Raw genomic sequence first — 127,453 nt, forward strand, 5'->3', positions numbered from 1 at the left:
TCTGTGTGTGTGACTATCGTAAATAAATAAAAAAAATTTAAAAAAAAAAAAGTTTTGAAATCTATGTTTGGACTAGAGGAATAGCAAGGGAGCGACAGAGACAGGGAGCCTGATGGTGAGGGAGAGCTTGGGACAGAGGCTCTTTGGTCAGCCCATTCTTCCTCTGCAGATATTCTCTTCCAAGAGCTAAGCCTTGGAGCTTCTGGTTCTGCTTAATAAAACACAGTGTTCCTTTACATAGTTGAATTGGATGGTTATTCAATGAATACTAATTACATTGCCTCATTCTTTCTTTTTTTTTTTTCCTCATTATTTCTTTTAGGTTAAATCATTAAGCTGTAAACTTAGATGGTAAGAGACCTTGTACGTTTTTCAATACTATAGTCTCAGACATAATAGAGTTTCAATAAATGTTAGGGTGGATAAACAAATAAATGAATGGGTTTCCTAAAACTTCACAAGCATGCATCATGGTGTGAGGTAGCATGCTGGGTTCATTATGCAGATATTAATCCTCTGTCTCAAAAACAATGATCCAGGCCTTTCTCCCAAGTCTGTCCCAAATACTGAGACCGTATCTGAGCTTTATTGAGAATATGCATGTAGGATCAGTCAGCTGGACAACTGCACTCCCTCAGGTGGTAAGTCCTGGGCCCCACAGTCATAGAGATCATGGTCAAAAGGCAGAGGTGCAGAGAGAGAGCACCTGAAAGAATATGCACACACAGAATGGTGCTATCACTTAACTGTTCATGAGCATGAACAAGGGGCTCATTTACATAGAGTATCACATTTAATCTTCTCGAAAGCCCTATGGGGCATGTTATTAATGTCTTTATTTTAGAAAATAAGGCAGTTCAGAGAAATGTGGTGACTAGTGCACAGTCACAATTAGTAAGTGGTAAAGCCTAGATTTCACTTATGTCTGTCTAAATCAAGATCCAGAGATTTTAATAATCATGTGTGCATAGGTATTCAAAAATTAAAGTTGCCTTGGTTCTCAAGTGCAGTGGTGTTTTGAATGTGACTTCAATTAAGTTAAATACATTCGGTGACTGATATGTACAGAAGACCTGGGTGTGACTTAAGCTAATGTTAAATTCTATTTACTTTCTCTGAACACTCCTCAGCTTCTCTGGTTAGGAGAAAGCTGGGCCCTGAGTGAAAATTCTTATTTGGTGATCACAGCAGAGACGAGCCTGGAGGAGTGGGTCTTAGGGTTCAGGAAGGCTTTCCAGAAGGAACAGGAGGAAGATGACGTGGCAGAAAAAAAGCAGGAGAGAAGGAAGCCTGAAAATGTTTTCCCATCAGAGCTTTCTTTGCTTTGTTTCACAAGAGCTATTCACTTCTTGAAAGCCAAAGAAAGCAAAACAAGGGATGCCTGGGTGGCTCAGCAGTTGATCGTCTGCCTTCGGCTCAAGGTGTGATCCCGGGATCTGGGATCAAGTCCCACATCAGGATCCCTGCTGGGAGCCTGCTTCTCCCTCTGCCTATGTCTCTGCCCCTCTCTCTGTGTCTCAAATAAATAAATAAATAAATAAATAAATAAATAAAATATTTTTAAAAAGAAAGCAGAACAAACTTGAGGATCCCTGGCAGGTACTTGCATCTCTGGACTACAGAGAATGTAAACACTCTGGGTTACAGATGACGTGGCCAGCCACCTCAGCCACAGTTCTGCCCTCTGGGTTTGGCAATGCCAGCTCCTTGGCAGCATTGCAGGCTGCTATGACCCTGGGCTGCGAAGGGGAGGAGCAGAGCAGCAGGTGACGTGACATCGCAGGACACTGCAGTGTTAAGAGGCCTGCTGTCCTGCAGTCCCGTGTCAGGCCAGGGGACTGCAGGAATCCCAGGGCGGGGTGGGATAGGAGGAGTAGAATGTCACTGTTGCATGGCTCTAGCCAGGAAGAAAATGCTATAAAATTCTGCTTCCTGGCCTGTTTCCCAGCATAGCTAATGCTTAGAACTATCCAGTTGCCTGGACAGTTTCAATTCTTTATTATATGCACTTCATGCCTTGGTGTTCAGTTTTCTTTTGCCACTCAGTTTCAGATGGCCCACCGTGGCCCTGGCTCATGATTCAGACTGAAATAGCGGCCTGCTTTGCATGCCAGTTCAAGCTACATTTCAGTTCTTGTTTCTTTGAAAAGGTCCTGCCAGGGATGCAATATGAAATGTCAGGTTCCGGTCTGGTATTCCCCCACTTACCTTTAGCCTTGTAGTGTGACTTTTATGGGATTCCCACTCATACCCAGAATCCCTGCATGTTAATGGGCTTGTCTAATTCAGAAGTGGCTGGATGATGTGATGACGTCATGGCCCTGTGAGATCAGGCCTTCTCACCTTATGTCACTTTCCGTGGACCAGCTGGAATTCACATCGGTTAGCCCATCTCATTCTCTATTAGTACATGCCTATTACAGACAAAGAGTTACCAAGGCATTATCAACTTCTTCCCACAAAGTAACCAAAGAGGCTTGTACAAATTTTTTACAATCATCTGTTGCCTAGGCTCCCACTCTGATAGTTGGCTAGTCCTTATTGATACTACTCCATAGCTGTCCTAAGGCAGTTTAAGTTTAGATTTTGTCTTTCTGTGTTGGGCATAAATAGATAATGGCTTTCCATCACTTTTACAATGTCAATGCCCCCCTTGAAGGTTTTTCCTCATACAAGATCACTTAGATCTTTGTCATGGCCCTGAGAAGCTTAAGTTCAAAGCTATATGTAACACATTGGGAACTTAAACTTGGAGATTTTTTTTAAGTTTATTTATTTAAGGGGCACCTGGGTGGCTCAGTGGTTGAGTGTCTGCCTTTGGCTCAGGTCATGATTCTGGGATGCTTACGACAGGAAGCCTGCTTCTCCCTCTGCCTATGTCTCTGCCTCTCTCTGTGTGTCTCTCATGAATAAATAAATAAAATCCTTTTTTAAAAAAGTTTATCTATTAAGAAATCTCTACACCCAATGTGGAACTTGAACTCACAACTCCAAGATCAAGAGCCACACTCTCCATTGACCTAGCCAGCCAGATGCCCCTTAAATGCAGAGATGTTTAAGTATGAATATTCCTGAGACCTTAGTGATTTGCTTAGGGCTACATTTGTCAACTTCTCTGGCCATTAGAGCTGGCCAGAGCTGGTCAGAGAAGGCTAATACTTTCAGAAACTGATTCTTTTACTCTGACCCCATTTTTTCATTCTTTCACTTTCCGAGCAAGAGTCCCTTTCCAGATATCTCTATATTCTTTAATATCCTCTTTATTCAGGAAGTCCCTTGGATGTTCTGAACAAATGACCCAAGTGTGTTAAGAGTTGGTTACTGATAGAAAGGCCAGGATTCAGAGCAATCAGAATCAGTCAAGAGCCCTAGTGAAAAATAAATGAACTTGAACAGTTCACAAAAGAGGAAATATACAGGGCCAAAAGACACGTGGGAAAATGTTCAAGTTCACTAATAACAAAAGAAATGCAAATCTAAAAAACCAGTTACCCATTTATTTTTAATAAATCAAACTTGCAAAGTTAAAAAAAGAAAAGGGGAAAAAAAAAAGAAGACTATCCAGAGCTGGCAAGTATGCAGTACTGTGGCTCTTCCTATGTTCTGCTAGGGGTGATGTAAATTGATATTACTTTTAGAGCAACAATCTAGAGATGTGTATCAATTCAGTTCCTGTTTAATTATCCCAAGAAAATAATCCAAAATAGATACAAAAATTAATTCACAAAAATGCAGTGTTATTTATAAGACTAAAAAAAATGGGAACAACTAGATGTAAAAAAAAAGGAGAGATTGGTTAAATAAATTTCAGTATATTCCCACAGCAGAACATTAATGCTGCCATTAGAAAAGATGTTTTGTAAAGTTTCTAGTAACATGGGGAAATACTTTTATTGCAATGTTAAGTAAAGAGAACAAAATACTATATTATACATCATCATAACCTCAGATGTGTTAAAAAATAAAACCCAAAAACATAGAAACAAGGAAGGGATAAAATATACTAACTTATTAACAGGGTTGTCTTGCGGTATTAGAATCATTGCCAATTTTTCCTTCTTCTTCCCTTCTCCCTCTAATGTTCTATAATGATAATATATTGTCTTTATAATAAAAACTTTATTTAAAAATGGTGATTACAAAAATTGAGACATGCAGTACTGGCGTGAGGATAGACATATCAGTAGAAGAGATTGAAGAGTCCAGAAATAAATTGTTACATTTATGGTCTACTGATTTTCAACAAGGGCGCTAAGACAGTTCAAGGTGGAGGGGAAGAATGGTCTTTTCAATAAATGGTGCTGGGTCAACTGGATATCCACCTGCAAAAAAATGAAGCTGAATCTCCTCTTCACACCCTGCACAAAAATTGACTAAATGGGATCATGGACCTAATTATAAAAGATAAAACTATAAAATTCTTAGAAGAAAACATAGGAGCAAATCTTCATTACCTTAGATTAGACAAAGCCTCCCTAAATATGATACCAAAGCACAAAAATCAAAAGAAAAATGGATAAATTGGGCTTCATCAAAATTAAATATTTTTGTGCTTCAGTATTTTTGTACTTCAAAGTAAAGACAATCCACACAATATGGGGAAAGATTTATAAATCTTGTATCTGATAAGAGACCTGTACCCAGATTATATAAGAACTCTTGTAACTCAACAATGAAAAGATTAATAAACTAATTAACAAATGGACAAAGATCCGAATAAATATTTCTCCAACAAGATATACAAATGTCTAATAAGCACTTGTTTATTCATTTCTCGTTGCTGCCATAATTAAATTACCACAAACTTAGTGGCTTAAAACAATACCAATTTTGGTGGGCACCTGGCTGGCTCAGTCAGTGGAGCGTGCGACTCTTGATCTCAGGGTTGGGAGTTCAAGCCCCACTTTGAGTGTAGAGATTACTTAAAATATTTTTTAAAAATTTATTATCTTACAGTTCTGGAGGTCAGAAGTCATATGAAGAGAAATGGATACTGACTGTTTGTGGGTGCAGGGTTTCTTTTGGGGATGATGAAAAGAATTTTTTTTAAAGATTTTATTTATTTATTCATGAGAGACACAGAGAGAGAGAGGCAGACACAGGCAGATGGAAAAGCAGGCTGACTGTGGGGAACCTGATGCGGGACTTGATCCCAGGACCCTGGGACTATGACTTGAGCCAAAAGCAGACACTCAACCACTGAGCCACCCATGTGTCCCAGACAAAAAAAAAAAAGATGTATTATTATTACAATATCTAATCCTCTATAAGTTTCATAGATTTTCTTTTTTTTTATAAATTAATTTTTATTGGTGTTCAATTTACCAACATACAGAATAACACCCAGTGCTCATCCCGTCAAGTGTACCCCTCAGTGCCCGTCACCCATTCACCCCCACCCCCACCCTCCTCCCCCTCCACCACCCCTAGTTCATTTCCCAGAGTTAGAAGTCTTTATGTTCTGTCTCCCTTTCTGATATTTCTCACACATTTCTTCTCCCTTCCCTTATATTCCCTTTCGCTATTATTCATATTCCCCAAATGAATGAGAACATACACTGTTTGTCCTTCTCCGGTTACTGTGGCCAAGTTCAAAAAGGGTGTTGCCTGAGTTCTTCTCTGGGATTTTGATGGAATCTTGTCTCACATTTAGATCTTTCATCTATTTTGAGTTTATCTTTGTGTATGGTGCAAGAGAGTGGTCCAGTTTCATTCTTCTGCATGTGGATGTCCAATTTTCCCAGCACCATTTATTGAAGAGACTGTCTTTCTTCTAGTGGATCGTCTTTCCTCCTTTATCGTATATTAGTTGAGCATAAAGTTCAGGGTCCACTTCTGGGTTCTCTGTTCTGTTCCATTGATCTATGTGTCTGTTTTTGTGCCAGTACCACACTGTCTTGATGAACACAGCTTTGTAGTACAACCTGAAATCTGGCATTGTGATGCCCCCAGATATGGTTTTCTTTTTTTAAAATTCCCCTGGCTGTTTGGGGTCTTTTCTGATTCCACACAAATCTTAAAATAATTTGTTCTAAGTCTCTGAAGAAAGTCCATGGTATTTTGATAGGGATTGCATTATACGTGTAAATTGCCCTGGGTAACATTGAATACTTTATCCAGCAAGGCTCTCATTCAAAATGGAAGGAGAGATAAAGAGCTTCCAAGACAGGCAGGAACTGAAAGAATATGTGACCTCCAAACCAGCTCTGCAAGAAATTTTAAGGGGGACTCTTAAAACTCCCCTTTAAGAAGAAGTTCAAGTAACTCTGAACGTGAATGGGCTTAATGACCCCATCAAAAGGCGCAGAGTTTCAGACTGGATAAAAAAACAGGACCCATCTATTTGCTGTCTACAAGAGACTCATTTTAGACAGAAGGACACCTACAACCTGAAAATAAAAGGTTGGAGAACCATTTACCATTCAAAGGGTTCTCAAAATATACCCTAAAAACTACAGAACACTTCTGAAAGAAATTGAGGAAGACACAAAGAGATGGAAAAATATTCCATGCTCATGGATTGGCAGAATTAATATTGTGAAAATGTCAAAGTTTCATAGATTTTCATGTCCATATTGACACCTTTGCTTCTTCTTCTTCTTTTTTTTTTTTTTGGTTAAGATTTTATATATTTATTTGACAGAGAGAGAGAGAGAGAGAACAAGCAGGGGGCAGAGGATAGAGGGAAAAGCAGACTTCCGGCTGAGCAGGGAGCCTGACATGGGGCTCTATCCCAGGACCTCGGGATAATGACCTGAGCCAAAGCAAACTCTTAACTAAGATACCCAGGTACCCAATGATGAAAATATTTTTAAACTGATTTTGGTGATTCACAACTCTGTGAATATACTAAAAGTCATTGATTTGTGTCTATCCCTTGTTTTTTTAAAGATTTTTAAATTTTTTAATTAATTAATTAATTAATTAATTTGACAGAGAGAGAGAGAGAGAGAGGAAGAGAGAGCACAAACAGCAGGGAACTGCAGGCAGAGGGAGAGGGTGAAGCAGACTCCCTGTCTGTGGTCATGACCTGAGCCAAAGATAGATGCTTAAACTACTGAGCCACCCAGGGTCCCTGTGTCTATATTGTATACTTTGAATAGATGAACTGTTAGGACACCTGAGTGGCTCAGCGGTGTGATCTTGGCGTTCTGGGATCAAGTCCCACATCAGGCTCCCTTTAGGGAGCCTGCTTCTCCCTTTGCCTATGTCTCTGCCTCTCTCTCTATGTCTTTTATGAATAAATAAATAAATAAATCTTTAAAAAAAAGAATAGATGAACTATATATATGTAAATTATATCTCAATAAAGCTGTTAAAAATAATAAATGAATCCTAAGTAGGGTTCGATATCAGTTTAACAAAAAACCAACTCAAATTGGCTTAAAGAATAAAGGAAGTACAGAGTAAGTAAGGACATCAAGTGCAATATAATCTGGAGCTCCCCTCCCCAGGAGCTAGAGTCCCAACTGTATATGCCACGACCCAAGGCAGGGAGGATGGGATGGATGTTGTGGAGATAGCACCCACTATGTTCCTAAGGGCAGAGAGAAGAGAACAAAAGAGGGTCAAGTTCAAAGATACATCTTAAGGACTGTATGTACCTGCCTGAAACTAAAGAGGGAGAGGTGTGCTGGACCAAGGTTTGAGAAAACCAGCTAAGGACAGTGATAAAGACACTTTAAAAGTGTTTAGGATTGGCTGCTAATGGGTATAGGATTTCTTTACAGGGGCACGAAAACCTTCTAAAATTAGATTGTTGCAGTGGTTTGACAACCCTGTAAATATAGTTTTAAAAACACTAAATTATACCCTTTTGGTAGAAGAACACTCTAAATGGTATGTGAATCATATTTCCAGAAGGTTGTTTTTTTAAAAAAATGTTTAGAGCAAGAAGATAATTATTAATTTAGCACTTGGGCATATGGTACCAGATTTACAAGTGACAGAGGGAAAGCCATGCCTCTCTTATTTAGTGCTTCCCTAAGGAGAATGGAGTTAAATGTGAATTGAAGTCCAAGGTATGGGAAAGATAAGAAATGAGACTCTCTGTATTTTAAAGGAGTCCAAGACTCCAGATCTCAGATAAATTACCTCCTAGTGCACTGAAAGAACTTGTAGGTATAGTCACTATTTATTCTATAATCTATGAGAAATTATGGAGAATTGGGGCAAAGAAGTTTTGAAGACAGGCACACATATAGATTTATTATAAGTGACATGGGTAGGGCGAAAGTGGAAGGAATCCTCCCAGAACCTTTAATAAAATCAAACCTCTTTCAAAGAATGTGAACTCTATAGAGCAGAGACTTCATCTGCTTGTTCATAACTGTATCCTTAGCTCCTAGAACATTGCCTAACTTATTACAGGCACTCAAATATTTGTTTAAGGTTGAGTGTTGACTCTTTCGGGACTGGTTATGGGGAAGAACCTTGGTACACAGTGAAAAGCATGGAAGCTAGGCTATCCACAAGGTGAATCTTGGACAAAAGAAATTTTAGTGTAAGTTTGTTGTTGTTGTTGTTATAAATTGATTTTGGATTTGACCAAATGCTTTTTCTCTATCTATTCAAATAACCGTATGTTATTCTGTTACCATGATGAATTTCATTAATTGATTTTCAAATGTTAAACCAATCTCATATTCCCAGGATAAACCCACTTGGAAATGCTGTGTTATCCTTTTTACATATTACTGAATTTAATTTGCTAATATTTTGTTAACAATGAAACCATCCCAGGCCTAAAGGGAGATTTTTCATTACCAATCCAATGTATTCAGTTGATACAGGACTATTCAGGTATTTCAGTGCTTCTTGAGTCAGTTATGATCATTTGTGTCTTTCAAGGACTATATCCATTTCATCTAAGTTGTTAAATTTTTATGGGTGTAAAGTTTTTCATAATATTCCATTGTTTATTTTCTTTCTTTCTTTCTTTCTTTCTTTCTTTCTTTCTTTCTTTCTCTTTCTTTCTGGTAGGCTCCATGCCTAGTGTGGAGCCCAGTATGGGGTTTGAACTCATGACTCTGGGATCAAGACTTGAGCTGAAATCAAGAGTTGGATGCTTGGTGAACTGAGCCACCCAGGCACCCCCTGTTGTCTTTTTTAATGTCTGTGGAATCTGTAGTGAAGTCCTCTCTTATGTTTGTTCCCCAAGCTAAATATTGATCCAAGGGAAACAATAAAGTGCAGTAATATGGAATAAACAAACAAAAAAACTCTAAATCTTGGGATCAGGGTCAGATTTGAAATTCCAGGAAAATTGCAATTGGCTGCTATGTCTCTTATATCTTCTACGATTATTTTCCTTACATTGCCAACCTTGGAGGATCAGTTTAGATTTAATGAAAGCCTCTAGGAAGAAAGGTAGCCTCCAGAAACAACAAATAGCCAGCCAAATGTTGATCTTAGGTGAGATTCTAGGATAGGTTTGTGAGCAAAAAAATTGGTGATCACTGAAAGCTGTCATATATTCACTAAGAAGAATTTACCATATTTACTAATTGTTACAGTATCTACCTCGCTTAGCAGTTGAAATTGTTTAAGCTAGTTTTTCTCTGGGCTTATTTTGTACCAAACATTGTGCTAAGTGCAGGCAGAGGTGAGAAAAAGAAAGACTGTCTGTCTTTACCATGTAGTAATGGTGATAGTCTTTAACCAGTAAGTACATGACTATAACTACAAACTGTAGGAAGCACTATAAAGGAGTTGTGTGGGATTTTTAATTTAGATTTGGTAGTGGGAGGGGGCGAAGGCTGGTCCAAGCAAAGCCTCCAAGAGGAACTCCCATTTAAAGATGAGTAGGAGTTAGCCTAGGAAATGACAGGAAAAGTATTCTAAGCAAGCAAGCAACATGGGCTTGAGTCAGGAAAGTGTTCAGTGAGTTTGAGGAACTGAGAGAAGGCAAGTGTTGCTGAAAAATAGTGGGAGAGTCAGATGCATTAGGGCCAAAGAGGTGGGAGGGTCAAAACTATGCAAGCTTTAAAGGGCATGATTATATGGTTGTCTTTTATCCTATGGGCACTGGAAAACCACTGAAGGAGTTTGAGCAGGAATATAGCATGATCCAGGTCTGGTTTAGTCATTATGAAAAAATTTAAATCTACATATAGCAACAGATACAATAGTATTATGATCCGGTATGTGCCCATGACCAGCTTCAAAAATTAACTTACAGCCAATCTTCAGGATTCCAGAAAAGAAATAGAAATCTCAAGGAATTCTTGATATTACAAGTGATTCTGTATTTTTTGTAACACTTTATTTACATGTTTTAAGTAATAATGAGGATCGGGGCGCCTGGCTGTCTCAGTCGGTAGAGCATGCAACTCTTGATCTCGGGGTTGTGAGTTTGAGTCCCATGTTAGGTGTAGAGATAACCTTAAAAAATACAATCTTTAAAAATAGTAATAATAATAATGAGTGATCATGATAATAAACAGTGCACTAGCACTGTATATTTTAGTATAGGGGTATACTAAAAGTTTCAGAGTTTTGCTTTAAAAAAAGCAATGTAATAAATGCACATTTATCATTATTGTAAGCCCAAATATTGTGACAAGATCATATATTTCTTTTTTTAAGATTTTATTTATTTATTTGAAAGAGAGAAAAAAAAGAGAGAGAGCATGAGAGAGTGAGCACAAGAGAGTGAGCATGAGAGAGTGAGCACAAGAGAGCATGAGAGAGTGAGCCTGAGTGGGGGCAGGGTGGGGAGAATGAGGGGCAGAGGGAGAGGGAGGAGCAGACTCTCTTGCTGAGTGGGAGCCTGATGTGGGGTTTGATCCCAGAACCAGGGATCATGACCTGAGGCAAAGGTAGATGCCTAACCAGCTGAGGAACCTAGTTGCCCCAAGATTATATATTTCAATAACATGTAAACTTGGCTTCTACTTAATATAGTCATTTGACAATAGAAAACACTAAAAGACAACAAAAATAAATGCCAAATAAACACCAGGAAAAAAATTGAAAGACAATGCTACAAATATTTAGTATTTAAAAGGTATCATTCTTAAAAAGAAAAATTTAAACACACAAAGCATTAATTGCCCTGTCCAGTAGTTGTAATTTTTGTTTAATGACAGCTATTTCAGGTATAGAAGAAATTTCTTGTATCTCTTACATTCTTAGACTGATGCCAGTTGAATTGTTAAAAACACACCCAAAAGTGTCTTGAAGTTAAGCAGTAGAGTGCATGTTGCTTCATACAAGCTCATTTCTCTTTACAACAATTTGGTTTTCGTGCTGAAATTGGTATTACTCTTGCAAATTCTGGTTTTAGATCAGTTTCTGATTTCGTGGCAGCATATTCTACAACATTCACATCTCACTTAGCATTTCTTCTGTGGCGATATTTACCAATGACTGTAGCCCACAGTGAATATTTAAACGTTAAAGGACACCAATACACCAATGAGCATTGTTAGGTAGTATTCAAATAATGGAACAAATAATGGAACACTCAGGTTTCCTGGCATTACACAGAATCCTGGATTGAAACTGACAATTTGAAGAGACTCAACTTTACCTACAAGGCTTGTTATTTCTTGAATCATCACTCACTGGATTTCGGTAAATTATGCCTTTAAGCTTATTTGTATTTATTTTATTACAACAATACCTGCTGTTAGCAGCAGACAGAGCCACAAACACACATTTATACCTTGGCAGTGAAGAGAAATGGACATGGATAGGTTCTTGCTGTGCTTTCGAATAGGTGAATACTATCCGGATAGGACGACCCATTTTAATTGTCTCTGTGCAGAACACCAACTTTGTGTTCACGACGACAGTCTGAGTGGAACATGACGTGAGTTTGAGAAATTCAGAAGGAAATAAGACTGAATAGTTAGGGTGGGTGAGGGCTCTCAGGAAGGAGAGGGGGCAACAGGGCAAAATGGGCTTATTTCTGAGTATGAGAAATGGACAAGGAAAGTGAAAGTGCCATCAAGGAGCCCTGATGGACCTCAAAACATCTCCTGGTAGGATTTCATCAGCACTTGCTTGGGCCACTTTCTCGTCGGGAAACCTGTGGGACTTTCTCCTTCAAGAAGAATATGGTCCATACACTTGCTGCTTTCGCTTGTTCCTGGGGGGTATGGCTCTGAGCAATCTGCATTGGCTGTTTCAGGGCTCTCCACCTATGTTAATTTAGTGGGAAGCTCTCACATTTATCAGTTGGCTCAATTTGGTTTCACTCTTGGATCACTGTTTTCTATGCTTTCTATTTTGTTCCTTAAATAGGCCAGAAGTAAAGTCCCTTCCTTGGTAGAGTCCCTTACTTGCCATTTTACCCTGATATGTAGCCACAGTGTGTAGTGTGTAGTGTAGTGACATGTACCCACATGTAGCAGGGTTCTTTTTACTCCCTCGATGACTGGATGTGTCAAATTCTTTTTCCTTTCTTTTTTTTTTTGGTCCAGATTACCAGTTTCATGTAAGAATTCTTCCTCTACCTCATCCTCATCCGAATGTGGAGGTTAAGTAAATGCACATCGTACAATAAATTACTATGTAGCCTGTGTAAAGAATGGTGTTGATCTATTTATCAACTGGTGTGGGAAAGCCCATGATATATTATTCAGTAAAAAAAAAAAATCACCAGGGATGCCTGGGTAGCTTAGTGGTTGAGCGTCTGTCTGTGGCTCAGGTCATGATTCCGGGGTCCTGGGATTGAGTCCCACATCAGGCTCACTGCAAGGATCCTGCTTCTCCCTCCACCTCTGCCTCTCTCTGTGTGTCTCTCATAAATAAATAAAATCTTAAAAAAAGAAAATCACCAAACAACATTTGTAGTATGTGTGTGTGTTTATAATTGCATGGAAATAGTTCTGGGGGCACTGGGTGGCTCAATTGATTGAGTGTGTGACTCTTGATCTTGACTCAGGTCTCAATCTCAGGGTCACAAGTTTGAGCCCCGCCTTGGACTACATGCTGGGCATGGAGCCTACTTAATTAAAAAGAGAAAGAAGAAGAAGGGGGGAAAGAAGAGGAAGAAGAAGAGGAAGAGGAAAAGGAAGAGGAGGAGAAAGAAGAAGAAGAAGAAAAGGTAAATAAATAAATAAATAAATAAATAAATAAATAAATAAATAAATAAAAATAGTTCTGGAAAGATACATTCTAAGTTCTTGACTCCAGGGGGTGGAGTATGTATATGACAGGAATGAAACACCAATTTTGTTTTTCACTTTGATTCTACATTCATTTGCATGTACTACTTTTGTAGTTTGAAACAAAATTTTCAAAAACCCGAAGCCTTGCACTCCTTAGACTCACTTAAACCCTAGCTTGGTGGTATCTCTGAAGAAAGTTCCTCAGTTAGACTTCTTTTCTTGACTGAACAGGGATTCAAGGAGCACCTACACTGTGCCAGGTACAGAAATGAGCACTGGTGAGTTCAAACTTCTGTGCCCTTTAAAGACTTCAAAGTTAGGATGGGGGAGAGTGACCAGAAAACAAGACATTGAAGTGCAGTGTGATAAATGCCTCAGAGCTACACCTGAGGATGCTTGTGGAGCAATAGTGTAAGCATACCTGGAGAGAAGAGTCAGGCTTCCAGAGCAGGTCATAATCAAGAGCAATCTTTCATTTCCCCTATTACTTCATTACTAAAAATTTCAAACAGAGAAGTTGACACATCTGCAGATCCACCACGTAGATTCAACAACTATTAACGTTTTACCTTTTTCACTTACTAAGTAAAAAAAAAGAAAAAAATTTAAAACCCCAGATAAATAAATGCCAAGCCATTTGAAACTTCTTCCCTAAACATTTAAGTGCCTAACTCCTAAAAATGACATTCTCTTGCATAATCATAATGCCATTTTCAAGCATCAAAATGAAACTTAATCCCTTTTAATTACCTAACAGCTAGTCCATATAAAAATCACCCCAATTTCCCCTAACACATCTTTCATGGGTTGTTTTACTTCCAAACCAGGATCTAGGCCAGATTGACACGTTGCACGTGGCAACAGTAGTTTGTGCTATGAGAACTTGGTTAAGCTGGAATTCCTCTTGCCAGAAACCCCTCCCCTGGATGGTTTCAGGTTAGAGTAAGTCAGAAGGGGAACGTGCATGAGTTTGGCAAGGCAGAAATGAAGCAGCAAGTATTATTCTCTGAAGATCATTGTGGTCAGATGTGGTGACAGTTGCAAACGTAAGTGTCAGTGAGCTCAAGCTTGTTCTTGCTTTGCTCTGATAGGAGTGCAAAAATTCTACCCAATTATTGACCCTGTTGACCAACAGTGGCCCCAGGGCCACTGTCAGGTACTTGCTGGTGGGCCCACAGAGGTGGCGGCTCCATGAGCTTTGTCATCACGGTCCCCTGACAGCTAGATGGGCTTGATTTCCCAGGTAGCTGACTCCTGTTCTGATCCTCTGACTTCTCTGCTAGTCCTTCCCTTCCCCAGCATCTACCACAACTGTCTAAGGTCTGATTCTGATAGAAAATCCTTCTCTCAGGATGCTGGGGTGGCTCAGTCAGTTAAGTGGCTGCCTTTGGCTCAGGATATGATCCCAGGGTCCTGGGATCGAGTCCTGCATTGGGCTCCCTGCTCAGAGGGGAGTCTGCTTCTCCCTCTGCCCCTCCCCTCAGCTCATGTGTTCTCTCTCTTCTCTTTCTCTCTCTGAAATAAAGAAGTAAATAAATAAAATATTTAAAAATGAGACACGCAGAGAGAGAGAGAGGAACTCCTTCTCTCATAATTCAGTGATTCTGCTTCCCTGTCTGATATGCTTTTTCGTACTGGCTGTGGTCTCAAGGAAAAAGAATTTTAAAGGTTGGAATCTGGAATTGGTTCTCTGATCTGATTAGAGAAATCACTTGAAATGCACTCATCATCAGGGCCCCTGGCTAGCTCAATCAGAAAAGCATGTGACTCTTGATCTCATGGTCATGAATTCAAGCCCCACAATGGCTATAGAGATTACTTAAAAATAAAATATTGAAAAAAAATAAGTGCATTAATGATTATTGCCAGTGGTAAAGGGGACATTGGTATTCCATGGCATTCAGTGGGAAAAGTCACTTAAATTCTCACCTACAGTCAGCTATTATAAATGCTTACAGAAGGCAAGCCTTTGAGTAACAAAATATTTGCTGCCATAGAACATTTTGGTAGAAATAGTAGCATAATGAGCCTGGCTGGTTGCTTCTAAGTATGCTAGAGAGTTTGGAGACAGAAAATGATGAGCTTAGGGCTTTAAATTTTCTGCTTAAAATCGGGGAAAGAGACCTAAAAACATCTTTGCCCTAAAAGAAACTCTTATCTCTTGTAGCCTTAGGGCCAAGATTTCTCATATCTAAACCCTAAATTTCTACTTGCAGGGAACTGAATTCCAATAAATACTGAATTAATCAACTTGTAGGATCTCATGTGAAAAATAAGACATTGATGGGGAAGGAATAAGACCCTAAATCTCAGGGGATATATAAGGACAGATTCTGATGAAGCTGTTGACCTCAAACTAAATACTGCTGACCTCCCTCAGCAGGAAAAGTGCAGTCAATCCTTCCTTATCTGAAGAAGTCTAATGGCCTCCCCAAGGTGTTGCCTTGGAGGGGGCTGCCAATTCTCCTAGGAACGTAATCCTACCACTTCTTTTATTCATTTATCTTATTTTTTAATTTTTAATTTTTTTTAGATCTGCAGACAGATTCAAGGAACAGCAGGCCACGATGTGACCCAGGAGAAAATACCACACACACCACAAGAATATTGAGACTGTCGGTTTGTTTGTTGTTTCGCTTTTTGTTTTGACAAAATTTTAGCCTTACTGAGAAGCTACACAAGTGGCACAAACAATTCTCTTTACCTTTAATCAAGACCCCTCAAATGCCCACTTATGTTGACGGAAACCCAGGGAATATGTATGAGAGTGGATCCTAAAGGTGTTGGATCAGGCTGGAAGGAATAGAGTTTTGGATTGGGCTGAATGTATTAATATGGCTGCACTAAGTAGAGATTCCTTTTTTTTTTTAAGATTTTATTTATTCATTTGAGAGAGAGAACATGAGTGAGGTGGAAAGGCAAAGGGAGAGACAGACTCCCCATTGAACTTGGGGCTCCATCCCAGGACCCAGGGATCATGACCTGAGCCCAAGGCAGATGCTTAACCATCTGAGTCCCCTAGGTGACCTCTAAGCAGAGATTCTGAATGTAAAGTATTTGTTTTCAGGTTGGCTGGGAATGGCTCTAAATAGTTTTCTCTTAAATTGCAGAGGGTTTGCCCTGAATGAGGCTGAGATGTCAGAATCTCCAATACAGAAGAGGAAGGTATCCAGAACACGAGAGTGGATTTATAATGTAAAACCGCCTAATGATATTCCTTGGTAGGATCCAGAGGCCACTCCCTCCACCAGGGAAATGCGTTAGTGGGAGGAACACCAGCATCATTGAAGGGCTCTAAAAGCAAAGCATAATAATGGGAAATGCAGTCATCAAAATGGACTCCTTGATGCAATGGGGATGATGGGATGTCAGGGTGTTGGGAGTCAAGTGCAGGCATTTAGTAACTGAGACAAAGTCTGTGTAGCAACTGTAATGGGCTGCAGGGCCAAAGCAGGCATCAAAGTGGTTCAGCCTGCCAAGCTTTGGCATTGGCTAGGTGTCCATGATGTCCCCAGGATAGAAATGCCTATGCAGTCGACTGAAGTCTTAGTTGGTTTGCGTAAGTGGAAAAACTGCTGTTGAGGTGAACAGAAGTCTGACTTCTGACAAGAGAGTAAGCGTTCTTCAACCAGTTCTTAGACTGGAGCCAGTTCATAAACCCCAACCCTGTGGAATAAAGGGAAGACTGGGATCATTTGAAGAAGGACTTTACTGCCAAGAAGTTATACTACCAATCTTCCTCCCACCCTGTGCCCTACAGCCACTTACCAATGACTGTTAGAAACTGGACATAACCAGATTTTGGGAAGATTACTGAATCATGGCTCTTAACTGATCCTAATCCCTGGAGACTCAAGATGCCACTATTGTCCACAGAGTAGGGGCTTATGAAAGTCAGGTGATCTTTGCAAGTTTTGGCTTGGCTCCATCTCACAGTAAGCCCATTGGTTCCCAGAACCATTCCATTTTTATTTCCTCAGCTCCAGAATGTATAGGTGGGTATACATTGCAGCTCAGACTCAGTAGGTATCTGAGTGTGTATATATATATATATATATATATAGTGGACAACTGGTAGAGTCCCCACATTGTTCCTTTGACATGGAGCAAAGACTACAATGACAGAAAAAGCCAAGTGGAAGTCACTAGAATGGTGTCCACATACTAAAATAGTAAACAAAAACCGGTATCACATTTTTGGAAGCATTAAAAAGGTTAATGCCACCAAGGTCTTGAAAGATACAGAGGTGGTGATTCCTACCAAACCCCATTCAAATCACCTATTTGTCTGTCAGAAGTCTAAAGGGCCTTGGGGAATGACACGGGTTATCCAAAACTTGGTGATTCCAGTTATAGCTGCTGTATTAGATTTCTCTGCTAATCTCATGGCACTTGGTTTCCTACTGACCTGGCTAGTGCTTTTCACTCTGTCTTTTAGAAAAGACCACTGGATGAGGTTTTCTTTTAGTTGGCCAAGCCAGCAATATACCTTCACTGATTTACCCCAGGGCTCTATCATCTCCCCAGCCTCTGTCATAATCTAGCCTGCAAAACCCTTTGATCTCCTTTGCATTCTACCTGAATGCAAGTTGGTGCTGCTTATTGGCAGGATGCCTCAATTCCACGACACATATGACTCTCTACAGGGATGCTTGCATGTCCTTGAAACATTGTGGGGGGCATTCTCCAGAGCAATCTAAGAGCAATATGGGCAATGTTTTCTATGATCTAGTCTCAAAGTCCCACACTATCACTTCAACAACTGACCTAATATCCTATTGGTCCCACAGGTCAGCACTGTTGAAGGGGGGTAGGGACTCTTCCAAGGCCATGAATACCAAGAGGCAAAGATTATTGGGGGCTGTCCTGGAGGCTGGCTTCCATAGTCATGAAAACTATGAAAGTTCTTTGTTCTATCTGTCCAACTTTCAAAGTTTTGAATTGTTTCAAATGTGAATTTATTTTTTATATGTTCTGTCCATACAAATACTATTATTATTCATATTATTCACTGAGTGGATCAAGTCGTAGGCAGAAGACAAGGACCTTGGCTTCAGATCCTGCATCTGATACTGCCTCAGGGCAAGTCCTTGAGTATTTTTTTTTCTCTTCACATCTTTGGATCTTAACTTCTCTGTTGGTAAAATACAAAACAAATTCATCCCCTTCCTCCCTCCCCCAAAGAGGTTTATAAAAGTGCTTTTAGTTGTTAAAAAATTGAATATTTACTTTAGAGGTCAATCCTATAAAGCCCATTTTTTTTTATAGAAAAGAACAGTGGAAACTGGTCTCTAGAGAAGTGGAGAGGTTTAACCAGGATCACACGTCTAGTTAGTGACAGAGCCAGAATTAGAGCCCTGGTCTATTCAACCTCTAGTGTCTGCCCTGTCATGTCACCTCTGCCTTAGAAGAAAAGTGCTTGGAAAACTCTGAAAAGCATTTTCACATTATTTATGACAACTCATAGTATAAGGGCTGGGTATCAATCCGGAGGAATAACTCTAATGTTATTCTTAACCTTTGTAGTCTCAGGATCGCTTTACATTCTTAAAAATTGTTGAGGACCCTCAAGAACTTTTATTTATGTAGGTCACTTTTATTAATATTTATCGTATTGGAAATTAAAACTAATAAAAATGTTATGTTATTTATTAATTGCTTTTAAAATATCAGTAATAAACCTTTTGCATATGAACATAACCTTTTTAATGAAAAATAACTATTTTCCAAAGGGAAAAAAAAGTGGGATTGCTGGGTGGCTCAGTGGTTGAGCATCTACCTTTGGCTCAGGTCATGATCCCAGGGTCCTGGGATCGAGTCCCACATTGGGCTCTCTGCAGGGAGCCTGCTTCTCCCTCTGCCTTTGTCTCTGCCTCTCTCTATCTCTCATGAATAAATATATAAAATCTTTTTAAAAAAGGAAAAAAAAGTAGGGGAAAGCGTGGCTCTGGTTTATACTTTTGCAAATCCCTTTAATGTCTGACTCATAGAAGACAGCTAATTCTCAAAACTGCTTCTGTATAACCTATTGCAATGTCATATGTTATGTAGCCTCCGGATAACCCTGTAGTTCATTTGTGATAAAATGAGAGTGAAAAAGACATTTTAGCATGCTTTTGAAAATAGTTTTCATCTCAGAGATCCTCTGAAAGGGTCTCAGGGAACTCTAGGATTCCCACGCCATAGATTTGAGAACCTGTTACAGCATTATGCCACCAGGCTCTTTTTTGCCCTATTTCACGTTTTCTTTAAGTACTAATGAATTTCTGTACTTTTCATTAACTACAAAGTAATTAATGCTCATCAGTTTTGCAAATCATATAAAGATGAAAGGGAAGGAGACTATTACAAAGGGTGACAAAATTAAAAATTGACATTATTTTAGCAGACTGAAATCAAACAAAATTAAAGGTGGAACAACCTGCACTAACATTTTGCTTTATTTTTAATGGGTTACATGAGTACTAGAAACACAGGCTGGGAAAAACTGTCCCAACAGCAGTGTTTGTATGAAAAAGATCTGACATGGGGCACCGGGTGGCTCGGTCAGTTAAGCATCTGACTCTTGATCTCAGCTCAGGTCTTTTTTTTTTTTTTAAGATTTTATTTATTCATGAGAGACACAGATAGAGAGGCAGAGACATAGGCAGAGGGAGAAGCAGGCCCCATGCAGGGAGCCCGATGTGGGACTCGATGCTGGAACTCTGGGATCACATCCTGAGCTGGAGGCAGACCCTCAACCACGGAGCCACCCAGGCATCCCTCAGCTCAGGTCTTGATCTCAGGGTTGTGAGTTCAGGCCCCACACCGGGCCCCACACTGGGTGTGGAGAAGAAAGAAAGAGAAAAATAAGAAGGAAGAAGGAAAAGAAAAAGATAAGAAGAAAGAAAGAAAAAGATCTACCACAAGCTAAATATGAACTGGTAGCCTAAACATAAGGTGAAGGGGCATCAGGAGAAACGGAACTAACTGGTGAGCTGGGGCCGCCAGGCAGGGTTACTGACTTGGAGAAGGGGTAGGAAAGCCCTCCACCTGGATTCTCAGAAAGTGCACCAGGAGAGCATAGGAGGCATGCCGCATTCGTGCTCTGCTCTCAACTGTGGTTCGAAAAGTTTAAATAATAGAAGGCTATGCTATGTTGCACGCCTAAAACTAGTGTAACGTCGTGCATCAACTATACTTCCAAGGCAACAAAGCAAGCTAAAGCCAGAAACAAAAAATTCTCTTGAGTCCTACAGGCTTTCACGGCCAGAAAGAACAAGGACATCCTTCCATGTGGAATCTGCAGGTCTTCACTACCAGGGTCCAGCCCCAGTCTGCACCAAGGGGCAAGATGGGGCGGCATAGGCTGCCAGTGGGGGCTCTTCTCCAATTTCCATTAGCTCTCCAAACATGGCTTTTCTCAGCAGTTCGCTCTGGCCGGAGGCATCTGTCCAGTGGTCTGGCTATCTCAGCATCGCCTGAAGCCTTCCCCGAACATCACTCCTCTAAACTTGATTTGATCACCTGGAGCTCAACTCTCCCTGGCCTGACCCAGAGGGAGAAAGGGCTTTGGTTCCTTCCTATCTATTGCATCTTCATGCCCTCATTGTGAAGTGAGTGGTTCCCCTCTTTCTTGCCCAGGCAGAGAAACAAGTCCCCCCAAAAGTCAGCAAGGATGGCCCCAGTTGGCACACACTTCATAGAAGCAGATGGCTTCTTCTGCTCTGCTTTGGTCTGAGTCAGTCTTGAGGATGGCCTTCCAGTCAGGACTCTCCATGTTAGGGATCCTTAATGATTTAGAAGAATTCCAGAGGTTGATAGAGGTAAATACAGGCCCTGGAGTCAGTCATAAGTTCAAATCCCAGCTCTGCCACTTGCTAATTGCACTACCTCTATACAAGTTAAATTCTTAAACTCAGTTTCCCCAGTTATAGAATAAAAATTAGAGGGGCAGCTCAGTCAGTACCTACCTTTGGCTCAGGTCACAATCCCAGGGTCCTGAGATCAAGTCCCATGTCAGCCTCCCTGCTCAGTGGGGAGTCTGCTTCTTCTCTCTCTGTTCCTCATCTGCCCCAGCCCCCACTCATGTTCACGCTCTCTCTCTCAAATAAATAAAATATTTTTTTAAAAAAAGAATAAAAATTATAATATTTTATATTACGAAGATCAAATGAGATAATCCCTGAAAAGTCCGTAGCTTAGTATCTGGCACGTTGTAATTGTTTATTAAATATTGTTATATAAAGTGTATTTTATATCAGATTTTTTTTAAAGGGAAACAGCATCTGAAGACAATTTTCTGCCTCCAACATAGGCTACAGCCTTAGCTACAGCCTCCTTCCTTTTTTTTTTTTTTTTTTTTTTTTGAAACAGGAAAATCATTTGCTTTATTCTGGGTCCTGGAAGCTCCAATGTGAATCTGAAAAAACATGTCAGAGGGGCGGTAGCCCCGGGGTCTGGGTGCAGAATATAGTCCCTGGCTTCTTTGGCCCTGGAAGCTGAGAGGGTGGTGAGAAGGCTTGGCTAGAGCCCGGGGCAGTGGAAGTCAGGTCCCCCTGAAACCCTTGGCCCCAGCTTGGGCCTGAGAGGTGAAGAAGAAGAGGGCTGGAGAGTCTGCTCAGTTCCTCAGCAAATGCACCCCAGAAGGGTACAGGCCTAGGGTTACTCCTCACCCTTTTCAGGAGTACTGGGTTCCCGGGGCCATTTGGTAGCCCCCAGGGGCTCAACCTCAGGGCTCAGCCTTGGCTCCCCCAGGGGTCCCTCGCCTTCCAGGTTCAACTCTTCAAAGGATGAGCCACTGGCGCCTGACTCGCTATAGCTGTGCTCACTGCGGTATCACCGTCGTCCCAGCCACGGAGGCTCTCTCCAGGGGACAGTGTGGCAGCTGAAGTCTCCCGGCTGCCAGGACCCACCTCCAGGCTTACAGAACTTGCATCACTCGTCGTGTCAGCTCCTGTGCCATCCATCTGGGTGTCACTGGCCTCCGCAGGCCCCGGCTTTTCTGCTCTGTCTCCTTCACCTCAGGCACATAGAAGTCTCCTGCCGTGCCAGTGGACACATGAAATAGATCTGGTCTTGCTGGTAGATCTCCAGCCGAGGGTGGGCACACAGCTTCCGCTCCTTGATGTAGGCATCCAGGGCAGGGTGGACACGGCGGGTAGCCAGCCAGATGGACAGGGTAGAGGTGTAGGGGAAGGTGGTTGTCACCACATGGCTGGGTGCTGGGAAGGAGAACACCTTGAAGCCAAATTTCTGGTAGAGCTGAATGAGCTCAGGGGAGGGTGACTCCTCACCCTCACTCAGAATGCTGCCCACTGCACAGCGGCACTTCTCAGGGGTACAGCCTCCTTCCATCAGAGGAGGGTTGCTCCTGGGCCACGGGTCACAGGCGGCTCCATTTCAGAAGCGATGTTCTGCTCTACATTTGCATAACTAAAAGTCCCCTCAAGAGGCTTTTCTAGAATGAAGATGGATTAATGTTTGCTTTGAAATGACAGTTTTTCATTTCCTCACCATCTCTATCAAAGCTTCAAAGATTTTAGGGTCAAGAGTCAATGGGAGCTGCAGCTCCATGGGTCTGTGGGTGTCCTCATGCCCTACCCTGTCTGTAGAAAGTGAACCCCAGGAGGCTCACTATCCATCCATTCAGCCAGGCCTGGCCCCTGACAGAACCATACCCAGGGCAAGAGTGCAAAGGGAAGTCCCGAGACCAGAGATCCAATATTTAAAAGTTATAAGTCAAGCTAAGAGGCTTAGAGAAAGCATAGTCCATTCTCTGACCTTGACAAATACTCTTTTAGAACAACCTGGACACACATCATTCTTACTGTGGGTCATGATCACAAAGCTCTTGAAAGCCCCTTTATGGGATGAAATGATAAAATCTAATTGTTTTATTCCAAGTCAGCAATTTTTCCAGCATCCTTTAGAGAACGGTGTTTTCCTTCACCACTGATTTATGAGTCCTTCTTTAGCATGTATTAAATTCTAATTCAGGCAGTCAACAAATATTTTTTTAAAGATTTTATTTATTTATTTATTCATGATAGACATAGAGGGAGAGAGAGGCAGAGACACAAGCAGAGGGAGAAGCAGAGGGAGAAGCAGGCTCCATGCTGGGAGCCAGGTGTGGGACTTGATCCAGGGACTCCAGGATTGTGCCTTGGGCCAAAGGCAGGCGCCAAACCGCTGAGCCACCCAGGGATCCCCAACAAATATCTTCTTAAAGACTCATTTATTTATCTTAGGGGGGAGTGGGGGAAGGGTAGAGGGAGAGATGCTTAGGCTGACTCTGTGCTGAGGGTGGAGCCTAATCACAGGACACTGAGACCATGACCTGAGCTGAAATCAAGAGTTGGTTGCTCAACCGACTGAGACATTCAAGCGCCTCATTCAACAAAAAATTTTTTAAGATTATTTATTTATTTATTTATTTGAGAGAGAGAGCACAAGCGGGGGAGCAGTAGAGGGGGAGGGAGAAGCAAACTTCCTGCGAAGCAAGGAGCCTGACATGGGGCTCGATCCCAGGACCCTGGGATCATGACTTGAGCCAAATGCAGACACTCAAACACCAAGCCATCCAGGTGCCCCTCAACAAATATTTTTAAGCATCTACTATGTGCCATACTTATGGTAGGCATGGGGGAAATGACACATGGTGAATAATAAAGCATGGTCCCTCTCCTGACTCCTGGAGCTTATTACAAATGCTGAGGTATGTTTCTGGGTGGTCTCTTTGGTGCCACTGGTTTCTACGACTTTCTGTCCCAGGGACATAGTAGTTATCATTGTAGTTGCCGGTCAGCTGGTAAGGGCTAGGCACTGTGGAGGCACTTTGCACACACCATTCCATGATAACACTCAGAACGGTGCTATCTTCCCACTACTGAATGTGGAATCTGAGGATCTCTTCCAGGGCGACCCTCTTCATCCACTCGGGCTGCCATGACCAAGTACCATAGACCGTGTGGCTTACACAGTAGAAATTACTCTCTCACTATTCTGGAGGTTGGAAAGTCCAAGATCAAGGTCCCAATGTTCCAGAAGGGTTTGGTTTCTGGTGAGAGCTCTTTCCTTGGCTTGTAGATGGCTGTCTTCTGTCTCTGTTCTCACGCAGCCTTTCCTTTGTGGTCATGTGGCAAGTGGGGGAATCCATTTCCAAACAGTCACATTGAGAAGGCTTCAGCATGTAAATTTGGCGGGGGGGGGGGGGGCAGACACAATTCAGTGTATAACAGTGACATGTCCAGGAAGTCACAGAGCCACAGTCAAGCTTCCTCCAGACCTGAATTCTCATTTAACACTATTTCTGTCTAATAGGGAAAATCCCATCTGTCTGTGTTTACTTTCTTTAAAAACAACAACGACATTCTTATCTGTTAATTCTTTCAGGTGAACTGTCCACACAGTTCCTATCAAATCACCTTGACATGTTTCACGTGGGTGAGAAGCGATATGTTCACATCACCAGATTGCTCCAACCTGGAACACGCTGCATGCTGTCACAACACACATGAGGGAAGTCGCCTGCTTCTCCTCATCCGGGTCTCACACACATTCCTTATTAAGGGTTTTCTGAGATGGTTTCTTTTAGTTTAGTGCTTCTCAAATTTTCCCAGTCACCTGGGGATCTTTTTAAAAAGCAGGCTCAGCAACACAGGGCAGAAGCTGGGATCCTGCATTTCTTATTTATTTATTTATTTATTCATGAGAGACACAGAGACACAGGCAGAGGAAGAAGCAGGCTCCATTGCAGGAAGCCCCATGTGGGACTCGATCCCGGGACTCCGGGATCACATCCTGGGCCAAAGGCAGGTGCTAAACCACTGAGCCACCCAAGGATCCCTGGATCTGGCATTAACCAGCTTTCAGGTGCTGCTTGTAGAAAAGTAAGTAGATCGTGCTGAATGAGATGGTTTAGTCGAATATTTCAGAATTGTGATTACCTAGAAAAGCTACTAATTTTTATTTGACCAATTTTGCATACCATTTCCTTCCTGAACCTAGCAGGTTTGCTAGTTGCCTTGGAGACCAGGTAGCACTGCCAGGGCCAGGGTCAGAGTCTGGGGAGAGGGGACCATCATTCAGGTGCTAACAAAGTACTCTGACATCCATGCCTGGAAGTCCAGGCAACCAGGCAGTAGTGCCCTTCCCACCCTCACCCTTACGATGATACGGTCCCACACCATTTAGACTCAGACCCAGTGCTTTGCACATCTTAGCCTAGAGTAGATGCTCAACAAATACTTGCTGGATAAATGAATCTAGAGCAACTCCTCCCAACAAATTATTCTGGCAGATGTGGAAACTGAGGCCCAGAGAGAGGAAGCCTCTCTGTTGGAGCTGAGTTATGGGCCTGATTGGAATGAGATCTCAGGTTTCCTGCTTCTACTCATATGCCCACCTGGTGCTATGCCTTGAGAGAGACATCAAAGGAACACAGTCCAAGATGAGGGAGGCTCCAGAACTAGAGCATTAGACCCAGGAGGAGGCCTTAAGACCGTCTTATCCAGGATTTCTTAACCAAGGTGTGTGTCAGAACCACCATACGCACCCTGAGCTTCACCCCAGAAGAGTCGTATTCAACAGGTCTGTTGTGGGCATAAAAGGATCCAAACCATCCCCAGAGGGTGATTCAGACACGCAGCCAGCTTTGAGAACCATTGTCCTGACCCAGTCTCCTTGGTTTACTGAAGACAGAAGTGAGGCTGGGAAGGGTAGCAGCCTTCTGATGGCCACACAGAGCCATTCCATGGTTCCACCTTAAGACCTGTGTTTCTAGAAGTCAGGAATCATGTCTAGTCATGGGCTTCCTGACCAAGAGAGGGGGAAGGGGAGGGTGGCAGAGGCTGAGTTTGACTTGGCAGCTAGACCTGGCATCCCATTTCTCCAAGCATAGTGACGGGCCAGAAAAGTCTTGTGTGTGAGTAGGAAAGGCAGTTGTTTAAGGGCTGTAATTTGAGAGACATAGCAGGCTTTCTCCCCATCTTTAAAAATGTTGTGCAGGTCACATGGCAGAGTGATTAACAAAGCAGAGATCTCTCAGAGAGTCAGAAAGAGGGTTCTTTTTTTTTTTTTTAAGATTTTATTTATTTATGAGAGACACACACAGAGAGAGAGGCAGAGATACAGGCAGAGGGAGAAGCAGGCTTCATGCCGGGAGCCTGACGCGGGACTCGATCCCCAGTCTCCAGGATCAGGCCCTGGGCTGAAGTCGGCGCTAAACCACTGAGCCACCTGGGCTGCCAAGAGAGTTCTTATCCCAGCTCTGCCGCCAGTATTAACAAATTACTTCACCTGCGCCTCAGTTTCCCCACCTGTAAAATGTGGGCATCAACAGGACCCACCCCTATAACCTAGAAGTGAAGCACAAGACACTTGCAGCCAGATAGGCTGGTTCGAATCCCAGTTCTGCTGCTTGCTGGCTATGTGGCTTTTGGCAAGAGAACCTCTTTAGGCCTCAATTTCATGACAGAAAAAGGAATCTCCACAGGAGGTTGTTGTAAGCATTAATGAATGAGTAGAGGTCCCTAACCTCCAAACCCTGGCATGCCTTAGGCCACAGTCTGTCTCTTCTCGGCCCACTCCCCTCCTGGGCTGTAAATACCATCCGACTGGTCCCAAGTGTGCACCTTGAGCTTCTGCCTCTCCCCTGAGCCCTACATATGAATATCCAACTGCCTGATAGCTCCTCACTCTGCTCATCTCAGAGGCAAAATTAGATGCACAGAAATATGTGTGGGCTGGTCTGGGGCACCTTCTTTGCTAGCTCCAGGCACCTCCCCAGCCATCTCTCTCCTGCTCCACCACCCAGCCCTAAGAGTCCTGTCTTTGCAGCTGACCAGGGCTCAGCCCCCCAGACCAGTCTTCAGGACAGCAAGTTCCACAGCCATCAAGCCTGGGCCAGTGTCCAATTTCCACACACTGGGCTGGTTTGTCGGGCTCAGAGTATTGTGGCTTTTTCCGCCCTACCCCAGGCCTGCAAGGGCAAAAAGCCCCAGTTTGTTTCTGGGGCAGCCATCCAGCAAACGATGATTGCCTCTCTCTTAACTCTTGCTCAGCGGCAACCCGTCAGCTCCTAGCTGGGGGTCCTGGAGCAGCACGGGGCTGGATCACCTGTCCAGAGGACTAGCATTCTTCTGCCAGAGGCAGAGTATTAGTAGCAGCAACAGCTTATGTTTGTTTGTTTTTTTTAAAATATTTATTTATTTATTATTTATGATAGACATAGAGAGAGAGAGAGAGAGGCAGAGACACAGGAGGAGGGAGAGGCAGGCTCCATGCCAGGAGCCTGACGCGGGACTTGATCTCGGGACTCCAGGATCACGCCCTGGGCTAAAGGCAGGCACCAAACCACTGAGCCACCCAGGGATCCCCAATAGCTTATGTTCATTTAGTTTTCAGAGCACCTTGCTTACTTGCAAGTAGGATTTTCAACTCCAGAGACCATTGACTCAACGATCATGCATGTGTTCACCTACCCATCTGCCAGACCTCTGTGGGCTGCTGGCTCTGCCCTACATGCCTGACACGCTCGAGGTCATAATCTAGTAGGAAGGAATCTACAAGCACACAGGTGTCTCTACTGCAAAGAATAAGGCAAATGTCACCTGACCCCCACTCCCTTCTAAAAAAAAGCGAGGGGCTAAAAATTTACTCTCACTTGGAAAACTGATCAGCAAGCTTGATTGAGCATTTACTAGGTACCCAGTGACTTCATGTATTGATCACATATTGATTCTCACAATAATCTTTTGAGATAATTTATACACGAAGAAGAAAACAGAGACTTGCCCAAGGTCACATGGCTACTGAGTACCAAATTTGAGCTTCAAAGCCTGTGTCCTTTCTCCTGACCTTACGGGCAGGCCCGGGAGTAATGCCACATGTGCTCGGGCCACAGCCACCGGAGACAGCCAATTCCCCAGGTCCCTACCCCAGACTTCCCACAACTTCTCCACTGACCCCTACACTCACGCCCTTTTCAGCCAGTCAATCAAAGGCAATTATTGAGCACTTCCTGGTGCAAAGCTCTTGGGGAAACGATGAATTATGACTGACGTCGCAGAAAGCTCTTGGCGTAATAGAGTATGTATGCAAGTAGCTATGATGCTAGGTGAAAATAAGAAATACAGGGAAAGTGCTAGATTCATTCAAGGGAAGAAACCATGACTTTGATTCAGGAAAATCTGGAAGATGGAGGGGCACCAAGATAGGCCTTGAGAATGTTGAGGTTTGGGTCTGGACACCGTGTGAGGGAAGGGCTGTTGAGATTCAGAAAAGATGTTGGAGTGGGGGCGGGGGCGAGGGGGTGGGCGGTTTGGTTAGGGAAGACCAGAGGAGTTCCTGGGCTTGGAGGCAGGTACAGCTGAAAGACAGCAGCAGGAAGTTAAATTTGGAAACACAGGGAACATTCGATGAATATTTATCCACCTGAAAAACCAAAACAGCACATCTGGGCCAGATCACAGAGGCCTACAATGCCAATCCACAGTCTGGCACTTGTTGCCTTGCTTATGGGGAGCCACTGATGTGACTTTCCAATGCCCCCCATTGGCAGGTAAGGGCAGGTGGCTGCTCCACATCAGCCTCTCCTGGCCTCCTCTCCAGAGCTGGTCCCACAGTGTCAGCAACTCTGTCCCCCACTGCTGTGTCATCATTTACTCTCTTTCAAGTGCCTGGCCCACACCCAGCAGCCCCCACACTGCAGCCAGGAAGCTTCCTTCCTGGGGCAGCAGGGCCGAGTCATTTGGAAACCTCTCTCTGATGAGCTCTGTGATCAAGGTGCTGATATGGCAGGTGGGCCAGCCTCACCGTGTCCCCAATCGCAGAGGTGAATGCGGTGGGGAGTTTCGTTGGCCCAGCACCTCCGCCTTGGGCCTGGTACACTTTCACTGCCGCCGATGGGTGTGGATGCCTTTGACAAATGTCATCATCCTGCTTCAGCCATTTCCTGCCTTCTCCTGTCAAGACCACTCCGTCCCGCAGGCTCCACTCTAGGTCATCATCCAGTGCCGGGCATCAGACCTACTCCCCATCCCCTGCTGACCACAGCTCCTCCCTCCAAGAGGCTCTGAGGACTCGGACACAGGAAAGAAGAAATTTTTTCCATTTTACTTGACATCCCGTCTACAACACGAACAGGCTGAGTGGCCCACTGGAGGCCAGTTCATCTCTTGTCCTCAGAGGGCATAGCGGAGGAGAATCTGGATTCAGAAGAACCAGCTGAGCCTCCTTTCCAACTGGATAGACTCAGGTAGCTCATGAGACCTGCCGAGCCTTGGTTTCCTTAGAAATAAAAGAAGCTAAGAAATCCTGGTTGGCTTTCTCCATGGGCTCAAGATGAAGACTTCCTGAGACAAAGAATGAGGAAGGACTTCATAAAGTATAAATTAATATGGGAGTATTGCAATCATGGTTATTAGTCTATAAAGATTGAGTTCACGTTATTATACTCTCTCAAGGCACCCTGTTCTTTTTCTTCGTAGCACTTTCAGATTTTTAGAATTGTAAGTTATCATTACCACTAAGCATGGAAGCTTGTCTAATGCCTGCCTCCCCTCCAGGGTGTCAACTGCAAGAGGCCAGGAGTCATGCTTAGCTTATTTCTCGTTGCTTTCCTAGCGTCTGCTTCAGGGCCTGGCACAGAGTGGACTCTTAAAGAATAATCCGCTGATAGCTTACCTGGGGATCCCCCCACTCCATCCTCACCAGAGACATCCACTAAGCACCCCCATTCTCACCAGAGACATCTACTAGGCAGGCCTGTCTTGTTCGTGGCTAGACCCTTGCCCAGAGTAGGCAACTGACAAATGTTTTGGGGAGTCTGAAATGAACAAACCTTCTTAAATACCCATTTCATTGGGGAGTTCTGTTGCTTTGAAGACTCTGCTGTGTTTCCCAACTGTTCTGTCCACAATCCAAATGCCCAGATGGGATCCCTGTGCCTCTTGGCACTGGCTGTCCTTGCCTCTTGTCCTTTTCCCATGTCCTCCTCTGCTCCAGTCTAGACCAAGTGCCCACCATCCTCTCCCCAGCATATATATGCCTGTACCTCCTGCAGATCTCTGCTGGGCCTGAGGCTTTCTCCATCCCCTTCCCTCAAAGTTCTGCCTAAATGTCCTTCCTTCCCAAGTCCCCTTTAAAAAGCACGTGTGGGGCACCTGGGTGGCTCAGTGGTTGAGCATCTGCCTTCAGCTCAGGGCATGATCCCAGAGTCCTGGGATTGAGTCCCGCATCGGGTTCCCCAAAGGGCCCTGCTTCTCCCTCTGCCTGTGTCTCTGCCTGTCTATGTCTCTCATGCATAAATAAATAAAATCTTTATAAATAAATAAATAAATAAATAAATAAATAAATAAATAAATAAATAAATAAATAAATAAAAAGCATGTGTGTTGATAGCACTTTGTACCCATAGAGGATTTATATCTGGAGAAGACTTTTGCATACATGGTATTATTCAAGACAAACAGGGGATCCCTGGGTGGCTCAGTGGTTTAGTGCCTGCCTTCGGCCCAGGGTGTGATCCTGGAGTCCCGGAATCAAGTCCCACATCAGGCTTCTGCATGGAGCCTGCTTCTCCCTCTGCCTGTGTCTCTGCCTCTGGGTGTGTGTGTTTCTCATGACACATAAATAAAAATCTTAAAAAAAAAAAAGATTGGCAGTATAGGCATCTTACAAGTGTATAGATTAGGAGACTAAGGCTCAGAGGTTTTTTGTTTTTTATTTACTTTTTATTTTTTGGTGGAGGAGGGGCAGAGGCAGAGGGAAAGAAGCATGGAGTCCAATGCCAGGCTCGATTCCATGACCCTGAGATTGTGACCTGAGCTGAAATCAAGAGTTGGACACTCAACTGACTGAGCCACCCAGGTACCCCCTCAGAGAAGTTTTATTTGTAATTTATATACCTGGGATTGTGACTTATCTGTGGATCTGTGAAAACAATTCGGTTAAGCAACCTCCATTAAAAAAAGAAACAGGGAGATCCCCAGGTGGCTCAGCGGTTTAGCACCTGCCTTAGGCCTAGGGTGTGATCCTGGAGTCCCGCATGGAGCCTGCTTCTCCCTCTGCCTGTGTCTCTGCCTCTCTCTCTCTCTCTCTGTGTCTCTCATGAATAAATAAATAAAATCTAAAAAGAAAATAACAGAAAAAAAACAGAAAGAAAGGTAAATGAGTATACAAAAAAAGAGAGTACATAAGATGAATATATCACACATACTAGGAATAAGTATTATTTGTGAAACGTGTGTGTACACATGCCAACAAGGTTGTGATGTAAAACATATTTCTTACCTGAGGCCACGGTCTAAGTGACTGGGTCACAGGGCATGCTGGGGGTTATGTAGCAGAGCATAAGCACCACCGGTTAGTACAGAGGCCGAAACCAGGCAGAGAGGCGCCAGAGGTGAGAGCCAGCCGAGCAGCCCCATTTAAATCTCAGCAGTGCCAGCTTGGGCCCAGGGAGGACAGGTGCTCCAGGAGAAGCCAGCTGTGGACTGTGCTGGCTGTGTTATCAGTTGCCCCAGAGAGGCTTCAGCTATGTAGCATTTATGTGAAGAGGCTGAGAGCAGCCCAGGGGTGGGTTGGGAGCTCCAGCTGTGTCAGGGCAAGATCCCTGTGTGCCAACCCTGTGCATCCTAGGGAGAGGTTCTCAGGGTGTGTTCCCAGGCCGGTAGCATTAGTGTCGCCTGGACACTTGTTAGAACTGAGAATTCTCAGTCCCACCCCAGATCTCCAGAATTAGATATTGTGAAGGAAGGCCCAGCAATCTGTGTTTAACAAGCCCTCTAGCTGATTTTGAGGCAAAACATCTGAGAACCACGTTCCTAGGGACGCTATCTGGTATTCTGTGTTTGGTGTGTCTTAGAAGAGCTAGGCAAGGTCTCGTCTAAAACCTTGTCGGAAAACAGAAGCGCCGAGTCTCCCCAGTTTGGGCCTTTTGATAGAAAATAGAGTTTCTTTTACAGTTATGTGGCACATTCATGCACAGCACGTATGTGTGAGGAATGCTGGGCTTATCCTTACTCGGTTGCCTTCCACCCTGCTGGCCTCGGTCCACGCTGGGTTCACTGATACAGTACATGCATACATACCGCTTTGAAAATATTCTCAAGTTGCGTGTGTATAGGAGTGTGCAAACCTACGTACGTGCATCTGGCCTGCCTTCTCTGTTAGACAACGTGCTCCCAGGACAGAGCCTGAATCCTGCCAACCTTGACCTTCACATTTCCCCTCTGGCTAAGGTTCAGTTCATATTCAGCGTGCAAACACCTGATGGAGCATCTAACTCTCTAACGGTGGCCATACAGTCCACCCCTGGGCTCACATTCCCAAGCACACTCATGGCCTCTATAACCTTGAGGTAACCTTGATGTGCCTACCAGCACCTGCAGCCCATTTCCTCCCCGCAGGACTCCTACCTGTTACCTAACAAGAGAGGAGCTATGCGTGGGTGCTAGCTCCCGGCAATGAGAACCTTTACCACCCCACTTCCTGTGTTGATTTGTATTGTGCTTTTGGGTCCCTGGTGTCTGTGTGAGCTATTAACACAACTACTTCCTACTACTGCCTGAAGTTCAGTTTCCATACGTGTGATAATGTGATAAAAAATATATAACACTTATAAGACTCTCCAGAGGAAGGAAGGAAATAATGTGTGTGGATTTACACACTTCATGGCACATAGTGAGTACCTACCTACCTGATGTGCAGACCATAAAGAGCATAGGCAGAGCTTTCCCCTTGGAGAGCCAGGTTAAGTGCCTGTCCTTTGCAAAATGATCCTCGAGAGAAGGTTGTGTGGTGTGGTGGAGAGATCCTCAGGCTTGGTGTCCACAGGGTTGGCTCCCAACCCTCTGCCAATTACTCTCCTTGTAATCATGAACAAGAAAGTGAGCCTCTATTTCTTTATTCCCCCACTCTCTCCCCAAAACATGGTCAAGGATGATGCCAATGTTTCCCATGCAAGGTGTTTTGAGGATTAAATATGATTAAATGTGAAATTAAGTAAAATTAAGTGTCAAAATCGCAGAGCTTTGTACATCCGTAAATGCCATGCAAATCTTATTGTTGTTCACCTTTGGGGCCTAGAGAGATGCCTCACACTCCCCCTAGCCCGACTCACTAGGGTAAGGGCCTATGCAGCTCTGTTCTGAACAGTTTGGAAAGACTCAGAGAGTTAGATGCTCTCCGCCCAGATCAGAAGAGAGCATCTCAGGTTAGTGGAAAAACAGGGAAAACCCTCAACCCATTTCCTACACCCAACACTACAGAATAGCTTAATTTTTCTGTGGGATGTGGGAAATGAGCTCCAAGACAAGTGATTGTATCTGATATCTGGAATAAATAGAAATTTAATCTAATCTGTGAGCTGTGAAGTGAAATTACTGAGAAAATTCACCTGAGCTAATTGATGCTGAGCAGCTACTCCCGAAGGCAGACACCAGCCCACTCTTGGCAGAACCACCAGCAGTCATTTTGATGAGGAGCCTGGAAAACAATTCAGCCTCGGGTGGGCTGCCTGTGGTGTGGGGATTCGGAAACTACATAGTAGAAATATAAACCAGTTGCACGTTGAAATAAAATTTTGGCTGCATGAGCTGATATCACACACAGGTGTAAACCCTGCTATCTCATCTTTAAAGACAAGGGATCACAGCCTAGGCACCGATCTCTCTATTGTGGGGGAAGGAAGGGTAGTTGGCTTTATAGGTTTGAAAGTTGTAAGATCATCTTCTCTACCAGAGGCAGTTACTCCCTGAACCTTCTAAGGCTACGTTAGAATTCATGGTCAGGAACCATTTATCCATTTAAGGCAAATCAAGTTGTCCATCAAAGGTCAGTAGCTGGGACAAGTGGGCCCTGGGGACCAACGGTATGGCTCAGCATCTGGAGAAATAGGAAGAAATATCTAAGTGGGTCCATGGTGCAAGAAGCATCAGGAAGTCAAGGGCCCAGAAAGGAGTTTGAGTATCAGTAACAGGTTCCTCTGTTCCATAAAACCCAGGTCAGCCATTGAAAAGCTCGTAGATTCCTCACTACACCATCAGAGCTGAAACTATAGCCTGCTTCTGCACCTAATAAGTAGTCCTGAGCCTCCTCCCGGACCGCTCTTCTGGGCCCACAGTGCATCAAGGGAAATGAGCAAATGTGAGAGAAGGCTGCAAGAGCAATTCTTCTTTTGTCCAGTGCTCACTGCCACCTCTTCCTGCCTCCTGCTGCACCCCATCATCATCATCATCATCATCATCACTACCATAGTCACACGCCCACATCTTGAGTAATTCTTTCCACGTATTCTTTCATGCAATCCTCATAATGTCCCACACCCCTTAACCCTGCACCCTCCCCTCCAGGCACATCAAATCTTGGGTCTATCCAAATCTTTAATGCCCAGCTCATGTCCTACTTCTTTCCTGAAGTCTTCCCTGGCCTTTGAGAATAGTGGGCCTCTAATGGCAGAAAGCAGAGCTCTGTTTTTGGCCCTGCGAATATTTTCCATCAGGACTGGGTTAGAGAGAAGAATGGCATGCTTATCTACGTTGTTAACACATTACAGATGACTGAATCAGGATTTCAGAAATTCTGCATGGGTTGAGATGATGCACTAGAACCATCAGAATGAAGTTTGTTAGGCATGTTGTCAAGGTGAATGAGTGCCCACAGGAAAGACCTTTTTAAAAAAAAAAAGATTTTATTTATTTATTCATGAGAGATAGAGGGTGGGGGCAGAGACACAGGCAGAGGGAGAAGCAGGCTCGATGTGGGGAACCTGACATGGGACTCCATCCCAGGTCTCCAGGATCAGGCCCTGGGCTGAAGGCAGCGCTAAACCGCTGAGCCACCCGGGCTGCCCAGGAAAGACCACTTTAATCACAGTTATGTACATATGGAGTCTTGAACAAAGAAATTCTTATCTTTTAAAAAATATTTTCTTTTTATGATTTTATCCATTTATTTGTGTGTGAGAGAGTGAGCATGAACCAGGGGAGGGGTAGAGGGAGAAGCAAACTCCCAGCTGAGCAGGGAACCCAACATGGGGCTGGATCCCAGAACCCTGAGATAATGACCTGAGCTGAAGGCAGACACTTAGCTGACTGAGCCACCCAGGCACCCTAGAAATTCCTATCTTTGTATAATTTTGTACTAGTCAGAAAATATATGGACCATTAACCAGAAATAACCCAGAGGTTATCGAAGGACCCAGAAATTACACCCTTTGAAGAATGACTGAAGGCACCCAGAATGTATATTTTGAGGAGGAAAAGGCTACTGGGGGTGGGAGTTATGTCTTTAGAAGGTGCTTAGTAGACAATCTGGACAGAAAGCAGGGCCAGGCCCTCTGGGATGAGTTACAAGGAGACATACTTGGACTCAGCATGAGGAGTAAGTTTCTCATAATTAAATCATCCTACCTTAAACACAATCTCTTGGAAGAAACAAGTTTCTCACTTTTAGTGATTTTGTCCAATGCTGGCTGACCATATGACAAGGATGTAGTGACAAGAATCCTGCATTTCCTGGGGGCAGGGGAGGGAGAATGAGGAGGGACTGGTTTATCTTCCAAATTCCCTTCCAATTCCTATATGATTCTGTATGCTATATTCCTTTCTTTCCTTGGGGGGGGGGCAGAGGGAGAGAGAGAATCTTAAGCAGGATCCACACCCAGAGAGGAGCCCAATGGACGTGGGGTTGATCTCACAACCCTGAGATCATGACTTAAGCTGAAATCAAGAGTCAGACACTTTTTTTGACCCAAGCTCCCCTATATTCCTTCCTAATCAATGTCCTTAGAGCAGCAAAGACTAAGTTGAATGTACCAATGGTTTGAAGGGGCAGGGATATTGGGATATGGGGCTGAAAGAATGGGGAGTGCTTGGCAAACATAGGAGACAGGAAACATCGGGGCAGCTTCCTCCTGAACATTTCAGGACTGGAAGTACAGAAGAGGAACTCCTACCTCTTGTCTTGGGGTTCTTTCTCCTTGAAAGCTGCTGCTGAAGCCAGTGAGTGAATGAAGGGAAAGAAGGGCCCTGACAACACAATCCTCAAGTTGTTGGAACCCAAGAAAGCTGTGTCTGTAGGGGACACAGTGGGGGTTATAAGCAAAGTGTCTAGGACGGAAAGAGGAGGGATGAATATGGAGGAAAAGACCAAGGAAAGCTCTCAAAAGGGGAGAAACCCAGCAAATGGTAATTTGGCTGGAAGGGAGGATGATGACATGAGCAAAGAAATGGCATCTTCTATGTGGGTGCCGGGGCACTGTCATCATTTTTAAATGGTTGTGGACCAAGAGAGGCGATGCTCTGTCCTGGGAGAAAAGACATAAAGAGAAAAGACCCAAAGACACAATGTGGAGGGGATACCGATTGATGCCTTAAGGAAGGAGTCCTCCGATAGGACAAGGACAGAGCTGAGGGGAAGGAGAGGGCTGCCTGTGCCCGCAGGAGTGGCGGCCTGGTGTAGTGGGGAAAACACTGACCGTACAGCCAGGGAAGCTAGCTTCGCCGCTGATCAGCCGCGGGCCCTGGGATGTTCCCCTCCCGTTCTGAGCCTCGGCATCCTCCCATGTAAGAATCTACTCCAGTTGGGTTGTCTCTGATGTTAATAATTAGATGCCAACCAAGTTCATTTGTAGCCAGAACATCATTCTTTTTGAGTCAGAGGATGACTCTGTGACTGCTTGTATTTTTGTGCTGGTAATTTGGGTAATTTCATTTTTGACTTCCAGTAATGTGTTAATGTTGTTCCCTTTGAAAATTTCTAACCTTTCTCTCCTGAACTTGAACTGGAAGGGGAAGGGGTTTTGCCCCTGCATGGCCAAAAGTATGGTAGCAAGTAGGGTGACCAAGTGTCCCCATTTGCCTGGGAGTGAGGGGTTTCCCAGGACAAGGGACTTTCGGTCTGGGGCCAACAGGATGATTGGTCGCCCTAGTGGCAAGAAAGGTGAAGGATTGAAGGTGGCTTGGAGAAGAGGTCCTGGAAGGGCTCTGCTCCTGTTCCTTTTCTACATGGAGTTTCCCTTGTTGCCCTGCTGACTCGTGTGGTGGTTTTTATTATAAGATACAACTCCTTATTGGGAGGCCCAGGGAAGAGAGGTGAGGGACAGCCTTCACATCAGTCACAAGCCCCATTGAGACAACCATTGCCAGGAAAAAGGCTGATATGCTTGACTAGCACTGATGCTGTGGGGATTTTCCCTTTTTCTTATTTAAAAAAAAAAAAAAAAAACAGAAAAGACCCAGTGGAAAAAAAAGTGATGAGCTGTGAGGCAGACTGCGGGTCCTAAGCAGCCCCAGGAGATAGTACACAACTCATTTGTTTAAATTTGCAGCTGACGGCTGCCACCTCTCTATAGGCACCAGCCAGAGAGCCTCTCAACATCAGTCAGTGACCAGTCTGGTGACGTACGGCTACAAGCATGAACTACCCCCTAACCTTGGACATGGACCTTATGAACTACAATCTGGAGGACATGGTGAGTAGAGACACATGGTCGCTCAGGCCCTCCTGGAATTCTAAATATTTTGTGCCCAGGGCCCGGGGAAGAGGGGATAGCTGTGGAGTACCCTCCCGCTGTGGATCAGAAAAATCCAGGCAGGCCCAATGATTCTTGCTTTTTAGGACTGTATTTTCCCATTCCATGGAGGAAGCAGATAAGTAGAGCTGTTGGTTGAAACAGACATCTTTTTGGGGGGGATTGGAAGTATGGGTTCCGATCCTGTATCCTCTCTGACTTGCTGCGTGACCTGGAACAGTCACTCTGCCTCTCCAGCCTTCAAAAGAAGATCCCCCTTCCTCCAGAAGGGCTGGAATAAAGGCATGGGTGGGAAAGTGCATTGGAGGTTTTCTTACTATTGGGAACCTGCTCCAGTTTTTTATTCATCTCTTGCTGTATGATTATATCATCAGAGCACTACATTCTGTGCTGGATGGAGAAGGTGAGGATTTGCTCCTGGCCCTCAAGTAGCTTACAGTCTACCCATGAAGGGAAAAAACTCCTCTTGCTAGAAGCTCTTAGACAATGACTATGTGCTAAACCAAGGAAGTGTGAGGACAGGTGGTCAGCAAGGGGGAAGACTACTTTGGGTCAGAATCACAGGGCACGGGGATGCCAAGTTTGTGGGGGAACTCTGTGTTAATCCTAGAAATGTTTTAAAGCATGTTGTGGTTGCTCTCAAAAAACTGGAATCTCTAGAAATAAGGTATTCTTGGGTGGGCTAAGAAAATGGTCCCCAGCATCACATTCTGCCATCCACTCAAGTCCCTCCTATGAAGCAGTGACTTGGTTGTCACTGGGCTCCCAAAGGATGTGTGTAGGGAACAGCTCAAGCAGAGACCCTGGGGCTCCTGTGTACAGGGAGGAGGGACTGTTTATGAGGATCTTTGGGGGAAGTTCTTTCTTCTTTCTTCCTTTTCCCACATGGCCAATGGTCTTCTAGGGAAGGGACTTATCTTTGAGCCGTACTCTGGCCTAGATCATAAAGGATCCAAATGCTTCTCCTATACCCACTAGCTCTCCTGACCCTAAACTCACCCTGAGATGCTCCCCAACATCTTCTAGCTCCACCGAATTGAGTCTATACTAGAACTCTACCAACCATTTTCCCAGACTTGCTTGGAAAAGCCTGCTTCTCACTTTCCCAGATCCCAAAGCTTGGAACTCTAAGTGGAACATAGGGAGAAGGTGGAGGGAAGAGCTAAATATCCAAAGTCTGGCCTCTCAGAGCCAAACTCCAGATAAAATCATCAGTCTAATCAGAACCTGCCTTCCCTGCGAGACCTAATGCAAAATGAAAATGCCGGAACCCTTGTTCAAAAATTATTAAGAATTTCAAGATAGCAACAGCATAACACTAAACCAAGCATGGGGCTCTTCTAAGTGCAGGGTCACGTGCCCTAAGAGTAATCACAGTCTGGACAATACTCTGACCAGGTTAAGACTCCACCATCCTGACAAGGCACCGTGCTCCCACCCTGGCCCCCAATCCTGGCCCCTGGCCTCACCTGATTAGGTTAGTGGGTGTTTTCCTCTGCCCACAGCTTCAAGCTGACCACGAACCCTGACCCAGTTGGATAACATAGTAACCAACCCAAGATCTGGCCCATCCCGGCTTCTGAGAAACCTCAAAAGTTTCCCCTAACTGCACGCCTCACTCCACTGCGTGACCTACTAGAGACAGGTGGTGGCAGAGGGCAGGGGACAATAGGGCATGTCCCATATATGAAAGAAAACCTATAGTCCAAGGAGAGAGAGACCTGGCTACTTGCTACATGTCACAACTCAAATAAGTGGTCTTGGGCCAGGCAACCCAGCACATCTGACCCCCCTCGATCAGAGTCTAGTCAGGAGCCCAGGAGTACTGGAACCATCTAGGCTCTGGAACAATTCTTCAACCAGCTCCCAGTACCTCATCCTGCCTTCACTTCCTCCCTGTACACTCTCTAGGGCCATTGCCCCCTCAGGAACACAGACCTCCTACCCTACCCACTCACAATAGGGCTATGGACGGTTTTGACAGCCACCTAGACAGTGTCTCACAGCACAGAGGCCCCATGATGGTGGAGTAGCAGAATAGTCTTGCACATAGTAGCTTCTTAATAAGTATTTTTGGACTTACGATGCATTGAAAGTCCCAGGTACCATTTGTCTCTGAAGTTAGTCTGGCTTCTGTGCTTTTTACTTCCTATTCCCTTTCCTGTCCTTGTCCAAACCAAGTACTAGTTCACTTTCCTAGAAGACTGGGTTCTACACTCTAAGGGTAAGTATTGAGGCCACAGCCCAGTGTTCCAGGAAGACAGGCCATCCTGTCTTCCACCTCTTGGATTCCAAGGTCAACTCTAGCCACTTAAAATGTCCATTTTTAAAAGATGAGCTGCTAATTCCCAAGAATGAAGGACCCAAGCAAAAAAATGCACAAGGCTAAGCACACCAGCATAAGGAGCTGAGTCCCTGGCGTGGGCATGCCAGGGACCCATTCTGCTAGGAAGGCAGATCTAGGGAGACCTAGAAAAGTCTCTGTCCACAGGAACCTGGATCTGGAAGTGCAGAGCCTCCTTTTGACAGCACAGGGGCCTGGGCTGGGATACCTACAGGAGCTAGGCATAAACTCAGCCTCTAGCTCCATCCTGAGCACCAGCCAGGAGGGGAAGCTACTAGACAGAGGGCAAATCTGGTCCAGTCCCAGGACCTGGCTCCTCCAACCCCTCTTCTTCAGTGATGATCCCCCCAAAACCATTTCACTGTGATCAGAGCATCATAGGCTATAAAACCTGTCCACATGTACCATCTCATTTCTTCAAGAAGAGGCAAGGAAGAGGAACCAAAACCGGGCTGTCTCTGGGCTCTGCCTTGGGGGAGGGGAGGAGCCCCCATCAAATAGGTAAAAAGTCCCAGAGGAATCCCAGGGGAGGAGGCCCCAACTGGGGGTGATCTGAGGGTTGAGAGATGAGGTAGAGATCCAGGACCAGCCCGGGGAGAGGTCAGTGTTGAGGTGAATCTGGGCTCAGGCATACAGACCCCAGTCTCCATCAGGAATTCTTGCCTTCCTTAAGGACACATATCCCACCCCCCTGGCAGAACGTTATAAAAGTGGCCACAGATTAGGCACTGAGAATCAAGAGTCAAGAATGAGTAGTCTTCCAGAAATGATGGGACAAAATATTTCAAATGGGTGCTGACCCAGGCGACGGTTTCAAGAGTTTGCTGTACATATCTAGGGTACATGTCTGCCATCCCTCAGACTGTATGACTGTCCCCAAAGTGCTGACTTTGGGGTTCCAGGAGAGGACTCCCTTACCCCTAAAGAACTCAGTGCAAAAGTAGGAGTAGCTTAAAGTCCCCCCAAAACCACATCCGGAGCAGCACCATGTTCCTAATGGCCTAAACTCCGGGTAGAGGAAAGAGGAGCCTGGCAGGTTCACTCCTGAAGGGTGGAGAGGGGGCAAAGGGATGATGTGACAAGTGGCAAACCAGGGTCTCAGATGGTCTTTTGGGAGTGTGGACCCTCAAAAGGAAGAGTGGGATTAGGGACACAGACCCCTTTTGCGCCGTTAGCCCAGTCTCAATCTTCCAGATCTCCTCCCTCCTCAAGCCACTGAAGGATGGAAGGAGAGACACCCGGGCTGGTCCCACCCACAGCTCCTGACCCTTGGCTGGGACTATCCAGACAGTGACATGAAAGGAGATGGAACCCGTGTGTGCTCCCCAAGGCCAGAGCAGTGACCTGTATCTGTATGCAGACTCCCTCCACAGCCATTAGGATTCAGGCCCCTGGAGTCCCGGGCTTCTGCCTGGATGAGCCACAGGCTCAGCAGCCCTGCCTTCTCCTGGGGGCTGAGCCCCGAGGTCAATCTGGGGCATTCTCTGGCTACAGGACAGACAGCTAAGGAAACAAAGCTCCCACGCAGGTGCTGAGCTCCATGAAGATCATGCTGAGAATCAGCTCAGCCCTGGGCAGAGCATGACAGCCAGACAATCCAAGCATCTGCGAGTGGTGCGCAAGGGGCATTTGAGGGCAGGGCCCAGCCTCCTGTCCAGGGCAGGAGTCCCTTCCCGTACACTTGAGCTCACACAGTCCTCTTCCTCCCAGGGGCCCCAACCCACTGTTGGAGAGTGGTTCTGAGAGAAGGTTCTTTCTCCTTTGACTGAGACCCCGACTTCTGCACATTCCTCCCAGTCTGCCCTCTAGAGCTTCACACTAGAAGCCCGTCCTGCGCTCTTGCCCACGGCACTCTTCTAGTCCTCGAGGAAGGCAGCTCTCCTGGACTCGGGTCTTCTTCTGCCTAGACTCTGTACCCCGGTACCTGAGAACTTCCTCTCAGGGCGGGGATTTCCAGACCCCTCAGCAAGCTGGTCACCCTTGTCCAGACCAAACAAACTGGGTGGTGTCAGCTGCCCACCTACACCTTTCTGTTCACCTAGAAAAAGGTGACAGTATCCATCCTGGCAGCCACGTCACCCTGTTGACTCATCTGAAGCTTGCAATCAACAGATTCTCAGGTCTTTTTCTCATCAACTGTTGGGGTCAGTAAGCCAGGTCTTCCTTATCGTGTCCCCAGACAGTTGAAATTTTGAACACGAGGCTAGATCTCTACATGGTTCCCGATCAATTCCATCTGGTCAGTTTGGGCCTTGAGTTTCTGGCTGTGGAGAACTCTGCATTGTCCGTAAGTGTCCCCCAGCCATGTCACACAAGACAGGGTGAAAAGGATCAAGGAGAAGAGGGTCCAGGAGAGACCCCTGAGGAATGCCCCTGTCAGCCGCTGTCCCACCTGCTCACACAGACCCCAATCAGCAAATGTTTGCTGATCTTCACACTGGCCAGTGCAGGGCCGTAAGGCATTTGCACCCTGCCACCTCCCCATCCTCTTTCCTCTTCAATACCAGGACCCAGAATGTTCTAACTCCTTCTCCTGCCCTATCGCCAGTGCTCACAGCAATCTTCTACCCCAATTCCTGGTTCAGGGCTCAGCTTCATCTCACTCATCATGTTTGCTTGCCTTCTTTGGGGTACGAACCCCTGGCTTCTGTGCATGCTGTTGTCTGCTGGGTACCTGCCTAGGCCTCATGCTGTCATGGCCTGACCTGGGCATGTGGCTGTGTCTATACGTGGTGCACACTGCTGTCAGAGCATGTGTGTATGTGAGGGACCCTGGGTTCCTGCAGCTTTTGATGTGAAAGAATGAGTAAGCACTCGGCCAGGTTGTCTGCAATGAGCTCCCTCCAGGTGTGAGCCTTCCCTTTTGCGCCCTACTCCCCACTATGTAGGATTCATGATCCCTCAACTTCTCACCAGACCAGAACCAACCTTGCTTCACTGCCTCTCTCCACGGTTTGGGGAGGGGAGAGGGTGTCTGACTCCCCAGGTGTGGGAAGTGGCTTTAACATGTACCACTCCTGAGCCTCCAAAATGTCTGTTTGACACCTCCTACTGAGACATACTAACAACTCCCAGCACCCCTCAAACCAGCTTCTTCCGTGTTCCCCTCCCTACCTGAGCACTTTGCCAAACAAATACTCCTTGGTGGGGAGGAAAAGAGAGTTTTCCCTCAATTGTCTTCTAAACCTGGGTTCTTGGGAGATAGAGCTTCAAGGGTCCTAGGGGCACATCCCACTGTGCTGACTTTACATGCGCAGTAGACCAATCAGCCTGGGTGCTTTGGAGGGTAAGGACTTGAATAGTTCTCATAGACCCAGATAGGCTGGCTGTACCCAAGCCCTCCAAGGGGCAGCCAGGCTCCCCCAGAGGCAGGAGTCCAGCCTCACTGATGACCCCAGGCCCCACATCTCTTTGCCTTGGCTCTGAATTGCTTTGCTCTGCATGGAGACTACACACCGTTTCCCCATTTGCCTCCTGCTGAATTCCAACATGAGTCAAATTATTGAAAATACCTCCCAATATGGAGAAGGAACCTAAGACATGCTCTAGGCTGTCAAGGGCATTGGGAGAAGACCCGAACCAAAGAAGGAGAAAAGGAATGTCTGAGTTGAGTCCCCACAGTAGCACAGAGGGACTTGTCTACAGTGTCAGAATACAGGGGCACGTGGCCATCTCTGGGAAACTGCCCTCGGAGCAGTTGGGCACACATCTGTCAAACGTCTATCATGTGTGAAACACATGGGCTCATAAGGGGGACACAGAAGGTTTGCCTTCAGGAGCTCGCCATCTAGTGAGGAGATGCACATGTCAATGCCCAGTGCTGTAATAAAGACACACAGAACATAAGAAGAGAATCTGATCCCCTCCCAAGCTTAGGACAGCGGCAGGGAGGTGGGGTGGACTGGGACCCCGAAGGAAGCATGGGCATTAGCTAGGCAATCACGGGGAGAAAGGGGTGCTCTGCACAAGGCAGAGTGAGAGCAAATATTCAGAGATGGGGATGCATCAGGGTGTTGGGAGCAGGCAGCCAGTGGAATGATGAACCTCGAACACAGGGTGCCTACAGCAATATGATAGAAGATGAAGTTTGAAAAGTTAGGAGGAATATCTCATAGGCATTTCAAGCCCCCACAGGGGAGCACAGATCTCACCCTGCAAGTTTATGGTTTTCGAATGAAAGCAGAGTTGTTTATCTTAAACAAGAGCTTATGTGCAAAATACCACATGTGGCAAGAGTGGAGAAGTCTCGTTTGAAGGCAAGGAGAGGAGCTGAGGCCTGCGAAGAGACTCCAAGGGATCGTGCTGTGTGGAGTGCCCCACAATCGGGTCTGAAATGTGGCAGCGTGTGTTAGCCATCTTTCTCTGAGAGAACACGTGGGTGAACCTTTCTTTCCGAGCACCACATTGTATTCCACTGTGTGAATGCACTGGGGTTGGCTTACTCCAATCTTCTGTTGATTAATTTTATCACTTGCCTCCTCTTGTAAATTGGCTTTGCTATTAAGTGTGAAATGAGGGCGGTGGAGGTAAAGATGCTTACAGGTGATGGGGAACCAGTGAAGGACTTCACGCAGGACACGGGATCTGTGGGTTGTAAAATCCATGTGAGGAGCATGGACAAAGGGAGAGAAGTTTCTGGAATGGGTCCATGCAGAGACAGTAGTCCTGGGCAATAGAGCGAAGGAGGCCGGACTGAGGCCGTGGTGGAGGGTCGCTGGGGTGGAGGGAGGCAGATGGCTCTGCCATCGCACAAATGTATCCTCCACCCCCTTTTTGCAGACCCTCTCACACCAGGGTCCAGAAAGAAAGGCACAGGTTAGGGAATGGGTCTGCCCACCGAGAGTGAGTGTGTAACCCACAACTGGGGCCCCTGGATGGCTGTGCAACCACCACCTATTTGTGCAAGACCACTCATCCTCCTGGAAGAAGGGCAGCGTGAGACCAACTAGAGCTTCTGTGCAGAGTACCCTCTCCCAGCCTCTCCCTCCCTGGAGCTCATCATTTATAGAACGATTTTTTTCAGCCCACAGAAGTTGGTTATAATTGGTTTTGAAACCATGGGGAGGGGTCTGGTTGGGTTGGGGGAGAACAGGGCTGGGAAGTGAGGAGGAGCAGGTGCATGACAGCTGTGAGTGAAAGGTATGAAAACAGACACCATATCTTCCTTTGCGGTTAGCTGGGTAAACAACCTGAGCGCTGGTGGGGAGAGGTGGGGCAGGGAGGGGAGGAGGAGGAGGAGGAGGCTGGGGAGGAGGAGCTTCCGGAGACAAGTGGGCACAGCACCTTCTCGTGGAAGAGCACCACCCCTTCCTCACTTGCTTCTGAAGCTGAGAAGGAAGCAGAAGAGGGAGTTGGCTCGGGATGAGAAGGAGCAGGGAGGGAAGCCCAGGCAGTGCTGCGTAGTAGTGGTGGGAGTATGCTCTGGAGGTAGAGCAACATGGGTTCAAACACACTTGAAATTTAGCAAGACACATTGGTCAGATAGAAATATTGCAGACCCGAGCTCATTGCTCAGATTAAACCAAACTATTAAGGCTATTAAGGCTCTGCAGCTATAACCAAGACATTCAGGAATGGAGAGACACCTCAAGAGGAAGCCAGGAGGCCATCCACCGGCAGCTCCCCCCTCAGCAGGAGCTTAGGTTTTAGTGCCCACTGCTCTGTCCAGAACTAGAACAGATGACTCCTTGCCCCCACCAGATCCGTTCCCAAAACTGAAGCTCTGGTTCCCGCCCATGAGCCCACAGCCTTCCATATGGGGGGACACAAGGTAACTTACAGGTGCACAGCCCTTCAGAGGAGCCCCTCCCTACCCTACACACCATGTCTCTCTTCCATCTTTGTCACTACCCTGTGAGGCATTAGTCCCTTTCACAGACAAAAACTGAAAGTTGGAAAAGGCAAAGTGATTTGTTCATGGACATGCAAGAGCAGATGGGGACTTGGTCGGCAGGAGGTATTGGGAGTACAGGGGCAAGAGCGGCATGTGGGGTGGGGCAGACCAGAGAAATCTACAGGGGGAGTCAGGGTCCCTGGTGAGGGAGAGGCGGGTCCTCAGCCCCCCACCCTGCTGTCTCCTCGCCCCTGCAGTACAAGGAACTAGGCAATTACAGCGACAGCACCGAGAGCCCCGTGGTGGAAAATCACCTCTGCTCCATGGTGGAGGGGCCCGTCCTGGCCTCCTTCAAGGCTGTGTTCATGCCAGTGGCCTACGGCTTCATCTTCCTCCTGGGTATGATGGGCAACATCCTGGTGCTGGTGATCCTGGAGCGGCATCGGCAGACACGCAGCTCCACGGAGACCTTCCTGTTCCACCTGGCAGTGGCCGACCTCCTGCTTGTCTTCATCCTGCCTTTTGCTGTGGTCGAGGGCTCCTTGGGCTGGCTCCTGGGCACTTTCCTCTGCAAAACTGTGATCGCTCTGCACAAGGTCAACTTCTACTGCAGCAGCCTACTCCTGGCCTGCATCGCCGTGGACCGCTACCTGGCCATCGTCCACGCCGTCCACGCCTACCGCCACCGCCGCCTCCTCTCCATCCACATCACCTGTGCCACCATCTGGCTGGTGAGCTGCCTCTTTGCCTTGCCGGAGATCCTCTTTGCCAAAGTCAGCCAACCCCATCACAACGACTCTCTGCCGCGCTGCACCTTCTCCCAGGAGAACCGGGCTGAAACCAATGCCTGGTTCACCTCCCGCTTCCTCTACCATCTGGGAGGATTCCTGCTGCCGATGCTGGTGATGGGTTGGTGCTACGTAGGGGTGGTGCACAGGCTGTGTCAGGCCCAGCGGCGCCCTCAGAGGCAGAAGGCAGTCAGGGTGGCCATCCTGGTGACGAGCGTCTTCTTTCTGTGTTGGTCACCCTACCACGTTGTCATCTTCCTGGACACTCTGGTGAGGCTGAAGACCGTGGGCTATGGCTGTGAGCTGAATGGCTACCTCTCTGTGGCCATCACCATGAGTGAGTTCCTGGGCCTGGCCCACTGCTGTCTCAATCCCATGCTCTACACCTTCGCAGGCGTGAAGTTCCGTAGTGACCTGTCTCGCCTTCTGACCAAGCTGGGCTGTGCTGGCCCTGCATCCCTTTGCCAGTTACTCCCTAGTTGGCGCAAGAGCAGTCTCTCTGAGTCAGAGAATGCCACCTCCCTCACCACCTTCTAGGTTGCAGCTCCCTTTGTTTCTGCTTCCCTTGGGGGATGCGGAGTTGCTGGAACCCCTTGCAACAGGAGCTGGGATCCTAAGAGTTCACCTTTGCCGGTGTCCTCATCTGGGGCAGCTGGAGCCAAGCCTTCTTTCCAGGACATCCCTGCTGGCTCTTCTTCCAGCCTCAGGGCTAAGCTGTACTCCACGGAGGGGAAGCAGCCAAAAGGCAAAGCAAAGGATGCCTATGCCCATCTGTATCCCCTTCCTTCGTCTTAACTTAACGAAGCTCAAGAGACAACTTTCACTTCTGCTCTTGCCAATCGGGAAAGTCAGTTCCCTCCCAGAACGCGCTCCATCATCTTAAGGACCACGGATCTCCACAACTACCCACCTCTCCTCTCACCCCACCTGCCGAAAGAAGCTAGAGGCTGAGCTCCAGGGGTTAAGATGGAGGTCGAGGCTGAGCAGAGGCCACATGGCAAAAGAATGCGGCCTTAACGTCCAGTCCCTAACAAACACAGACATCCTGCCAAGCTACCGGCCCTGCAGCATCTTGACTAAGCAGGAAGCTTCGACTGACCTGATCCAGGAAGCTGCTCCTGGCTCCAACCAAAGTGGCACCAGGCCAGCCTCAGGTCACTGAGCCCTGGGAGGTCTGCAGACAGAGGGCAGACTCCAGGTCCCTTCAGAGACCAGCCAGCATCCTAGGGAAGGACTAAGGTCAAACCAGCAGAGAGAAGCTACCGAAAGAAAAGATTCTCCTTCCTTGGCCCCAAGGAGGGGCAGGTAGAGATTAAACCCAGCTGTGTTCTCTGCCGAGGGTGGAGCGGTTCCAGTATGGGCCAGGGGCAGTCAGGTTCTGGTAGATCTGGGCACTGATGTGGAAGGAGGCAGACTGTTCCTTCTCACCCCCCCTCTGCAAGCCACACAACTGGGAGAAACTTGGGCAGCAGAGGGACCCTGATCACACAAAGGGAGCACTTTGCCGAGAGTCAGAGCAGAGCTGGAGACCCCAGAGAACAGCAGACTGGAAAGGGCCTCTGGAAGTTATCTCATTCAGCCCCCCCAGCCTGCCGTCCGGGCCTCCGCAGGAGCCACGAGGCATCCCCGCAGGCCAGGCAGGGTGAGAAGCAGGGAAGTCCCCGAGCCCCAGGAAGCCGAGCCCTGCCCCTGAGAGGATACTGCTCAGATGGAACCAGAGGAAGCCGCTCCGTGCCTGCCTGCCTGCCTGCCTGCCTGCCCCAGAGGGCTCGGCCCCTCCTCCGCAGCCCCTGATCCGGCGAGGGTGGGATGTCCGGGACCCCTGCCCTTGCTGAGGGCACATCTGGGGTGCCCCGTCCCACTCAGGGCGGCCAGCCAAGCCCCCCGGGAGACCCCCATGGTGGAAATCAGAGCTGTGACCCGGGGGGACTGTCTTCGCCGTGGAACACCGGGAGAGCCCTGCGGCCCCCACCCCCACCTTGTCCTCCCAGCGCCCAATGGTGAGCTGGGCAGTGGAGAAGCCAGACACCGAAGCAAAAAGGCAAGACATTGGATTTTAAATTTTCTCTTTTTAATAAAAAGGCACCTATAAAACAGGTCAATACAGTACAGGCAGCACAGAGACCCCCGAAACAAGCCTAAAAATCGTTTCAAAATAAAAACCAAGAAGATGTCTTCACATATTGTATTTATATATTTATATTTATATATATATATTTATATAATGGTACAAAATGGCTGGGGGTATGGCCATGGATGGAGGGAATTAGGCTGGCCTGTGGAGTTCACCTTGGAAAGCTAGTCTGGTGGCGGAGTTGGGACAAGAGGAGGATGAGGAGGGCACTGGGCCCTTTGCGGTCTGACCCCTCTCCCCTCTGGGCAGGAAACATTTAGAATCAGATCGGGGAGTCTTGGGTCAGGGATAGGGGGGGCTCACGGGCCCGGGGCCCAGGTTCAGGCAGGGTGGGCAAAGCGCCTGGCAGGATGGAAGGCAGGTGGCCCCCAAACACAGGTACGGGGCCCTGGCCCCAGGCCCCAGGGAGGTGCCGGAGAGGCGGGAGCCTGCGGCCAGCCAGCCCCAGAGGAAGCGCTTGACCTGGCTGCCGGCGGATTCTGAGGACAGCACCAGACCGGGAAAAGTGGGGCAAATTCCCTTTGTATCACAGCTGCCAATGCAAGGCCAGACCCTGCAGATCAGGAAGGCTGGGGACGGGGCCATGGCAAAGACACCTTATCTAAGGATGGCCTTTGGCCCTGGAGGCAGGGGACCAAAGGCCAGGGAACTGCCAATTCACAAGGCAGGAAAGGAAGTGAGAAAAGGAGAAGTGTTTTACTCCTGGGGCCAAGGGGGCAAAACACTGAGTCTGTATGGCTTCAGCTCTGACCAGAGGCAGGTGGGGAGTTCTGGGAAAGAGCACGGGACCGAGGGGGAGGCAGTGGCTGTGCCTGGGCGGGCACCAAGCCCTGAGCCCTGGGGCAGAGGGACCTTGCAGGTGAGCGGGCAGGCGGAGAGGAGGCCGTAGGATGCCCCCTGCTTCTCCATCACTTTCTCTAATCCATCCTCAAAGGGTGGAGGCTGGAGGGAGACAGAGCTACTCAGCTGAACCCTTTTGCTCCCGCCTTTGGTGAGAAGTGGGTGGCAGCTGCTGGAAAAGGCAGGGCCCGGGGGTTACCTGGCCAGGGGGTGCTGCAACAGGCACAGGACGGTCTGGACCGCCGTGCCGCTCCTCTGTGGCTCCACTCAAGGGGCCACACAGCCTCCACCTCTTCCTCCTTTCCTTCATCCCAGGCTGGGCATGAAGGACTTCAAGTTCTGGCTAAGGTGTAGCAGCAGGGGACGCCAGACATCCACAGCTGGGAAGCCAGGGCCCCCGGGGTCACCTGTGTGGGGCAAACATCCGTGCCCAAGCACACATTCTCCTGAATCATTCAGCAGCAGACAGGCTGCCGCTCTGGGGGGGCGGGTGGGGTGTCTCAGCCTGGATGGGGCTCTCCAGGTGGAAGCCTAGGTGGTCTGACCTCAGTTTAGGCATGGGGTATCTGTCGTTTCACATCTGGGGAAGGGACCGGAATGGTATCTTTACGGACCCAGAAACATGGCAAACCAGGACACGTGTCAGACTGCCGTGGTCCTGAGTCCAGGGGAATGGAAAGGGGCAATAATTTGAAGAAGGGGGGGGGTTCTTTTAACCTTTTTTTCTTTTTTGTGACTTCTATCAAAACACAGAAATACAGCACACACACAAACCGGCACAAAAGCGCAGCGCTCTATTTACAGCTGCGGCTGGCACCTGCCCACCTGGCCAGCCGCCCGCAGGGAGGGGTGGGAGAGGGGGTCAGCCACATCAGCAGGGAGAGGAAATGAGGCAGGAAAAGACAGAAGGAGAAACTGGGCGGGAGCAGAGAAACCAAGAGGAGAGTGAAGCTCGCGAGAGATGGGCTGCAGGAAGGGACGAGACAGTGGGGAGACCACCTCTCCTCCAGATCTCCCCCCAGGATTAGATACAGGATACAGGACTCTGAAAGCACAGCTGAAGAGGGGCGGGAAGGTGCAGGGAAAGAGGGAAGAGAGAGGCTCCATAGGACCGAGGGAGGGGTAGGGGAGGGGCCGTCCTGGTGGCCGAAATGGAACCCCCATCCCAAACCCCCCACCCCACTCTGCCACTTCCCCCTAAGCTGCCAGCACATCTCAGTTTCCACAAATGCCACTCCCCATACAAGCCCCTCCCGCCCCCTCCACCCCACCCCTTGACCCAGGCCATCCCAACACTGGAGGGGAAGAAACTCTTTTAAGGTTATCATATTTGCAATATTGCCCCAGCTCCAGCCAACCCCCCCGCTCCAGGGGACTGCTAGAAGGGCAGGTTGGCCATGCTGCCCGGCGCCGGGAGGTAGCCCATCTGGCTGTCCAGAGACACGCTGCGCTGCCGCAGCGGGTGGGACACCATGAGGTTCTGCTGGGGCGGGGGGCCCATGAGGGAGCCCTGTGGGGAGAGCATGTGGGGGGGCTGGCTGTAGACCTCACCCCCCACACCCCGTTGCTTCATCAGCATGAAATTCTGCTGGGTCATGAGACCTTGTGGAGGGGACATAACCCCCTGGTGCAGGCCGTGGGGCACCATGCCCTGCTGTGGGGGCACACCTGTCCTGCCCAGCAAGGACATCTGTCCGGGGTGGCACATGGACATGTTGAGACCCCGCTGGACGCCCTGCTGGCCCGGGAGGTTGGGGGGCCGTGAGGGGGTCTGCTCCGCCATCATGTTCTGCAGGTTCATGAGATGCAGATTGGGGGGTTGGGCCTTGGGGGGCTGGTTCTCGCTCTTGGGGAAGTATTGGAGGGTGCTGCTTGGCTTCTCAGAGGGGATGATCCTCGATAAGTCGAACTCAGGGATCCCCGTCGGGGTGGGCCGGATCACCTCGCTCAGCTCGGGGTCGTTCAGCACAGATGCCACCCCAGGGAGCACGCCCGGTGGGTAGGCATCACCCATGCGCCCAGCCATGCCTTTGCCCATCAGGTGCTGCTGAGGGGGCATGGGACCCGGCGGCTGGCTGGGCAGGTCCTCTGGGGGCAGAGGCATGCCCGAAGGGTAGTGCTGCTGCAGGCCGGGTCCCCCGCCCCCACTCCCACTGGGGGCCATGGCACCATGGGGCTGTTGCAGCCGAGGGGGGAAGGGCATCATCTGGGAGGAGCTGGGCACAGGGCCACAGGGGGCATTCAGGGAGTCTGGGCCCCCTGGAGGCAGCATCATCGAGTTTTGAGGGGGCCCTCCTGTCCCCTGTGCATTGGGGTGCAGTGGAATGTTGGACCCCAGAGGGGTAGGGGAGGGCAACATAGTAGGCGGGGGTTCATGGGACAGGGGCTGCTGGCCTGGCAGGTTCATGCCCATGGGGCTCTGGGCAGCAGCTGAATTCAGGTGCATCTGGTTAGGCTGGTTATTGCTGATCCCTGTGGGGAGAGAGAAGCGGGGGGTCAGGAGCTGGGAGAGGATGCAGAACTCAGATCTTCCCCACGCCCCAGACAGGCTCATGCCAGGAGGGACAAGGGCCTCTGCCATGGGTCCGTGCTGGCTGCAAGGGCAAGGACTTGAGGCATTTAGGTTAGAAGCCAAGAGACCTGAGTTCTGGCCCAGTTTGCCAGAGGCTCATCAGTGGATGTCAGAAAAGCCACTCGTGTGCTCTGGGCTTGGTTTCCCTAAATGACAAGTGGGAATCTGACCCAGGACATCACACCCCCCACTCCCGGGGCCCGCTGGAAGCACGTGAGAGCCAGCATAACCACGGGGGCGAGTGCTGGCCCGGCATCTCTTCCCATGCCCGGTGCCCACACCAGCTCCTCTCCCTGCGGCCCCCTTCCTGCCTCGCACCTGGCCCAGAGCCCTGCGGCGGTGGTGGAGGGGGGAGCAGGGGCCGGTCGGGCAGCAGCTCGTCGTCGGAGGTGGCGATGGTCTTGATGGCATTGTGGTAGAGCGGGGTGGAGCTGGGCATGGCGTACTTGGACATCTGGGACATCATCAATGACAGGGGGTTCTGGGAAGGCGTGGGGTCTGGGGAGGAAGTGAATGGCAGGCTGGGGTTCATGAGGCCGCTGGGAGGGTTGGCGGGAGGCGCTGAGGAGCTGCTCCGGGGGCCGCTAGGCGGGAGAGCACCTACAGAAGCGGGGAGACAGAAAGAGTGGGGGTGACTGGGGAGGGGGAAGACGAATTTGGCTGCTCACATCGTGGGCTAGGAAGAGGCCAGCTCCCAAATCTCCTGATTCCTCCAGGAACATCTCTTTGCAATGCTCTCTGTTCAACCCATTATCATTATAGCCCACCCAGCTTCGAGCAGTTTCTGCAGCCTCGGGGAGGGAGGGGCGGTGCCCAGGTAGTGGAGAAAGCCCAAGTGTGAAGCCCTCCAAATGCCTGGGAGAGCCACGTGGCACTCCCCATGGAAGCTCTTGCTCGGCTGCTGACACATGCCCCTCAAGCAGAGCCAACCACTGCTGCGCCCAGGTGCAGATGCCTCCATGGGCTCGCCTGCCCCAGCAAGAGCACCCCAACCTCTCCCCACCGCACCCTGGGGAGGTTCCCCATGTCAGAGCCCAGTTCCCCCACCAGCCCGGTCCAGACAACTTACCCTGTTCCATGTTGCCCAGGGTGGTGGAAGAGTTCATGTTGAGAGGCGGCTGCTTGTTCTGGGGGACCCCAGGGCTGGGCATGGCTGTCTTGGGCGAGGCGACCCAGCCGGGAGAAGGCACCGCCATGGAGGGGGACTTGAGCCTGCTGGGAGAGCCAGTAGGCGAACGGACGCTGAGGGAGGAGCTGAGGACCTGTGGTGACTTGAGAGGTCCCGGCGGGTTGGCCGAAGGCAAGGGCACCATCTGTGAGGGAGTCTGGGGTGACTTGAGGTTGGCGGAGGGCGAGGTGACCAGGGGCGAATGCACCTGGCTAAGGGTGGGCGACTTCAGGTGCCCCATGCCCGGTGAGCCCATCTGATTAATACTGATGGTGAGGTCTGAAGGCCGTCTTCCCAGCCCCCGCGTGGGAGCTGAATGCACAGACCCAGGAGGATTGGACGCGGGGGGCAGGGGCATGTGGCTGAGCCGGGTGGTGCCCACACTGCCCATGGGCATTGAGCTCTGGTCAGGACTGAACATGTCTTGAGTATTGCCCATGTCCTGGGGCATGGCTTGGTAGGGCCCCTGGCCCCCAGAGAATCCCTGCTGGCCCTGGTTGGGAAACTGCGAGGGCATAAGCATCTTCTGTGGGCCGCCCATCATGCTGCTGCTGTTCTGGGCCCGCACCCGGGCCATCTCCTCAGGACTGAGGCCCTGCGGCCCCATCATGTCCCCCGGGCCCCGCATCTTCTGTGACATCAGCATCTGCTGCTGTGGGGTCATCTGGACGTTCAAGTTCATGTTCATGTTCATGTTCACATTCATGTTCATGTTGAGGTTGCCAGGCCCCATGGGCGGGTCCACCTCTCTCAGCCCCGACTGCCCCATGGGGGGACTCAGGAGGCCCCGGCCTCCACTAAACTCCATGCCCATGGGAGTGCCCGCCAGGCCCTCGCCGCCAGCCATCTGCCCAGGGAATATGGCTGGGTCCATCTGCCGGTGTGCCTGCATCATTCGCTCCATCTCCATGCCCTGCCCCATGGCACTGCCCGCCATGCTCAGGGGACGCTGCATGCCCATCGACCGCTTCTCCAGCAGCTGGTGACGCAGCAGCTCCTCCCGGACCCGGGGGGTCATGAATCGCTCTGCTTCACCCTGCCCGCCTGGGTAGGGCACAGCATTCTGGGCAAAATTGCCAGGTCCCCCCATGGGGGGCAGGTCTTCGGTCCAGCCCATACCTGGCCTCACAGGCCTCTGCATGGCGTTCATGGGCACCTCCATGGGCATACCCTGCATGCCTCCAAATCCAGGCACCCGCTGCATCTGGTTGCCTGGAAAACGGGGGCCAGGAAAAGGAGGCCCACCCCGGAGCTGCATGGGATCCTGAACATCCATGGGTCCCCGCAGCTGTGCACCCATCCCAGGTGGCCACTGGTCCCCAGGCTTGCTGTGGTAGGGAGGCGGCGGTCCCCTCACCATCATTCCCCCCATGCCCATCATGTCCTGCAGAGGGCGGCCCCCATGCAGCCCGATCTGCTCCTCCTTCCGCCGCTTCTCCTCATAGTATTCTTCCTGCAGCTTGCGCCAGGCCACCTGCTCCGGCGTCAGGCTGTCCTGGCCCAGCCTCTGCATCATCATGTTCATCTGCTGCCCCATGTCCCCACCTGGGGGGTGCCCAGGCACTTCGTGCTCCAGCGGGGGGCCCCCTAGGCTCTGTGTCTGTGAAATCATAGACTGCAAGGGCTCCTCGTACTTCTTCAGCCCACTGGGAGGGGCCGTGGGGGGCTGCTGGGGGGCCGGAGGGGCTTGTGCTGGTGGTCCCCCCTCGCCGGCTCCTCCTGGGGGTCCCTTGAGGAAGGGTTCAGTCTCCCCACTGCGGAGCAATAGCCGCTCAATGTCTCGAAGCGTCTGGAGGGAACGCTCCCGATGCTCCAGCTGCTCCTTGGACAGGCCTTCAGAGCCCACCAGGCTCCGCTGCCCATTTCCCGTGGGGGTGGCCTCCCCCAGCAAGGCAGGGCCGGGGGCACCGCTGGGGTCTCCTCCGGGAGGCAGCGGGTTGTTGGCGGTGGCAGCTGTAGGGGTGTTAGGATGGGTACCCCCAGTGCCGCCACCCGTACTGGCAGCTCCCACCGAGTTGGGTGTCAGGTCCTGATTGGCGTCCTCTGGAGGACCCTCAGAAGGCAGAGCAGGTGGCACGCTGCCAGGGGCTGGGGGCGGCGGCGGCGGCAGTGGAGGCGGCTGGGACTGCGGGGTGCCTGCTGATGGCGCGCTTAAGGGTAACGGTTCTGGGGTAGGTGGCACCTTCGGGGCCTGTGGAAGGACAGAGGCAGAGCATGAGACAGGTGAGGGGAGGCACCCGCCAATCCTTCTGTTAGAGGCACTGTGGATGGGCCAGGTGCCACACACACTCACCTGGTCCAGCTTGGCCCGGGGCACGTTCTGCTGGTGGTAGGCAAGGATGGAGTCAGCCCGGCCCTGCAGCACTGCCTCGGCAGCCCTGCACAGAAGGGTCAGGCACACACAGCTCAGAGGGAGGAGGGAACCCTTGCCCTTACCCGGCCCAACCTAACCCTGGCTCCCTGCAGGCCTACTACACTCAGGCCCCCGGGACTGAGGGGTGCGGTAAACGGAGCAGGCTCGGCCCACCCTGAGGCACTTACGTGTTGGCCAGGTGGGTGGTGAAGACATACACGTACTGTGAGGGAGGCTTTCCGGGGACACCCCCGCCCCCACCCCCAGGGGCGTCAGGCCGAAGGCCCGGCGGCGGCCCGTGTGGGGGTCCTGGTGCGCTGCTCTCGCTGAGGGGCAGCTGGGCGGCTTGGCCAGGACCCAGCTGTGGGGCCGCCATGGCGGGGTCTGCTACATTACAGTCTGCACGAGAGAGGAGAGAAACAGGGTAAGTGGCCCAGACTGAGAAAGGAGAGCCAGCTGGCTCTCCCCACCACCCCATCCCTGAGATGCCCGGGGACAGACAGCCTCACTGCTTGACAGCTCATGCCAGCGGGGTCATCGGTTGTCACACTGGTGGCATGTGTCTGGTTTCCACACTTGCTTGCCCTTACAAACAGGCTCCTGTGTGCCTGGCATCCCGAAGGACACTTACAGATGTAATTCCATCTAACCACAACATTCCTGGGAGGAAGGTGTCCTATACTCTACAGAAGAGGAAACAACTTCTCAGGGATGACAATATTCATCCAAGGCGACATAACCCATCAGTGCAGAGCTGGGGTTTGAACGCAGGCAGGGACTACATAGCCCTGTTCTGATCCCACGCACTCCAGGGTGAGCATGTGTGTGTGAGTGTGTGTGTGTACCCACGAACGCTCTGACAAGGCCAGGGGAGGCCAAGAAGCTGCAGAGATTGATGAGTCAAACGATGAATGGTTTTGCATTCTAGCTCACCACTAACGGACTTTGTGACCATATGAACAAGACAGCTCATCCCTTTAAGCCTCCATTACTTCATCTATAAAATGGAAACACTAACTCCTGCTCTGCACAGCGGGGCAGGTCAAAGAAATCTATTTTTGCAGCAACTTCAGAACTGTGTCCCCAGGTGAAAAAATCACTTAGAGAACAGAGTTAGAAAGGGCTGGCATAGTGGGTGCCCCCACCCAGGGCAGATAGACGACCCTGACCACAAAATGAAGTTTGTTACATCGTCACAAATTGGATTCTAAGTCCTAGCCTGAGAAAGACCTACGTGCGGTCATTAATGGGACTACGTGAGTCGACGGACCCATTCCCATGCCAAGATAAACAGAGTTTACACAGAATAGAATAACAGCCAAAAGCATGGGGGCTGAGTGGGCCTGAGAGCTCGCCTCCATGTGTGATGACTGCCCTGGGGAAGAGGAAGATGCATACTCCATCCACAGAGCTAGGACTCCCAAGTACAAGTTAGGGGAGGAAGGCAGGCTTTATTCCAAGAGAGAACTTTCTAGTACAACAATAACAATACTAAAGGCTAACAGTGTTCTCAGTGTTATGTGTATCAATTTGCTTACTCTTCACACCAATCCTGTGAGGTATATGTCTCTATAAATGAGGAAACTGGGACCCTTTTCCAAATTCACACAAATAATAAATGGGAGATCTAGGATATAAACCAAAGTGGTCTGACTGCAGAGACTGTGCTGTGAACCGCTATGTCAGACTTTCCCCAAAGAATTCTTCCAGAATCTAATGGCAATAAATTGAAATAGTAGCAATGGTTGTCTTAGTGCTGGGGATGGTGTTAGTAATTTCTCCTTTGTATTTCTCTGTTTCTTCCAACATTTCTACATCCTGGCAGTCTAATGCTATAAAAGTAACTGGGAGGGAGTGGGGAGCTGTGGGTCCCAGGAGGCAGTGATCACCCCCATCTATCACTGACCAGTTCAGCGGAGGGCTCATGGACAGCCAGACCCCTGGGGGGCACTTGGGACCAGATGACCTTTAAAGTCCCAGCCCGTGGTGCGCTCATTCCACAAACATCTGCTCAGTCTGTTTCCTCCTCTGCAATAGGCATCATAATAACATCTACTTCCTAGGGCTGTTGTAAGGATTAAATAAAACAAAGTAGCAAAGGAGCCAGCACAGTTTTTTCTTTCTTCTTTCTAGGGTCCCAGCCAGCAAGCGGTTCACAATTTGACATTCTCTGGCTAGTTTCATCCACATTAAGTCGTTTCTCCCTTCAAATAGATGGAAGCTTTGAGGAAAATCACCAAATAAATGTGTATGGGCTTCCCAAGGGCAGGAGAGAGTGTCAGGTTCTCGCCACTGGGTGAGCAAGGCCCAGATACACACGGATCCATAAAAGAGTGAGAGGAGTGGGCCATCCACCCACACCCACTTCTCGTCCTGGTGACGTACTCTAGGCACTTGCCAGGAGTCAATTAGAGGTTGGGGGAGGGCGCCAGAGACACAGCCACTGTCAGCTCACACCCAGGCTAAGCCAGACTTCGAGGCAGAGCCAACTGTCTGGCTCCCAGAGATGCAGGACCCTCGCCACCCTCCCTCCACTGACCAGTAGGTGGCAGCAGAGGCCAAGAATTCATGGGAGGAGGTGTAGGTGCTGTGGCCAGGAGGGGCCACCCCACCCTACCTCTGTCCCTGGAAGAGGGGGCCACTGAGCACCTGGAAGGCATGTATGCAGGGTAAGGCTAAGCTGTCACAGAGCAGGGAGGGACAGAGTGACAGGTGAGACAGGTACAAAGGAGCCTGGGCTCCTGACCCCGACTCCTCGCTCAGATTCAGCCCTCTAAAGCCCTGAGGAGAGAAAGGCTCCCTCAGGACTGCCATCCCCCCCACCCCACCCCACCCCCTGGCCAGGGCACAATGGGCCACAAAATCATGGCATCAATGGGCACTCACTGTGGGTGGCCCCAATGGGCTTGTCGTCTTCCTCGCTGTCGGGTCCTGAGCACCATTCGTCCCCACTGTATGGCTGCTTCCGCTCCAGCACACAACGCCGCTTACTCCGGGGTGCCACCTCTGCCCAGGCAGGACAGAGCGGGCAGGGGTCAGTGTGAGTGCCCAGAGGCCCTGTCCTCCCACACCCAGAGTCTCCACGGGCCCATTCTCCCAGATGCCCCACTCCTCAGAGGGCACTGCCCAGGCCATGGTGGGCACCTTGCCAGCCCTTGGTCCCCACCACACCATTTGTTTCTGATTTCTCTCTCCAGCCCCACTGCCTGTCTCCCTTCCCCCACCCACCACCAAGCACAGCATAATCCCCAACCACAACTGGTTCTAATTAGGGCTGGGGTGAGTGAGGGAGGGGGAAGCCTCTGCTACCCTTCCAGGCCCCAGAGCCTACTCAAAGGCTCCCACCAGCTGGGATACCAAGAGGTTCCTAGGAGGTGTGTGGGTCTGCTCCTCACCCCAGAGCACCTCCCTCTCCCCTCTGGAGAGGAAGGAGGCTGACCGGAAGCCCCATCACACTGTGTGGCCCCTCCATGGGTGGCACCTATGGATGAGAAGTCCCTGCCCCAGCCAACCCCACTCCCAAGAGAATGACCCAGTCGGTGTGTAGGATGGGGATAAGAGAAAGGTGACCCCCCATAAATGCTGCAGAAAATCAAGGGACGTGGCTTAGGCACAGGGGATGACAAGCTTGGGCCTTGGTCTGGAACATGCTGGGGATCTTGGGGATGAAGAAGTAGGGTACCTTTGGCCTCTGAATCCAGGGATGGGGTCCCAGCTTCTCGCTGCTCTCCAGAGTCCACAGACACGCTCCGCTCCCTCTTCACTTTGCCCTTGAGCGAGCTGAAAGGGGGCACCCCTCCCTGGGGGTTCTTCAGACTTGAGTTGCTGGGTGAGATCTGGTTGGCCTTGGCCCCATGGCTCCCCGCCCCCACGCCCTTGGGGCCCAGATTGCAGGTGGGTCCTTGGTTCACATTCTGGTGCTGGGACTGGGCCCCGCCATTCCCTGTCTTGCCATGATTGGTCAACTTATTTTCTGGGTGCATTGGCTTGGCTGGGGCTGGGGGGCAGTGGCCGCGCGGGGACAGCGGCGGGCTCCCTGGAGCTTCTCTCCTCCTGGGGTGGGGTAACCTGGGACAAGGTGGGAGAGACATGAAAGGTTAATCTTGCAAGGGCCCTAGCATGCCTTCATTCTAACTGCCCCATCCCACCTCACCTAATAGTAGGGGAGGTGGGGGCTGAGCAGCATCTTAAGACCACCAGCTAGCTATTCCCTATCTGCCTCCATGGCTCCTCAGACAAGGACTGACGCCTTGCTCCACTTTGGGGAGTGAAGAGAGAGGGCAATCCTCTCCACCTCTCAGACCCCACAATTCAAGTGGAAACCAGGGCCTCGGGTAGCAGAAGCCATCCCCACCCCGGACATCCATCAGACTGCCAGCCTCCATGGCAAATCCCCTCCACTAGCACCTGACGGACACTCGAACAACCTCTCTTTAAGGGTTTGCTGTCTTCAGACTCCTTCCAAGGTCCTCACCCTCAACTTTCACACGCCCCAACACCAGCAGGTAAGGGGCACAGGACCAGAGGGTCACTGCTCATGCCCCAGCCCCATTCCCCTGGGGACACCGGGAGGGGGGGGGGGAGCACACTGGAGAGGGGTACCCACTGGTCCAGACAGCTCCCCAGAGCAGGAGGGGTAAGCCTAAAGGGGGTCCACCGGCAGGCCTGGCAGCCAGGCAGGCAGGAGCAGGAGGAAAGGGGGAGGGGAGTGGTGTGCCGAGCAGACAGGAGTGAAGCTGGAAGCCAAGGATTCCTGCAGCCTAGGCTGCGGGCCCTTTAAGCTCCAGCCCGCTCCCCCCACCGCCTCCCCCTCCCCGGAGACCTATTAATAGCCGCTGGAAAGATCACATCACGGGAGAGGATATTTATCCCCCCTCATTCCACACCAGCTCAGATTTATTTCAGCTCTGCTGTCCTGCTGCTGCCGCCTGGCCCTGTCTGCCGGCTTCTCCTGGGGAAGGGGAGGGAGGCAGGCACCGCCCCTCCCTCCAGCTCCCACCCGCAGCTAGACTGAGGCCAGAGGGCGCCATTGGACCCGACAGTGGGGTGGGCGGGGGGCTGCTCAAACCGTTTTTAGGAGGCCAGGGCTGGAAGGGACTAGAAAGGCAGGCATAGCTGATTGCCATTGCCCTCTGTCCCCTGGGCCCAGGCTGTAAGGCTGTGGGCTCCTGCCTCGGGGCAGGCCTTCCCTTTCTGACCCCCCTTGAGCCCACGGTGGCCCTGGGGGCCAAGTGCCCAAAGGGTGCACTCTCCAAGCCAGCACAGCCCGGCCCCACGATCACTGGGCCCTTCCCTTCCCCGCACTCCACACACACACTTCCCACCCTCCACGACACCCACACACCTTGTCTTGTTAGCCAGGATCCTCATGGCTCCCACACACAGTGGGGCTACGGCCCCTGTGCGTGCCCAGGGCCCAGCCAGGTACTCGGTACTGGAGCACGGACTGCAGCAACAAGCCCCAAAGAGAAAACTTGTGACTTGGGGAGGGGGTGTAAGAAGGGGAGGGGAGGAGGGAGGACCCAACAGCCCTGGGACTAGGGAACTAGACAGGGTCAGGTGGGAACGGAAAGGGAGGACTACTGGGTGGGATCTCTAACCTAGAGGCCGACTGTATCCCCATCCCTCCCGCACCTTACCCTCAGGGGGCTTGCAGTCTCTAGCAAGCCCCTCCCCCCGCACCGGGCCGCAGAGGCAGAAATCACTAAGAGGATAGGTTGCAAAGGTGCCCGCGTGGGGCGGCCGTGAGGTCTGCTCTGGCCCCCTGGGGGACTCCCGTGCCCAGGCACGCCCCTCACCCCGGGTGGGGAACTCCTCACGCCCCGCCCCCAGGGCGCCCCCCGGCGGAGGAGGGGGCCGGGGTAGGGGCCAGGCCCCGCCCCGCCCCCCAGCTCGAGGCCTAGCCCGTGCCCATTCCAGCAGGCCCGGGCGGGCAGCGAGAGGCCTGGCGGGGCCCCGGGGCTGCAGCTGGGCTCTTCTGGAGACCAGTAACGCTGGCTCAGATTCCTCCCCGACCGCAAGAATGCAGGAGCCTCCCCTCCCCCCGCCCCTGCACCCCACCCCGCCCCCTTCGGCAGAGCCCGAGCGGAGAGGCAGAGCGAGCGAGGGAGCCAGCGAGCGAGCGAGGGAGCGGGAGGCGGACAGGGCTGCAGCGCGCCTCGCCGGCCCCGCACGCGCCGCACGGACAGACACCGGCCAAGTGCGGCGAAGGGCGGGGCGCGGGCGGCGGCGGCGGCGGCGGCGGCGGCGGCGGGCTGGGGCTCGGCCTGGCGCTGGGCGCCGCCTGCCAGGGGCTCCGAGACCCACAAGCACCCGAACTCTGACTCACACACACTCACAGCTCACACGTGGACGGGGAGACAAAGACACGCACGGAGCCCAGGAAACTAGAGGCGCGCCCACGCCGACCCGCGGAGGGGTGCTGGGGGGGCGCGGGCCCCAGGAGGAGCACCCGACCAGCCCGGGGCACCCGCACGCGCCCTGGCTGCCGGCCGGCGCAGAGGGAGCGCGCCGACTCATTGAACGGATGAAAAGACTGAGGCCCGGCCCCAAGGGGGCCGCAGAAAGTTGAGCCTGGTAGTGACAAAAGAAACACACGCACGCACACACACGCGCACACACACGCGGGGCCGTAGATACACCAACAAACAGACTCGCACACACAAGCCTCACCCAACCGCCCCCTGCCCTGCCCTCCCCCGCCCAACCGATCCGGGTGGGGGAGGGGAGGAATCTTGGGCCCAGCTTGGCCCTCGTGATCCGTCGGGCCAGACGCCGGTGCGCGCTCTGCCTGCAGGGCTGCTGGAAGCTGGGCTGGACCTGGAAGCGGGCCCCCCCCCCCCACCCGTGACCCTGTGGGAGCCTAACTCTAAATTGACCCTAGGGATACTGGCATTGCCTGCCCCAGCTCGGCCTCTGGGAAGAGAGGCTCCTCAGGGGAAGGTTCCAAAGTCCAGGGCCTGGCTGGGAAGCCTCCCTCCGCCAGCCACCCCCTCCTGCAACAGGTTAGAGCAGAAGCAGTTAAGCGCGGGTCTGGAGAGGGACCTGGGCTGACGTGTCTCCAGCTCTCACCTTCACTGCCGCGCGCATCCACGAAATCACCTACCACCTAAAGGGACAGTATTATGATCCCCATTTCTCCATGAAGAAACTGAGGCGTGGGAAAAGGAAGGGGCGTGCGCCTGGGTCATCACGTGACCAGTACGCGGCAGAGCCCGGACCCCATTCCTGGGATGTGTTCCCCCCCGCCCCCCCCCGCCCGCACTGCAGTGTCCGGTCCCCCCACCCCGTGGAGTCAGGACTCCTCCTCTGAGCCTGCAGATAGGTGGGCTTCCAGCCACTGGGCCCGCCCCCTGTGGGGCAGACGGGCAGGGCAAGGGCCACCCACCACCTCCTGTGTTTACAGCTTCAAATGTTGGGACCTGTAATAATTGGGGAAGGGGCTGTTAGAAAATTAGTCCTCTCCGGTGTCCTCAGTCTGACCAAGGCTCCTCCCCAGAACAATCTTGGAGTGGCTCTCCCCTCTCGGACTCCACCCCCTGGCTCCCACCAGGCCACAGGGCGAGCTGAGTCAAGCACAGATGAGTCAGGACTTTCCCATCTCACACCTCCCCCTACCCCTCAGGAGTCTGCCCCAGCTCCCAAAGACCCCTCCTCCTCAGCACCCTCAGGGCCCAAAAAGACCTGGAGGACCTGGGGATTGAGGGTGGGGGGTGCTAATTCCCGGTGGGTGCAGTTTTTCACCAGTGAGTGAAGAGGGCTTCCCCCAGCTCGGCAGCAGGAGCCCCTGGGATGAGCGAAAGAAAAGGCTTGGGATTCTGGGAACAGTGCTGTGGCTCTCTCTTAGAGACTAAGGTGGGAAGTGGTGACATGTGCTCACAAACAGGCCAGAGAGTCACCTGAGCAAATGGCCAGGAGCACACCCTGAGAACAGAGCCCAGGAGGCTGTTGTGACAAAGAGCCTGAGATCAGCTGCTTCCCTGGGGGGTTGGGGGGAGCCCATGAACCTGACCTGGGCTGGGGGAGGGAGATCAGGAAGGCTTCCATGGAAGCCTTCAACGGATGCTAAACACAGAACTGCCACAGGTGTAACGGGTATTCACACACCAGCCGCCCCCACCCTGGGAGCCCCTGCTTGGTTCGCCAGCCAGCCCACCAGTCTCATTGCCCAGCTCAAAACCACCCAAGAGAAGCAATGAGAAAATGGTTTGGAGGTTCCATGCTCCCCCATAGGGTGGGCAGACACCTCTGGAGAGGAAATGGGTTACTTGGGCCCTCTTGGAGCCATGGGGCTTGGATTATGGTCCCCTGGCTCAGGGACATGCAGCTCCTAAGACAAGGCCCAGGTCCCTTTTCTCCTGGGTGTCAGGACTGCTTGGTCCCTAGAAGCTCCCCTCTACCACCCGGGTCACTTCCTCTTCCTGAGGTGGTGACTCAGCCCAGCGGGGAGGTCAAGGATTCATAGCACAGCAGGAAATTTGCTCAAGGACCAAGGTATTGCTCTGGGACCCTTTATGTGGGGACTTGCTGGCTCAGAGGCCTCCCCCTCCCCCTGGTTCCTAGCAGCTATCCCCACCCCCATCCCCCACCTCTTGCCAAAGGAGACCACGCAAATCAACAACTTTTGTCTGGTTGACAAACCACCTCACCCCACCTGCAGCCCCAGGGTAGCCAGGCAACCCAGTCCTGTAGGGATGTGGGAACTCCTAGTCCCAGACTACTCTAGTCTGGGGTCTCTGAACAGGGTGCTCAGGGGGAGGGGCATTCTGCCCACTATGGTGCCCACTGTCCCTCCTGGAGGCTGCAGGACAAGTGCCATTGCCTAGACAAGCTTGAAGTCACCTCACTTGGCTCCTTCAGCCAGTGCCAATGTGGCCAGGCCTTGGGACGCAGTCATGCCTTGGCAGTGGGGTGCCCCCCAAAGGCTGCTGCCCAATCCCTGGCTGCTCCCTCCCTCAGGGGGGAGGGGAAGGGAGGGTGGGGGGCACAAGGAAACAAGACAGGGCAGGAAGCCCAGGCAGGCGGCGGGCACTCTGGGCCAGGCACAAACAGCCAACACAGGAAACCACAGCCCACCCCCGCCCACCCCACCCGCCCAAAGCTCTGGGAGAGAGGAGCTGCCAAGAGCCTGGTACCCCCAACTGGGGCAAGGGCCCAGGGTTAGCCCAGGGCAAGGCAAGAGCCAGGAGTTCTTCAGTCCTCTCTCTGCCCCGACCCTACCTGGGGAGGGGGAGAGGAAGCCAGGCTGGCAGGGATGGTGCTGCCTCTTTAAATCCACCGAAATCCTGAGCTAGGCCCAACCCAGCTCTGGTTTCACAGGAAGGAAAGGAGCTCAGGAGCCAGTAGGGCAGGCGGTGGTGGCTGGAATTAGCCCCACCGGCCCAAATATATCTGGTCTCCGCCTGCCACCCCACTGGCACTTCCTGCCCCCTGGCACCTGCACCCCGGTGGGGGTGGGAGAGGGTCTAGGTGCTACACCCTACCCAGTGGGAGACCCCAACTTCTGGAGTTGCCTTGTCCCTGAGTTCACGTGGGTGGAAGGTGACTTCCCAAAGCCTGGGCTTCCCAAAGAGAGGAATGGACAGGGTAGCTCCCCATGGGCCCTCACCTGGCCTGTCCTCCAAGGGGTTAATCTGGCCCCTGTTTGGGGGGGTGGGTAGGGGTGGCCTAGGAACCTCCTCCAAACTGCCTGGCGGCTGGGAACAATGGGGCCATTGTGGGAGGACTGGAGTGCGGGCAGACCGCTGGCACAGCCAGCCAGCGCACCACCGCGGGGCGGGACCTCACCCAACGCCTGCCGCTCTGCTCTCTCCCCCAGGTACTGCCAGCGGCAGAGACATCGCCCCTGGCCCCCTCCTCTCGCCTGCCCAGCCCAACCCTGGCACCAGAGGCACCTGGAGGGCCCTCAAGCTCTGCCCACGTTGACATCCAGACTGCCATGACCCTACAGGAAGCAGGAGCATGTGGGCCAGGACGGGGTGGGGGTGGGGGTGGGGACTGCCGAGACAGGATGTATGCCTGTGATCCTCCTGCAGGGAAGACAGGAAGGCCAAACGGGGTTTCTGGTGTCAGTCCTGGCACCCTCCAGCAAGAAGGGCTTAGGGGATTGTGAGACCAGTGACATGCAGGGTCCCCTGCCCCCAGGCCTCCTTTCCCACGCTCATTCCATAAACCTGCTCCCTGAGGAGCTCCTGCCCCAGCAACCTCGCCTTCTGGGGGTGGGACACCAGGGCGGGCGGTGTGAGTGATGCAGTGCAGGAGGGTTGGGTTTGCAGTCAGGCAGACAAGGTGCCAATCACATCCCTCCCTGTCTGAGCTATGGGACTTGTTCCTCTGAGCCAGTCTCCTCATCTTCAAAGTGAGGATAAACGTACAGGGTACAGGGCGAGATACTACTAGTGAAACTATCTAAAACAGAATGCCTATGACATAATCAGCCCTCAAGAAACTGCTTCTGGGGATGCCTGGGTGGCTCAGTCGGTGAAGTGGCCGACTCTTGATTTCAACTCAGGTCATGATCTCAGGGTCCTGGCATTGAGCCCTACCCCCGTGGGGCTCTGCACTCAGCAGGGAGTCTGCTTGAGGATTCTCTCTCTCTCTCCCTCTGCCCCTCCCTGCTGCTCACATTCTGTCTGTCACATAAATAAATCTTTTAAAAATTTATTAAAAAAAAAAAAAAAAAAGAGGGCAGCCCTGGTGGCGCAGCAGTTTGGCGCCGCCTGCAGCCTGGGGTGTGATCCTGGAGACCCGGGATCCAGTCCCACATCGGATTCCCTGCATGGAGCCTACTTCTCCCTCTGCCTGTGTCTCTGCCTCTCTCTCTCTCTCTCTCTCTCTCTCTCTCTCTCTCTGTGTCTATGAATAAATAAATAAAATCTTTAAAAAAAATAAAATAAAATAAAAATAGGATGAAACCACCTCTGGCCATGATGTCCCCTTCTTCACCCCCTGCAAGGCACCCAGATATGTGGGCATTTGCCCTTGGAATATCCAAGGGAATGGGGCCCACAGATGTCATGTAAGTGGTACCAAGTACAAAGGCTTGGCTCTTCCTCTGCGCTCCTGGAAGAGGTCAGCTCCCTCAGCTAGCACTCTCCTGGGCAACACTAGGTTTACTGACATACACTGGAACCCAGAGTGTGAACCCAGAAAGTGGTTATCCCCTCTCTTAGCCTCAGGTGTGTGTCTCAGAACCTCAGGAGGCAAGGAAAAGAAGGTTCCCCCCAGCCAGGCCGCCCTCTCCCTGTCTGACCCCTGGGCTAGAAGAAGCTGGAGTCTACTTTCTTGCCATGCACGTCCTTCCAGAGTGAAGGGTCTGAGAGGTCAAGAGGAGCAACTGGCACAGGAAGTTCTAGAAAGCAGGGGTCCGGGGAGAAGACCTGACCTCTTCTCGACTGCAGAGGGCTATCCCTCTTGGGGTGGCTCTGCAAGCCCCAAAAGGGTTAACAAGGCCCTAAAAATAACCTGCTCCCAGCAGGACCCTCCAGCCATCTGTTCCCATTTTCTCCTGTTCACATTGGAACATCTGAAACCAGCCCCAGAGCCCCAGCCCGATCCCAAAAATAGCCCCAGCCTGCCCAAGGAACAGGCCCCAGAGGCCGGGCATAGGCAGCATGGCCAGCCCAGCAGTGAGGCATGGCCCAGGCCAACTCCGAGCCCTCACTTTCAGGCCCATGGAAGGGGAGTGTCTTCTCTGTTCCAGAAGGAGGGGATAGAGCCAGGGGCTCTAGCCCACCCCTCTGGGTAGCAGGCCAGAGAAAGTACCTGCTGGCCAAGCCCAGGTCTCGGACCCAGGAGCCCTGAGATCCCAGGCACCTCTGCCATATTGTATAATCCACTTTCTCCTGAGATTTTGATACTCACTCCCCAGAAGATCCAAACCACCTGTCTGCAGAGCTCCCCCAGTTGTGGGCACCCCACCCCTGCTGTCCACTCCTGGGTGCCTCATTCAAAAGTTCCCAACCCTCAGCCCATCCACTATCCCCCACCCCCACCCCAGGCCCTTCAGGAGCCCTGCTCACCCGGTGTCACTCCGCATTCACTCTGCCCCAGGGCACACAGGGCACGCAGAACTCTCCCAGCGCTGCCCACACTTACCATGCAGCCCACAAAAAGAGTCTTCTGGCCACTGTGGATGCTGATCTGACCCCACCCCTCCTCTGGGCCTCAGGATGCCTCCTCCCTGCCCGTTTGTGTGTGGCAGGTGCCAGGCATGCCCATCTGGGCTTCTATACATATCACAGGCCTGGGCCCTGCTCTGCCACACTCAGGAAAAATGTCCAGGCAGGGCATACAGGGAATCCAGGGGACCCTGAACCCTGGGGCAGGCCTAACAGCTGCCATCCATGTCACAGCTCCACACTGCCACTGTTCTCCCCAAGGAAGGTCCCTGACCCCTGAGGCCAGGAAGGAGAGGAGGCAGCCAGTTAAGCCATTTAAGGACAGAATGTTGCGTTCAGCCTGGTGAAAGAACAGAGCAGCAGGGATGGAATGGTGGGAGGGGTGCTAAAGTTGAACTGAGCCAGCAGCCCGGGGGAGGGAGAGCTGAGCCTAAGAAGCGCTAGCAAACTGGGAGGGACATGTCCTAAGGCCCCCAGGCCCCTCTGTGGGCCTGTGGTTATTTGGTGACCTTGCAACTGTGAGGTTGGCCAGCTCCAACAGTGGGGAGACTGAGGCAGTAAGAAAGGGAGTCTGGAAGGGTCTTAGAATCTAATTTAGAGGACTGGGAAGGTTATCCCCCCACCATACAGTCCTCCCCCCACCATCAGTTCTTCCCTGCCAAAGGGGGGGCGGAGAAGCAGGGGAGGGCGGAGGGGTGGCCAGGAGTTCCTGCAGAAAGCAATGACCAGGAACAAGAGGAGGATCTCTAACGCATACTGAGCATTTACTCCAGAACCCCAGGCTGTCCTGAATGCTACACATGCACGATCTAATTTAATCCTCAAATGGCTCTACCCAGAAGTACTTTTATGATCCCCACTTTAAGGCACAGGGAGTTAAGGAACTTGCCTAAGGTACACAGTCCAGAATTAGAAGAATTGGGATTTGAACCCAGACATGCCAGCAATCGGGTTCTTAACCATTTTTGCAAGACCAGTTCACCCTGTATCAGCCCTCTGTGCTCTGACGAGAGGATGGGCGCCCCTCATTCATTCTACACACGCTCCCTCCAGGCCCCACATGCCCCAGGTCCTGGCCAGGCGGAGGCCGGGCCGTAGTTACTGCCCGGGGATGAGATCAAAGAGAGGGCACCATTCCCCACCCCTTCAGCACAGGTGCCCAGAGAGCAAAGTTCTCCAGGGCCCCCAGTCCTACCCACCCCTAATCCGCTACGTCCTCGCCCATCCTGGTCCCTAATAGTCGGAAGGGAGCCAAGCAAGTTACCATGACAACAACACAGGGCCCCTGCTGAGAGAGGCCGGTAGGCTGGAGAGGAGTCGCTGCTCGCTCTCCAGGTGGGGGTCAAAGGTCAAGTGGGACTCAATCGCCAAGGGTGGAGTCCAAGCCTTGTCCCCACACCTGTGTGGCCACACCTGTCACTGCTCCCCACTTTTTTCATTGCCTGTGCTGGAAGCAGGACCACTTCCTCCCAGTCCCGGAGGGGTGGTGGCCTCCAGCCAGGGAAGGAGTTGGGGGGGAGGGGATTAGAAGCCCCTCCCTCCTGAGGACCCTGTAAGAGACGTGCCTCCTCCCTGTCCCCAGCTTTCTGCAGCCTTTCTAGTCAGCCCAGGAGCCTACAGGCGTGTTTGTTGTGAATTCAGGGAGTTGTTGCTAAGTAAGGAAGGAGGGGAGGGAGGGAAAGAGGGGGGTGGCAGGAGGGAGAGAGCCTCCGTGTGTGTGTGTGTGTGTGTGTGTGTGTGTGTGTGTGTGTGTGTGTGTGTGTGTGTCTAGAGGCCAGGGCCGAAACCACATCACCGTGGCTGGTAGCCACCCTGGCTTTGACTCAGCCAGGCTGAGGCCAAAGCCAGGACAGAGCGGGGCAAGTACTTGGGATGACCAGGAAACCGTACCTTGCCCTCCAGGGGTGATTGGGCAGGAACTCCCCACCTCCCCGCCAGGAAAGGATCCAGCTAAGAGAAGGCCTGGGGCTTTCACTGGGGTGGCACTTTAACCCTTCCTGCCCACCCCCACCTCCCAGGCCTCAGGTTGTGAGGCTGTGTTCGGTCCTCTGGGGGGTGGGGGGGGGAGGCAGGAGGATGAAAGGAGAAGTGGGGGCACAAAGCCAGGAGGAGGGTGCCCCGGACAAAAAGCCAAGCAGGACACTGGCAGACAAGAAAGCAGCGAGGAGGCTGGGGGGGCACACGCAAGCACACGGAGCTCTCACCTCAGGAGGAACGTGTGCCGGGCTCAGGCTCAAGGGTGTGGTCTGGGAAGGGGGCTCCCTGTGGAGAGAGGGTCACAGCTGGAAGCCCCAAGCCAGCAATCTAGGCCCCTGCTCCTCCCAGAACCCCAGCCCCTCCCCCAACATGTATACCACATACACGTGTACACACACACACACACACACACACACACACACACACAGCCTGCAGCTCCAGGAAGTCTCTGAGCTACTCGGACACCACCGCCCCACCACCACCACCACTCCAGGACTTCTGTGGATTGGCTGGGAGCCAGGCCTGACCCAGCTGCTGCACCACACCGCTCCCCCTCCCTCTCCTGGAAGCAGGAAAGGAGAAGGCACTGGAAGATGCCTTTGAAAGAGGCGGGGCCGATGACTCCCATGACCTGGCCTGAGGTCCTGGGGGAAGGGTTGGATGGGGAGACCTGAGGACCCTGGTTTTCAGGGCCAGCCAACCCCAGGCTTATCCTACGTCAGGGAAAAGAATGGTGCCTGTGTGGTCCCTTTGGGTACACCCCTTGTCCCCTGAAGACACAAGGTCCCCACCGGCCTGGTTGGGAGGGCCAGGGGCAAGAGAGTCTGGCTAAGCAGTTCAGTAGGAGGGGGGCTGGGTGAAGCTCCCACAAGCAGGCGGGAGGGAGTCTGGTGGCTGGGCTCAGTTTGTACTGGGGGTCAAAGGGGAGTTCTTTTCCGAAGAATTCTGGGAGAGACGCCAACTAGAGCAAGCTGCTAACCACCCCTCCCTCTCTCTCTCACTGCACTGGGGGCAGGGGGGGGCTGTCCCTGCCAACCAGACTTAACCCTGTCCAGCCTGTGTTGCTCCCTGGCCCAGGATGGGGGGAGTTGGGTAGGAGACCTTCAGCTGGGCTTAACTTCCAGTTCAAGGGGGCAAGTACAGGGCGTCTGCCAGAATGAAGCTGGTCCCCAGAGCCCCCTCTGGTAGCGCCCTGCCCTGCCACCACCTAGGTGACTTCTGGGCTCATCTCCTGAAGGTGTCTGCAGTGACGTGTGTGTGCGTGTCTCAGAGGCAGAGATTGAGAAACAAACTGAAAATTCCTTGCCAAAGCCCTCCCCTTGCTGGGTCACTGAGCACTGTACCAACCTGTGCCTCTACCCCTCCCCTCCTCCCACTGTGTCCTGGGACCAGAGGCTATGACTGGGGATGGGGGGAAGGGACAGCTTATCCTCTGCCTACCTCCTGCTGCTGTCTGCATAGGCCCCCAACTCCTACAAACAGCCCCTGCTCTGGCCCTCTTCCTCCTCACTGATCTGACATAAGGGCTTCTAGAGGAAAGCATTCAACTATAGCCTGAGATCCTAGGATGGGAAACTGAGTCATAGTGAGATTATCAGGGGTTCCAGTGCCAGAGTCCCGTGCTAATGTTAACTCTATCACCACCCTTACTCTGACAAAAAAAAAAAAAAGCCCCCACCCTTGACATTGTCCCCCACTGTAGAACACTAACTGCAGAGTGAAATTAAACATGAAGGACTTCCCAGGATCCAGGCTACAACAGCAGCTGGCCCCACCCCAAATGCCCATATTTCTGGGGTAGGACATCACCCCCTTAGGATACTGGCCCCCTCTGTCTTCTGTGAAGGTTGGAAATGAATGTTTTGCCTTCTTTCGCTGTCTGCCCCCAACTAGAAAAGTCAACTTTCCTGAATCTTCAATTAGCCACCAAGCTCCCTGGTCTGATGTGGCTAGCTGTTCCTCATCCCCAGTGAGGCGAGTGACTGGGGGAAGGGTGAACTCCCTCTCCTAGCCCTTTCCCTTAGGGCACTAGGCCTCCCAGTGGTTGGCCACCACAGTATCATGAGGTCAAGAAGAGGGTATTAGGACCCCTCAAAGGTGCTGGGTGTCCATGAGGGGCAGAGGAAGAGAGCCCAGCCCCAGGGACAGTTTATCCCAAAGTCTTTCCACTCCACTGCTTTCTCTCCAAGGACCATGGAACTGCCAGAAGCCTTGGCCCCACTCCAGGAAACCTCCCTATCAAGGGACAGAGGATTCCATGTCCTAGGTTGCTGTGGGGAGACCTGTGACTACACACCCCAGACATGTTCAAGGGGAGGAAGAGAGAAGTAGGAACAGAAGTAGAGCACACACATGTACACATACACATACACACACACGCACACACGCACATAAACTCATCCAAGAGACATGATCCTAGGCATACACACTCCTCAGAGACACTCCCTGGGCCGTGCACCTGAGACACGGACACGATTCCCAAAGATACACATCCAAGATATCTATCTCCCCCAAATAACCCCAAACTCCCTGAAAATGGTTCAAGACACACAGAGGCTGTCATAGTCCTAGAGAAGGAGGAGAGCTCAAGATCCACAAAAGACATCGGCCAGTCACACAGAACTGCTGACAGACAGATCCACCCACACTGGGATACGCACACACACTGGCTCTCGCGCGCACACACACAGACACACATATACACAGAGTAGTATGCACGTGGCTAAGCGCTAGCACTCAAACTCACACACGGACCCTGGCAAGGCACAGCGTGAGGTCAGATTAGAGGACTAAGTTCTGGGCTGGTGGGGAGGAGGGGAGGCTGAGTGGGGTGGAGAAGAACTCAGGGATTTCAAAACCATCTTGGTTTCGAAATGCTGGAAATGCTGGATTCAGGGCCATTCCCAGTTGAGGCTGGGGGTGGAGAGGAAGGGGGAGGGGAAGACGGGCCAGCAGCCCTTTGGAGGAGGAGCTGGCCAGTGGCAATCCCAGCCCCCCAGAGAGGGGAGCCTAGAAGGGACACCAAGGTTAGGAGGGGGCAGGTAGTCTGGGGCCAAGCAGGAAGGGCCCCGGGTGGAAAGGAGGCAAAGAAGGAGAAGACTCAGCTTTGGCCACAGACTTCTGAAAAAGTGACAAGGGAGGGGAGGCCGCCCTTCCCCGCAGGAGTGAGAGGAAGAAGGAAGCAGCCTGCGCCCGCTTCCCCCATTAGTGGGCGGTGGTCAACACCTTCTCTACAGAGCAGCACCCCGGCTAGCAGAGCCCCAGGGGCCCAGAGCTAAGAGACTAGGGTCTGCAGGGCTCAGAGATCCTCCATAGGACTCAAGACTCGCCAAACTCAGAGCAGGGTGGGAGACAGCACCCCGGGAACCAGGAGCTTCCCTCTTCTTCATGGGGAGGGGGGGCCTTTGGGGAGACTGAGGCAGGGCAGCATGCCCCAACACCCAGGAAGTCGCCCCCTCCCCCCCAGGGCTCCCAGGGCAGCAGAACGCCCTTACTGCCCCTCCCCCGACCTCCAGGGAAAGTCGGCGGTTCTCTCCCAGGGAGGGGAGGTCAGGCCAGGCTGGGGGTGGGGCTCTGGAGGCCAGGCCCTGGCACCCAGCAGAGGAAATTCCAGGCTGTAACTCCAGGCTGCCTTTAGGGCCGCCCATCTGAGCACCTCAGGAGCCCTAGTACGGGGCCTCCTCACCATGCCCCTCAGCTCCTAGCCACTGGCTACCCAGCCCTCCAGCTGGCCCCAGCCCAGCTCTGGGAGTCAGGGGACAGGACCTGGGGAAACTTAGCACTCTCTGGATGCGCCTCTACCAGACCCATCCTGGCCGCTCGGCCATGGCCACGGGGAGCCGCCTTCTCCCAGATCCCTGGGGGCAGCCCCAACAGGGTGGCTATGGTGGGCAGCTGCCAGGGCTGGCAGGCAGGGGCACAGATGCCAAGCTCCAGCAGCCAGGCGCTCAACAGGTTGAGCCAGTCCCTGGAACAGCCGGCCCCACCCCAGGGAGAGCGGGCCTGGCAGAGGCTCCCTGCCCGCGGCACCCAGCCTGTACCCGCTTGGCTCCCACGGCTGCCCACTTTCCCACGGTGCCATCCCCCCCTGCCCCCTCCCCCCGGGTCAGCACCCGGGCAGTGCCCAAGGCTTCTGGCACAGGGAAGGGATGTCATTTCCCTATCACCCCTGGGTCCCCAGGCTCTTGGGGTGCTTCACTACCAGCAACCAAAGAACCCCAGGAAGAATAAATATGGCATCAGGACAATAACCCCAAAGTGCTCCCCATGTCCTTGCAGGCTTTTCCAGGTCCTGGGAAGACTGGACACTCAGACACCCTGGCTCCCCGCAGCTGCCCTGTCCCCTGGGTACTGGGGCGGACGTTCAGCCTGTGGCACCAGAGGCAGTGTGGGGGTGCCCCCAGCTCTGGTTCTTAGACTCCCCGGAGGAGGGGCTATAGAGCTGGGGGAGGGCTGGCTCCTTCCACTCTTGCCAGAGCTGCTGCTACCTGCAGCCCTGGCCCTTTCCTGTCACCTCACTCCCGGGCTACTCAGAGCTCCATCCAGCTGCTCCCCCACAGGCAGGCAGGCAGGCATCCCCCCTTTGCAGGCATCTCCTTTCATCTAAAGCAGGTGCCAGGCATTCCAGCCCTTGCTGAGTTGACACTGCCACCCACTAGGCCTCTGCCCAGAAGGCTACTGCCCTGCTTGTTCAGGGAAGTTGAGTCCCCAGCCCATGGCTCCTGTTTAACCCGGGTATCTAGAAGCTGGGGGCAGGAACTACCCAGACAGAGGCATGGGGTGCCCAGCACAGGTTCAATAAGCAAGTTCACGAGGCCCCTCATTACCACTGCTGTGCTAGTCCCAGATTTCTGTGGACCACCTTCTCCAGGACTCTGTAATCTCTTCCCGCCTTGACCCTCAACCCTGGTAATTAGAGACTCATTTTGAACCTCCACATTGACCTCCAGAACCCATCTCCAGCCACGGGGGCCCTGCTATCCCAAGCACAAGAGTTGCCCTGGATGGATGATTATAGGCATTCTACCCCTAACCAGCACCCTTTCAAACATTAAACCTCGCCCCCCCCACCCCGATCCACCCCTAATCAGGAGCAACACAGGTAAGCAGAGAACCTCTAGAAGGAGGTGGCTAGAACCTGGCCTTCCATGCCTGGTTCTCCAAGGCCAAGGAGCCTGATCACCTAGGGGAAACAGCACCTTCCCTCCCTACCAGACTTTCCTTACCCCTCACCTTCCTGGCCCATTCTCACTGCTTCCTGAGTCCTGAGGCTTCTATCTGCAGGCGCCTCACAGATGACACCAGAAAAACAGGGCCTGATCATGCTCTTCCCCTGGGGCCATGAAGTTGTGGCCCTGACCAGAGAGAGCAAGACCTTGCTGGGGAGCAGCAGAAAAGCCAGGCCCCCCCAGAAGTGGCTGCTCTCTGGAGAGACTGAGGAGTGGAAGCCCAACCACCCTGGAGCTTGTACTCAGAGAGCTGCCTAGAGGCATCAGTAGGATTCCAGCAGACACAGTGTGAAGACAGCTTTCCTAGGTAAAACAGGAAACCAAGGCCAAAGATCAAGCTGGCCTCAAGCCCCTATCCCAAGGCTCAGCCACAAGCCCAGCTCACCTCTCCCAGAGCGACACTTGCCCTCCCTGCTGCAGAGCACGCACCCCCACCCCAGACACAGACACACACCCCATGCAGCAGACAGACTCAAGGAGGAGGGAGGAGGGGGGTGTCAGAAAAACCCGGAAGGAAGGAGGCTGGACAGACAGACAGAAGCAGATCCTGGCTTCACTGCTCCAGAGAGACACCCTCCAGACTCCCAGACTGCGAGGGACACACTCCTTCTCAGCAACCCAGAGGGAGAAGGGGAGAGTAGACTTCAGTGTCTCCTGAAACCAAATTCCAGCAGCCCAGGGACAGGACATTCCCCAGGCAAGCAAGAAGCCTGAAGCCTCACTTCTCTTCCCCATATTCCTCCCCCAAGGGCTCCCCCAAACCGAGGCAGGGGGAGCCTCCCCTTAGCAGTGCAGGGACACCTCCGAGATACTGTGTGACTGCCCCACCCCCCAGCCAAGCCCACACCACTGAGAATCCTTGGCCGGGGAGACTCCTCCAGTCGCAGCCCCTGCTGCTCCCAGGCACTGCCTGGGGCCAGAGGGTAACCCCAGCAAGCCCCCCTCCTCATGCACCTCCTTCTGGAGGCTCCCAGTAGCCAGGGGAGGAGTGCCGGGGTGCTGAGACCCAAGGGGCTGGTGAGCCTGGGAGGGGGACTACATCTCCCAGAAGCCCCCAGGGCAAGGTTGCTGCTCCAGCTGGCCCAAGGCCGGCCTTGTTCTCTGCGCTAGGGTGGCAGGGTCCCCCGGCTGCCCCTAAGCCCTCCCCCCTGAGCCCTGGGGCTGCCAACCTGATCGCGGCCCCGAGAGCAGCCACCACTCACCCTGGGGGCGTCCCCCACCCCTCAAACAGCCTGGGGGCGCGTGCCAGAGGGCAACAGACAATTAGACTGGGTTCCCCCCTCCCCAGTTCAAGCTGGATCTCCCTCCTCGCGCCGCTGCCTGCCTGGCATGACTTTCGCCCTCGGCCCCAGCCCACCCCTCACCTCGCGCGGGTCGGGGGTCCTCACGCCAGGCCGGAGCTGGACGCCATGACCCGGTCAGGGTCGGTGACTGGATGGGGGTCCTCCGGCTTGCCAGTTGGAGGTGCGGAGGGGGGCGGGCAGGCGGTGACCTTTTGATCCTGGACGCCTCGATCTCAACACCAGCCCGGCCCGGGAGAGGGTATCCGGGGGTCGCTGGGCGCCGGGGTTCCTGCCTCCCAACCGCCGAGCATGGTCGTGGGCGCCGGACAGCGGCGGGAGAGCGTGCACGCCGCCCGGCCCGGGGCTCGGGGCTCGGGCTCGGGGCTGGGGGCTGGGGGCTCGGCCCCGAACCTCACGGCTCCGGCTCCTGCTCCTCCTCCCTTCCTTCCTTCCTTCCTTCCTCGCTTCCTTCCTTCCTTCCTCCCTTCCTTCGCCTCCTCCTTTCACTTTCCCCGAGGCCCGCGGGGACGGCGGGCGCGGGGCGGGGAGGGGGCTGTCTGGGCGCTTATTGTTGGTCGGACGCCGAGGGTCCGGGTCGCAGCCCCCGCGCGGCGCGGCGCCGGGGGACCCAGGCGTGCGGGCGTCCGGCCGGCTGGCTCCGGGCGGCGGCGGTGGTGCAGCGGCCCCGGCTCCGGGGCATGTCCGGCCACTGGCTCTGCCGCGCGCCGCCGCCTCCCCGGGCTCCCCTGCGCTGCCGGAGCCTCGCTCGCCCCTCCGCTCGGCTCCGCTCCCCAGCCTGAATAAGCATCGGGGCTCTCTGGCTGCCTCCTTCTGCCTTCATACCAGAGCCCGGAGAGGCCCCTGTCAAAATAAGAGCTCCCCCATCTCGCTCGCCTCCTCGCCCAACCCGGCTCCCCCAGCCTCCCAGTGGTCTGACTCGGTAAGGCGCCGGCCGGCTAGCGGGAGGCAGGTTGGCCCGCGGGCGGGGAGGGGGCTTCTGTCTCTCTCCTCCCCGCTCCGGAGGGCCGGGCGAGAGGCGAGCCGGCGGCATCCAGGCTACAGAGAGGTTTCTCAAACTACCCTCCGGTCTACACCGATTGGAAGGGGTGGGGGTTGCCCGGACTCCCCTCCACCCCCAACACACACACACACACACACACACACACACTACTGGGTCCCCTTTTCACTGTGCCCACCCACATTCATGATGCACTGAGCATCTCTTTATCCATCTCTCTTTCCTAGTGGACCAGGAGGCCCTTGAGGGCATAGACTGAATTTTTTCACCTCAATCCTTAGCACAAACTGGATGCTAAGAAAATGTAGAAGTAAAACCTTTGTCTTCTCAAAAGAACTCCTAACCTCAAAGTGCTGCACGTGCACACGTGCACACATACACACACACAGCCAAGACCTATAGGGGGATAGATGCCACGAAAAAGATATTGTAAAGCGCTTTCAAAAATCGTGTCACAAATGTTATCTCAGTGTTTACCACAAACCTGTGAGAAAAATGATATGGCCCCATTACACTGGTGGGAAACTGAGCCTTACAGTAGTGAAGGACCTCCTCAGGATTACATGGCTAGAAAGTGGTAAGCCCAGGAGAATTTGGAACTCCTTATGCCAGGACACTTTCCCTATAATCCACTGTTCCCACCCCAAATTAATGCTGACAAGTATCAAGACTGCTTCAGGAAAGAAGAGGACTAACAAGCCTGTTTGCTCCTGATATTTGGTTCCACGGCCCTCTTCCCTGCCCCTCCTGGGTCCCCGGATAGTCCTCACCCTCTCTTCTGACTACCTATTATGCCTCTGCCAACCAACAGAGGACCTACTTGTATGTTTTGTTTCATATATATATACATTCTCATATATATATATATATATATATATATATATATATATGTTTGGTTGTCCCAAACGGTTCCTGAGGGCCCAGCCCAGCCCATGCTTCCTATGTCTCTCTATTCTCCACAGTATTCAAGTGCTGGGTTCATAGTAGGGCTTCTGTAAATACTCACTTGCTGGGGGAAAACAACAACGGCAACAAAAAAACACAAAAACAAAGCAAATCCTCACTTGATAGGTTGATAATGCCAGCAGCAGCTGGACACTGGACAAGGTCTGAGCAGGTACAGGGGGAGATGCAGGACAAACCCTGAAAAAAAGATCACATGATAACCCTTGTGTGTGTGTCTAGTATCAGTTCACAAAGCATCTTCATATATATTGTATCTAGATCATGTTTTGATCCAGTCAGCAAAACTTCCCCCCAATGCCTACTAATTGTGGTGCCAAACACCAAGCCCCAGTTAGGGGTTGAACCATCACAACCTCATGAAGTAGGGATTCTCACTTAAAGGAAAACTGAAGCCCAGAGAAGCTGAGTGCTAGTGTGAAAGATCCTAGAGCCTAGTAGCTGACCCATGGCAAGTAGGGTTTAATTTTCTCTTTCTCTCAAGGGTCCAGCGGCTATAATACAACCAGCCAGAAGGCAGGAAGGGCCATTTCTCAAACAGGATGCTAGTTAGGAGAAGGGTCCACCCCATATATGTGGATCAGTCTCCCGCTACATACATGACAAATCACATGGGCATGTTATGATCCTTTGGCACAACCCCCGGTTCACAGGAGATCCAGAAAACAACGTTTGCAGGAGATGAGTGATGGCTGTGTTGCAAAAGGTCTGTTAAATGTGGAATGCAGTAAGTTCAAGCGTACTTGGCATGTCCCGTGGAGCAGCCATGTAGAGCGCTCCCCTGGGTGGGGCTGTGACTCATTCCCCCAGCGTAGGTTCCAGGTTGGGATGCGGAGCTGGGCTCCGGGCAGCCACGAGTTCTGGGTGGAACCCTGGAGCGAGCGAGGAGAGCCGGAGAGGGGCTGGCGGCCCAGTGCTGGAATCGAGCGGCTCCCTCTACTGGCGAACTCGAGGAATCGCCGGGTGTTCCCGTGTATCTGTGTGTCACTGTGTCACGAGGAGTGTCACAGGTGTGTCAGCGAGTGTCAGTGGAAGTACCGGCGTGGGTATGGGTGTGTGAGGGTGCCGGCGCCACGCGGGCCTGTCTCTGGAGCCACAGAGTGTGCACACACAACCACATCATGTAATACAATTTACTTTGGGGCTGGAGGCGGGGGGGGGGGGGGTGCGGGGTGGAGGGGCGCGGCGCTAGGGCCGCTGATTATCTGAGATTACTTCGCGAGGTGATCGGGACAAAAGGATCCTCCAGCTGGGACTCCTCACTAACCTCCCGCAGGTGGGAGGGGTTCAGGAAGGGACTCTAATCCCCTAAAGCAACGAAGGACCCAAGAAAGGGTTAACTTCGAGCCCTACAGTGACTTCAATCATTGGCTCAGAGCACCGTCAGTCACCGTCCTGGGGGCGGGGTTTTCGGGGCCGCCTTCGGACAGCCCAGGGCCCCTCACTTGCCCCTCGCCCCCCACGTCATTTCACTCCTGGGCTGCGCCCACACCCCCATCTTGGTGGAGACCTCTTCCTGGGCCTGGAGGAGGAGCGGATGCGGGCATCCTGGCTTCTGCACTCACTCCAGCTGCCTGGCTTCCTGATAGATGGTGATTATTATATAATAGACCTGCTGGACAGAACCGTGCCAGCGCTCGGAACACTTTGCCCCCTCCTCGAAGCGTGCCCCGAGGCCTGGCACCGGCCGCCCAGAGTCGGCTGCCCGGCTCCGCCGGCGCCCCCGGCACCAGCTCCCTCCCGGGGCGGGAGAGCGCCCTGAGCCACCTTCCCGGGTGGACCTGGGGCCACGTCTTGCGATGGGGCGGGCGCCAGGCTGGGAGTCGGGCGGGCGCCCAGCAGGTCTCAGTGTCGGCCTGCGGAGTTTGCCTTTCCCAGCGCCTCGCCGGGAATCGGGGACCCACCTGGCCCCTCCAACCTGAACTTGGAACTTGGGAGCCAATAGAGGTGGGGCTAGGGGGCGCAGGGGCCAGGATCGGAAAGGGAAAGAAGTTTGGGAGAGGTGCGGGGGGTGGGGGGGCAGGAAAAAGGAGGCTGTGAGAGGGGGCCGGCGGGGGCAGTGGGGGAGGGACTCTTATCCTGACAGGGCTCCCGCCTTCCCCGACTGGAGGGTTTGGAAAAACTGAGCAGGCAGCCAAGGCTTGGCTGGAAATCCTGCAGCCCACCCTCCTGGGGACACAAAGCTGGAGGGCGGAGGCTGGGCGGGGGAAGGGAGCACGACCCCGGGGAGGGCAGGGCCTCTTTTGGGGCTGGGGGCCCAGGGGCCAGGTCCCTGGGGAGGGGGTTCCTGGCGCTGTCTCCCTGCAGTCTGCTTCCCCCTTCTTCTCTCCCCCCTCCCCCCTCCTCCCCCTCCCCTGCTCCAGTCTTGCAGATTGCGGGCAGACTTAACTCCTTGCGCGCCAGCCGGGTAGACTCCGAGCTGGGGACGCCGGGAGGGAGGGAAGGAGGGAGGGACTCCGGACCCCACTCCCACCACGGTTTAACACCTTGTGGCCCGGAACGCAGTCTCGGGATCGGGGCTGCTCGGAGCCCCGGGAGGCTGCCGGGTGCTGGAGGACAGACGCCACAAAACCTGGCACCTGAGAGCTGCGTGATCCGGTCCATCCTGCTGCCAGATCTTAATTGTCTCCCCTCCCGCCACCGCAGTCCCCCGCGTCCCTCCCTCCACTCTTTGATCCCCGTGCCCCCGCCGCCCGGCCCCACTGGTCGCTACACGGTCTCTGCCGGAGACCGAAGGCTGCGGAGAACCCGGAAGTCTGGCTTCCGCGGCTGCCCCACCTTCTCCGTACCGCCCGCGAGGCCCAGCGCAGGTGACCGCAGCCCCGGTGCCCCTCGCCTCCGGGGGGCTCCTTCACCTTCCGCGGAGACCGCTCCCCCACGGAGGAGGGAGTGCCAGCCTCCAACAGCTCCGGCCGGGACGAGGGCCCGAGGATCTGGAAACCCTGACGTCGCCTCCACCCTGGCGCCCCTTGCTTGGGCACCACCCCCTCCGCCATCAGATCGGCCTTCCGATTCTATGAATGACTCTGCCTGAGGGAAGCCGCCCAGGCTGGGCAGGAAGGGGTTAACGGGGCTCCCCGGCTCCGTGTGGGAGCCAGGTGAGGCACCGCCCCTCTTGGCCTCCAGGTGTGTGTGGGTGGGGAGGGGCAGGGACCCTGACCTAAGGGCTGCTTTTTGTGTGCCCCCTGGTGGCTAGATGTGGTCTAGCAGGTGCTGCCTCGGGCTGTGCTCAGGTGCGGTTGGGTGGAAGGAGGGCTTCGGAGACAGCTGGAGTGCTCCTCCCGGAGGAATAGCACTTCCGGAGGTAAGGAAGCCTCTGAGAAGGCTCCTGGCGGGAGTCAGACATGGGGAGCGGGGGGGGGGGGGGGGGGGGAGGGAGAAAGGGAAGTGCTTGTGAGCGCCTAGAATCCCTCGAGAGGAGTTCTTGTAGGGGGAGAAACCCAGGGGGCGCTTGGCTGGAGGGGAAGGAAGCTTTGTCCTGCTCAGGGCTGAGACCCTTCATCCCCTGAGAAGCCCTCCCAGGTTATTGGAGGTCATGCTCTTGCAAGCTTCCTTCCTCCTTCTTTTTTTTTTTTTTTTCCTTCCTCCTTCTTAAGTTTTCCTTTCAGTTGCCTTATTTCCCTCCCTCTCCCCATTTCCCATTACCGTCTAAGACTTCCTTCTTCTAGGGGCGGTTCACCCAAACAGGGAAAAGATTCTGTCCTCCTTCCTTTCGGGCTGTGATACCAGACTCAACATTTGCCTTTTCCTCCCAGAATCCTTCTCTGACCAACCCCCTCTACTTATTCATTCACAAAGTACTTTTGAGGGGACTCCTTAGGTAACTCAGTGATTGAGCATCTGCCTTCGATTCAGGTCATGATCCCAGGGTCCTGGGATCAAGTCTCGCATCGGGCTCCCCACAGGGAACCTGCTTCTCCCTCTGCCTATGTCTCTGCCTCTCTCTCTCTCTCTCTCTGTGACTATCATAAATAAATAAAAAAATTTTTTTTCTTGATTTTATTTATTCAGGAGAGCCAAACCACTGCGCCACCCAGGGATCCCAGAAAAAAAAATTTTTTGAGGACCTACGAAGAGCAGAGCCCTGGGGGAATCCCTGGGTGGTGTGGCGGTTTGGCGCCTGCCTTTGGCCCAGGGCGCGATCCTGGAGACCCGGGATCGAATCCCACGTCGGGCTCCTGGTGTATGGAGCCTGCTTCTCCCTCTGCCTGTGTCTCTGCCTCTCTCTCTCTCTCTCTCTCTCTGTGTGACTATCATAAATAAATTTTAAAAAATTAAAAAAAAAAGAGCAGAGCGCTGGACCAGACAATAGGTATGTGTTGGTGAACAAGACCGATGTCTTGCCCTCAGAGCCTGCAGTCTGGGTGGGGACAAACAAGTGAACAAATGATCTCAATGCAGTGTCTCGAAGCCTTGGGGAGCACTTAAGAGAGACCCTTATCCTGGACTTGGGAGTCTGGAAAGTTGACTGCAAACTCAGGGCAGCATCTGAGCTGAGACTTACTATTCCCACCTAAGGTGTGGTTCTGGCCAGGCAGGCAGGAGGTCTCACCGGAGGCCTAAAGATAAACCAGGAACCCAGCAAGGGATCTCACCAGATGTTATGAGGGAGGAGGGGAGGATCTGTAAGGCTACATTCCCAAGCAACCCATTTCTTTTCTTTCTTTCTTTTTAAGATTCTAATTTTTTAAGTCTCTCTACACCACCATGAGGCTCAAACCCACAACCCCAAGATCAAGAGTTGCAAGCTCTACTGTCTGAGCCAGCAGCAGAGGCTCCCTCCCCGCAAACAATCCATTTCTAATAAATTCCCGGAGTCACAAAAGAAAGAGACTGACTTGAGAGTCAAGAGTATATGACCTTGGCCTAGTCACGTGTGACCTTGGCCTAATCACACTCTGTCTCTGGGCCTTAGATTTTTTTCAAATGTAAACCAAAAGGGTTGGATGAATTTATCTTCAGGCTCTTTATCTGGAAGATAACAATTAAACAGCAGGCTTGGTTAGTGGGGAGAGAAACATTCACAGAGCTCTGGTGGGCTCCGGGAGGGGGGAGTGGTGTTCAGAAGCCCAGGAGAGGCTACCAGAGGCAGGGGCCCAGAGAAAGCCACAGTTACCTCCTACCCCTCACCGTGCACCTTGACTGGAAGTTCTGAGTCCTGGGAACATCTTAATTTCTGCCATCAACTGATAGCAAGAGCCTTTGTGAGATTGTGCTAGGAGAAAGCATGGGGAGAGGCACTCACAGGATACATTTAGTTACTGCATTAATATGCTCTTAGGTAGCACTAGAGAGCTTTTGTTTTTAAGAGATAGAATATTCACAGGTGGGGGCGCCTGGGTGGCTCAGTGGGTTAAGCCTCCCACTCTTGGTTTCCGCTGAGGTCATGTTCTCAGGGTCTTAAGATGGAGCCCTGTCAGCTCCCTGCTCAGCACAGAGTCTACTTAAGACTCTCTCTCCCTCTCCCTCTGCCCCTTCCCTGCCAAAAAATGTAAATTAATTAAAAAAAAATGTTCACAGGTGAGGAGACTGAGGCCCAGAGTGGTGCTAGGATGGTGGCTGGTGAGTGATGGCTGGCAGTGGTGCCCAGGCCTCCTGATTTCCAGTCTAGACCCTCCCCACCACACCACCACAGTGCTTGCTTCCAACTTTCCATTGGACTTCTTCCTGTGTCTGGCTCATTTCCCTGTGAGGCCATGAGATCTGGGAAGGCAGGCTTGGCCTCCTTATCTGGACATCCCCCAGAGCCTGGTGCAGGACTCTGAACACAGGGAGGGGTGCTCAGCTGCCCCAGGCCCCCGGCCCGTCCCCCCTTCTCTCTCATCAGGACTCTCTTCACATGCATGTAGCTCCTTGGCCCAATGGATAAATAGCATCCCTGGACTGGGGACAAATCCCTGAGCCCAGTGTCTTCGTCCCAGCCAGGCCTAAAACCAGCTCTGTGACTTCAAGCCAGCTGATGGACTGTCCCGGGGCTCATTTTCTCCATCGGTCAAGACCCATAGCCGATTCTAACTGCTAGGTAGGGCATTTGTAACTTGAAGCCTCAGATTAGGAAATAGTTTTACAAGACATACCTCTGAGGTAAGAGAAAGAGAAGAATGTTCCAGTCTTTTGGGCAGAATCCCACGGCCTCAGGACCATGTCTGCTCTGTCTGCTGGGACTGGGGTTACTGCCCCATGAGGTGCCTACACCCTGGCACCATGCTGGGTCCCACAAAAGTTGCAGGACAGGAAACCTAAATATATTCTAGGATCCCATGACCCATATAATTTCCCACAACCAAGAAGAAGGAATCCCAATTTTTATTTGTATCTCCTGATGATCCAACTCATAAGGTACAGCGTCACTTGTTAAAGGTCCCTTTCCTCTTCTATCCAGCCTCACCTGGCAACAGCTTGGACTCCCTCTCTGCCCGTCTCTGTCCTCTGTAGTCAACACAGCTCTTCTGGCTCTCTTTGCCTGCTCTCCTGTCATCATATGGACTGGCTTAGCCTGTCGGGCTTCATTACTTTCCTTTCCTTTCACCTGTTACCCAGATTCTCCCCAACACATAGGAAAGCTGCCAGGCTCCTGCTTCCCGTAGCTCACCTGCTACTCTCTCAGTTCTGTATCATAGCAGCCCTGGAACAGAGCAGCCAAGACAAGATTTCCAACAGGTGAAGAATAAGATTATCTTGGGGCTGAGGGGAGGGAGACAGAGGGAGGCTGAGAAAGGTCAGTGATTAATACATTTTGATCCTGTAACAGGTACTACAGGCACCTGCCCTCGAGGAGCTTATAAGGTGGAGACAGTTACAACACAATAAAAGAAGGTAAATAACTAAAAGATGTGGACATGATGTAATCATGCAGGTTGCATCCTCAGGGAGACCTTCGGAGAAAGGGGAGACTGACCTTGGGTCCAGGGGAACAGGAGGGCTTGATGAGGGCACAGAAAGAACAAAAGGAGAACTCACAGATCTTGGTGGGAAGGGGCCTCAACAAAGACCAACAACCTGGGTTACTGTTCTTTCTGATGTGCAACTGCCTCCCCCACCTCCCACAACACCCCTCGAGCAGTATACCACCATCTTCTTGAACCCCTCCAGTAGCGGGGAACTTAGAGCAGTGTACCACCATCTTCTTGAACCCCTCCAGTAGCAGGGAACTTACCATCTCCTAAAGCGGCCCATTCCGTTTATGAACATTTGTGGGGTTTTTTTTAAATTAAAGTTTATTTTATTGATTGATTTAAAGTAAGCTCTAGGCCCAACATAGGGCTTGAACTCATGATCCTGAGACCAAGAGTCACATGTTCTTCTGACTGAGCCAGCCAGGTGCCCCAGTAAATGAACATTTGTTTTTCCTTCCTTTGAGCTGAACTCTGTCTCCCAGTGGTCTCCACTTTTTAGCCCACACACTACCTCTTGGGGTCACACACTGTGTGAGTCTAATTTTTCTTTCCCATGATAGCCCTTCACATAATTGAGCTTTAATGATTCCTCACTCTTCTCCTCTCCAGCCTAAACATTCCCAGTTCACTAAACAGTCACTTCCATGATGACACCTGGCCAACTTAGAATAAAGCAGGACTGGGGTCCCTGGGTGGCACAGCGGTTTAGCGCCTGCCTTTGGCCCAGGGTGCCATCCTGGAGACCCGGGATCGAATCCCACATCAGGCTCCCGGTGCATGGAGCCTGCTTCTCCCTCTGCCTGTGTCTCTGCCTCTCTCTCTCTCTCTATCATAAATAAATAAAAATTAAAAAAAAAGCAGGACTATCATTCCTTTCCTTTATTCCAAACATTATATCTCTTATTAATATGGCCTAAAATTGAATTTACTTTTGGCAACCATATTATGCTGATGACTTACACTGAACTTACTAAACCCCTTGATTCTGTGATTCTGTTTCACCTGAACTACTACTTCTCTCTCTCCCCCTTCCTCCCTCCCCCTCCCCCCTCCTCTTTCTTACCTGAATTGCCTCTAAGCCATGTCTGGTCCATTATGCATTGCTGAGGTTTTATATAGATCTCTGATCATTTCATCTTGTTAGGTTGGTCTGATATTCTGTGCATGGAGATGATTTGGGGATCCTCATCTTGTACTTCAAAGTGTTTACTAACCCTCCAGGCTTATATGAGTGAGACATGACACTGTATTTTCATATAAGATAATAATAAAAATATTTAACAGGCAGAAATGAAGACAAAAACCCTAAAACAAATGTTCTCCTGGTTGATATTAATCTGTGTCACATTGAGAAGTAAGAAGACACATGCTTTTGTAGGTGAGATGGGGTCATATCATAATGAGTCTTGAAAACCTAAAGGAAGAATAAGAAAATTCAGAAGGTTTTTGAGGGACTCCTGGGTGGCTTAGCGGTTGAGCACCTGCCTCCACCCAGGGCATGATCCTGGAGTCCCAGGATCGAGTCCTACATCAGGCTCCCTGCATGGAGCCTGCTTCTCCCTCTGCCTGTGTCTCTGCCTCTCTCTGTGTATCTCTCATGAATAAATAAATAAAATCTTAAAAAAAAAAGAAGGTTTTTGAGTACGAAAGTCTTATGGAAGCAGGTTGATACAGCAAACAATAAAATAAAACACTAACTTTGGAACTTTACAGATCTGAATTTGAGACCTAGCTCTGTTTGCTTTCTAGCTCTAGAACTTTGAGCAAATTAACCACTCAGAACATCAATTTCTTCTCCTGTAGAATGGGATAATACATACTCTATAGATTATTGTGGCAGTTAAATGAGATGATATATATGAAAAACCTCATACCTAACAGGCTCTTAATAAGTTGGGAAGAAAAAGCAGAAGGAAGGAGGAGAGAAAAAAAATGTGTTTAGGGCAGGTAGGTTTGGTTTCTGAGGGGAGGCTACATTTATGATAGACCCAAGTAAAAAGTCCAAGTGTGAAGTGAGACTCTAGTGAGGCCCACATTGACTTGCTGGATGCTTGGTCCAGAGCAACACATACGAAATGGTAGAGGGCTAGAGGCAGATGTGGATGATATTTCAAAAGGAGAATTGATTGACCTTGGATGATGTGGAGAATGACAGGGAGAGGAGATTCAGGTAGCAACAGGGAAGTACAAAGAGGGGTGATGGATTAGGGAAGAAGGGTTCATGTGAAGAGCGGTGGAAGGAGGCAGGACAGTCTGACATCCCAGTGGATCTGATGGGTGAGCAGGTGGAGAGATCAAGGGGAACTGTGGGGAGGAGGAGGAGTGAGTTAGGTGTTTGGGAAGCACCCCTGGTGGTGGTAGCTGTAGGCATTGTCTCTGTAGGTCTCTGAGGGCCACCAGGTGGGAAACCAGTCAAGAACACTACCCTATGGGACACCCCAACTTCCCCCCTCCATTCAGAGCCGAACAGATGGACTTGACCTTCCGTTCCCCTTGACATCATGGGCCTTGGTCCATGTCCCTCCAGGACTCCCTGCTGCCCTGATAGCAGAAGGACACAAGTTCTTGTTTAGCCATCAGACTGTAGCTTGTTGCTCCCACCCCGGCTTGAAAAGGGAGAGAGGGGCAGGGGGGGAGCTGTAGGAGCTGTAGAAAGAGAGATTTGGCCAGAAGCTGGGCGTGGACAAACCAGAGCAAGAGAGAAACAGGGAAGGCGGGAGATAAAGAGCAAGGTGAACACCACGAGTATGTAGAAATGCAGGCTGACAGAGGAGGAAAAGAGACTGAAGAAGGAAGCAGAAAGATTTGCCGAGAAACTGATGAAGTGCAACTGAGAAAACTGTTGCCATGGTGACGGGTCCAGAGGAAGGAGTAGGAATCGAAATCGGATTATGAGTTGGGGGAGTGGGGAGGGGGTTGTTCAAGACCCAGAGACGGTGGCCCCACCCCGGGCCCGCCCCCTCTGGCGCGAGGACCGCCTTTCCCGGGGGGGGCTCTCCAAGGCCAGCCCAATGAGTGCAGTGAGAACAGAAGCGTGGGAGGGACGGGGCTCTGGCACTTTCGCTGCCCGCCCCCCGGGCTGACGGGGAACAGATCCGCACCCCCCTACCCCCACCCCCAGCGGGCCTCACTGGCTCCCCGGACAGCTCTCTCCACCCACCCCAGGTTCTGCCCTCCTGTCTCTTCCTTAGAGCCCCCAGTAAAGAGAGAGAAGGGGACCTGTTTTAGGAACCCACTGTGTGCCAAACCCTGTGTCGGGCCCCGGTGGCTGCATCACTGAGTCCTGACCCCAGCCCCTGGGGTGGGTGCACTTCCCCATTGACAGCACACTGGGATGGGGTCCCAAGCTGGAAAGTACCGGCCCGAGCTGGGGTGCAGTCCCTGCTCCGGCGTCCCAGCCATCCGCTGTCCTCCTGCCACCCCCCCTTCCCACTCCCCACTTCCCTGCCCGGCACGCTCACGGCAGGGTGGGCGGGATGGGAGGCTGGGGGAGGACCAGCGCGAGCCTCCGGCTCCATCCTTAGAGCTGGAGAGAGGAGGACCCTCGAGGCAAATGCGCCACCGCCGCGGCGGCGAGGCTGGGGCTGAGTGGGAGGCGCAGGGCAGCTGGGCGCTCAGGGCTGGGGGGAGAGGGCGGTGGGGGCGAGGGGAAGCTCTGAGGCGGGCGTTTCCGGCAGAGCTGGGGAGAAACTTCCAGCAAGGCCGAGGGGGGAGCCCTGAGGCTGCAGCCTGGGGCCTGTGAGCGCAGCGAATGCGGCCGGGGCGCTGGTGCTGGCTGCAGGGCCTCGCCCGCCCGGGCAGGGGGGAAGCGGTCTCCGTCTCCCTCCCCGGGGCTGCTGTACAAATAACAGTTTTGTAAAGGGCACCGGATCTGCTGTGCATATCAAACAGGCCCCGAGGACCCGGGAGAAGGCAGAGCTGCGGCGGTGACCTTGGGTAGCCGCGCCCAGGCTGCCCCTCCTGCCGCCCGTGCGCTGGGATTCCCAAGGATTCTGGCCCCTTCCCCGGCCACCTTGAAACACCTCCCTGCTCCCTCCGAACCGCCCCAGCCCCAGCCTAACCGGAAGTTGACGGGAGGTCAGAAGTGGCTGGGCCCCGAGAGGAGCTCGGGTCACAATTCTGTTGGTCCCCTGTTGGCTGGGCCTGAGCTCCCAGGGTCCTGCCCCACACCCCTGTAGAGAGAGGGGGGCCAGGGGTTGGGCTCCTTCCTCCTCAGGCCTGAAGGGAGGGCTGCCCTGCCAGCTCACTTCTGCTGCTTCTGTTCCTTCCTCCACACTCCACCAGTATCCCAGAAAGCCCCCCCTGACCTCCCTCCCTGGGTCCATAAGAGGTTCCTACAGACCTGGAAGCCGCCCCCGCCCTCCGCCTGAGGTACAGGCAAGTCAGGTCAGGAACTGGGGGGGTGGGGGGAGAGAAGACTCTTCCTACCCTCCGCTGCCTTCACTCCTGCCTTCTGGAGGCTGTTGGTCTCTGGGCCCTGAATCCCAGACCCAGCTCCACTGAGATGGTCCCTCCTCCAGGACCCTCTGCCCAGCCCAGTTAGCCTCATCCACACACCTTCTCTCCCAGACCGACGCAATCTCCCTGACTGCGGCTTGCCAAAGCAGAGGAGCACATTTCACACTCTCTCCCCTTCCCCATGAACCAGGTGGCTGCAGAATGTGGCCCCTGGAAGCGTTCCTCTTTGGGTACCTGGGATACCACTCCCTCCTGGCTCTTCTCTTTTCTCTTTTTTTTTTAAACACATTTTTATTTTATTTTTTTTTAAGATTTATTTATTTATTTATTCAGAGAGAGCGAAAGAGAGGCAGAGACACAGGCAGAGAGAGAAGCAGGCTCCATGCAGGGAGCCTGACGTGGGACTCGATCTCGGGTCTCCAGGATCACACCCCGGGCTGCAGGCGGCGCTAAACCGCTGCGCCACCGGGGCTGCCCTCTTTTTTCTTTTTTTAAAGATTTTTATTTATTTGAGAGAAAGAAAGAGAAAATGCATGGGCAGGGGGAGAGGGAGAAGCAGGCCCCGCGCTGACCAGGGAACTGGATTTGGGACTCAATCCCAGGACCCCAGGATCATGACCTGAGCTGAAGGCAGACGCTTAACCCACTGAGCCGCTCAGGTGCCCTTCTTTTTTCTTTTAGGGAAGCTTCTTGGTCTCCTTTGCAGGTTCCTCTTTCCCTTTGGCCATAATGATTTTCCTCAGGCTCTGTGCTTGCTCTTGTGTTCTCACTGGTCTCTGCTCCTCCTGGAGGCCGAGACTGTCACACCCATGCCCACAGCCTTCCTGAGCTCCAGACCACACGTCAAACCACCCTCCACACACCTCCACCCGAGTGTCCTTCAGGCATTTCAGCAAGTTCAAAAGTGACAGATCTCCAACCCCTCCCCACAAATCCCCTCCCACCACCACTGACACTCTCCCCCACCCCCCCACCTCCATGGTGGTACTGTGGATAGTACACACACACACACACACACACACACCACCCCCTGACTAGCGACCGCACCACCATCGGCCCAGCTGCCCAAACCAGGGCCTGGGAGGCATCCTTCACTGCTCCCCACCCTGCCCCACAGCCCTGGCAGTCAAACCATCACCCCCGAATTTCCTCTTTGCTCATTTTTTGCCCAGAATCTTATCTCAGCAGTGTGTCAAGAGACATCTAAAATATCTCCCAGCTATTCATCCAACACAGTCTCTACAGTGCAGCAAAAATCATCTTTATAAGATACAAATTTAATCATGACACTCTCCAGTTTAAAACCCTTCAATGGCTTCTTTTTATCCTCAGGATAAAAATTAAAATTCTTTTTTTTTTTTAAGATTTTATTTATTCATGAGAGAGAGGCAGAGACACAGGCAGAGGGAGAAGCAGGCTCTCTGCGGGGAGCTCAGTGCGGGACTGCCCAGGATCACACCCTTAGCCAAAGGCAGATGTTCAACCACTGAGCCACCCAGGCATCCCCAAAATTTAAATTCTTTAAAAATAATAAAAATTCTTTAAAGGGGCTTACAAAGCTCTTTATCTGGTCCCACCTGCTTCTCCAATGACTTACCCAAATTCTACTCTAAACCTCCAGTCCTTTAATGAGGCTTGAGGGCTCTCTCAGCTGACAACAACCTCCCTTTTCACCCTTCCCTCCTTCCATCTTCTCCTTGCTAACTCCTACCCAACTTTCAGATCATCACTTATTTACTACTTCCTCCAGGAAGCCCTCTAGGACTGTCTAAGCCCATGGACGTTGCCCCTTCTGTGAGGAGCCTCTTTGGCAAGTCATTTAACGTCTCTGACCTTAATTTCCTTGTTAATACAATGAGGACAATAACAGCACCCACCCCTCCAGAGGTTGCTATGAGGATGAAGCAAGAAAATAAATGAAGGACTTAGTGCAGCACCTGACATGTGGTAAACACTCGATAAATAATAACTGTAAGCATTACTTTTCCTACTAAAATCCCGCTGCAGTGTAGTGCTGGACTCCAGTATCTCCCAGGAGAGCAATCGTGTTCACCTCCCAATGCCCAGTACTTAGCACAGTGACTGGTACAAAGGCATTTAATAAACATTTATTGAATAAATTAATTCATGTTAATTTGGCCACTATTATTTCTTGGGCAGATTTGCTCTCTTTCAGGCCTAAGGAGAGGCTTAATTACCCCACAATCAAGTCTCCACCTTCTCCTACAATAATTTCTCTCTGACCACACTAAATTTTGCCACTTCCTTGCTTCAGCCCTGTCAGAGGCTCCTCCTGTGGAAAACATGGTGGGCCAGGCCTTTGAAGGACGGTTGCTTCTTCACATCTGCCCCTCCTCTCCTTCTCCTTCCATTGTAAGCCCCCTTTGCAGGGCTCTGGCCACTGGTGACACTGAACCCCTGGCTGCTTCAACAACCCTCCAGCCTCAAGCACTTTCTTCCTCCTTGCTCACTTAGTGGCACACCTACTCCCTTTCTAAGTGTCCTGTCCCAGATGACACAATCTGGGGCCCCCAGGGGTGAAGCTGGCCTCAAAGATGTGTATCATTTGGCTCACAGAGTGCATTTCATAATATATATTAGTTTAGAATTTGAAAATAAGAGCACTTTCCCTACAAATGCAGCTGTCTGGCCTCTCTTGGGGAAAAAAAAAAAAAAAAAAACAACAGAGGAGGCTCAGTGAGCGACCCTAGGATCCCCTTTCTGGAAGGCAATACTTCTGCTTTATCCAGAGTTCCTGCTGCTGTTTGACTCTCTCCAGTGGGTCCCAACTTCACTCACCAAGTTTTACTGCTTTTGTAATCTGCCCAGCTCCTGGAGTCACTGGTCTACACCTCCAGTTGGCCCCACAACTTTGTGCTCCATCCAGCGGAGGACCTTGGCCTTTCTTCCCTCCCCACCCCCAGCCACCTGGATGGACACCACTCTGTCCTGTCCCCGTCCACACTCCCCAGTCTCTCGCTCCCCTGCTCCTCTCACATCTTTATTGGACGGTGACCTCACCCTTCAGTGCTCCTTCCATTTGCATCCAACACCCCTTCTCATAACTAGCCCCCATCTTATTCTCCAGGACTCCACTCTGGCCAGTACCCTCCACTTTCCATGCCTCGGAAACCTGAACCCTGAGTCAGTACAATCTGACAGTTTTATCATTTCTGCACTCAAGCTGTCATGTAACTAGAAAAGCTCCCAAAATGTCAAGGTCAGTGTGATGGTTAATTTTATGTGTCAACTTGACTGGGCCATGGTGCTCAGATACTTTGTCAAACATTAGTCTGGGTGGCTCTGTGAAGATGTTTTTGGGATGAGATTCATATTTAAATCAGTGAACTTTGGGGCATCTGGTGGCTCAGTCAGTTAGGTATCTGCCTTCGTCTCAGGTCATGATCCCAGGGTCCTGGGATCAAGTCCCGCATTGGGCTCTCTGCTCAGCAGGGAGTCTGCTTCTCCCTCTATCCTTCCCCCCTGCTCATGATCTCCCTGTCTCTCCAACAAATAAAGTCTTTAAAAAATAAATAAATCGGGATCCCTGGGTGGCGCAGCGGTTTGGCACCTGCCTTTGGCCCAGGGCGCGGTCCTGGAGACCCGGGATCGAGTCCCACGTCGGGCTCCCGGTGCATGGAGCCTGCTTCTCCCTCTGCCTGTGTCTCTGCCTCTCTCTCTCTCATTCTATGTGACTATCATAAATAAATAAAAATTTAAAAAAATTAAAAAATAAATAAATCAGTTAACTTTGGGTAAGGCAGATTAACCCATGGTATGGTGAGCCTCATCGAATCAGTTGAAGGCCCTAATAAAACAAAGACTGACCTCCCCTCCCCCAGAAAGAAGGAATTCAGCCAGCAGACCACCTTTGGACTCCAACTGCAACTCTTTCCTGGGTCTCCAAGCCTGCCTGCCTCCCCCTTCAGATTGTGGATTTGCCAAGCCTTCACAATCACATGAGCCAATTCCTTAAAATAAACCTCCCTCTCTCTGTACACATCCTGCCTGTTCTGCTTCTCCAGAGAACCCTGACTAATGCAGCCAGTGCCCCTGAAGACGAGTGGTCCCCAAACTCAGCTGGGCCCCTGCCACCACACAGCCTTCCTCAGGGCCCTTGGGAGCTATGTCCTCTTCTCCTCACAAATAGCTACTCAAACTCTTACCCGCCCCCCGCAGACCCCAAATCCTTCTCCCCACTGAGTTTCCTACTTCCCAGAGAAAGTGGAGTCCATCAGGAAGGAGCTCCCTTAATTTGCTGCTTCCCTCTTGCTGTCTTTTCCCTCCACGGTCTCCCCACCAAAGTATCACATTTCTCTGCATTGCTGCCCTAGAGATAGAGAGAGACAGAGACAGAGAGAGAGAGAGAGAGAGAGAGAGAGAGAGAGACATTTCTATGGCCAAAGGCTACTGTCTCCACCTCTGATCTGAACCCCATTATTTCCCTCCTCCAAAGCCTCTGCATCCATCACACCTCTGTCTCTCCTTTATCTTTACCTTTAAAAACACAACAGGTGGGGCACCCAGGTGGAGTAGTCAGCCAAGTGTTTGATTCTTGGTTTCGGCTCAGGTCATCATCTCAGGAACATGGGATCGAGCCCCATGTTGGGCTCTGCACTCAGTGCAGTCTGCTTGTCCGCTTGATATTCTCTCTCTCCTTTCCCTCTGTCCCTCCCACTCATGCTCACGCTCTCTCTCTCTCTCAAATAAATAAATCTTTAAAAAAAGACACACAGCAGGTGAGCCTTTCCCATACCCTACGTTCCCTTCCAGTTCCCTGTCTCGTTCCCTTCCCAGCCAAGCTTCTTCAAGGAGCAGCCTGCACAGTTCTCTCCCTACTACCTCCCCTGCCAGTCATCTCTGGAGTCTGCCTTCCTCACCTGTAGGACGCTGCCCCTAAGGATGCATGACCCCCGAGATGCCAAGCCCAGTGGACATTTCTCAGTCCTCACCTTCAGTTCTGACTTTCATACCACTCGACACCTCCTTTTTGAAATTCCCTGTCCGCTCCCTTGTGGTTTTCCTCCTCATTCCCATTCCTCCGTCTTCAGCTCTCCTCTGTCCGTCTGTCCTTCAGACGTTGTGTGTCCCAGTATCCTACCCTCTTCTGTCTTCTCCCTCCCTTCTACACATCTCTCCAAGGACTAAGATTTCGACATCACGATTTTAACCACTCCCCCACCTTCCCTCTCTTTATCCTGCACCTGTCTTCTGTGTCCCAGACTCATTCACCCAACTAGGAAAATGTCATTTTCATCTGAATTTCCCAAGATATCTGCATGAATTATCTATTAGCAGCTTGTAAAAAACAAATATTCTGAGAATCAGGAATCTGAAAAGACTTAGCTGGGCAGTTCTGGCTCTGGGTATCTCATGAAATTGCAGTAAAAGATGTTGGCCTGGGCCACAGTCACCTGAAGGCTTGACTTGGGCTGGAGGATCTGCTTCCAGTCTTGCTCATTCTCATGGCTGTTGTGTGGAGGCCTCAGTTCCATGCTGGATGTTGGCAGGAGGCCTCAATCCTTTGTCACGTGGACAGGTGGACCTCCCCATAGAGGTGACCCCATGTCCTCCAGAGTGAGCTATACAGGAGAGAGCAAGGAGGAAGGTGCAAGTCCTTCTCTGATCTAGCCTCCAAAGTGACCATTGGTTCTGCTGGATTCTACTGGCCACACAGACTAACCCTAATCCAATGTGCCAATCCTTTACCCGCTGCCAATCCCTTCCCACACTATTTCCAAAATGTTCTTTACATAAGTAAAACTCTTCAAAGGCTCTCTGTTTCCTTCAGGGGAAAAATCAAGCTCCTTAGTATAGGATACAAAGCTACAGGTGACCCAGCAGGTGGCAGGAGGTCTAGTCCTACTCATCTTTGAATGCCTCTTTCTAGCCAAGATGTATTTATTCACATTTCCCAGAAGATGTCAGGATAATTCACTTCTCTGAGCCTTTTTATATGCTGTTCCCTTTTTGGAATATCCCCTTCCGCTTATTTCAACTGGCTCATTCTCCAAAACTCAGCAACTTGAGAGCAGGAATTGTTTCTGTGTCTCATCTGTCATGGCACCCACCACAGAGGGAATGTTGAACAAACGTTTACTGAGTGGAAACGCGAGTGGGCAGGCAGTTCCTGTGTGCTTGGGGCCCCAGTGGTGTGGTTGGCATACAAGATACAGCCAGCCCACATCTCATCACTTCCCCCCTTGGACTACCTTTCCTGCCCAACCATTTCCCTCTGCATGAATGACAGAGTTGGAAAAACAAATTCTGATTTGTGTGTGTGTGTGTGTGTTTTAATATTTCACTTATTTGAGAGAGAGAGAGAAAGAGAGACAGAGCACAAGTAGGGGGAGATGCAGAGGGAGAGGGAGAAGCAGACTTCCTGCTGAGCAAGGAGCCAGGTCATGGGATCATGACCTGAGCCAAAGGCAGACGTTTAACCGACTGAGCCATCCAGGTGCCTCTGATTTCTGTTTTTTAAAATATTATTTTAAGTAGGCTCCATACCCAATGTGGGGCTTAAACTCACAATGACCTTGAGATCAAGAGTCACATGCTCTACTGACTGAGCCAGCCAGGTGTCCCCAAATTCTGATTTCTATCCCGCCTCATTAGCTACTAGCTCTGTGACCTCAGGAAACTCATTTATTGCCTGTGAACCTCTAGTTTTCATCTACAGTAAGGGTAAAAGGAGAAGATAAGATGAATTACTTAAATTAATATTTATTGAACCAGATATCGTGCTAGGCACTCTCAAATAAATTAGCTTGAGTGATGGTCATAATATCTCAGTGAGACAGACTTTATACCCTTTCTACAGAAGAAGAAACTGCATCTCAGGGTACTCAGGTAGGTAACATGGGCCAAGATCACAAAACTGGAAGAAGATTTGGGGTAAGTGATTGTATCTTGGAAGCATTAGAAAAAATAAAGGGGCATCCAGGTCTCTTCCAGTTCTGCATGGCATGGGTTTTTTCCCCCCTCACCTTTTTCCTCAGATCTCAAGGATAGAGAGGCTCTGCTATTTCCCATCAGACCAACAGGTGCTGAGCACTACATCTCACTTCATGGTCCAAGTCCCCAGGGCCCCCTCCCCAAGTCTGCTCCTGCCGATTATGACAATGATCTCCAGCATTCCTTCTACATCTTAATTTTTTTAAGATGTTATTTATTTACTCATGAGACACACACACAGAGAGAGAGAGAGAGAGAGAGAGAGAGAGAGAGAGAGAGGCAGAGACACAGGCAGAGGGAGAAATAGGCTCCATGCAGGGAGCCTGACCTGGGACTCAATCCTGGATCTCAAGGATCGTGCCCTGCACTGAAGGTGGCACTAAACTGCTGAGTCACCCAGGCTGCCCTGCATCTTTATTTTAAAGCATTTTTACACCTGTCACATCTCACTAGATGGCGGAAAAGGAACGAGTCTTCCCATTTTATAGGTGAGACAACAGAGGTTCAAAAGGACTTGCCTGAAGTCACATGGTATCACTTATCAGCAGGACAATAGGCTCCAGCAAAGGCTCACAGGCCCGTGGAGTGGAGTCGAGTGGACACGTTTCTGGCTGACCGGCAAGCAGAAGAGTTGCGTTGTAGAACAAGAACCACTGGCATACCAGACAGACCTGGGTTCTGAGATCCTCTGGCTACAAAACTACCACAGTTCAAGAACAAATACAAAGCACCGTAGTTCAGAAAGACTAGGTCAGTGTCAGGAGCTCATCTTCTAGTCCAGGCAGGATAGAGAGATTAAGAACTCCTTGGAGGCAGAAACTTATTTTGCCTTTGTATACCTGGTGCCTAGCACAGTTCTGGCACTTTTTTTTTTAAGATCTTATTCATCCAACCATGAGAGACACACACAGAGAGGCAGAGACACAGGCAGAGGGAGAAGCAGGCTCCATGCAGGGAACACGACGTGGGACTCGATCCCCGGTCTCCAGCATCATGCCCTGGGCCAAAGGCAGTGCTAAACTGCTGAGCCACCCGGGCTGGCCTAGTCCTGGTAGTTAATACATGTTTGTTGACTTGGGTATGGGATTTGGAAGGAAGGGAGCAGAAGAGGAAACTTGAGTGAGTTTAGAGTCAAGAATCCAAGGGAGAGAAAGTCTAGAAAGTGTGAGTCCAGGAGAGACACTCCAGGCATTTGTGGTCCTGGTTTCTTTACTCTAAGCCACGAGGACATCCTCCAGAGGCACGGGGTGCTGTGGCTTTAAATGACTTCAGCGTGTCAATGAATCCGCTCTGCTAAAAGAGTTATCCTCTTGCTCCTGCGCTTGGCCTCCCCCTCCTCCCCTCCTCGCAGCTCCCCAAACCCTTCTCGGCCGCTGTGATGGGATAATTAGATGCGAGAGCTCAGCACAGATGATGCTCCAGTTGCTTAGCAACTAATGGTTTCCATGGAGACCGCAAAGCACAGCCTCCAGAGCAGCCAGTGAGCAGCTCGGCAGGGCAGGGAGAAGACGCAACTCTCAGTTCCTCCAGAAACCTGGGGAGGGCCGGGGTGGGGAAGGGGGGCTGGAGGCAAAAGGGAGGGCTTAAAGGCACAGGGCCCTGTTATCCCTTTAAAATCTGGTCAGAGCTCTGCCCTGCCCTACCCCACTCTGTCCCACTCGTAATTTCAGATGGGTGGTGGGCTTAGGCGCGGACCGCCACAACCACCCTGCAATAAACTCTGCCTCTTCTTTCTGCTTCCTGGTCTGTGACTGAAATGGGAAGAGATACCTCCCAAGCCCAAGCGTAAACATCCTCCCAGGTTAGTGCTGGGATTTGAAGAGCACCAGAAGACCGCCTCACCCCCTAGGATGACACCACCCAGCTTGTCCCTTCTCTCCAAAGTTCTCCTCACTGTGCAAATGGTCCTCTTTCAGTTTGTAGAATGAGGATGTAGGATCTGATCAGATAAAGGACAAAAGCCAAGGTGCAAGAAAAACAGAATTCAATTCTTCACCCCAAGACAGCCTATGCGGGGAGACTGGGGGAAAACACCTGCCCCTAGTCTCCACCTAAGAGGAGCCAGTGTGTGTGTGTATGTGTGTGTGTGTGTAGGGGCATACGGTACAGAGCATGTGGCTATTCAGTGTGAGCCTCTCAGACTGGCATCCATCGGCATTACCTGGAAGCTCATTAGAAATGAAGACTTTTAGGCTTCACCTAAGACCCACTGAATCAAACTGCGTCTCAACCAGAGCCTTAGTGATTCACAGGCACAGTAAATGTGGAGAAGTGCTGGTCTAAGACCCTCCTACCCTCTGTTTGGGAACCCCTGAGTTCTCTTTTTAATTTTTTAAAAATATTTTGTTTATTTATTCATGAGAGACACAGAGAAGCAAAGACATAGGCAGAGGGAGAAGCAGGCTCCCTCTGGATGCAGGACTTGATCCCAGGACCCCGGGATCACACCCTGAGCCAAAGGCAGACACTTAACCACTGAGCCCCCGGGGCATCCCTGGGTCCATGAGTTTTATCTTCACCATCACCCCCTGCTCACACTCCAGCTTGAATCTCCCCCTCCACCCTGGGGGTAAGGACGCAACCCCACCCACCCCTCATTTCCTCATGGGACCCTGGCCCTTCCCTGGACCAGGGAAGACAGGATGGTTCATGATGCAGAGACATACATCAGCACTCCCTGTGCAGCTCTCGGCCTCTCCTGGCCAAGCACCCCACCCACCTTCCACAAGTGACTCCTTCTGAGTCTGTTTCCACATCTGCAAAAGGGACCCAGTGACATGTCCAGCTCACGATAGCTGCAAGGATAAATATGTTGGCACATGCCCTGTGCCCAGAGTGGATACCTTCTCCTTGTTGCTCCTTGCTTTCCGCTTGCAACTCCTCCCTCACTTCTGTCTGAGCACAGGGGTAGGGGGTGCAGTTGGAGGAGTTGGGTCTCTTTTTCTTTTCTCTTACCAGGTGTCTCTCCTCTCTTCTCAAGCAGCTTGACAATGGTTGCTGACCAAGGCTGACGGTGCCCCCTCCCCCGTCTCTCTGAAAGTCTTCCCTAACATCCCTTCACCCTACTCTCCAGAAGAATCTGAAGCCCCACACACTCCCTGGCGCCAGCACCCTTAGGCCCCTCCCACAGCAGCAATATCTGGGCCTTGGGGGACACCCCATGAATTGGAACCCTTGGCTCTGCTGACGCCATTCCCCTACTATCAGCTTCAATTTCCCTCCCATCCTTGCCGGCCGAGGCCCTGTCAGGAGCTCCCTGCCCTGGCATCACTCCCCTCTTCTGGCATACCAGGGCAATCTCAGAACTTGTCCCCCTCCTGGAAGATTCCCACTGTCTGGGGGAGCAGTCCTCTATGGGCCATGCTCCAGACACAGGGGCAGACAGGAATCCTCAGGCCCTAACGTGGGAGTTTCAGAGGAAGGGGTGACTTCCACCTCCACCTTAGTTACCCTGAGCCTCTGCAGCTGACTAAGCCATCAAGATCCAGCCAGGGCATCCCCACTTCTGGCCTGAAAGCCAGCTCCCCATCCTGAAAAACCTGTCTGGGGGTCTGCCCTGAGGCTGTAATACCCAAAGGGCAGGTTGGACAGGATTCCCCTCCAGCCACTCCCACCCCAAGACAAAATCAGCCACCCCAGGGGCCCGGCCTCACTTGCGGAAGCCAGGAAGCCACAGCCAGTTCTAGCTCCTAGCCCAGCTATGGCCTCCCTGCTGCCCTTCCGGACCTTGCCCTTGATCCTGATCCTGCTGACTGTCCTGGCCCTGGGTGCTGCAGGTCTCTGCCATCTCTGGTGGGCTGTGGGGGGGGGCAACCAAGGCCTGCACGGGAGGCACTGTGCCCTCCGGGGCTCTCAAAGAGGAGCTAGTCCAGCCAGTTGGGGGTGGAGGGGGTGGAGGGCCGGTGATGGGGAGAAGCAGGCTCCCAGCGGGGAGCCCGATGCGGGACTCCATCCTAGGACCCCAGGATCACGCCCGGAGCCAAAGGCAGATGCTCAACCACTGAGCCACCCAGGCGTCCCCCAGGACACACTCCTGGTCCTCTTTCAAACCCAGGGGGCAGAGAGACGTGGGGAGAACCCAAAGCTAGGAATTGGGGTAAGGTTGGTGGCTGCCCCCTCCTGGCATCCGGAGCCAGCGGCGAGGGGGACCGTCCAGCTTCTGCAGCCCAAGCCTGCCACCTGGTGGTCACACAAGCAAAGGCCCGTGTCTGCCAGCGAGCGGTAGAGTGGAAGGGGAGGTCTCCGCACCCTTCCGGGCGGCCCCCAGATCTGATGGTGGGGAAGGGGATTGGTTGCCCCCACCCCGAACTCCCTCTTGGCCCCCCAGACTTCAACATCTCAAGCGTCTCTGGTCTGCTGTCGCCGGCGCTAACGGAGAGCCTGCTAGTTGCCTTGCCCCCCTGTCACCTCACAGGGGGCAACGCCACACTGATGGTCCGGAGAGCCAATGACAGCAAAGGTTTGCTACCCCCCTCCCAAGGTGGCCCCTTAGTCCCTTGAGGCCCCTCCCCAGGGCACCACCAGCACCCCTTCTCCCGCTCCTGCCTTCCCCCTCTCCTTGGGGCCTCCAGACACACAACCCTCACGTCACCCCCTGATTTCCTGCCCAGTGGTGAAATCTAGCTTCGTAGTGCCTTCCTGCCGTGGGCGCAGGGAGGTGGTGAGTGTGGTGGACAGTGGGGCTGGCTTCACAGTCACCCGGCTCAGCGCATACCAGGTGACAAACCTCGTGCCAGGAACCAAATACTAGTAGGTACCAGATCCAGGCCTAGAATCCCTGGGGGAGGGGGTGCAGGGAGAGAAGATGGGTGCTGACAGTTGGTGGTGGGGAGGGATTGGGTCAGCTTGGGGTGAAAAAGTGAGGACACAGCTGAAGGGGTCAAGGACGGGCCCCTGGATGCCTGGGCTCCCTCTCTCTTTTCCCAAGGCCCAGATGATCACTGAGGAGTCTCTCCTTTCTCTCCCAAACCCCACCACCAAAGCATTTCCTACCTAGTGAGGAAGGGGTCGTCCACCGAGTCCAGTAGAGAGATCCCAATGTCCACGCTGCCTCGTAAGTCATATCAGGGCCCCCAAATCTTCCCTGGCCCTCCCACCCCATCCCCCATAGTTGTCCCTCCCTGTGCTCCCTTAGTTTCTTTGCTCACCCGGATCCTGAGCCTTTGGCGTTTTACCTGCCCGTTGACCCATCTCCTACACTAAAGGTCCTACGTGGGTAGGCATCATGTCCAATTAATTTCTGTATCTTCAGTGACCAACATGGGAGATGCTTCATAAATGTTTACCTGATCGATGTGTGGATCAGTTGACTGGTTGGATGAATAAATGGATGGAGGACAGCTGGAGGAGACAGAGTGCCTGGGGTCGGGATGGGGGCTTCTCCTGCCCACAAAGTCCTCCCCCATCTCTCTTCTGACAGGAAGGCAGGCGGAATCCATTGGGCTGGGAATGGCCCGGACAGGGGGCATGGTGGTCATCACAGTGCTGCTCTCGGTCGCCATGTTCCTGCTGGTTCTGGGCCTCATCATCGCCCTGGCCCTGGGCGCCCGGAAGTGAGGAGGCCAGCGCCAGGCAGCAGGCCTTCAGGAAGCCCAGGACACGGTGCATTTCTCCAGCCCACAGCTTTGCCCTCTGTGCCCGCTTCCTCTCCTGAGAAGAGGCCTGCTCTCAGGCTTCAACCATGGGGCTTTGGCTCCTTGGGTGCCTTCACCTCTCCTCCCCGCCCCTCTCTCACTGGAGCCTCACCTCCCAGCACTCCCTATAATCCCCTCAGCCCACTCCTGTCAGAATCAGAATCAATGCTCCTCCCACATCACCTCCTTAATTACCACCCAACCCCCTGCCAAGAATTCACCCTTCCCTCAGTGCCAGAAGTCCCCTCAATAAATTGTGATGCCACATCTGCCCTGTGTTTCCCTTCTGTGAGCTCCACCTGGATGGGGACAGGACCTACATCAGGCAGCAGAGGCTCCCAGGCCCCTCCCTGCCCCACAACCCAGAGCTGCTTCCGGAAGGAGGCAGGAAGGCCTAGATGAGATTAGCAGCAGGAGTCAAGAGTTCTCAGACCACACCTGGGCTGTGGGTTTTGCAACCCTCCATCCTCCGCAGCAGGCAGCAGGCCACCCTCCAGGGCCTGGTGCCCATTGTGGGAGGGTCTAGAGGCCAAAGGTCTTGGGATATTGGGAGAGCTAAAGGAAGTCCTGGGGAAAGGGGTACAGGCTCTGACTGGGGACAAAGAGGGCCACCAGGGTGACACCTTGGACAGGGTGCTGGGGATGGGAGAAGTGGAGAATAGGCTAAGGGGCCTGGAGGAGGAGGCAGAAGTGAAAGAATCCTGGGCGCGGGGAAATGAGAGTGGTACAAGCTAGTAGCTGAGGGAAAAGAACAAGAGTGGTCCCCTTTCCCGTACATATCCCTTGTAAAGATCAGTGACCTTTGTATTGATCTTAGGGGAGACACCAGGATCTTTAAGGCGACAACTGTCAAGACCAGGTCTCTCCTCTAACTGCCCCTCTGTTCTCACTGTGTTCTCTCTGATGTCCTGTGTTCCTTCTTGCCTCAGGGCCTTTGCACAGACTTTCTCTCAATCTGAAAGAAAGAAAAGAAAAGAAAAGAAAAGAAAAGAAAAGAAAAGAAAAGAAAAGAAAAGAAAAGCAAGAGAGGAGATGAACACTAGAACCTTCTTTGTCTGGGTGGGCCTAACAGAGCTAAGGCCTGAAGTCAGGAGAGACTGGCAGGGAGATATGCCCTGTGGAGAGAATGGTCTGGACTGTGCTTTGCCGCCTAATTGCACCAGCCAAGTGCAATTGGAGCCCAACCTCGGGTCGGGGGAAGAGCATCAGACTAAGAGCCAAAGTGCACTGCACACTGGATTCAACCAGAGGACTTTAAAAAACTCCAACACAGGAATCCCTGGGTGGCGCAGCGGTTTGGCGCCTGCCTTTGGCCCAGGGCGCGATCCTGGAGACCCGGGATCGAATCCCACGTCGGGCTCCCGGTGCATGGAGTCTGCTTCTCCCTCTGCCTGTGTCTCTGCCTCTCAATCTCTCTGACTATCATAAATAAATAAAAATTAAAAAAAAAAAAAAACTCCAACACAGGGATCCCTGGGTGGCTCAGTGGTTTGGCACCTGCCTTTGGCCCAGGGCGCAATCCTGGAGTCCCAGGATGGAGTCCCACGTCAGGCTCCCAGCATGGAGCCTGCTTCTCCTTCTGCCTGTGTCTCTGCGTGTCCCCCCCACCAACATGAATAGGTAAATAAAATCTCTAAAAAAATAAAAAAAATAAAAAAGTCCAACAGCTAAGCCATACCCTACACCAGAATCAGAATGACTGGGGTGGCAACCAGACATTAGTATCTTTTCAAGATCCCCAGGAGGTTCCTATGTGAGCTGAAGTTTGGAACTTATCCATATAAACGTTTTTTTTAATTGTGGGGAAATATACGTAACATGTAATGTACTATTTTAATCATTTCTGTACGTTCAGTTCCGTGGCATTAAACACATTCCCATTGCTGGGCGACCGCCACCAGCATCATCTCCAGAACTTTTTCAGTATCCCAAAGAGAAATTCTGTACCCATTCCCTCCTCCTGCCAACCCTTATCAACCACCATTCCACTTTCTGTCTCTACAAATTTGGCCCTTCTAGGTATCTAATTAAAGTGGAATTGTGCACAATTTGTCTTTCTGTGTCTGGTTTATTTCACCTGGCACAATATTTCCTAGGTTCATCTGTGTTGTGGCCTGTGCCCGAGCATTTTTTAAATTTATTTTTTAATTCATTTTTAAGGCTAAATAATATGCCATTATATGTAGAGAACACATTCGTTTATGCATTCACCTGCTGATGGACATTTGTGTTGTTTCCACCTTTTAGTTATTGTACAAGCATCTGTTCAGGTATATGCACTCAGTACTTTTGGGTGTATACCCAGAAGTGGAATGGCTGGATCATGTGGTGATTCTGTTTAATTTTTTGAGGAACCGTTATACTATTTTCCACAGGCCCGCACCATTTTACATTCTCACTGGCAATGCACCAGGGTTCTAATTTTTCCATATCCTCATCAACTCTTATTATTATTTCCTGCATTTTGTTTATTTATTTGTTTTTATGATAGCCATCCCAATGGATGTGAAGTAGTATTTCTTTATAATTTTCATTCGCATTTCCCTAATGATTAGTGATGTTGAGAATCTTTTCACATCGTTATTGGGACATTAGTATACCTTTTTTTGTTTTTAAGATTTTATTTATTTATTCATGAGAGACACAGGCAGAGGGAGAAGCAGGCTCCACGCAGGGAGCCTGACGCGGGACTTGACCCTGGGTCTCCAGGATCAGGCCCTGGGCTGAAGGCGGCGCTAAACCACTGAGCTACCCAGGGTGCCCTAGTACACCTTCTTTGGAGAAATGTCTATTCAACTTCTTTGTTTTCTTTCTTTCTTTACTTATGAGAGAAAGTGAGTGACGGAAAGGTCAGAGGGAGAAGCAGACTCCTGGCTAAGCAGGGAGCCAACAGGGGTTCTATCTCGGACCCATGAGATCATGACCTGACCAAAGGCAGATGCTTAACCGACTAAGCCACTCAGGTGCCCCTTTGCCTCTTTTTATTTTTTTAAACTGAATCTTTTTAATTAATTAATTTATTTATTCATGAGACACAGAGAGAGAGGGAGAGAGAGAGACAGAGACACAGGCAGAGGGAGAAGCAGGCTCCACGCAGGGAGCCCGACGCAGGACTGGATCCCGGGTCTCCAGGATCATGCCCTGGGCTGCAGGCGGCGCTAACCCGCTGAGCCACCCGGGCTGCTCTGCCTCTTTTTAAATTGAGTGTATGTGTGAATTGTAGTTCTTTATATATTATGGATAGTAATGTCTTATAGGATATATGACTTGTATGATAAAACATTTTTAAATGGTAGACTGATTTGAAAAGGCCTATTGAAGAGCAAATGTATTACAATAATGTTGGGGGGGCAGTCCCGGCGGCACAGCGATTTAGCACCATTGCAGCCGGGGTGTGATCCTGGAGACTCAGGATCGAGTCCCACGTCAGGCTCTCCACATGGAGCCTGCTTCTCCCTCTGCCTGTGTCTCTCTGCCTCTCTCTCTCTCTCTCTCTCTCTCTCTCTTTCTCTCTCTGTCTTTCAGAATAAATAAATAAAATCTTTAAAAAAAATAATTTTTTGACAAAACAAAAATGAAACACCCATATGGAAAAATTTTGGAAGCATATACGCCAAAATGCAATTACTAACTCTGATTGATTCAAAGAATGATTTTTTTCTTTATTGTTGCTCCTTTTGCATTTTTTTAAAAAGATTTATTTATTTATTAATGAGACACACACACACACACAGAGGCAGAGACATAGACACAGGCAGAGGGAGAAGCAGGCTCCCCCCAGGGAGCCAGATGCGGGACTCGATCCGGGATCCTGGGATCATGACCTGAGCCAAAGGCAGGTGACAAACTGCTGAGCCCCCAGACATCTCTCCTTTTGTGTTTTCTATATTTCCAAGTTTTCTGCTTCAAGCATGTTTTTTTTCTATTTAAATTCTTTTTTTTAAAATTTTTATTTATTTATGATAGTCACACACACACACACACACACACAGAGAGAGAGAGAGAGAGAGACAGAGACAGAGACAGAGACACAGGCAGAGAGAGAAGCAGGCTCCATGCACCGGGAGCCCGACGTGGGATTCGATCCCGGGTCTCCAGGATCGCGCCCTGGGCCAAAGGCAGGCGCCAAACCACTGCACCACCCAGGGATCCCTCTATTTAAATTCTTAAAAATTGTTTTTAAAGATTTTGTTCATTTCTGAGAGAGAGTGCATGCAAGCTGGGGAGGGGCAGAGGGAGAGGGACAAGCAGACTCCCCGCTGAGCAGGGACCCTGATGTGGAGCTCCATCCCAGGACCCTGAGGTCAGAGCCTGAGCTGAAGTCAGGTGCTTAACCAACTGAGCCACCCCTTATTTTATTTTTTTAAAGTAATCTCCACACCAATGTGGGGCTCGAACTCAACCCAGAGGGATGAAGATGCTCTACCCACTAAGCCATCCAGGTAACCCAAACATAAATTATTTTTACAATTAGAGAAATTAGGGACACCTGGGTGACTCAGTGGTTGAGCAACTGCCTTCGGCCCCGGGCGTGATCCTGGAGTCCCAGGATGGAGTCCCACATCGGGTTGCCTGCGTGGAGCCTGTTTCTCTGCCTATGTCTCTGCCTTTCTCTCTCTCTCTGCGTGCCTCTCATGAATCAATAAAATCTTAAAAAAAAAAAACAATTAGAGATATTAGCATTAAAACTACTATTATTGGTATTAAAGGTAGAGTCCTAGCAAATTTTTAAAAGGGAAGCTGTTGTTTTCACTGTAGTTAAAAAAACATTTATTGAGGTATCCTCAAAGTTCCTGGTCTATTAGACAAGCCACAGGTAGCACAGTACAGGATGCATGGGATCTGACAGGGAGCCCAGATGCCCAGAAGAACCAAAGGGGGCTAGTTTACCCACTGGTCAAATCTGGGACAATTTTAGAATTATAGAATTTTATAATAATTATAGTAAGTTGTTATAATTAATAATTATAAATAATGCACTCTAAGAATCCTTTGGATCCATACTGACAACAAACAAATATGAGATAAGGGGGTGCCTGGCTGGCTCAGTTGGTGGAGCATGCGACTCTTGACCTCAAGGTTGTAAGTTCAAGCCCCATATTGAGTGTAGAAGCTACTTAAAATCCCAACCTCTTGGAAGTTAAAAAATAAATAAATAGGGGCACCTGGGTGGCTTAGTCGGTAAACATCTGCCTTCAGCTCAGGTCATGATCTCGCGGTTCTGGGATGAAACCCCACATTAGGCTCCCTGCTCAGCAGGGAGTCTGCTTTTCATCTGCCCCTCCCCTCCCTTGCTCATGCTTTCCTCTCTCTCTCAAATAAATAAAATCTTAAAAATAAATTAATTAATTTAATTAAATAAGGGGCACCTGGGTGGCCTAGTCGAGTGTCTGCCTTTGGCTCAGGTCATAATCACAGGGTCCTGGGTTCAGGCCTGAATTGGGCCCCATGTTTGGCTCCTCACTTGGTGGGGATCCTGCTTCTCCCTCTGTCCCTCCCCCTGGCTTGTGTTCCTTCTATCTTTCTCTCTCTCAAATAAATAAATTAAATCTTAAAAAAAATAATAGGGGCACCTGGGTGGCTCAGTGGTTGAGGGTCTCCTTTCAGCTCAGGTCATGATTCCGGGGTCCTCGAATCGAGTTCCGCATCAAGCTCCTGCAGCGAGCCTGCTTCTCCCTCTGCCTATGTCTCTGCCTCTCTCTCTGTGTCTCTCATGAATAAATGAATAAAATCTTTAAAAATAAATAAAGTCTTTAAAAAATAGGTGCACCTGGGTGGCGCAGTTGGTTGAGCATGATTCTTGGTTTCCGCTCAGGGTCCTGGACCCGAGCCCTGCATTAGGCTTGTTGCGCAACAGGAAGTCCACTTAAGATTCTCTCCTCCTTCTGCTCCTCTCTCTCTCTCTCTCTCTCTCTCTCTCTCTCTCTCTCTCTCTCTCTCTCTCAATAAATAAATAAATTAATAAATTGTTAAAAATATATGAGATACAGAAAAGCTCTTCCTTATAATAGAATGTCAATTAAATAAATGATGAATTTAGAGAAATCATTTTTTTTAAATTTTTATTTATTTATGATAGTCACAGAGAGAGAGAGAGAGAGAAGCAGGCTCCATGCACCGGGAGCCCGACGTGGGATTCGATCCCAGGTCTCCAGGATCGCGCCCTGGGCCAAAGGCAGGCACCAAACCCGCTGCGCCACCCAGGGTTCCCTAGAGAAATCATTTTACATTCATCATAGAAATGATTGATTCTGGCAAAAATTATAAATGGATATTAGAATTAATGGGCCTAACCTTGATGAGGAATAGGATTTTTTTTAAGGTTTTTTTTTTTTCAGAACAGGATTTTATTTTTTTTAAATAAAGATTTAAGTAATCCCTACACCCAAGGTAGGACTCAAACTCACACCCTGTAATCAAGAGTCACATGCTCCGTCGACTGAGCCAGCCAGGTGTCCTGAGGAATAGGATTGTAGATCAAAGTATCTTCCCACAAATTACTTACTAATTACAAAAGAGAGAGAGCAGGGGGGGGAAATGTAACTACCCTTGAGAAACCTGGTGGCTACCACTAAACCAAGTGATTGAAGTTAACATCACTTGAATAATAAGAGACACTGGCATCGCATGCCTCTTGATGTGAGTGACTGAGAAGGAAGCAACATTTCATGTGATATTCTTGTCCAAAATGCACAAGTCTAATTATGAGGAAACATCAGACAAACCCAAACTAAGAGACGTTTTACAAAATAAATGGCCTGTACTCTTCCCAAAATGTCAATGTTGTGAAAGATTTAAAAGGCTGAGAAACTGCTCAGGATGAAAGGAAGACAAAAGGAGTGCCTGGGTGGCTCAGTCAGTAAAGCGTCTGCTTTGGTCAAGATCCCAGGGTCCTGGGATGGAGCCCCATGCAGCTCGCTGTCCAGTGGGGAGTCTGCTTCTCCCTCTCCCTCTGCCCCCCCCTTATGCTCGCTATCTCAAATAAATAAATAAAATCTTAAAAAAAGAGGACAAAGGCTTGTAGGTGAAATGCAATGCATGAGCCTGAATCAGATCCTAGACCAGAGAGCAAATGTATACAAAGGATGTCACTGGGACAATTAGTGAAATTTGAATAAAATCTGTATGTTAAATATAGTGTTGAGTCAATGTTAAATTTTCTGATTTTGATAATGTTCTCATTTCTGGTTTTCTGGTTATGTATGCCAATATCCCTGCTTTTAGGAAATACACACGGAAGTATTTATGGGTAAAGGGGCATTAAGGTGTGCAAATTAGTCTTAGTTCAGAAAAAATAATCAGTGTCTTGTATACGGAGAGAAAAATTAAAATGTGATAAAATATTAATACTTGGCGTCATTGGTGGATTACAGGATCCAGGGATACAGGAATTTTTATACTATTCTTGGGACTTTTCTGTAAATTTGAAATTATTAAAAACAAAACAAAAAAAACCCAAACCCACCCTCCAATCCTATCTCCACCAAGTACTACGGGTGAGATCTTGGCTAAGCCGTAAAATCTATCAGAACCTCTAGAAAGTAGCTATTAATGCGACCACGGGATCGTTCATCAGTGGTCCAGAAACGTAGTAAACGCAGGAAGAGCTTCGTGCAAACGCCGAGCGGGAAGAGGACCTGGCGCCCTTCCTTTCGGGCCCCCAGGGCCCCCATAAAAGCGTGGAGGGTAGAGGCGCGAGGTGGCGGGAGCAGCGCGTGGAGGCCGCGGCGAGGCGAGGCGTCAAACTGGAGCCGCTCCGCACCTGAGCGGGCCGCGCCGGGCCGAGGAAGCCGCGGAGCCTCCTGCCTCTGCCCGGGACCTGTGCCCTCCCCGAAGGTGGACCTCAAACTCCAGCTCCGCGACCTCTGGGCCAGCCTCCATGGCCAGGTCCCGGGCTTGCTGGACTGGGACATGGGCAATGAGTCCTTCCTGGCCTTCACCACGGCGCACCTGCCCCTGGCCGAGCAGAACCGTGAGCGCGGGCCGTGGGGGAGGGGCGCCGCGGGGGGGGCGGGGCGCTCGGACCCCAGGACCCCTGGGACCCCGCGGGCCGGCCCGGAGCCTCGGCCTTGGGGTCCCACGCCCCTGGGCGGAGTGGGCGCCCCCTCCCCCGCCCCCACCCGGGGGGAGGGGAACGCGGGGCTGCGGGGGGAGAGCCCACGGGGTGGGCGCGGGTCCAGCAGCCACCTGCCACCCCCGCCGCACCCCTCACTGTGTCCCAGAACCTTCTAGGCCTCGCCAAGCCCCCTTTCCCACGGCGCCTACCGCCCTTGGGCACGCCACACATTTTTTAGTCGTTGTTCTGTTTCTTAAAAAAGTTATCAGTTTTGCTGGAGGCTGAAGCCCCCCTCTTAGTACACTGGCCGATACCGAAAGGCGCTCAATATTTGCTGAACGGTCGTGCTCTTTTTTTTTTTTTTGGAAGGACTTTTGGCGGGGGGACCTGGAGGGCAGAGGGAGGTGATTACCTCGTGGTACATTATGGCCATCTGTTTGGGCAAGGTGCTTGGATTAACCATTGTCCTGGTTCAATGCACCACCCCCGCCTTCCATCACCTCCCACAGTCCCATGTATCTACCCTTAATTGGGTTTTGTTTTGTTTTGTTTTGTTTTAAATTCGTAAGAGACATAGGCAGAGGGAGAAGCAGGCTCCTCCGAGAGCCCCATGCGAGGCTCCACCGTGGACCCCGGGATCACGACCTGAGTGGAAGGCAGATGCTCAACTGCTGAGCCACCCAGGCGTCCCCACCCTAATTGTTTTAATGTCTTTAGATAGGTGTATCTTTGAGAACTCTTTAACATTATTTTATGTTTACAGATGACCTTAATTAATGCTCCTTGTTTTTTTTGTGTGTGTGGTTTTTTTTTGTTTTTGTTTTTGTTTTTGTTTTGTTTTTTTTTTTTTGCCTGCTTCCATTGTTTTTTAGAGCTACTCTGGTTGCTGAACAAATATCTGATTATTTCCCATAGCGCAGTGATATTCTGTCATCTGCATATACTATCTTTTGCATTTTAGTTCTCCTTTGGCTCTCTCTGCCACTATAAGTAATGCTAAGAATTCCTATATCTTCATTGATTAAGAAATATTTATTGAGCACCTCCAATTTGCAGGTGATGTTCTAGACACTGGTGATCTATAACGAACAAAACAGACAAGTCTAAATATTTTATTTCTTTTTTCATGAGAGACACAGAGAGACAGAGGCAGAGGGAGAAGCAGGCTCCGTGCAGGAGCCTAATGCGGGACTCAATCCCTGGATCACGACCTGAGCCAAAGGCAGATGTTCAACTGCTGAGCTACCCAGACGCCCCTGGCTGCAGTTTTTTTTTTTTTTTAAGATTTTATTTATTTATTCATGACAGGCAGAGAGAGGCAGAGACACAAGCAGAGGGAGAAGCAGGCTCCATGCAGGGAGCCCAACGTGGGACTCCATCCCAGGTCTCCAGGATCACACCCCATGCCAAAGGCTGTGCTAAACCGCTGAGCCACCCGGGCTGCCCCTTTTTTTTTTTTTTTTTTTTTTTTTGGCTGCAGTTTTAAATAGGGTCATCAGGTTGGGTTTCCTTGGGAACATAATATTGGAGCAGAGTTGAGGAGGTGAGACAATGAGTCAAAAGGATATTTAGAGGAAAAGTTTCTCAGAAGAAATAGGGTAAAACTCCTAAGGAGGGAATATACCTGGAGTGTTTGAGGCACAGGAAGGAGGCCAGTGAAGCTGGGTCAAACTTAAATACAGAAGGAAGTTCAGAGGGTGTGGAGCAGAGATCCAGAAGAGCCTATGTTCCACTCTAAGAACCTTCGAGTTGATATTTTTTTTCCTTCGAGTTGATTTTGAGTAAGAGGTGACACGGTTAAAAGGTTTTGAGCAAAGAAGTGATGTGATTCATGCTTCCCAAGTGTGTGACCCATGTAAAGGGGGCAAAGGGGGCTGGTACTTGGCTTCATGCTCTGCTATCACTGTCTTGAGATTTTTAATTTTTGAGCAAGGAACCCTTCGTTTTCATTTGGCACTGGGCCCTGCAAATTATGTAACTGATGCTGCGTGATCTATATTCTAAAAAGATAGCTGTGGCTGTTGGGTGGAGGGTATATTATAAATTTGGAGATAAGAAGCCAGCAGCCTTAGGCTGCTACTGTGATCCAGACAAGAGATGGTGGTAGGCTGGAGGGTCAGAGTGGTGGCAGATGATGGATATGGAGTGTAAGAAAGTGAGACTAGAATCACTCCTCCAGGGACACCTGGGTGGCTCAGCAGTTGGGTGTCTGCCTTCATTCAGCCCAGGGCATGATTCTGGAGTTCTGGGATCGAGTTCCACATTGGGCTCCTGCTTCTCCCTCTGCCTACGACTCTGCCTCCATGTGTGTCTCTCATGAAAAAATAAATAAAATCTTAAAAAAAAAATTCCTCCTCCAAAGTTTTGGCTGATTAAGTAAAAAAATGGAGAGGCCTGATACTGAAACAGGAGAAGCTTCTGGTAGGACAGATTTAGGGAGGAAGATCAGGAATTCTGTTCAGGACATGCTGAGTTTGGCATACTTCTTAGATCTCCAAGTAAAAATGTTGAGTAAGCAGGTGGATATATAAGTCTGGAGTACTAGAGGGAGGTATATCTTGAGTCTTTGGTATGTGGGTAGCATTCAAGGAGTGAGAAAAACCAAGCATGAGCCCTGGGGATATCTCATTGTAAAGATACTGGAGAGAAAAGAGATAACCAGCCAAAATTAAGGAAATGCCCCTTGAGAACCAAAACCGAGAAATCACAGTCTCCTGGAAGGAAGGGAAGAAAGCGTGTCAAGGAAGGAGTGGTCAGATGAGAGGACTAGCCCTTGGGAGGTCAGGTGTGAGGTATAAGGACAATTGGATTTAGCACAGCAGATGTCGTTGGTGACCATGATGATGGTGGTTTGGGTGGGGTGGTAGAGATGAAAGCCTGATTGGAGGCACCTGGGTGGCTCAGCAGTTGAGCATCTGCCTTTGGCTCAGGTCATGATCCCAGGGTCCTGGGATGGAGTCCCACATCGGGCTCCCTGTGGGGAGCCTGCTCCTCCCTCTACCTATGTCTCTGCCTCTCTCTCTGCGAGTCTTATGAATAAATTAATTAATTAAAATTTTTAAAAAGCCTGATTGGCAAGGTTTCAAGGGTGGAAGGAGAAGTGGAGATCGAAAGAAAAGGGGATTCTTTCTAGGGGTTCTGCCTCAAAGGAAAACGCAGAGCACAGTGGCCTGGCACAGAAAATGGGTGCCAAAGAACGTCTGTTCAATAAGATGAGAATTAACATCATACTTGAATGCTGATGAGAACAATCCAACAGACATACACACACCAAAAACAGTAAATAGAGGAGTGGTTGGTTGGAACATTGTCCTTGAGAAAGCATGAGGACATCTGTGCCAGGAAGGGAGGGATGTCCTTAAATAGTGATTGCATCTTTTTCCCATGAATGTCTAGTTTATTCTTTGATAGGTTAATTCCTAGATACTTTATAATTTTTTAAAAGGTTTTATTTATTCATGAAAGACAGAGAGAGGGACAGAGACATAGGCAGAGGGAGAAGCAGGCTCCCTGCAGGGAGCCCAATGTGGGACTCAACCCAGGACCCCAGGATCACGCCCTGAGTGGAAGGGAGATGCTCAACCACTGAGCCACCCAGGCGCCCCATATACTTTATAATTTTGATGCAACTGCAACCAAATAATATAATAATAAGTAATAGAAATTTCATTTTCCAGTTTCTTCATGCTGCTATGGTAGGAACAGTGTTGATTAGTATGTTGTTCTTATATCCAGCAAACTTGCTAGGCCCTTATTGGTCCTTTTTTTTTTAAGATTTTATTTATTTATTCATAAGAGACAGAGACAGAGACACAGGCAGAGGGAGAAGCAGGCTCCATGCAGGGAGCCCAACGTGGGACTCGATCCCGGGTCCCCAGGATCAGGCCCCGAGCCAAAGGTGGCAACAAACCGCTGAGCCACCCGGGCTGCCCACCCTTATTGGTTCTAATAATTTGTATATTTATTTTGTGTGGCTCTATAAATAATGATAGTATTGTTTTTTTCTTTCCAACTTTATATCTCTATTTTTTCCTCTTTTCAAATACTATGTTGAGCATTGTTAGCAATGTAATGGACATCCTTTCTAATTACTGAGCTCTCCAACAGGTATATCATTATTTTCCAGATAAAAACCTAGATTCAACTGCAATATGATGACACTCCCGGGGTCCATGGAGGGGAGGTGAAAGTGGTGCCCCCTAATCCCAAGGAGCCAGCATCGTGCCACACAGATAGCTCTAATATACACTTGATATACTCTTAGCCCACCATGTAGGCATTCATGCAGTTAAGCTGAGCTCCTACACCCATGTGTCAGGCAGTGAACAAGACATACCTGGAGATAGACATTAAGCAAAGTAATTATGATAAAAATGTTTATTATGTGAGTGTTTAGGACAGGTAGTCAGAGAAGGCCTGCTTTAGAAAGCTATTTAAACAGAAAAATAAAAAATAAACAAATAAACAGAAACATGACAGGGGCACTTGGATGACTCAGTCAGCTGAGCAGCTAACTTGTGATTTTGGCTCAGATCATGATCTCCTGGGTCAAGGGATCAAGCCCCACATCGGGTTCCAGACTCAGCAGGGAGTCTGCTTGAGATCTTCTCTCTCCCTCTCCCCTTCCCCCCACTCGCTCTCACTCTCTCTCTCTCAAATAAATATATCTTAAAAAAAAAAAAAAACAACGGAAACAAACTGGGTGACTAGCAGCTAACTAGGGCAGCGGGAAGAGGGAAGAGTGTTTCTTTCTGGCAAAGACAACAGCTTGTGGAAAGGCCTAGGATCTAGAGTGTGGTCTGTTGGAGATGTGGAGAGCCTGGGAGGAATGACAACACTGATGAGGAGCCTGGGCCTTCAAAACTATCTCAAGGAACTTCAGTGTGGCCCAAACATCATGGAAAGGCATCAAAAGTTTGTAAGCAGAAGAATGACGAGATTGGATTAATATTTTAGGAAGCTGCTCCAACTGCAATAGGATTGAGTTAGAGAAACAGATAAACAGACCATATGGGTTGTGGCTGGACTTGGGGATTGACTGCGTGTGGCTAGACCAGGAAGAGAAGAGTCAACACTTCCATGTGTTTGGCCTGAACGACTGGTTAGGTTGTAGTGCCACTTGCTGAGACCAGGGATACAGGGGGAAGAGCTGGAAAATGGAGCTTAGTTTAAGAAATGTTGAGCTCAAAGGGCCAGTGTGTTGTTCAAGTAAAGACCTCCCATAGGCAGCTCTTTTGTTTTTTAAGTTTTTTTTTTTTTTTTTTTTTTTTTTTTTGAGAAAGAAAGCACACAAGAGAGGAGGAGAGGCAGAGGGAGAGGGAGAAGCAGGCTCAGCAGGGAGCCTGACCTGGGGCTCTATCCCAGGACCCCAGGATCATGACCTGAGCCAAAGGCAGGCAGATATATATATTTATGACACAGACACCGGCAGAGGGAGAAGCAGGCTCCATGTAGGGAGCAAAGGCAGACATTTAACTGACTGAGCATGCACCCTCCCCTAGGCAGGTCTATTTATGGGCAAGCAGAGAAGCCTGAGTTAGAGATAAAGATTTGGAAGCTCTGAGTTGATAGATGGTGGCTGAAGTCACAGACGTTCATGAGATGGCTCAGGAGACAGTGTACGTGGAGAGAGGAGAATGAGGAGGTCAGAGAGGTCACGTGTGATGTCCTATAGCCCTTGGGGCAGGGGACACAGCCAGATCCCAGAGACACTTCAAGGCCCAGGACCTTGGGGCCACAGTGGAAATCCTAGAACACTTGACTCATTTTTGTCTTTCTTTTTGTCAGTTGCCAGATACAGACTCCGAATAGTTGAGCCACCAAAAGTGCCTGTGGAAGAAGCACCCAGCCCTGATGATGATGGTATGTAGAGGGTAGTGGGTCCCCTGGCCTGGCTGTGCGGCCCCAGGCCAGTGAGCTCTGGTGCACAATCTCCTTTTTCTCCACACAGGCCCAGCTCTTGAGCCCAACCTGTGGATGTGGGTAAACCCCAATATTGTGTTTCCCCCTGGAAAGCTGGAGGTCCCAGAATCTCCCAAGTGGGAGGATCTGCCAAGCACGCTTCCCTCTGCTCAGCCACCCCCGAAAGAGGAAGACTTCACCAACAGCTCTGAGACCACAGCAGTGGAGTCGCTGCCTTCCTCCAGCGAGCAGTCTCCTCCTCGGAAGCGGAAGCGGAAGCGGGTGGCTTCTTCCCCCAGCACCTGGGAGGTAGGGATTTCTGGGCCCGTGGGCTGGACTTGGGCTGGGCTTGGGCAGGCATAGGGATGATGCAGCAGAGAGGTCTGCTTGCTTAGGGATAACTGAGAGTTAATGGGTTCAGAAGTTAGCCGCACCCTTGGGTTGGGGAGAAGCCCGGATGGTGGCCCTAGAGCACTCCCCCTCCCTGCCACTGCACCCCCGGAGTAGAGGCTGTGGAGTTAGGACCAGTTCCTACTCTGTGCTCCTCTAGCTCACAGAAGAGGAGGAGGCTGAGGACCAGGATGACAGCTCCTCTGTGGCCCTCCCGTCCCCTTACAAAAGGGCCCCCCTCCAGAGTCGGAGGCTCCGGCAAGCCAACAGCCAGGAGGGGAGGCTCTGGTCCCGGCCCCCTCTCAATTACTTCCACCTAATTGCACTGGCATTAAGAAACAGTTCCCCCTGTGGCCTCAACGTGCAACAGATCTACAGTTTCACTCGGTATGTGCCACCGGGGGCCCTGTGAGGAGGGGAAGGGAGGGTCAGGGCCCTTGGTCAGCTACTTTCCAATCTGCCGGTGGCCCTGGACTGCTGCCTTGGTTTGCCATGTGAGTCTGAAAGGAGAAGTGTGTTCCCAGGCCTTCCTTCCCAGGCACTGCTTCTGGGTTGTCCCCAAACATGTGTCCACATATCCCATGTACAGGAAGATATCCATGTCCACCCCGTTCACATCTAAAAAAAACTCCAACCATTTTATTATTTTTTTAAAAATATTGTATTTATTTCTTTGAGAGAGAAAGAGAGCAGAGGGAAAGGGAGAGGCAGACTCCTCACTATTGTGGCTTGATCCCAAGACCCCAGGGTCATAACATGATGCTTAACTGAGCCACCCATTTTATACCTTAGTTCTTCAAAACATAAATTCATCTAGGTCAGAAATTCTCCCATCCTCCCTGTCAAGATTATCCAGTAGAAAGTCTGGTTTCCCCAACAGTTTCTCACATGCTTTCCCTTCGGGCTGGACTGACACAGCTCCCTGCATCCCCAGGGGCACCCAATCGAGAAGGGAGTCACATTTAGCTTTTTATTTTTTAGATTTTATTTATTTATTTGAGAGAAAGAGCACATGACCAGGGGGAGGGAAGAGGGAGAGGGAGAAACAGACTCTGCACTGAGCAGGGAGCCCAACGTGGGGTTCAGTCCCAGGACCCTGAGGTCATGACCTGAGCCGAAGGCAGAAGGCAGACACTTAACGGACTAAGCCACCCAGGCACCCTCATTCATTCATTTATACAAATAAATAAATAAAAATTTTATTTATTTATTCATGAGACACAGAGAGAAGGCAGAGACACAGGCAGAGGGAGCAGCAGGCTCCATGCTGGGAGCCCGACGTGGGACTCGATCCTGGGTCTCCAGGATCCTGTCCTGGGCCGAAGGCGGTGCTAAACTGCTGAGCCCCCCGGGGAGCCCCCCACGGGATCCCCTGGAACCGTGCCTTTCCTGACTGTTCCTCCCTGTCCACAGACAACATTTCCCCTTTTTCCGGACGGCCCCGGAAGGCTGGAAGAATACCGTCCGCCACAACCTCTGCTTCCGAGACAGCTTTGAGAAGGTGCCAGTCAGCATGCAGAGTGGGGTGAGCCCGCGGCCCCGCTCCTGCCTCTGGAAGCTGACTAAGGAGGGACACCGCCGCTTTACCGAGGAGGCCCGTGCCCTGGCCTCCACCCGCCTGCAAAGTATCCAGCAGTGCATGAGCCAACCGGGTGAGCAGCCCTGTCACCGGAGGGGCCAGGGGAGGGGACCTGACCATCCTCATCTGAGGCTAAGTGTGCAGGGAAGGAGCCTGGGGCCCACCGTGGGGCGGGGGGGCAGCCCGGGGCACCGTCTGTAGGGAGGGAAGAGGATGGCAGTGGTGCCTGCCCCAGGTAGGACCCCACCCACACTGGCATGTACTTGAGGTCCAGGGGCCCGATGGAGAAACAACTGAGGTACACTTGACCCACAGCCCGCAGCCTAGGGAACTGGTGGCCACACTGCGAGAGAAGCGATATGGGTGGTGATGTGCAAAAGGGGGCTTTTTCTCTTTCTGGAGACCTGGTGCCATGGGGGCCTGGAGGGAGAAGAAGGTAGATCATCCGCTGTGAGATCCGGGCTGAGGGAAGAGCAGCTGCGAAGGGCAGATAGGTTCTGCTGACTTTTTTTTTTTTCTTACAGATGTGATGCCCTTCCTCTTCGACCTTTAATTCAAGAAGCAGGAGTCAGCTCATCCCTTATTAAAGTTACCTGCAGCAGCCTGGTGTGTGTGTGTGGTCTCTGAGGATGGGGACAGGGTGAAGGTGGAGGGCAGCTCTGAGGCTGGCAGTGAACACCGCCAGTGCTGATAGATGCTCCAGAGGCAGTTGCCTGGTGTGCTGCAAAGGGAGCATGAACTCTTCATTCCTCCAAGGAAGAAAATCCTCAACCCCCTTCAGGACCAATCCCCATTATTCTGGATGATGAGGATAGTCTTGGGAGGTGCTAGCTTGAAGCAGCCTGCCATCCACAGGAGGGGATGTAATCACCTGGGAGCAGTGGGAAGAAGCCTAAGGAACACATCACTTGGGCAGTGGAGGGGGGGCCCTCCTAGGAGGCCAAGAAGGAGCAGTGAGAAGGGTGAGAGGAAAGAATTTTTTTGGAAAAGGGGATGGTTGGGTTTGAGCCTCATTCCCCTCCATTTAACCATTTTGAACAAGGGGTGGGAAGTTGGAGCCAAGCTGCGGGCACCTTGCCTTGCTGTTCATCTCCATCATGCCCTGGGTAGAAGCCAGAGCACTGGCAGATCAAGAGTCCTTAGTGGGCAGCCGCAGCTTTCCTGGTGGCAGGAGCCAGTGTCCAGGTTGCCAGCCTTTGGTCCAAGGGAGCATGGAGAAGCCCCAGACTGAGTGAAAAAGGAATGAGGTTTAAAGCTGCATCCGGATGCCCCAGACATTCAGACCATGCTTGAAGACAATACTGAATTTCCCACAGGCCTGCGATGACCTTTCTCATTCCCTCTCCTGCTCTCCCCTCATCCCCTAGCAGGCCCGCAGGGAAACAGCTCCACTCTCAGAACCCAGGGCTGCAGATCTCAGTGCTGGAGGCATTTTGACCTTGAAGAATTGACCCTCTTTTTTTTTTTTTTTTTTTTAAGAATTGACCCTCATGGGATCCCTGGGTGGCGCAGCGGTTTGGCGCCTGCCTTTGGCCCAGGGCGCGATCCTGGAGACCCAGGATCGAATCCCACGTCAGGCTCCCGGTGCATGGAGCCTGCTTCTCCCTCTGCCTGTGTCTCTGCCTCTCTCTCTCTCTCTCTCTCTCTCTCTCTGTGTGTGTGTGTGACTATCATAAATAAATAAAAATTTAAAAAAAAAAAAAGAATTGACCCTCATAACTTGGGTCATCGACCAGGAGTTCAGCTAAGAACCTAACTTGGTATCACACCTAAGCAGAGAGTATTTGTTGCATTATTTTAAGATTTCCCGAACTTTTCAGGAATGCAGCTAATGTGTAAAATGAAGGATGATTGTGTTTTTTATTTTTTTATTTTTTTTTGGTCTGGAAGTTTACCAAGAAGTGTTTGCCACTTCAGAAAACCACTTCACTGACGGCAAAGGTGCTCTGATATCTAAGTCACCAATGGCACCTACCTGTATGAGTCTATGTTTGTGTCTGCTGCACTTGCAGGGATTCTATGCGTTTAAACATATTTAGTCATTATATCAAGGCAGCCAATATAAAGAGTATTTTCTTTTTTTTAATTTTTATTTATTTATGATAGAGAGAGGCAGAGACATAGGCAGAGGGAGAAGCAGGCTCCATGCACCGGGAGCCCGACGTGGGATTCGATCCCAGGTCTCCAGGATCGCGCCCTGGGCCAAAGGCAGGCGCTAAACCGCTGCGCCACCCAGGGATCCCAAGAGTATTTTCAATAGTCATTTGAATTTTGTCTCTTTTTTTTATTTTTTAATTTATTTATGATAGTCAGAGAGAGAGAGAGAGAGAGAGAGAGAGAGAGAGAGGGAGAGAGAGAGGCAAAGACATAGGCAGAGGGAGAAGCAGGCTCCATGTACCGGGAGCCCGACGTGGGATTCGATCCTGGGTCTCCAGGATTGCGCCCTGGGCCAAAGGCAGGCGCTAAACCGCTGCGCCACCCAGGGATCCCCTGAATTTCATCTCTTAAATATAAGCTCATCACTGTACGTATGTGCAAATTTCCAACTATCTTGTATTTTCAAGTATAGTTTTATCCATTGAAATACACTTCATAAATTTCTATTTTTCTGTTATATTGCAGTGTAAACATGTCAACCATTTTTAAAATTACATGTGTTCTGGTAAGTTATTTTTTTATCAGTAAGATTCATTTCAAGATGGTAAAGACAGTCTTTTTTTAAAAAAAATATTTATGAGAGACAGAATGAGAGAGAGAGGCAGAGACACAGACAGAGGGAGAAGTAGGCTCCATGCAGGGAGCCCAATACGGGACTCGATCCCGGGACTCTAGGATTACGCCCTGGGCCAAAGGCAGGAGCCAAACCACTGAGCCACCCAGGGATCCCAGACAGTCTTTTTCTTTTTTTTAAAAAATATTTTATTTAAAAAATAAAATAAAAATAAAAAAATAAAATATTTTATTTATTTATTCATGAGAGACACACAGAGAGAGGCAGAGACACAGGCAGAGGCAGAAGCAGGCTCCATGCAGGAAGCCCAATGTGGGACTTGATCCCAGGACCCTGGGATAATGCCCTGAATCAAAGGCAGATGCTCAACCGCTAAGCCACCCAGGCGTCCCCAGTCTTTTTCTTTTAAAGATTTACATATTTATTTGAGAGAAAGAGAGGGAGAGTGTGGAGGGGAAAGGGGCAGAGGGAGGGATAGAGAGAATCTCAAGCAGACTCCATGCTGAATGCAGAGCCTGTCTTGGGGCTGGATCCCATGACCTGAGCTGAAACCTAGTCAGACACTCAACCCACTGCACCAGCCAGGCACCCCAAGATGGTAAAGATGGTCTTATAAAATATTTGCTCTATTCCTAGGGTGTTAAGGCCAGTGGGTAGAGAACCACTGAACCAAGCAACATAAAATACAGTCCCTGCCCAGAGGTGCTCACCCACAGTGATGTTGGCAACCAGTGAAGACAATCCATGCTTAAGTCTACCCCCACAAAGCCTAGCATAGGGCCTGTTGGGTAGTAAGAATGCACTATTTGCTATGATTTGTCACTAGTAACTTCTCTAAGAAGCAGATTTCCATATTCTCTGGAAGTGCAGAGAAGAGATCAGCTCTGTCTGGAGAAGCTAGGGAAGGCTTCTCACAGGTGAATTTAGCACTGGGTCTTTTTCCTAGGCCTAGGAAACAACAGCAGTGCCCAAACAACGGAAGTGCCCAAAGCCAGCCATGTTCTGTTGGGTGCTGTTGATGCTCCTAGGAGGCAGAGGTGGAGGCTGGGGAGGTGTGAAAGAGCAGCGATAGGATAGGAAGGAAAAAGTGACTGGTTTCAAGACAGACATGCACAGGTGCCCAATTGGAGCAAGCCAAGAACTGCCTTTCTCTAATCCACTTGCAGGTGTGTTGTGACCTGGATGCTAATCTCTATGTGCTATCCACTAGTGGAGTGGGGAGAAAGACCAGGTCATTCATGTCCTTTCCTCTGGGCCCACACAGCACTGTGCAACCAGACACCACCACCACCCTCTGCCCCCATACCCCTCAAGTCTAGTTAGCTCCCAGGAAGGGCAGGGTCCCAAGTCCTCAGCTCTAGTTTCATCTGATCTGGCCTCAGTTTGTCCACCTCATCTGCACATCTTTATTCCTGCCTACATTCTTGTCCATGTCTGCTCTGAGTTGCAAGTGGACCCAAAGGCAACAGGTTGGAAGTAAAGAAAAGGACAATACAGCCTTTATGGGAAAAATGGCCCCGAGGAAAGTTGCTTTTGTCATTTTTGCTGTCTCATAGCATATTCTACTCCTACCCTCAGCTCCTTTTTTTCACTTATTCAACCATTATTTGAGTTTTCAAAAGGCCAGGCCCTGTGCCAGGGGCTGAAGATATAGTGAAACCCAAAATGGTTTCTCTGAGTTTTCAGTCTAGATGGAAAGATATTAAACAATTAACGTGCAATGATAAGAAATATTACTAAAGAGTAAAGGTGAGTGTAGGAAGAAATGATAGGGGTACTTAGACTTAAGAGATCAGGACAGCCTGGGTGGCTCAGTAGTCGAGCACTGCCCTCAGCCCAGGGCCTGATCCTGGAGTCCCTGGATCGAGTCCCATGTTGGGCTCCCTGCATGAAGCCTGCTTCTCCCTCTGCCTGTGTCTCTACCTCTCTCTCTCTCTCTCTCTCTCACTCTCTCTCTCTCATAAATAAATAAAGTCTTTTTTTTTTTTTTTAAAAAAAAAAGGGGGATCCCTGGGTGGCGCAGTGGTTTGGCGCCTGCCTTTGGCCCAGGGCACGATCCTGGAGACCGGGGATCGAATCCCACGTCGGGCTCCCGATGCATGGAGCCTGCTTCTCCCTCTGCCTGTGTCTCTGCCTCTCTGTCTCTGTGACTATCATAAATTAAAATAAAAATAAAAATAAAAATAAAAAAAAAGATTAAAAAAAAAAGGTATTTTAGCTGAGACTTGGATAAGGAGTAACCAGGCCTCAGAATGGGGGAGGGAAAGTGTTTTGTAGAGGGAACACAATGGACAAAGCCTGGGAGGTAGGGACCTCCTCACCTGGGCCTATTGAGAGAATGGGGATAAGGCCATGGAGGACAGAATATATTAAGCTAAGGGAGAAAGAGAGAAGCAGGGATTAGGCCATGTGGGTCTTTCTAGGTTATGATAAGGGATTTAGATTTTTTTTCAAGTATGGTAGAAAGTAACAGAACCTCACTTTATTTCTAAGTTTTATTTATTTACATAATCTCTACACCCAATGTGGGGCTCAAACTCGCGATCCTGAGATCAAGAGTCTCATGCTTCAGACTGAGCCAGCCAGGTGCCCCTTATTTTTTAAATTATGCTTAGCTACTCATTGGAGTGGCTGCTAGGCAGGCACACATGAAGGCAACAGGACTTGTTAGGAAGTAATACAGTGGTCCAGGTGGGCCAAGGCAGCGGCCAGAGAACTGCAGAGAAACAGGCTGTTCTGAGATGTAGCTTGGAGGTAGAATTGATAAGTCAATAGGATTGATTGAGTGCAGGAGGAAGTGAGGCTGAGTTTTTTGGTTTGAGTAATTGGGGAGAATGGGGAGGTACAGAAGCCCATATCAGCAGCAGGTTTGAGCAGTTGTTTTTTTTTTTTTTTTAAGATTTTATTTATTCATGAGACACACAGAGAGGCAGAGACACAGAGAGAGAAGCAACTCCATGCAGGGAGCCTGATGTGGGACTCAATCCCAGGACTCCGGGATCACGCCCTGAGCCTAAGGCAGATGCTCAACCACTGAGCCACCCAGGCGTCCCAGTTTGAGCAGTTCCCATTACAATCTGTGAGACATCAGGGTAGTTACATCACGTAGGTAACTGTTCTAAGTCTGGGGTTCGGAAGATAAATCTGAGCTGAAGATGTAAATACATCTGAGAGTCATCAGGATATGATTGGTATTTAATATTATGCTCTATGTGCTAACAGATATCCACAACACATTCTGGGGAGAAAAAAATCTCTGGCAAAACAGTATGTTGGATATGACTAAAAATGTGACGGAAATTATGTTCATATATATAAATATGATGTCGAAGCACAGATAATCTTTTAGGGTTTATTTTTGAAGGATTAAAAAAATATTTTAAGTACAATCTACCTTCCAACATGGAGCTCGAATTCCCGACCCCAAGATCAAGTGTCACATGTTCTAGGGTGTCTGGGTGGCACAGTCGGTCAAGTGTCCAACTCTTGGTTTTGGCTCAAGTCGTGATCTCAGGGTCTTGGAGCCCTATATAGAGCTCCATGCTCAGCGAGGAGTCGGCTTAAGACTTTCTCTGCCCCTCCCCACTCCCTTCTCTCTCTCAAATCTTTTTTTTTTTTTTTCTGGAAAGTACTCATTTTAATTCCATTCATTAACATATAATGTATATTTGGTTTCAGAGGTAGAGGGCAGTGCTTCATCAGTCTTATATAACACCCAGTGCTCATTATATCACGTGCCCTCCTTAATGCCCATCACTCAGTTATCCATCTTTAAAAGAAGTCACATGGTCTACTGACTGAGCCAGCCAGCTGCCCATAAGCATAGAAAATGACTTGAAGAGGGGCACCTGGGTGGCTCAGTGGTTGAGCATCTGCCTTCAGCTCAGGTCATGATCCCGGGGTCCTGAGATGGGAGTCCCACATTGGGTTCCCTCCAGGGAGCCTGCTTCTCCCTCTGCCTATGTGTCTGCCTCTCTCTGTGTATCTCTCATGAATAAATAAATAAAATCTTATTAAAAAATTTAAAAAGAGGGACACCTGGGTGGCTCAGTGGTTGAGCACCTGCCTTTAGCTCAGGGCATGATCCTGGAGTCCTGGGATCAACTCCCACATCAAGCTACCTGCATGGAGCCTGTTTCTCCTTCTGCCTATGCCTCTGCCTCTTTCTCTGTGTGTCTCTCATGAATAAATAAAATCTTAAAAAAATAAAATAAAAATAAATAAAAAGTAAAAAAAGAAAATGACTTGAAGAAAAGAGGTATCAAATAGCAATAGGCATCTGTGAGGGCTGAAGGGTATCAAGGGATTTGAGGGACAGCCACTTTTTATTTATAGCCCTGTCAATTCTACAGGGCTATAATTTTTACAATTTTAATTTTTACAATTTTAAGATAAGTACATTTACCCACTAGCCTGTTTTGCACTTTGATGCTATTGACTAACAGGCTGTTAGCTGCATATTCCCAGGTTCCTCCTCTGGACAAACTCCCACCCCCAAGGTTACCCCAGGGAGTGTGTGATGGTTTTAACTTACTCTGACAAACCTGTTAAAGACCACTTTATACTAGTTCTAAGGGGTTAACCATGAACAGACACAGTCCCTGCACTTAAGGCGCTTTTCAATTATTGGGTTTTCTTTCTTTTTTTGATTGTATTTATTTATTTGAGAGAGAGAGCATGAGGAGGGGGAAAGGCAGAGGGAGAGGGAGGGAGAGAATCTTAAGCAGACTCCATGCCCAGCGTGGGGCCTGATGCAGACCTTGATCTTACGACCTGAAATCATGACCTGGATCGAAAGCAAGAGTCAGACGCTTAACCAACTGAGCCACCCAGGCACCCCTTCAATTATTGGATTTTTGACTATTAAACAAAAATGACAACAGGACAAGCAAAGGACTTGAAATCAAGAAATTAATTCTGCAGAGGCAACTCTAGAAGGCTTCACAAAAGGGGTGACATTTCATTTATTCAATAATGAATTGATATGAGAGACTGTGAATAGACTAAGAATTTACCATGTGCCAGACAAAGACACCAGCCTTGTGGAAATCCCACTCTCATTCATATTTCAGGTCCTATATAATAGAATTTATTAGGCAGGGCTGGAAAGAAGTAAATTTTAGGCAGAGGGAGCCAAGGGGTGGAAGATGCTAAAGTACACAGGACCACCAGGCTCCAAGACTATTGCTTGGAGGAGGAGGTCCACAAGGTCAGCTAAGTGATGAGAGATAAGACAAAAGGAATTTGGGAAACATACTATAATAAGGCTTTGAAAGTCATGCTGGGAAATTAAAATTTTTTTCCTGATGCTAATTTAGAGGCGTTAAATCAATCCAGAAAGTCACTTAGAGGCTTTCTTGAAACCAGAGTCTGGAGGATAAATGGAGTTGAAACAGACCACACACTTGGAAACCAGTTATAAAGATTTTACATGAATCTAAGCAAAAGAGCAAGGGAATTGAAACAAGGTTTTCTCTAGGAGTATAAAAAATGTTAGAACAGACGTTAAACATCTCAGAAATCCAATGAGACAACTTGAACAGGGTAGATTTAGGGACTGAATAAAAGCAGATGTCAAAGATAACTCTCCCCCAAATTCCAGATTTTAGCTTGGTGGGATTTACTGGAAGGATGAAAATAGGGGATGTTCTCAAGTGGAAGATGTTGAGTTCCATTCACACAAGTCAAGTTCAGTTGCAACTAAATGAACCCCCCGTGGTGGAGAACTTAAGGTAAACAGTTTCAAAAGCAAAATTGCAGAGGGCTGAGGAGTTAGTAGAAGTTGAAGCAGTGTAGACTACTCTAAGCAGCTTTGGAACAAATGAAAGAAATAGATGGCTGGGTTGATCTGCTTTTGGAGCTTGACAAAATAAGAGATCTGGGAAGGTCAAGTGAAGTAATAGGTTCCCTTGAGAGTATGGTGGAAACAGTCCTGGAATCCAGTGGGTGAAGTGAAGCCAAGAGGACCTAAGACCTAGACCACTGATTTTCAAACTTGATTGAGCAGAATTATTGAAGGGTCCATTAAACTACGGATTGCTGGGCCCCACTCTAGAGTTTCTGATTCATTAGGTCTGTGGTGGGGCCCAAGAATTTGCATTTCTAACAAGCTTCCAGCTGCCCACCTGGAGGCCACTCTTTGAGAACCTAGAGCAAAGCAGCTGAGGGATGCAGAATAGTTTTCTGAGTGCTTAAGAATAGTCATTTTCAAGAATGGAGTCTTCTTGCACTTAAAGGCAAGATGGAAGATGGTGGTCAGAATACAACGTCAGAGTTTGAATTCAGAGAATGACAATTTGGGGCAGACAAGATCCAGGACTGACCCGGCCAGGGAAATGATGGGAGGTCCAGGAGTTGAGTGTTGCTGGGGTCTTCAAAATGAATCACATCCGACAGGGGCCTGAGTCTAACGGGAAGCTCCAAGAGGAAGTTAAGATCTGAAGGGGAGTCTGGCTACTTTCTGGGGTTGAATTATGTATAGTTGACTGTGTATACACCCATAGGTATAGTAGCCCATCCAGGTTACTGCACCAGTGCTGGTAACAAATCTAAGTGGAATTCGGGACTCTGTCCTAGTTCTGTTGGGCATAACTTACAAAT

General features: G+C 50.8%; 5 protein-coding genes and 1 pseudogene across 9 annotated transcripts; 4 read left to right on the forward strand and 2 right to left on the reverse strand.

Moving 5' to 3' along the window:
* Positions 1-21,463: 21,463 nt before the first annotated feature.
* On the reverse strand, positions 21,464-22,454 carry LOC129496932 (testis-expressed protein 264-like; annotated as a pseudogene).
* A 15,049-nt stretch (positions 22,455-37,503) lies between these two features.
* Positions 37,504-47,137, forward strand: CXCR5 (C-X-C motif chemokine receptor 5). Of its 2 annotated transcripts, XM_055304614.1 has the most exons (3): positions 37,519-37,575; positions 42,966-42,974; positions 46,070-47,137. In XM_055304614.1, the coding sequence occupies exons 1-3, from the start codon at positions 37,519-37,521 to the stop codon at positions 47,135-47,137; spliced, it is 1,134 nt and encodes a 377-aa protein (XP_055160589.1). The 2 variants fall into 2 exon arrangements, with proteins under 2 accessions (XP_055160588.1, XP_055160589.1); XM_055304613.1 differs by lacking the exon at positions 42,966-42,974 and having other exon boundaries at positions 37,504-37,575.
* Positions 47,138-48,655: 1,518 nt separating this feature from the next.
* Positions 48,656-77,053, reverse strand: BCL9L (BCL9 like). Of its 4 annotated transcripts, XM_055305090.1 has the most exons (10): positions 76,356-77,053; positions 69,991-70,048; positions 61,012-61,113; positions 59,350-59,735; positions 58,554-58,673; positions 55,856-56,066; positions 55,608-55,692; positions 53,216-55,505; positions 52,465-52,746; positions 48,656-52,046 (listed from the first exon to the last, which is right to left on the reverse strand). In XM_055305090.1, the coding sequence occupies exons 3-10, from the start codon at positions 61,035-61,037 to the stop codon at positions 50,953-50,955; spliced, it is 4,494 nt and encodes a 1,497-aa protein (XP_055161065.1). In that variant the 5' UTR covers positions 61,038-61,113; positions 69,991-70,048; positions 76,356-77,053; the 3' UTR covers positions 48,656-50,952. The 4 variants fall into 4 exon arrangements, with proteins under 4 accessions (XP_055161065.1, XP_055161066.1, XP_055161067.1 ...); XM_055305091.1 differs by lacking the exon at positions 69,991-70,048; XM_055305092.1 differs by lacking the exon at positions 61,012-61,113.
* Positions 77,054-79,083: 2,030 nt separating this feature from the next.
* On the forward strand, positions 79,084-81,576 carry LOC129496933 (basic proline-rich protein-like). The gene is made up of 4 exons (XM_055305280.1): positions 79,084-79,301; positions 79,920-80,097; positions 80,342-81,353; positions 81,466-81,576. The coding sequence occupies exons 1-3, from the start codon at positions 79,084-79,086 to the stop codon at positions 81,287-81,289; spliced, it is 1,344 nt and encodes a 447-aa protein (XP_055161255.1). The 3' UTR covers positions 81,290-81,353; positions 81,466-81,576.
* Positions 81,577-100,238: 18,662 nt separating this feature from the next.
* On the forward strand, positions 100,239-102,441 carry UPK2 (uroplakin 2). The gene is made up of 5 exons (XM_055306578.1): positions 100,239-100,339; positions 100,891-101,022; positions 101,174-101,312; positions 101,546-101,616; positions 101,983-102,441. Exons 1-5 carry the CDS (start codon positions 100,264-100,266, stop codon positions 102,117-102,119), a joined length of 555 nt encoding a protein of 184 aa, XP_055162553.1. The 5' UTR covers positions 100,239-100,263; the 3' UTR covers positions 102,120-102,441.
* Positions 102,442-109,747: 7,306 nt separating this feature from the next.
* On the forward strand, positions 109,748-118,716 carry FOXR1 (forkhead box R1). Its single transcript, XM_055305281.1, has 6 exons — positions 109,748-110,168; positions 116,040-116,114; positions 116,203-116,462; positions 116,704-116,930; positions 117,957-118,195; positions 118,647-118,716. The coding sequence occupies exons 1-6, from the start codon at positions 109,748-109,750 to the stop codon at positions 118,673-118,675; spliced, it is 1,251 nt and encodes a 416-aa protein (XP_055161256.1). The 3' UTR covers positions 118,676-118,716.
* The last annotated feature ends 8,737 nt before the right edge of the window (positions 118,717-127,453 follow it).

This window comes from Nyctereutes procyonoides, unplaced genomic scaffold (genome assembly GCF_905146905.1).
Source record: "Nyctereutes procyonoides isolate TBG_1078 unplaced genomic scaffold, NYPRO_anot_genome, whole genome shotgun sequence".
Lineage (NCBI taxonomy): Eukaryota > Metazoa > Chordata > Mammalia > Carnivora > Canidae > Nyctereutes > Nyctereutes procyonoides.

What these genes read in the sequence shown, in the direction of transcription:
- UPK2 (XM_055306578.1), top strand. Translation starts at nt 100,264, where the DNA reads ATGGCCTCCCTGCTGCCCTTCCGGACCTTGCCCTTGATCCTGATCCTG. An exon ending in CCTGGCCCTGGGTGCTGCAG is followed by an intron (nt 100,340 to 100,890) that starts GTCTCTGCCATC and finishes TTGGCCCCCCAG; the next exon opens with ACTTCAACATCTCAAGCGTC. An exon ending in GAGAGCCAATGACAGCAAAG is followed by an intron (nt 101,023 to 101,173) that starts GTTTGCTACCCC and finishes TTTCCTGCCCAG; the next exon opens with TGGTGAAATCTAGCTTCGTA.
- CXCR5 (XM_055304614.1), top strand. Translation starts at nt 37,519, where the DNA reads ATGAACTACCCCCTAACCTTGGACATGGACCTTATGAACTACAATCTG.
- BCL9L (XM_055305091.1), bottom strand. Translation starts at nt 61,037, where the DNA reads ATGAGGATCCTGGCTAACAAGACAAG. An exon ending in CCTGGATTCAGAGGCCAAAG is followed by an intron (nt 58,674 to 59,349) that starts GTACCCTACTTC and finishes CTGCCTGGGCAG; the next exon opens with AGGTGGCACCCCGGAGTAAG. An exon ending in GCCCATTGGGGCCACCCACA is followed by an intron (nt 56,067 to 58,553) that starts GTGAGTGCCCAT and finishes TCTCTCGTGCAG; the next exon opens with ACTGTAATGTAGCAGACCCC.
- LOC129496933 (XM_055305280.1), top strand. Translation starts at nt 79,084, where the DNA reads ATGCGGAGCTGGGCTCCGGGCAGCCACGAGTTCTGGGTGGAACCCTGG. An exon ending in CAGTGGAAGTACCGGCGTGG is followed by an intron (nt 79,302 to 79,919) that starts GTATGGGTGTGT and finishes CCCTCCTCGAAG; the next exon opens with CGTGCCCCGAGGCCTGGCAC. An exon ending in GTCGGGCGGGCGCCCAGCAG is followed by an intron (nt 80,098 to 80,341) that starts GTCTCAGTGTCG and finishes TTATCCTGACAG; the next exon opens with GGCTCCCGCCTTCCCCGACT.
- FOXR1 (XM_055305281.1), top strand. Translation starts at nt 109,748, where the DNA reads ATGCGACCACGGGATCGTTCATCAGTGGTCCAGAAACGTAGTAAACGC. An exon ending in ACCCAGCCCTGATGATGATG is followed by an intron (nt 116,115 to 116,202) that starts GTATGTAGAGGG and finishes TTCTCCACACAG; the next exon opens with GCCCAGCTCTTGAGCCCAAC. An exon ending in CAGATCTACAGTTTCACTCG is followed by an intron (nt 116,931 to 117,956) that starts GTATGTGCCACC and finishes CCCTGTCCACAG; the next exon opens with ACAACATTTCCCCTTTTTCC.